Source organism: Dunckerocampus dactyliophorus, chromosome 20 (genome assembly GCF_027744805.1).
Source record: "Dunckerocampus dactyliophorus isolate RoL2022-P2 chromosome 20, RoL_Ddac_1.1, whole genome shotgun sequence".
Taxonomy (NCBI): domain Eukaryota; kingdom Metazoa; phylum Chordata; class Actinopteri; order Syngnathiformes; family Syngnathidae; genus Dunckerocampus; species Dunckerocampus dactyliophorus.
The window spans coordinates 13,891,937-14,035,155 of NC_072838.1; the positions used below are offsets into that span (position 1 = coordinate 13,891,937).

General features: G+C 42.1%; 8 protein-coding genes across 15 annotated transcripts; 5 read left to right on the top strand and 3 right to left on the bottom strand.

The window, feature by feature from the left end:
• Positions 1-417: 417 nt before the first annotated feature.
• On the top strand, positions 418-7,540 carry LOC129173013 (sodium-dependent neutral amino acid transporter B(0)AT1-like). Its single transcript, XM_054763434.1, has 11 exons — positions 418-616; positions 2,254-2,394; positions 2,462-2,599; positions 2,665-2,846; positions 4,022-4,132; positions 4,439-4,551; positions 4,625-4,753; positions 4,863-5,019; positions 5,091-5,295; positions 7,063-7,222; positions 7,300-7,540. Exons 1-11 carry the CDS (start codon positions 418-420, stop codon positions 7,502-7,504), a joined length of 1,740 nt encoding a protein of 579 aa, XP_054619409.1. The 3' UTR covers positions 7,505-7,540.
• A 1,753-nt stretch (positions 7,541-9,293) lies between these two features.
• LOC129173627 (sodium-dependent neutral amino acid transporter B(0)AT1-like) lies at positions 9,294-15,883 on the top strand. Its single transcript, XM_054764683.1, has 12 exons — positions 9,294-9,498; positions 11,785-11,925; positions 11,997-12,134; positions 12,200-12,381; positions 13,462-13,572; positions 14,110-14,222; positions 14,296-14,424; positions 14,535-14,691; positions 14,765-14,969; positions 15,250-15,409; positions 15,487-15,649; positions 15,722-15,883. The coding sequence occupies exons 1-12, from the start codon at positions 9,300-9,302 to the stop codon at positions 15,881-15,883; spliced, it is 1,860 nt and encodes a 619-aa protein (XP_054620658.1). The 5' UTR covers positions 9,294-9,299.
• A 552-nt stretch (positions 15,884-16,435) lies between these two features.
• On the top strand, positions 16,436-89,180 carry fndc5b (fibronectin type III domain containing 5b). 5 transcript variants are annotated; one of them, XM_054763753.1, is made up of 8 exons: positions 16,436-16,599; positions 17,127-17,249; positions 80,741-81,129; positions 83,260-83,378; positions 84,370-84,568; positions 84,905-84,994; positions 85,538-85,696; positions 86,272-89,180. In XM_054763753.1, exons 3-7 carry the CDS (start codon positions 80,988-80,990, stop codon positions 85,675-85,677), a joined length of 690 nt encoding a protein of 229 aa, XP_054619728.1. In that variant the 5' UTR covers positions 16,436-16,599; positions 17,127-17,249; positions 80,741-80,987; the 3' UTR covers positions 85,678-85,696; positions 86,272-89,180. The 5 variants fall into 5 exon arrangements, with proteins under 5 accessions (XP_054619728.1, XP_054619731.1, XP_054619732.1 ...); XM_054763756.1 differs by lacking the exon at positions 16,436-16,599 and having other exon boundaries at positions 17,126-17,249; XM_054763757.1 differs by lacking the exons at positions 16,436-16,599; positions 17,127-17,249 and adding an exon at positions 44,482-44,499.
• Positions 17,709-20,166, bottom strand: marcksl1b (MARCKS-like 1b). The gene is made up of 2 exons (XM_054763758.1): positions 19,866-20,166; positions 17,709-19,112 (listed from the first exon to the last, which is right to left on the bottom strand). Exons 1-2 carry the CDS (start codon positions 19,950-19,952, stop codon positions 18,552-18,554), a joined length of 648 nt encoding a protein of 215 aa, XP_054619733.1. The 5' UTR covers positions 19,953-20,166; the 3' UTR covers positions 17,709-18,551.
• On the bottom strand, positions 86,833-96,839 carry ldlrap1a (low density lipoprotein receptor adaptor protein 1a). 2 transcript variants are annotated; one of them, XM_054763761.1, is made up of 7 exons: positions 96,676-96,839; positions 94,725-94,867; positions 93,606-93,718; positions 93,426-93,540; positions 91,979-92,047; positions 91,754-91,875; positions 86,833-91,136 (listed from the first exon to the last, which is right to left on the bottom strand). In XM_054763761.1, exons 1-6 carry the CDS (start codon positions 96,758-96,760, stop codon positions 91,834-91,836), a joined length of 567 nt encoding a protein of 188 aa, XP_054619736.1. In that variant the 5' UTR covers positions 96,761-96,839; the 3' UTR covers positions 86,833-91,136; positions 91,754-91,833. The 2 variants fall into 2 exon arrangements, with proteins under 2 accessions (XP_054619736.1, XP_054619735.1); XM_054763760.1 differs by having other exon boundaries at positions 91,979-92,050.
• Positions 96,840-97,095: 256 nt separating this feature from the next.
• On the bottom strand, positions 97,096-104,935 carry LOC129173135 (macoilin-1-like). Its single transcript, XM_054763745.1, has 11 exons — positions 104,680-104,935; positions 103,590-103,731; positions 103,374-103,500; positions 103,139-103,262; positions 102,316-102,494; positions 101,643-102,168; positions 100,585-100,743; positions 100,318-100,500; positions 100,128-100,248; positions 99,880-100,054; positions 97,096-98,501 (listed from the first exon to the last, which is right to left on the bottom strand). The coding sequence occupies exons 1-11, from the start codon at positions 104,757-104,759 to the stop codon at positions 98,299-98,301; spliced, it is 2,019 nt and encodes a 672-aa protein (XP_054619720.1). The 5' UTR covers positions 104,760-104,935; the 3' UTR covers positions 97,096-98,298.
• Positions 98,860-108,719, top strand: srfbp1 (serum response factor binding protein 1). 2 transcript variants are annotated; one of them, XM_054763746.1, is made up of 3 exons: positions 98,860-99,015; positions 105,964-106,452; positions 106,528-108,719. In XM_054763746.1, the coding sequence occupies exons 1-3, from the start codon at positions 98,938-98,940 to the stop codon at positions 107,872-107,874; spliced, it is 1,914 nt and encodes a 637-aa protein (XP_054619721.1). In that variant the 5' UTR covers positions 98,860-98,937; the 3' UTR covers positions 107,875-108,719. The 2 variants fall into 2 exon arrangements, with proteins under 2 accessions (XP_054619721.1, XP_054619722.1); XM_054763747.1 differs by lacking the exon at positions 98,860-99,015 and adding an exon at positions 104,963-105,055 and having other exon boundaries at positions 106,528-108,393.
• A 245-nt stretch (positions 108,720-108,964) lies between these two features.
• e2f3 (E2F transcription factor 3) lies at positions 108,965-117,249 on the top strand. Of its 2 annotated transcripts, XR_008567172.1 has the most exons (8): positions 108,965-109,424; positions 111,160-111,265; positions 111,408-111,630; positions 111,751-111,882; positions 112,001-112,115; positions 112,535-115,102; positions 115,234-115,314; positions 116,941-117,237. XR_008567172.1 is itself a non-coding variant. In XM_054763752.1 (6 exons), the coding sequence occupies exons 1-6, from the start codon at positions 109,209-109,211 to the stop codon at positions 112,736-112,738; spliced, it is 996 nt and encodes a 331-aa protein (XP_054619727.1). In that variant the 5' UTR covers positions 108,965-109,208; the 3' UTR covers positions 112,739-117,249. The 2 variants fall into 2 exon arrangements, 1 of the variants encoding a protein (XP_054619727.1); XM_054763752.1 differs by having other exon boundaries at positions 112,535-117,249.
• The last annotated feature ends 25,970 nt before the right edge of the window (positions 117,250-143,219 follow it).

Sequence of the window (143,219 nt, forward strand, 5' to 3'; positions counted from 1 at the left end):
AAGGAGAACCAATTAATCATGTTTAATATTTCAAATTAATGAAGATTATGTGTGCAGGAGTAGGGGGTACATGGTTTCTAAAGGGGGATTTGTGACTGTGGAAAGTTTGGGAACCACTGGTCTTTCCTGATGGATGCTATAAAGCAGACATCAATGTTTTTTTTGCGTGTTGATATCGAGTTGGTATCAAAGTGGCAATACTTGTGATAACACTGTATATAAAGGTCCAAGTACAGAATGTGTTAATTAATCTTGATTCATGAACACTAATGTGGTATGGACATTGCTCATTGGTGCTCAGTTCATATTTAACCACACACACACACACACACACACACACACACACACGTGCTACTAATCCCTCACGGCTTTCACTGTAAAGTGACGATCGCACGCTTCGGTGTACATGCGGGCGCCATGAGATTGGTTCTTCCTAACCCGGGACTGGATCTGAGAATTCCCAACCATGAGGATCTGGACAGGATGGAGAAAGAGGAGGCGAGAAACGGGCCCAAGTGGGACAACAAAGCTCAGTACATCCTGACTTGTCTGGGCTTTTGCATCGGGATCGCGAGTGTGTGGCGATTTCCCTACTTGTGTCAAAGTCACGGAGGAGGTAAGCTGGGCACAAGGAGAACTGCTGGTTGGGATGAAAAAGTTCTCACCATTACTCACTTTCATTAAGTCACTTTGCGTCCCTTGCGCCAAAGGTTAAAGGGGAAGTTGGACGCATAACTCATTTATGCTAGTAAAGTATGTGAAATCAATTCTTATATCTGATCCTGCTGCGATTAATGCGGCACAAACTGTAAGAAGAACCCCCACACATTTATACCAATGTGGGCTGTGAGAAGCGTTTGTTCGAGATTAAGTGTATCCATTACATTTATACGTTCCAGTGAATATATTTCGTCACTGTCAAGATGGCCCCTCCCCGCCGCTTTTTCATACCTTGATAAGCATGTTTACATACAAAATGTTATAAACTAAACTAAATAGAGTATTGCCACACCTGTAAGCATGCTAGCTATTAGCATGTTAACAGGGACACTTTCTTTTCCCAAAATTGAGGGTATTATGTCTTCCTTGATTTGTTACTGCATGGAGGATGAAAACCTTCCAACTGTGTATTCCGCCCCCTTTCTGCCACACCCCACTCAACACACACACATGCACCATAGTCATGTTTGTTTTCAGCTAATGATAGCGATGATGCAAAGAGGAGATACGAATAGCTATCATTGAAAGTATAGCCAATCATAACCACACAGTGGCTGCAACTTGTCGGTTGGCATTCTCCCAAAGTCAGTACCTATGTTAGCTATTAGCATATTAACTTTTATCATGATAGCATTTTAGCTATTTTACTCATGGCAGAATGCAAATACATGCATAGCAGCATGTGGAGACACTATAGAACTGCCTTGGCACTTTCCGTACTTTGTGCTATCTTGGTAGGTGCTAACAGTTAGCATTTTAGCATTTTAGCTCTTTTACTCATGCCTATATGCAAATATATACATGGCATGACGTAGGGATACTATAGAACTGCCTCGGCCCTTTTCACTACTTATCATGCTAACTGTTAGCATGTTAGCTTTCTAGCTGTTAAAGTACATACACTGTGAAAATGTGAATAGCAAACACCGGGCCAGAGGTTCACAATAGGTGGCATGCCCATCAAAATTTTGGCTGGAATTTTCCAGTTAATCATTCTGAGAGTAAACGGTCTCCTTAAGAAACCTTTGACTGTACATACTGTATCCTTTGGAACAATATTGGCTATGATTGTTGGTTTTATTGCTTTTGGTAATCCTCGCCTATCTTGTTTGTCACAACCCTTACCGTTAACAAGCATGCTGTACACACAAAGTACCCTGACCTGCTCCATTTCTGGAGAGAGGTTATAAAAAGATTGACTGGCCACCAATCAGTGGAAAAGTACGCGATTGGCATATGCCGATCAATGCTTTCAATGCCGAAAATTGAACAATCACCTGTGGCTCATCTTGGGTAGTGCCTCCCTAAATTTATTGAATTTAGTTATAGTTAGAAACTTTTAATTTAGTTTGATTTTTATTTATTTTTTAATTTGATTTTATGTATTGATTCCTAAAGTAAATTGTTGCATGATTTCCTACTAAATTAATGTGAGAACACGTTGCTCTGTATTTGGTCGAAAGGTTCTTTATCTATACTGTAGCGCTCGTGCCAAAATCCATCTTATAAAACTGCATCCCGTGCATTTTCCAGGAGCCTTTTTGATCCCTTACGTGATCCTGCTGGTGTTAGAAGGAATGCCTCTCATGTTGCTGGAGTTCGCCATTGGCCAGCGCCTCAGGACAGGCAGCGTGGGAGTGTGGGGGGCCATCAACCCTTATCTGACTGGTGTCGGTATGTTGTCAAAAATAATAATACTAAAAGGATAATACCCTGACACTGTTATTGCTGTGCTTTTCAGGTATAGCCTCCATGCTGGTGTCCTTTTTAACTGCACTCTACTACAACGCCTTAATAGCCTGGATCATGTGGTATCTCTTCAATTCCTTCCAAAGCCCCCTACCTTGGACTCAGTGTCCTCTCAATGACAATAGGACGGGTATTTCATGAGACATTTACCACCACCAGACTGCATTCATGTTTACGGACTGTTTGTTTGCTTAGGTTATGTACCTGAGTGTCAGCAGAGCTCCACGGTGGACTATTTCTTCTACCGGGTGACCCTGAACAGCTCCACCTCCATATCTGACTCTGGTGGTCTCCACTGGCCCGTAGTGGTGTGTCTCCTGGCTGCGTGGACTGTTATCTGCATTTGCTGCATCAGAGGGATCCGCACTTCAGGCAAGGTGTGTTGCTGCTGACAGTTCAGTCAGTATCTGTATGTGCTTCTGTCGGGTGCAGACTTGCTTGCTTCTGCTGCTTACTGCTTTATTCACTTTTAAATCATTCTACTTTTTTCCACAAGTCTTTAATTTCTTTCCTTTTAAGTGAAGCGAGACTTTTGAAATCATTTTTTGTCATTTTTGCAACACATCTGACGAGCCAGGGACTACAACATTCTCAACTTGCCCGAAGGAGTAATCCAAGCTTTCTCCTTCTGAAAGCTGATATGTCGGCAAGAAATTTGTGTGCTACGAGCTAGGATTTTGGTCTTAGAAACCGATAAAGGACTTTGTGAAACACTGCCAGGGGAATCCAGTGGTCAGAAGTCTACATTTGCCTCCAAAGGAAAACGTGAAAAACATGTTACGCACAACCTAAATGATACCGTGTCTTCTCCAAGACTCCGTAAAGAGACTTCTAATAGACCTGTTGCTAAGCCGAAGGCAAGTCAAAATGTGGGTATCTATGGAGATTTAACATCACCTGAAATAAAACTAACAAACCAATTTTTATCACTGTCAGAGCCAAATGTGACTGTGTATAACAAACAGAGAGAAAACTCTAAAATTACTGTGCATAACAGTCACCATGGAGTCAGCACAAAGTGGCAGATAGACATAACTGTAGAAAAGCTGTGTCGTATCAAAGATACTCTGGTGCTTGGAGACTGAGCCGTAACTAATATAAACATCAACAGAATAGCTGCTGTCTCTGACGTCACAAAAGTGTTTCCTGAAGAACTGGCAAAGCACCAAGGGTTGAAACAGCAGACTAATGCAATGGATGTCAGAAAGCAACAGTCAGAAAACTTACAAAAATACTTTAATGAACTATTTGATAGTCTTGATGAAGTGGCCATTTAATATTCACCAGTGGACTTCTCCCAAACATCGACAGGAGGATGAACAAATGCAGCCGGCTGCTTCAGTTGAACACATGGCCGTCCAAGTCTGTGAGTCCAGTGGGCTGCACTTCTTTGAGAATTTTAATCTCTTCTGGCCCACACCTGGACACAGGTGGAGTGAGACAACTGCCAGATAAAATACTCAATTGTGCTCTATAAATAAACTTGTCTTGCCTTGCTTTGCCTATTTGCTACAATGATACATTGCTTTAATGCTTACTATTGTGGTCTCAGGCCGCGTACATCACAGCCATCCTGCCATACGTCGTGTTGGCCATATTCCTGATACGAGGACTGACTCTTAAAGGTGCCTTTAGCGGGATAAAGTTCCTCTTTACACCAGAGGTATGTTTACAACCGCATGGAGCATTAAAATGTACACATATTGAACACAATTGTTGATACAACTCTGATACAGTCACACCTCCGATGTGTCAAAAGTGGTACCATTTTAGTTGAACTAACATTTTCTGGAAAAAAAATGTGTCTTGCTTTATTATTTGTTTATTGTTTTTGCTTTTTTTGTGGCTATTTGGCTTCTAAAATTTGACAGATGGGTCATGTTAGATCATATCTGTTGGAACCAAAAGTAGACTTCTCAAACACACTCTGTGCCGCAGCAGAACAAAAGTCCTTCTCTGTTGCTTCCAGGTGGCTGAGTTGACCAAGTCGTCCACTTGGCTGGACGCGGGGGCCCAGGTCTTTTACACGTTTGGTGTGGCGTTTGGTGGCCTCATCTCCTTCTCCAGCTACAACCCTGTTCAGTAAATGTCTGGTAGAATCATCAGCATCATTAAAAGAACATGCCGGTGATGCATTTTTCCTTTCTTCCTTAAGCAACAACTGTGTGCAAGATGCTGTGATCCTGTCTGTAATCACTGGCCTGACGTCGGTGTATGCTGCTACAGTTACGTACTCCATCATCGGCTTCAGGGCCACTGAGAAATACGACATGTGTGTTGATGAGTGAGTACGCCTTTAAAAGATCCATTTTTAAAGCAACTATAATTGTAAATGTCTACTGGTGCTCCGAACGTCCACCAGTATGAATGCTCACTCATTTTTCCCACCCCAGAAACATCATGTCACTAATAAATGGATTCAATCTTCCTGAGGACAGCATCACTCCAAGCAATTACGACTTAGCCTTTAAACATCTCAACATGTCAGATCCGGATGCAGTTCTTGGATTGGACATTAAAACTTGTGACATGCAAAAATTGCTCAGTGAGGTAAAGAGAGCATCCCGACATTTCTTCTGTTTTCTTCTTCTGCCGTGTGACTAACGTGCATGTTTATCCAGGGAGTGGAGGGAACTGGTCTGGCTTTTATTGTTTTCACAGAGGCCATCACCAAGATGCCCGCTTCTCCTGTGTGGTCTGTGCTCTTCTTCATCATGCTCTTCTGTTTGGGCCTCTCCTCCCTATTTGGTAACATAGAAGGAGTCATAGTCCCCTTGAAAGACTCGGGGGTTTTTCCTAAAAAATGGCCTCATGAAGCCCTGACAGGTAATATATTTGAAATTAACACTATTGGACAAAACTTTTATGACTCACTACCTAATTAATCAATCAAGGGTTGGTTATTAAGACATTTTAGATTATTCTATTCTTTCAACTATGCGGGAACACCTTTTGTGCCCTGGTGCACAATGTAAGGTCCGTAAAAGCATGCAAAATAAATTTGATGAGGAAAATCTTAAGAATTTAACATCAGTCCCGTCAGACACTCTCAAATAAGTGAAACACTGACTTTATTGTATGTCAGCTGTCAGCCATTTCTGTAATTAACACAAAAAATACGCTTATGTTGCATGTTTAAATACAGTGGATCCCTGCGCATTTACAATTCTGCACTGACAGCTCTGCAAATACACAAGAGTTCTGGTCTTTTTTAAAATTAAATTACCATTTTTAAAATGAAAAAAAAACAAACTAAATTACTTTTTCCAGTATTTTTTTTTCCAATATTTTTTAAGTACGTAAAAAAAAAAATTCTCTGAAAATAGGCAATTTTTCCCCCACAGAAAACACATGGTAAGTCGGTAAGCATTTGTGAATATGCAGTGGTGTTGATAGGTTTCCAGTGTAGTCCCCAGTACCCAAACTCTCGTAGTCTATAATAAAAAATAATAACATAAAAAACTAAATAAAACAAATGAATGGTTATGGAAATGGTAATGGTTTAATTCATCCTGAACATGCACACTAGTTACACTGGAGCACATCACATGACACAATTCACAGTTCCGCATGTCTGAAAAGGAGTAGGAAAAAGCAAATCTTATTTAATCCTACCCCTCATCAGTTTCAGTCAGTTGCAATACATTTGTTCACCTCCTGTTTTCCAAAATGTACTTTTACCTTTTGCAAATGCCTTGGAAAGAGTTAAGGCAGTATAACAATACAGTGCAATGATAGTCAAGGTTTATGCTTACTGTAAGGAAACTACGACGTAATGATAGTAATAAATTGATCATAACTGATAAAATAGTTAACAGAATCATAACTTGAAAATGAGTGAGTACACACCAAGTAGACTGAAGATTGCAGTGATCTGTCACGAACGGGTTTGGATACCAATGCAGAGAAAAACACAAGTCTGTTTGAAGAAAAAAAAAATGTTTTTTACAAAAAGGTGTCTTCAACAGAGGAGAAAAAATGCAAACACAAAAATAGGAATATGTCAATGTCCAAATAAAAACTAGGAAACACAAAACCCCTACTAGGAAAAAGGCCAGTAGGGAAAAAGGGTTGAAATAGAGAATCTATTTGAGCCAAGCAGCGGTGTAATTTAGCTGAGGCACCGCTGGAGGAACCCAGTGGGAACAAATACTTCCAAATGCAGATAAAAGCCAGAAAGCAATGACAAGGTAAACCACAAAGCTGAGCGAAGCGTGTGTGAAGCATGAGGGACAATTTGGCAACCAGTGAGTCCTGCCGCCATGCTCAAGCATGCCAGGTGAGGGGATTAGGCTGCAGGTGTGCGCAGGGAGCTCCGCTTCAGTAGAACAGCAGCGCACTGCAACAAGACGGCAGACAGGCAGCAGCAAAGCGACAAACACAGAACATGACATGATCAACATTGTGACCTCATTAATGAATGTTACAATTCCAATAGACACTCTCCAAAATTTTGCAGAAAGTCTTTGTGGAAGCTGTTAGAGCTGCAAACTAGCTAACTCCAGGGTGTCTCAATCCTTTTGTCCAGATAGTGTATCTGTATTATCTGCTATGCATATTTCTTATGATGTTTTTTTTGTACGTGTGTTTCAGGAGTGACATGCGTCGTGTCCTTCATCATCTCCCTCCTTTTCGCTCAAAATTCTGGGATTTATTGGATTACACTTTTCGACAAATTTGCAGGATCCATTCCTCTCTTGACGGTGGGATTCATTGAAACGATCGCTGTGGTTTACATCTACGGCATAGACAGGTAGACAATCATAAAGATGACTTGATGACTTCCTGCTCATGTGTGACAACTAATCCACGTGTTTGTGTGTGTGTCAGGTTTAACGAGGATGTGGAATTCATGACTGGACACAAACCTTGCATCTTCTGGCAGGTGACGTGGAGGTTCATCAGTCCCCTCATTGTCCTCTTCATTTTAGTCTCCTACCTGGTGACTCAAGCACAAGAAAGGTTCACCTACCTGATCTGGGATCCCAATTCTGTAAGCACTTATTTTATTAGTATTTGTCCTTGTGACAAATAGGCTCATCATTGTTGTTTTATGCCACAACAGGAAGAGTTCCCATCACTGTCAACCAGAGCATATCCTTCATGGATCAACCTTATGATTTTTATTTTAGCGGGGGTTCCCAGTTTGATTGCGCCAGTGTATGCATTATGTAGGTTCATCGTTGTTTGCTGCAAGAGAAGAGTTGCCAGATAAAATAAAATATACTTCAAAATATAAAATACTTTGAATATCGTTTATACAGTGATATACAGTGGGATGGGTTCCCAAACTAGCCTGCAATAAGTGAAATCCACAAAGTAGCCAACTATATTTTTTTACAATTATGATATGTGTTTTAAGGCTGTAAAACCCCTCACCGTGCACTTTATACACTTTTCTCAGACATTTTATTACATTTCTCTCAAGTTCAAATTTCGTTTGAATTTTAATGATCAACGTATTTGATTGGACACAAGAAATTAAGTGATTCACGGATTGTCCTGTCGCCGTTAGGCTGTAGCGTTTTTGTATCCTTGTTAAAACATTCCTCCTCATCGTCCTCCACGAACCGAAGATGAATTTACAGCATTGCAGGCGCCCTACAGCCACGTAACTTCTGCCTTCATTCAGCAAGTATGATCGCTAGCAGCTAGCAATGATACAACAGGAAACAGGCAGTCCTGCAGGAAGGAGATTGATCGACAATGGTCTGCAGCCAATCAGAACACAATGGGCAGGTTCTCCCTTAACCAATCAGGACTGTTGTGGCTCTATATTTACTGGGACAACTGCACAGTCTTCAACTCTCACATGAGTATACAACACCCTCCACTGGTAGCAGTAGTAAATACAATAACAGACACATGCAACAACACAATCCGCATTCATAGGCTGTTAAAAATCGTACTTAAAAAAATCTGCAAAAGAGCGAATCCTCGAAAGGTGACGTAGCGAGGGGACACGTTCTAGTTCATCAAATATAGTTCCTTAGTTTTTGACTAAAGATTTTCATAGTCGAATTTGATTTGTTAAATTTTGTCTACAGTGAACTACTCTTCAAATGTGTTTGTTTTTGGGTTTTTTTAAGAGCACAGCAAATGGCGATCCCTACAAATAAACCGCTCTCATTTGCGACTTTTTGTACCTCAAAGAAAAAGGCAAAAACGCTCAGTTAGCAGCCTCATTTCTTGGATTCAAATTCACAGTCGTATATAAAATTAAGTTGCTGTAACAGCCTTACCCGTTGTACATTACCGGTAACTCATTTTTGCGAAGTACAATACCTCCTCCTCCTTCTACCTGGCTTATGGTTAACCGAAATGATGTGTTTCTTTATGAGTACTTGCTGAAGCCATTTTTTTTTTAAAGACGACAGGCGTTCTTCTTCTTCAAGCAACTATCTGTATTAAAACAAGGCCAAAACAACAGGAAACCTGGGAACTTTAGAAAAAAAAACATTCCCAAAGTCGCTTATAATAAGCGGAACTGGCAACACTGCTGCTCAGTGGCCTCAGTGCTTGTACAAGAATCGCCGCCAAGAATCGATACGGCTCGCTGAGGGAAAATTGTCTTTAAAGCAGGCATCAATGTATTTTTTGCGTGTTGATAAGGACTTGGTATCAAACTAGCGATTCTTGCAATGACCCTGTACATAAAGGTCAAAGTGCAGAGTGTGTTAGTTAATCTTCATTCATAAACAATAAAGTTGTATGGACATTGCTGATTGGTCCTTGGTTCATATTTAAGCACGCACACATGCTACTAATCCCTCATTGCTTCCACTGTCAAGTGACGATCACTCATCCGCTTCGGTGTACACGCGGACGCCATGAGACTGGTTCTTCCTAACCCGAGACTGGATCTGAGGATCCCCAACCATGAGGATCTGGACAGGATGGAGAAAGACGAGGCGGGAAACGGGCCCAAGTGGGACAACAAAGCTCAGTACATCCTGACTTGTCTGGGCTTTTGCATCGGAATCGGGAATGTGTGGCGATTTCCCTACTTGTGTCAAAGTCACGGAGGAGGTAAGCTGTGCTAGCTGTTTGCATGCAAGTTATTAGCATGTTAGTGTAATGGATGCCAGCCAGTGCGGCTACGCAAGTGTACGTTGGTAAAACTCCCTCGGCCCTAAGAGCTCGACTGAACGCTTGGGTGGCAGTCCGGTCTTCTGGCCCAACGGTCAGTGCTCTCGTATCCTGTTCCAAAGGCCCTGTGTCCGAGCCCTGGGTGTGGGTAGTGTGAAGCAGGCGGGTTACGTTAACAGTGATGTTTTCCTCTCCCAAAATTAAAGGCGATGTCTTCCTTGATTCGGTATTGCATGGAGGATGCAAACCCTCCAATCTGTTTATTCCGCCCCCTTTCTGCTCTGACGCTGCAAGCCGCGCCCCACTCAACACACACGCATGCACATTAGTCGTGATTGTTGTCAGCTAATGATGGCCAAGTTGCTAAGGTGAGACGTTGAACGTATAGCCAATCACAACCACACAATGACTGCAAATTGTCAGCTGTCATTCTCACAAAATCAGGACTTTATGTTCACAATACCTATGCTAACTACTAGTGTGCGAACTATTAGCATGTTAGCATTTTAGCTCTTTTACTCACGCCGATATGCAAATATACAGTATACATGGCATGATGTCGGGACACTATAGAACTGCCTTGTCACTTTCGCTACTTAGCATGCTAACTGTCAGCATGTTAGCATTTTAGCTCTTTTACTCATGTCAGAATGCAAATTTATACATGATATGAGGTACATACGCTATAAAAATGCTATTAGCACCGGGCCAGCGGTTCTCTGGAATTTTACTGGAATTTTCTAGTTAATCATTCTGAGAGAGGAAGGTCTCCTTAAGGAACCTTTGGCTGTATATACTGTATCCTTTATGGTTTGAGCAGATAGCAATATAGTCTATCATTGTTTGATTTACTGTTTTTTTTATGTCTTATTTAATGACAGCCTTTTTCATTAATTCATTCGTTTTCTGTGCCGCTTAATCCTCGTTAGGATTGCAGGGGTATACTGGAGCCAATCCCAGCTGACTTCAGGGGTACACACAGGACTGGTCGCCAGCCAATCACAGGGCACATATAGACAAACAGTCATTAACACTCACATTCATACTTACAGACAATTTAGACAATTAACTTAACATGCATTTTTTTTTTAATGTGGGTGGCTACCTTTTTTGACAATGATAATCCTGTCCTGTCTTGTTTGTCACAACCCTTGCAGTTGACAAGCATACTGCACACACAAAAGACCTGCTCCAATTCTGGAGAGAGGTTATGAAAAGACTAGGGATGCTCCCATCGACTGGCCACCGATCAGTATTGACCGATTTCTGTGGAAAAGTACGTGATTGGCATATGCCGATCAATGCCTTCCAATGCCGATCACAGAAAACAATCACCTGTGGCCGATCACCTGCTCTAATGTCTCGGGTAGTGTCCCCTTCCCCCTTTCCTTCACACTGTTCTCTCACTTGGAGCCCCGCCACCTGGAAGTCCTGCCAGAGCTCCACAATGTAGTCTCACATCAAAACTCTTCTTAAAAAAGATGTCTCACCCACTGTCATTTTCACGAGTGGTATATGTTCTCTGAGAAAGTAAGTAAAATATGTTTTTGTCAAAATGAAGGTTCCTTTTTTCAGATCATGTAGACCAGGGGTCTCAAACTCAGTTTACCCGGGGGCCACTGGAGGTAGAGTCTGGGCCTCATCAAGTATTGGGAGTAAGTCTCACGATAACGATAATATCTATAACGATATCGGGTATGCTGCAGGAAACACGTCTAACATGTAAACGTAATAACAATAATGAAAAAAAAATGTTAATTAGGCATGGATGATAGTTTGTAGAATATGAGCTGCTTTTCAACAAAAAAAACACACACAATGCAAAGTAATAGAATTCATAGTGAGACGGCAAAGTTCTCATTTTACATTTTCATTTAATTTCGTTTTTTAAATTTGATTTATTGAATGTGCCCTCTAGCCACTCTAAATATTATTGAGATTTATTATTATTAAATAATATAAATTGTTATTAGTAGTATTACGACTGTAACAATAAATAATATTAATACTTCATTAATTATAACATTAATATTAGAATTAATAAGAATTATTTATTTTATTTTTCATTCATGACAAGAGCACCAAAACCTATTTTGCTGGGAAATAATTCATTCCTGAGGTGAATTATTGTATGATTTCCTCCTAAATTATTGTGAGAACACATTGCTCTGTATTTTGCCCAAAAAAAAAAATCCATCTTAACGCCGCATCCCATACATTTCCCAGGAGCGTTTCTGATCCCCTACCTGATCCTGCTGGTGTTAGAAGGAATGCCTCTCCTGTTGCTGGAGTTCGCCATTGGCCAGCGTCTCAGGAAAGGCAGCGTGGGAGTGTGGAGGGCCATCAGTCCTTACCTGACTGGTGTCGGTATGTTGTCAAAAATAATAATACTAAGACGGAAATAAAGACCCTGACACTGTTACTGCTGTGCTTTTCAGGTATAGCCTCCATGCTGGTGTGCTTTTTAATTGCAGTCTACTACAACACCTTGATAGCCTGGATCATGTGGTATTTCTTCAATTCCTTCCAAAGCCCCCTACCTTGGACTCAGTGTCCTCTCAATGACAATAGGACGGGTATTTCATGAGACATTTACCACCACCAGACTGCATTCATGTTTACGGACTGTTTGTTTGCTTAGGTTATGTACCTGAGTGTCAGCAGAGCTCCACGGTGGACTATTTCTTCTACCGGGTGACCCTGAACAGCTCCACCTCCATATCTGACTCTGGTGGTCTCCACTGGCCCGTAGTGGTGTGTCTCCTGGCTGCGTGGACTGTTCTGTGCATTTGCTGCATCAGAGGGATCGGCACCTCCGGCAAGGTGTGTTGCCACTGACTGTCCAGTTAGTATTCTCTAATCGAAAAGAAAAATACATTGCTTGAAAAGGAATTTGGAATTTTGTCCATCATCCACAATCTTTTCTGTGAGTTCTAAATATTTAAAATCTTTTGATTTCACAGACTCCACAGCAACAAACTACTTCCGTAAACAACAGTAGCCTACAGAGAGCGTTTGCTATCACTAATCATGGCAGACTTTGTGGGAGCCAACGATGATGACTACTTTTTACTTTCGCTCCCCTCAGGCAGAGAATAATGTTGCTGGGTGCTAGGATGATCCAGCTATAGTGAAACACTAAGCCATTCGCATCGCGTTATCATGTAGCATTAGTGCTAAACGCGTCATTGACAAAATAAGACCATAATAAAACAGTCACTTACAATGTCCGCTCTCAATTGATGGGATGCCTGTATCTGTCAGCGCAAGACAGTGCTCCTCGTTGAGCTGGTAAATTCAGCATAGTCCTCAAGTAAAAAATGCTAGGAGCAAACGAGCATCTAGCTGAATTTTCCTAGCAATGTCGTCGGGTCTAATTTGAGAGCCAGTATTCACTGCTTCAGTCAGTTCAGGATGTTTAGTTTAGAATCTCAAAGTTGACCAGCTTTTCCGCTTTTTGCCTTCTACTATACATACACAAGTGTGGCATGATTTATAACCTGGCATTAACTTTTCCACACTCACAGGTGATACCGCAGCAGCAGCATCTCCAGCAAATTACGTTACCTCTCAGTAGTGAGGCGCTGTGTCACTACGCCAGAAAAGTAGTTCTTCAGTGTTAGCTGCTACAATAACAGTGTTGCTGTAACTTGGTGAATACGTATGTCACCTTAGGTAAATGGAATATTGTTGGTGTTTTTTGTAGGGCTTTATATAGGCGGAATAGGTGAATCCCCACACGTGAATTGCTAGCTGCCTCGTGCTAGCTATTTTTCTCTCTTTAGAAGGCACAAAAAAGGGAAAGACGTCTGTGTTCATGCCGCACATAAGGATTGTGGCTGATGGGCAAAATTCCCCCAAAAAGTGCAGTTTTTCCTTTGACACTTGCTTTTGTTGTCTTAGGCGGTGTACATCACAGCCATCCTGCCATACGTCGTGTTGGCCATATTCCTGATACGAGGACTGACTCTTAAAGGTGCCTTTAGCGGGATAAAGTTCCTCTTTACACCAGAGGTATGGTTGCAACACACGTATTGGACACAATTGGCGATACAACTCTAATGCAGTCACACTTCCAATGTTGTAAAATTCTAGTAGAATTTAAATACATTTTTAACATTTGAGTGTAATTTTTTTCGATATGCTTTTTTTGGGCTGTTTTGTGTTTATTTTGATGCAACCATGGACGAAAAGTGTGATGATAACCATAGAAACCAGAAATACAACTTACTGCGATATAGAAAAGTGTTAATATATGCAATGCAATTAAATAAATATCTAAATATACCTACATAACAATATAGCAATACCACTAAGTAACAGTATTCCTCTGCAAAAACCTGACGATTTCCTCTTTACTATGTGTCTGTTTGGCGTCTTGAGTAGTTTCATTTTATTTTTGTTTTATTTTACAGTGGTAAACATGTCTTTGATAGTCCCTTTACATTATTTCCAAATAATAGTAAGAACTTGAAAATGATGTAGCTGGTTGCACTGTGCAGGTGCACTGTACCTAATGATAATAAAATAAAAGCCCTTTGCTGTTTCCAGGTGGACGAGTTGAGCAAGTCGTCCACTTGGCTGGACGCGGGGGCCCAAGTCTTTTACTCGCTCAGTCTCGGATGGGGGGCCCTCATCTCCTTCTCCAGCTACAACCCTATTCAGTAAATGTCTGGTAGAATCATCAGCATCATGAAGAGAACATGCCCGTGATGCATTTTTCCTCTCTTCCTTAAGCAACAACTGTGTGCAAGATGCTGTGATCCTGTCTGTAGTGACTGGCCTGACGTCGGTGTATGCTGCTGCAGTTACTTACACCATCATCGGCTTCAGGGCCACTGAGAAATACGACATGTGTGTTGATGAGTGAGTACACTTTCAAAAGAACAATTTTTAAATCAATAATTGTAATTGGACCACTGTTGATGCTCCTAACGTCCGCCAGTATGAATGCTCACTCATTATTCCAACCCCAGAAACATCATGTCACTAATAAATGGATTCAATCTTCCTGAGGACAGCATCACTCCAAGCAATTACGACTTAGCCTTTAAACATCTCAACATGTCAGATCCAGATGCAGTTCTTGGATTGGATATTAAAACTTGTGACATGCAAAAATTCCTCAGTGAGGTAAAGAGAGCATCCCGACATTTCTTATGATGTTTCTTCTTCTGCCGTGTGACTAACGTGCATGTTTATCCAGGGAGTGGAGGGAACTGGTTTGGCTTTTATTGTTTTCACAGAGGCCATCACCAAGATGCCCGCTTCTCCTGTGTGGTCTGTGCTCTTCTTCATCATGCTCCTGTGTTTGGGCCTCTCCACCCTGTTTGGCAACATAGAAGGAGTGGTGGTCCCCTTGAAAGACTTGGGTTTTTTTCCTAAAACATGGCCTCATGAAGCCCTGACAGGTACTCGAGAAATTAAAACTATATGGATAAACCTATTAGAACTGGTTATGAAAACATTGTGGACAATTCTATGATTTCAACTACGTGGGGACGCTTTTTGTGTCAAGTGAATGTTACATTTCTCTTACATGTCTCAAGTCTTGCAGGAAGTCTGCCTGGAAGCTGTTAGAGCTGCAAACTAGCTAACTCCAAGGAGTCTCAATTCATTTGTCCACGTAGTGTATCTGTATTATCTGCTATGCGTATTTGTGAGGATATTTTTTTTGTATGTGTGTTTCAGGAGTGACGTGCCTCGTGTCCTTCATCACCTCTCTCCTCTTCGCTCAGAATTCCGGGATGTATTGGCTTGCACTTTTCGACACATTTGCTGGATCGGTTCCTCTCTTGACAGTTGGATTCTTTGAAATGATCGCTGTGGTTTACATCTACGGCATAGACAGGTAGACACTCATAAAGATGACTTGATGACTTCTTGGTCATGTGTGACAACTAATCCACATGCTTGTATGCGTGTCAGGTTCAACGAGGATGTGGAATTCATGACTGGACACAAACCTGGCATCTTCTGGCAGGTCACATGGAGGTTCATCAGTCCCCTCATTGTCCTCGTCATTTTAGTCTTCTACTTGGTGACTCAAGCACAAGAAAAGTTCACCTACTTAGTCTGGGATCCAAATTCTGTAAGCACTTGTTCAATATGTTTTCATCCTTGTGACAAATAGGCTCATCATTTTTGTTTCATGCCTCAACAGGAAGAGTTCCCGTCACTGTCAACCAGAGCATATCCTTCATGGATCAACCTTATGATTTTTATTTTAGCGGGGGTTCCCAGTTTGGTTGTACCAGTGTATGCATTATGTAGGCTCATCTTTGTTTACTGCAAGAGAAGAGTTGCCAGATTGAATAAGATATAGTTCACATTGGGGTGCTGTCTTCGACTAAGGATTTTCATAGTCAAATCTGATTTGTGAGAGTTGTCAACTAATCATCTAATTTTTAATCCCTACCAATAAACAGATCTCATTTGCGAGGTTGTTCACCTTAAAGAAAAAAGCTTAAACACTCAGATAAACAAATAAACATGGTAGGTGTGCAACAACCGTACCTTTTACACAGAAACCTTAACAAGAAACATACAAAATAAGAAAAAAAAACAAAAAAACATTTTAACTGAACTTGGATTTAAACACTTGTGGTAGAAAACATCAAGACATGCATAAATGGGACGGGAATATTCTTCAGTCCAGATCCAGTACAACTGTATTGATATTACTTGTTGTACAGCCGAACTGCACAAGATATTACAAAAAATACACATTACATTAAAATATTTAATGTAATATTATTTTAAAATATCACATTTTAAATAAGTGTTAACATTTTCAAACAAGTTTAAAATGTGACGATTAAATGGTCTTAATTTGTTTTATGTTTTTATTTACGACCTTTTGCGACGCAGGCAAGCGTTTTACGACCAAAAGTGAACTGCGGAGCCCCAATCCAAGATGGCGATGTCCATTAACCGTAAATATCAGTGATTTATGTGCGTTTGAGTCAATACACGCGGTTCGTGGGATTTTTGGAGAGAGACACCATCATAAAGACGCCAACAGTTTTCTGCAGTAACCAAGTGAGTAATCGAGCGAGAAATCCTTTTTTCCCCTTATGGGAGTTCGACTTTTTTTGCTTTCTTGTTGCACGCTGTTGGAGGTTGTAAACAGGCCCTTTTGGGTTGAGAGTAAGAGTGTTTTTTTTTACTTTAACTAAGTATTATTTTTGCTTAATGCTTATGTTAAGGTGCATCTAATTAAAAATCACAGTGCACAGTAGTGTATCCCATTGACAGGTACCTCAAGTGCAGTTACAAACAGCGACCACCATGTGGCGTTGTAAGCTAATTTCAATGCAGACCTTAGTTTGACTGTAAGACAAATGCAGTCATCCTTTTTTATAATGCAAAGAAAACAAGATACGTGGATGCAAATAAAATAAATAAAAACAAAAAATGTATTTCAGATACAGTTTATTTGTATTCATTTATTTTTGTTATTATATTTGATATACGCTAGTCAAAAATTGAAGGGAGCGTCATTAAAAATGTATGAAGACTCACATGAACATGTGTGTGAACTAGGTCATCCCTTTTTGTTCATGCAGCCTTGCATGTTCAAGAAAGCACCTTCCTTCCAGTCCAGGCAATTCTGCTGATGTGCAACTGTGGGGTGTAAAAATGAGGCGGAGGTGATGACAGTCAGGGATCATCAGACTTAACATCGTAAGGTTGGTGTGTTCAATTATGTCAAAAGCCATCGGGCCGGATGCGTTTAAGTGCACACAGAATGGCCGTTCAGTAATCTCTTGTCTAATCCTCATAAATGTGAAATATTTGTGTAAAATTAATGACACTAGGCCTGTAATGGGATTTTAGTGTCACTTACACAGCAGCGCTGTTCTTGTATTTCTGTTTAAAAAGGCCTTAGGGGTTTGAAATGTCTACTTAGATGGTGAATATTTCATTGGAAAAGACTTTTCACCTTCATGTGCTAATGTTTAATGATATAGAAAAACTTGCTTTTGTCCTAATAAAGGAGGTGTTGAGATCACACTGAGAAGGAAGTGGGAACAGAGTTCCCAAAAATGGTTTACATTTGTTTCTTAATCTCCTTAATATGAAAAGTCCAATATCCTATTGTTCTTTATGTGTGTGGTGCACAGTGGAAATAACCATAAAGTCACATCCACGGGCAGGTAACCAACATTTATTTACCATTATCAACTTTACAATAAAACCAGTAACATCTGTCAACATTAGCAAAATAAAGAACAGAAATCAATCCAATTGTATTTACATAGACAAAGCAGATTCAGGCTCACACACGACAGATAAACAACTCTGCTTCATATCAAACCGCAACAGTGAACATAGCAAGCTGAAGTGTTCTTTTTTTTATTCTCATAGTAAGGTAAAAATCAAAACTTGTCTATAGTTTCTTTTTTTTTTTAACAAACAAGACATAGCTTCTTTTTAAGATGGTTCTCTATAATACACCACAAAATACTTCAAATTTGGGTTAAAATATAGGAATGTAAAAAGTTGGCAAGTCTCTTTAAATTTCAGATTTCTCGTTTTCCTGTTTTTTTTTTATTTTTATTTTTTAAGCTATTTAACAGTCATTTCAAGTGGTGGTGGTGTCCTAGTTGTATCTTCTTCTTTCCTTCTCAAAGGAGGCATCTTGAGCTGTAAGATGGGCGAAAAAAGATGCGTCCTCCATTCATGTTTCGTCCGACTATACGCGCTTGGTGGTGTCATCTCGCCGCCGCCGAGGCCAAAGCCTGAAAAGTCAGTCGAGGTCCAGATGTCGAGCAGGAAGTGACCTAGTGAATCTAGTTTGTCGTCTTGACGAAAAGTGGCACGTCGAAGGAGTCTCTCACATACATGTGTATATATTTACATATACATATATCCATATACATATGTATACATATACACATATATATATAAATATATATATACTCTTAAATTCTCTTTCTTTCTTTCTTTGAAAAACAGTTCACCCAGTTCATTTTGAGTTGCAGATACAATCACTCCTTCTTTTCAGAGGGGGCGGGGGTCGAGCTGCTTTCCTCTGTGGGTTTTGAGGCCTCGGGGGCTGGGGCAGCTGCCTCCTTGGCCTCCTCCTTGGGGGCGTCCTCTTTGACAGCCCCCTCCTCAGCTTTCGGGGCCTCAGCTTGAGCCTCCTCCTTCACCTCCTCCTTCTTCTCCTCTGTGGTGGTGGCGGTGGCTCCGTTTTCACCCGGCTTCTCCTCAGAGGCGGCGGTGGCGGCGGCGGCCGGCTCCTCCTTGACCGCCTCGTTCTTCTTGCTCTTCTTCAGGTTGAGTTTGAAGTTGAAGGACTTCTTCAGGGAGAACTTCTTCTTCTTCTTCTTGGGGGTCTCCTTGGTGGCGGCGTCGGCAGTGGTGGCGGCGGCGGCCTCGCCCTCTGGTTTGGCCGCCTCGCCGTCAGCGGCGGGCGCTGGCTCGATGGCGTCGCCCTCTGCGCTTGCTTCGGGCTCCTTGGCGGCCTCGGCTGAGCCATTGGTGGCAGCCGCATCCCCATCAGGTTTAGTGGAGACATCGCCGTTGGTCTTCACATGCCCATTCTCCTGTAAATAATCATTAATCTTCGTAAAACTACACCAAAAAGCAAAACATTGCTAGGTCATGGCGTAAAATTCAACATCTGCACCCATTCCAATCATTTTTGATGCGAACGTGTAAATCTTTTGCAGCGCATCGTCGTGCTCATCAATTAGCGTCGCCTGGGTAGAGAGGCGACGCCTTGCAGCACCCTGGCTGGTCGATAGGCGGCGGTAGAGCCATGCAGACGGCTCCGGGTTCCAGACAGCCTCAACAAAGACGCGACAGGAGCGACTACATTTCCCTTATTGTTGACTAAATTGGTAATAATAATAATAATAATAACCTCACTTTCAACCCCACCGATGGTAAGAGCGGCCAATTAAATTTAATGAGTAATTAAATTACAGGTAACGTCGAATAGTAGTTAAAATGTGATAGGTGCACATTTGTAGAATGAAGATGAGTAGAATTACAAAAAAAAGGAGTAGACTGCCTACGTGCGCCCAAGGCACCCCTCCCCCCTTTATCTTGTGCAGATTTTGAATTAAACGCCCCCCTAAATGCACTTAATTGTATTTACGATTGAGTTATGACGTGTAATTGTATGTTGTTGATTTTTTTTTTAAGTTCAGCATCAGAATGAGCGAGGATGCTGAAAGCCACACCTGACTCTTCATTGAACACGTTCAGATTAAACACATTAAGGATGCATTCGTCTTATTTGCAAATTTAAAGCAACCTGCCGTCATGAAATGAAGGCTTTTCATTGCAATTACCTGTCCATTGGTCTTGACAGCCGCAGCATCAGCGGCGGCAGCGTTCGCCTCCACGGCCACCTCTCCCTTGGATGACTGCGATCCCATTGTCTTCTTTGTCTGCCTCGTTCCAAAGCAAATGAAAAAGAAAAACTAAAAAAGAGTGGCCCGAAGTTAATCCAAACCCCAGGTCGAGTTGCGTATCCTGCGGTGAAGCGACGAAAAGTGTTTTTTTTTTTTTATTGTCTAATTGATTCTTCCAAGTCCGCCTTGCTCGTAGTTGTCACCCCGGTGGAGAGAGAGCCTCTAAACTCATCAGCGCTTGAACGCAACGCTTCAACATACAACAGGTTTGGGGCGACACCCGGTGGGCGGGGCTTTGGCCTTTTTGAACCAATCGGCGTTCTGTGTAGGGGCCAGTCTAGCAGGCGTTGGCCAATTGCTGCTCGGTGCCTAGCAGAAGACCCCCAGCAGTGAATTGCTGTAGTTTAATGTGTAAAATTTTTATTTAAAACATGCATAAAATGCTCCTTATATAACTATTTTTTTTATATAAGAGGTCACACGACAGTAAAAATCATCCACCTGCTTTATTGCTGGCTGCAAGTCCAGAATGAGGGCTGCAGTTAAAAGTAATTACGACCTCCATTAAAGAGTGTGTGTAGAAGTAGATATCATTTAGTTATAAATCTGCTGGTATTTTAGTATAGTGGCTGTTTTGCATGTGTCATGTAACCTTTTAAATTACTTCAAGAGGTACTTTTGTTGAGTCACAGAGGGCTTTTCCCAGTTAATTGTATACCCACACATACACAGTTTCAATTTGACAAGTCCTTAAAGAAAACGACTAGACATGTTCATTGAATGCAACTTTTGGTTTCACTTTTAACAAGAACAGTGAATATAACTACCACAACAAGCTCATGGCTGGACTTTGCAACTGTGTAGAAAAAGTAGGCAATAATATCAGGAAAAATCTCTGTGGTTCAGCTCTTTTACAACGTGCCTTATATGAGTACATTTATTTGCACTGTGATCCATGGTCACAAAATGCTGACTTTTTGGTCAATTTTATACAGAAAATTCTGGTAATCAAGTGCACACATTGTCAGTTTAAAATGAATGAGGGATTGCTTGAATTGCATAGTCGTTGTACAACTGTGTGATAAATAACATGACACAACAAGTCGTAAGGCAATTTATTTAGGATTGATGTTGCTTGCTCTGCAGTGCAAGCATCCAGACAGCAAAATGACCGTACACACAATGGTGACTAGAGTGTGGATGTGTTGTACCTATTGTCCAGTGTATTAGTCTGGATGATGAACAAAATCAGCATTAGGACTAATAGTATGTCACGCTGAGTCCTCATGGCTGCGTGACTAGATTTGTTGTTCACTTCCGCTTGTCAACAACATACCAGAGGCGAGGAGAGAGAGAGAGAGAAAAAAAAGTCAGTGTGATGATCATGCACATTCCACCTGATCGTTTTCTCCCATGCACATTTCTCGCAACAGCTGTTAACGCTACATATCTCAATTAAGTGAAGAAAAGAGTCTCAGTGTTCGATGTGACAAATTGATCTCCCCTGTGACCAATCAATCGAATTGATTTTGCGAGACTTGGGAGCATCATAACGCCGGAGGCCCGACCCTTTCAATTCATGTCCAGGCTAAGGCACAATTTTTTGCAAAAAAAGAGCTGTTGCACGCAAGGCCATCTTTTATAATTCTAAAACATTTCGTAGTTAAAGCAGTTACACTTTGGATGCTGTAATACACTCCTGATCAAAATGCCATTTGAAAAATTGCAATAACTTACATTTGGCACAGTTGGAGCCTAAGGAGGTTCTAAGTAGAGCTTCGAAATGCAAAAAGAAGAAATGGGAGTGAAACAAAAAAATTGGAGTTAATTGCAAACAAGCATTAAAGTGTAATAGGCTGTTCATCAGCTGATCAAAAGTTTAAGCCCACATCCTGTAAAGGTCAAAATCTTGGCAAAAATGAGGATTCAATGTTATTTTTCTGTCACGTGTTCACACTGTCATGATCTCATGATGGTAAAGGCAAAAAATAAAAAAAAAAGGCTTTCTCTCTTTGAACACGGTCGGGTTGTTGACCCTCACAGACCTCTCACAGCGTGCCATTGCTGCTGAGCTTGGATGCAGTAAGACAGTAAGTCATTTGATACATCTTCAAAGGTCCTGAGGGTTATGGAACAAAAATGTATAGACCCAAAAAATGTCACCAGCCCCGAGCCGGAGGATCTGACTGGCTGTCCGTAAAGACACGGCATGATCCTCGACCCAAATGAAGGTTGTTAATGGTGGCGAGTGTAGTCTAATAACCATCAGACGGCATCTGCGAGTGAAGGGTTTTAAGAATTAAAAATGTCTTCAAAGGCCTCGTCTCCTTCAATGCCACAAAATTGCCAACTTGGAATTTGCAAGTACACCAAACAAGGGACATTGAAAGTCGGAAGAAAGTTTTATTCTCTGATGACAAAAATGTAACCTCAGTTCTGATGGCTTCCAACGTTACTGGCATGGCAAGGAGATCCCACCTGACATTTTTTCCATGCGGCACAGTGGAGGGGGCGCCATCATGATCTGGGGTGCTTTTTCCTTCAATGGAACAATGGAACTTCAGGTTGTGCAGGGGCGTCAAATGGCAACTGGCCATGTGGAGATGTTGCAGGGGGCATCCCACGTGACCGAAATCCCTCGTCTGTGGTAATGACTGGCTTTTTCAACAGGACAACACTGCAGTTCACAATGCCCGCCTGACTTCTCCGGGACTTCTTCCTGAGGAATAACCTGACTCTTTTGGACTATCCTGCGTGTTACCCAGATCTAAATCCAATTGAGAACATTTGGGGATGGATGGCAAGGGAAGTTTACTAAAATGGACATCAGTTCCAGACAGTGGATGCTCTCCGTGAAGACATCTTCACTACCTGGAGCAACATTCCCATGAGCCTCCTGGAAACACTGGCATCAAGCATGCCCAAAGCAATTTTTTAAATGATTAACAAAAATGGAGCGGCGACTCGTCACTGAGTCCTTTTGATCAGATGATGAACAGCCTATTTCACTTTCATGGTTGGTTGCAATCAATTGCTTACTCAAATTTTTTCGGTCTCACTCCCAGTTCTTCTTTTTGCATTTTGAAGCTCTTCTGAGAACTTCCTGAAAATCCAACAGTGCAAAATGTAAATTCTTACAATTTTTCAGCTGGTCTTAAAATTTTGATCAGTCGTGTATCAACCTCAATAGGCCAGCAGAGTGTGAAGCCTGTTGTATATATGTTGTATGAACAAAGAGAGTCTCTCAGTCCTAACTATTGATGATTTATATGGCTAATGTTCTTCCCAGCTCAGTCGGTCATTTAATGGTCTTATAACATCGACTGACCACAAGACATCAGTTGGTTGTATCATTTTAATCCACCATATTTCCATATGATTCGGTGACTTTGAAGGACAATTAAAAAGATGAATTGATCTTAAGTGTTAAGGAAAAACATCACTAAAGAGCTATAACACGGACTATCACATCACCATACATCATAATAGCAAGCTAAAGACGCCATCAAATAAAGCGTTCTCGGGACTGCGAGGACTGTGGTGATGACGTCACAGCTATATTAATCGATGTGTAAGGTAATGCCATGACATCATTGTCATACCATAACTTTTCTTGCTTTATTGTCTTGTCTCAAAAAAGTCCAATAAGTTGAACCGCAAAGTGTTGCACAATTGACTTTAAATCCGTTAAGAAATACTAAGGATACAGCAACTATTTATAATGAAATTTATAATGTAATTATAAATTTCATTGTTGGCGTAACATTAGTGTGAATACTTGACTTGACAGGCTTTAGCATATTTTGTATGTGTGCCACCACTTCATAATAAAACACTATTGCTGCAACTTTTCTGACTTTGCTTTTTGTTCAATTCATAATTAATAACTGGTGAGGTGAGCAATGGCAGTTTTGATTTGATGCACCGTTTCCCAAATTTCTCATTTATTCATTTTCTGTACCTCTTGCCCTCACTAGGAGCCTGGGCCTGAGCCAGAAGCGGGGTACACCCTGGACTGGCCGCCAGCCAGTCGCAGGTCACATACAGACGAACAACAATTCACACCTACAATTTAGAGTATCCTATTAACGAAACAGAGATACAAACCCAGTTCTTCCGGATCTCCTGATTCTGTGGGCGACATGCTAACCACTAGGCCAACGAGCGGGCCCCACTCATTACTCTTCTCAACTAGCAGAGAGTGCTGCTGTGGGCCCTCCCCCCCATCTAAAAGCACTCACTAGCGCGTCCAGGTTGTTTGTGACATAAAAAAAAAAGAAAAAAGTGATTCTTTTGCAATTCTACAAATATTTGTTTTGCTTCACATGATTTTTCTCACCTTTTGCGAATGCATCGTGGTCGGTTATGCAAATTGGATGATTATGTGATTGTGACACCCACCACCACAAATAGACTGCAGTCCAGTGGGAAACACTAGATAGGTTTTGCATGTGGATTTTTTGTGGATTATTTGAAGTCTTTCTGTTCATTTCCATGATGCTAGTGGGCAGTTGTTATTGATTATATGTATTGATTATACAAAACGTCCAGGTTGACCGCTTGTGTCGGTGCGATCATGGCGGACCCAGGCCCACCTCTTCCAACCTTGCTGGGGTTAGGGAAGCAATATGCAGTGATAAAATTACACCCGCCTAATGTCACTTATTACAAAATCAATGAAAGCCAAATAGAAAACTGGGGAAGTCAAAATATTGGAAAATTACTGAAGCCAATAGATGTGGTGTTGCTGTCCTTTACCTCTAGAAATGAACTTAAATGGAATGCATTGATAGAATGTCACAGACTTGTACAGATGGGTCCGTGATGCTGAGACTGCTGTTTATGTGTCCGCCTTGCCCATTTGGCATGTTTCATAAGTGTTGCTGTGAGTCAAGACTAACGAACAATCCACAGCTGCCCCCACAACCTTGACCAAGTGGCGTAACCATGACAACGCAAGGAACCAAATCTTCAGGAAGAATACCTTATTAGTGTTTTGTCCTAAGGGAAGGATTTGGTTTCATTTTTGATTGTCACCCTAGAAGGATGTGTGCATAAATTCTGTCATATTCCAGAACATCAGGGGCTCCTTTATGCTCGACTCTGGTTCTCCCATAGCAGTCACACCGAGGGGACGACCTTTTCTCACACACATATCACGCTGTATCTGTCTAGTTGGCCTTGTAAATGTCATAATAATGTGTCCACTGTGTGCTGTGGAATGCCTGGCACGCAGGCGCTCCCGTCTCCTCCAGCCATCTCCTCCTGTGAATGGGCTTCTTCAGCCCGCCTGAGGTAACATCATGCTTAACTTTCGCAGATGGAACAACATCAAGCCCCCCTTTCTTCTTCTTCCGTGAAAAAACATGCGCGCCGTAGCGGCGATGACGACTGTTGGAGGCCAGTGACGAGGCTCGTCGTCTCCTCCTTTTGCTTGCGTGTGCGTCTGCACATGTGCGTCTGTGTGTTATGTGCATATAAGGGAAGCATTGTCATGGGACTACCACTGAGTGTCGGGGGGGTAAGGCACAGAGAAGCAATCCTTCACACATGGATCACATATTATGCGCACACACACACACACACACACACACACACACATACACATACAAAGCAAGGAGGGCATCAGCTGTGACTGAGTTCATAGAGTTGTACTGATGGTTGGAATTCATAAAGAAGAAAATGGGGGCTGGGTGGATAGCAAAGACCTTAGATGGAAAGACGATGGAAAAGAAGTAAAAGCTGAGCTGGGTGTGGTTGAGGTGTGTAATAAGATGCTATCAAACTCTTGTATGGTGGGCATTCTTCGATTCAAAGGTCAAAAGGAAGTGGTGAACAAACAATGGGAAGTTGAGAACTTTTGAGGGGGCTACCAGGTCCATTTTAACCTACATCAAGTCTTTGTTAAGTTCAGTAAGGTACACAATTTTACCTAAAATCTGTCCCTACTTTAGTATGACACTGATCTTTTATGGAAGGTTGAGCTTGACAGACTGCTGCCCATTGACTGGTTGATACAGGCTTGTCTGTGTTGTCTTCAGTCCTCAGGAGAAACACACCCTGATCAGAGATTACCAATCTGAACCATACCAAAACTCACGACCTAAACTGAACTGTACTACTTGTGGCTATTGATTTGGTGCTGAACTTACACCAAAATCTAAACAATGAAAAGCTCTCAGATATTCACAAGCTTCCTGTACAACAAGTGTGTTCTAATAAATTCAATGTAAGATAATGCGGCTTTCTTCCCAAATTGCCAAAAATATATGCAGGTGGTCCTCAGGTTACTTAGGAATACAGTTCCCAGACTGTGATGGAAGTTGAGTTTCGGTCTAAGTTATACCTAAATGAAATCCTAAACCAGCACAGTGGCCAAGTGGTTAGCATGTTGGCCACATAGTCAGGAGATCCGGACGATCTGGGTCCAAGTCTCCGTTGAGTATCTGTGTGGAGTTTGTATGCTCTCCCCGTGCATGCGTTTTCTCCGCGGACTCCGAGGGTCCATAGGTATGAATGTGACTGAATGGTTGTTTGTCTATATGTGCTCTGCGACTGACTGGCAATCAGTCCAGGGTGTACCCCGCTTCTCGCCCAAATTCAGCTGGGATAGGCTCCTGTGTTACCCCCGTGACCCTGATGAGGATTAAGCGGCATAGAAAATGAATGAATTAAATGAATAAAAGTCACTAACACTATACGCAGAACATATGAAAGACATATACATTACAGAAAATAAAACGATTAAATACAAGAATTAGACAAAACGGTCATAAAAAAACAACAACAAACCCTTACTTTTATGGCTGTGGTTGTCTTGTGTGAAAGTGCAGACAGGCTTATTGGAATGAAGAAGTCTCAGTATACCCTGCTTAGTTATCACTGTCCATTTCATAGGAGCACATCCTTTCAAATGTTGAACAATGCCATCTTGATACATGATGGTCACCGCATTTCAGCAGCTTGGACCAGGCCAATGCTGTTTTTTCCACTGAGCGTCTTACTTCCACTTTCTTTTACACGCTGGCACCTGACTAGTCTGCCTCACTGCCTTGGGAGACACAATGGTGGTTAAACTTGAATAGTTAACTAAAAAGAGCAAAAGAGACATTGTCCTTCCTCTCACTGTAGCGACATGTATTCTTCCAGCGCTCAAGTAACTCTCTCGTTTTCTTTTTGTCCAGTATTAATAATTTATGACAGTGCGTACGTAACCACGAAACATCCTAACTCGGAATGCAGTAAACCGAGGACCACCTGTAGTGTAGTTGAGGCGATATTGAAAACCAACAGGAAAAGTGATTATGCCCTTGAAACAAGGCAATATTAAGGAGATTTTTTGTGGGTTCACCTGCCAGAGTTCACATTTGAACAAGAAAGACAAGAAAATGGTACGGCGTTGAAGGCATAAATACTTATTAAAGCATCCACTTCCCACCAACCACATCAATTTGAGTTAACAGGAGCTTCATTGGACATCTAATTGAGCTCATCAGTCTCCTTAACTTTCTCCATTACTTGTTGACACCTTGTTACACCGTGTTCCACCTCAGGTTATTCTCCAAATTGTCCCCGCCCTTTGACCTGGTCTTCCCCCTTGCTTGCTTTGATCACTGGCTGGAGTTTTGTTTTTTTTTCTGCCAGAGGCTTGTCCTGCAACACTGCCCTGACCAGGAATGCTTTGTGGTTAGAGTAGGAATGCTGGATCCATCTTTACCTGTGCCCTGCTTTTGATCCTGTGGCCGTTGTAATTCATTTTCACGTCAAGTCCTTGCTACACACTCTAGGGTCTTATCTGCCAGAGAGAGTCACCCCTCGTCTTGCCAGGGAGCTGTCAATGAGGCTTTGTGCGTATATTCACGGATGTCTGGATCGCACACTGCGGGTGAACTCAGTCTCCCAAAGGGACCCATTGTTCTACGCCTCATCTTGCTGTGGATGAGCATCACAAGTCGGGGTGGGGGGTGGGGGTGGTGTGGTGAAGAAAGTGTAGTGAGGAGGAAGAGCGGCAGGCTGGAGAGACAAAGTATTATGGGTATTAAATAGAAACTGAGGAGCTCATTGAGGAGGGTACTCTGACTGATCACACTGTCACCCTAAACAAAGCAGGAATGTCATGTTTAGAGGATGAAGTTAATTATTTTTGTGGGGGAAACAGTGCCTGGCCCGGATTATAAGCAGCCATTTTAATCAAAGCCACCCTTTCTGTGGCCAATGTGGACAATAAATACCATATGGCTTCATGTTGGACTTGACAGATGTCCATGCTGGATGCAAGCAAGAAAAATAATCATGACTTTAGCTCTCATCTGCCCCGGTGGCCCATGGGTCAAGGGGTCATGGAGTTGGGGGTAAACAACAATACTATCAGGAAGCAAAGGTGCTATGTTTTCATTTACCAGTCCTGTTCAGTAGAAAGTAACTAGGTCACATTTACATCTTGTCTCCTCTGAGGAAGACACCCAAGCATTTTAATTGCAAATGAGGGAACGATTGCTTTGTTTTGTTCACCTTTTGATTGGAGTTTCAGGGAGGACAGTGAGGTGGACACCTTTTGAAGACAATAACTTGAAACATCTGGGACTTTCCATTAACGACTGCAACTGAAACCGTCCACATCAGTGCACATTCAAGCCAAGGGGAATTGTAGGGCTTTCACTTTCTGTCCACTTCTTCTTTCCCAACATCAATCCAGATAGTGGGAGTTTGTGTGTCATGGTGTGTCATGGTGTGTCATAGTGCGCTTTTGATGAAGGGTTTCCACAATGTTTCAGTGTAAGACCCAAATTAGAAATGTGCAACATGACATGAAAGTGGTATGTGCCAAGAAATGTGTGTCTGTCTGATGATCGATAAAATAGCTTACGGTGTTTTAGGCTGACAGTTGGTGTCAAAATACAAATGGATCTGATTTCCACGTCAAAATGTCAAAATGGTAATGTTGAAAATTTCTGAAAAAATTGCTGCAGCTGGCATGAGACACACTAACAAACAAAGGACAGTGGACAATGGAGCACTATTTGCTTTGGAAAGAGACTTTTCTTCCTTGAGGAGAGTGACCACTGCAGCAAACTGGAGACTGTGGAGTATCATACTGGGAGTCGAGAGTGGAGACACAATGTACTTATTTTACCACCATAGCGTGTGTGCTTTTTGTGTCAGTGAATAAAATTGTAATAAATTAAATGCAAAAATCCTTACATTTATTGATGCAATACATCGTTTAACAATTTTGGCCAGTATCTCAGAAATGGGTGTAGCTTTGCTAGCTCTTCTAATGGGATGTCAGCCTCTGCTCATATTACTATAAAATCCTCAACAAACTGTAATGCTGGTGCTTGTGGTTAAGGAAGAGTCACCATGCAATTCCAATCGCTTTCATTAACAAGCGGTAAACAACACCGTGTAAACACACTCCTACAACCTCAGTCGCACACACACAGCTGCATAAGCATGCGAGTTTCAAAGTTCTTTTGCAGACTTATCTGGTGTTTAGTTCAGGAGCGGGTGGTTCAGTGTTCGTGAGAAGATGTCGCCATGAAGGAGCGGTGCGGTGAGGAAATATTTCCGCACACAAACGTTCCTTCTTCTCCTGATGACAGCGTTTCATTCTTATTATGTCAATTTTCCCCAAGATTTTGCGCTTAAAAAGTAGATTCCGTTTTTATTGGCCAATTCCGTTAATGCGGAAATTCTAAGCCCACAGCACAGCAATAAGCAAAGCTAATGTTGCCATGTTTGTTTGGTTTTGTCGTAAATGTCTATCAGTGGTTTTATGTGGTTTTACTCAGGTCTAGAAATAGTGCCTGCTTTTGTCCATGGAAATGCATCACTCGCAAGAACAGCTTCCCGAGCCAAATAATCTTTATTTAAATGATTGTTGTTTACCATTTTCTTGATATATTAATATTAATTCAGGGGTCGTCAACTTTCATGACGATTCAAAGGATGAAAGGAGAGGTGAGCTACTTTGTTTATATCATTGGCAATATTTAACTGTACTTTATTTACAAAGCACATCTCCACTCGTCATTAAAAAAGAGGCACAATGTATCAGTTGAACAGATATAAAAACCGGCCTGTTGGAGACCCTTGACTGAATGTATTTAGCCTTTATTTAACCAAGAATGACTGCCCAGGTTTATGGCACATTTACAGGAAGCATAGTAAAATGTTAATGTGAATGACCATCTATGACTCATTGCTGTCGATAGCTATATTCTGCATATTCGATGTACAGTATATACACACACACACACACATGGCAGGCACACACAGCACTGGAAATGGTGTCAGCCCAGTATAAATCCCTTTTGACATATGAGCATGCCTCTGACCTTATTGCCATGACAACAGTTTCTACTGGATAATAACATTGTGGCAATGCTGACATGGTATGACACAACAAGGCAGACGTCCATGGTGCGATATGGCGCTCAGAGCTTTTTATTTTTCTCTCCCCAATTTTCAGTTTCTATCTTGTGCTTCATGTGTTCTTTCTTCTTCTGGATGTGACCTGATTTTTCATCAACGTGTGTGTGTGTGTGTGTGTGTGTGTGTGTGTGTTGAGTAATGTGTTTTAGAGAATTTAGGCAGATGGAAACGTCTTGTAGCTAGAGAGGAAAGGCATTTTTGCGTTTGCTTTCAAAACAAGGTTGATATGAAGGTAGGTCAGGGCTCATCTCTGAGCATGTGTGCACTCTCTTCCTCTGTGTGTGTGTGTGTGTGTGTGTGTGTGTGTCAAATCTGTGTACACCCACGCAGGAGTCTTAAAATAAATGCTTCTCCTTTCATACATGTGAGCACATTCAGCAGAACTGAACAACGCATCCACCCCCTCCCCTTCTTCTTATTCCTCCTCCTCCTCCTCATCCTCTTCTCCCCTCCACTTTTAAGAATGTCAAAGGACAGCAGTGGATGGGCCATGAGGAGAAATAGAAACCATTTTATTACTTCAACAGATAATGAAAGTCTTGGAGGTGCATTCAGATTTGAGGGAAGTGGAAATACAAAAGGGAATTGAAAGAAACAGTTTTTTAGGGTTTATGTTACTGTAGCTTGGGGTTGCCATCATTGATGCCTCTTCTGTCGTCTGTCAACATTAACTCTATTGTAATTATTTTAAATTCGACAGTTTAAAGGACATATTGTCGCTATCCTTCCTATTTATAGACAGTCACGCGTAAGGTAATCAATAGATTTGATGTGATCGCCAGAGGACTTTGCATGCGATTTGTTTTTGGCCAAATGTGACGCCATCTTGGGTGACAGCGGGCTTGCTGGAACACAAACTCCAATCAGGAGCGAGGCCCCCAGAACACAGCAACGAGCTCAACTGCATCCAAGACCAAACTGGTAAAATGATTGCAAGAAGGTATTTACAATATGAATAACTTGAATGAAAATGTGTACATATGAAAGAAACCATTATACTGTACAGTCCTTTCATTCATTCATACAGACAGTGATCCCTTGTTTATCACAGTTAAATGGTTGCAGATCCAACTGTGATAAGGCAATTTCTGCCAAGTAGGATTCCTTTTTTATACATGGAATGTTTTTGTAGGTAGAGCAACCTGTTTACGACCTTCTAAATACGGGTTTTAACATTATTAGAACCCTCTAGACATGAAATAGCACTCCTATAGTCACTTTTACACACATATTGCCTGATACAGTAGACATAATAAGAGATAATATGCAATTTAAGACATAAATGAGAGTCATGCTCATGTGTGTTGCTGTGAATATGTCCCGGTGCTAAGGGAGCAGAGTGGGTGGCACACAGGAAGTGACATTGGGAGTTCAGAGTTGAGTTTTAGCGTGGCATGGGTTACGGCCACAACAAAAGCCCATGTTCAGGATCATTATGCCTGTTGTGAGATAATTCAAACCTGCAATAAAATCTTGTTGTTCCACTCTGGTGCTTGTGTGTCTCACCGAACAGTACAGTTACGTTACTGATACCTAGTGACCAGTGTAGAATACTGCATCATCACAACGTCTTTGAATGTGTGTTTTAAATGCCTTCAATTTGTATTTTAGCTCAGTCAGATATTTTTATGATTAAAAATGCTTAAGTGTGCACATGTTTTGACTAATAGGCCGTATTCAACCACAAAACAGCATGATTTATAAATTATTGTATTTTTGAAAAACCACGATAGGGTGAAGCTGTGAAATTCGAAGCGCATAGTGGCGAGGGATTCCTGTACAGCCATCCTCAAAGTTTTATACATCAACGCTTTATGGGCAATTAGTTGCCTTTTCGTTGTTTTGTTGAAATTTTACAGGCATCTGCTGGTCAGTCCCCAAAATGTGTGCACTAAATTTTGCTGTGATTCAGCTGGACACCCTAAAGTTACAGCGGGTCTTTTGTAGAGCTGTGTGAGAAATTTCAAGTCAGTCCTTTGTACTCGGGGTTGTACAACATACATAATATTTGATGAGATGTAGTTGTCAGAAAAAATAATAGCACATGAAACGTAGTGCTGTTGCATGTTTTGCCAAATGTTCATCCTTTCGTGTGCAGCGGTTCAGGAGAAGAAGAGTTTGCTTACATCACGCCCTACAAAAGTAAAATACGTATGTCTTGTTGAGTTTCGAGGGTGACACCTGAGCTACAAGTGTGTTAGCCAAGCCTGCTCAGCGCTTTTAGGACATAAAAACACAGTCTATGAATGCAAATTGTATATTATCAACTTTAAGAGACTTGCCATGCTTATTAGGAGATGCTTTGGAATTAGACTCTGTTCAGCAAAGCGGTTTAGTTTAATTACTCCAGCTCTCCTGTATATGTTCATCCTTTCAGAAATACCAATGCACCTGCACGATTCCTTTGAGTAAATTCCTCAGAGAGAAACCCTTCTGCTAAGGTGGCATGAATGCGACCTGACGAGCTCATTGCAACATATCGCATCTGTGTGTCTGGGGCCCATTCAGCGCTCGTGAGTAACACACTGCATGGTGCACACTTGACAAAACATAGTGAGAGCTGGCGCGCTAGTGTGAGCGGCAAAGCCAACGAGGCTGGAGCATGAGGAATAGATGGACGGGCGTGAGTCAGAGGGGAGAAAACAGGGAGAAGTGCTGATGAATGGGTTGATGGCACACTGACCCACTAATGTTTGCAGCTGCATCGCCAGTGGCTCCGCGTGGCCTCGTGAAACAGACACAGACTGATACACACAGATTAATAAGGCTTTTTAACTGGACTTAGAACTCCCTTACGCGCCAAACAAGGGAAAGGGCTTTTTATATCCTCTTATTGTGGGGACTTGGTTACTCATTCATCAGCTGATTTAAGCCCGGAAACCACACACACTTCCGCTAATGCCACAAAGTAGTGCTTTTACAGGTCAGAAAAGAGAAGAAGCCAAATAGGGAACTTAAAAGAAATTTCACAGTCACATTTTACCCACCAAAAGTTCCTATAAATCAGAGTAGTGCAGTTTGGGCTGACCTTTTGGCCTGATTGGCTAAGGGATGCTGTACTGAAGCTAATATGGTCAAAGATCGTCTCAAGGTCATCAACCTGTTATAACCCCTGCATCTTCAAGATTCAGGAGTTTTATTGTCATATGCACAGTAAAACAGGTTTTTCTGCTATGCAATGAAATTCTTGTTCTGTTCATTCTCCCAAAAAAAGAAAGAAAAACACAAGAAAATGAATAAGAACATCAGAAACATAAATACCAATAAATTAAGCAACAACAACAGAAGAGACATTAATACCAATTAATAAGTATATAGTGTTATGAATGTGTGCGTGTATTGCGTGCGTGTGTGAGTGCTTCGTTGAGAAGCCTGATGGCCTGTGGGTAAAAGCTGTTCGCCAGTCTTGTGGTCCTGGACTTCAAACTTCGGTATCTTATGTCTATTATACTGTAAAAAACAAAAACGTACAGCAAACAAATTGGCTATTTTGTTTATATGAAAGCACTTTACTTGAGTAAGACATAAGACAAACAGACCATACCATTTTTGGTTCTAGGGAAAAGGTAACACTTCTATGGTGACTCAAACTGCGAAAATTCTTCTAGTTTGTGTTTCTGTCTGTCTGTCCGTCTGTCCGTCCGTTGATAGATATCTCTCGCTATCTCTATCAGATATCCATATATATATGTGCATATATATACATATATATATATATATGCAGGGTGTCCCAAAAATGTATACAGGTCTTTTATTATAATTTGTACAATTTCCAAAGTCTAATAGAATTTACAAACCATTTGATTGTTTTGTCACTGCCTATTCTCAAACTGACATCCGTTATGGTCCAGACACTACTGACAACACGAAGCGACAACGGAATTGCACACATCACGCAACAATTTCCTTGGTATTTGCATGCATTCACGTTCCGTGGCTGCTCTCAATTCAGTGACTGTTGCAGCCCTCATAGTGCAGACTTTGTCTTTTAGGTATCCACATAAAAACAAAACAAAACAAACAAAAAAAACATTTAGTGGTGTGAGATCTGGTGAACGCGGAGAGTATTCAACGAAGCCCCTCCTTCCAATCCACCTGTTTGGCAAGATGTCATCAAGGAAGGACGTAACGTCGTGATGGTAGTGCGGGCGTGCCCCGTCTTCCTGAAAACCAAAGTCCTCATCTTCAAAGTCTTCTCCAATACTTGGCATGACAGACTGTTGCAGCAGGTTTATGCATTTTTTGGGACACCCTGTATAAAATTAGCAAATGTAGCAATTAGTGCATCGCCACACACGCGAGCGCTCATCCTGACGCGTTCACAGCTTCATGGACAGTCGGACAACACACACAGACCTCTTAACATCGCACATAGCTTCCGGCTCGTGAGATTATCATTATTGTTTCATTTATATGAGGCTGTAATAAACTCTGTGTGGGTGTGGTTGCGTGCGCGTGTGTGTGTGTGTGTGTGTGTGTGTGTGTGTGTGTGTGTGTGTGTGTGTGTGTGTGGCACGAGTAAGAAGGTCGGCTGTAGTGCAGAGCGTAGTGTAGAGACACCTAAGCTCACTCTTTTGGCCACATTTGCTGACAACAACAAGCTGTTAACATTAAAGCAGAGACATGGCTCATGGATTGGAAATCTTTGCAGGTGGTATTGGCAATTTCCGATACGTGAATTACGCTGGCATCGGAACCTTACCCCGACTGTCTGTAAATGAGTTATCAGTCGTGGTTTATGGCGTTATAGGTATGGACACATTAACTCCTCTATCCACATTTTACATAACTTTATTTAGTGGCTACCTCGGTTCATAGGCAATATCGTCATTAAAGAGCAACTGACTGCTGGGCGTGTATGATCATGAATCATACTTGTCAACCACACGGAGTTCCGTCATTTAATCAAAGGTTTTAAATGACCACAACTATAATATTCCACGTTGTCAGCCAAAGAACAATGGGAAAGTTGATAATTCATTGATGTAAGGCAGGGGTGTCCAAAGTGCGGCCCCTGGAGCCATTTTTGGCCCATAACTTGCTTTTGATTTGCTCTTTTATTGGCATATTCTACAAATGTATTCCTAAATGAATAAAATATACATTATAAGTAGGGATGCTCCAATTGATAGGCCAACGATCAATATCGGCCGATTTCCGTAAAAAAAGACTTTATTGGCATATGCCGATAAATGCCATTCAAAGCTGATCAGAAAAATAAATCGGTGTGTGGCGGCAAACGCCACTTGTGCTGTGTCACGTAGGGTTGCCAACACCCGTATTGAGCCGACAACGGACGCACTTTGTCCCGTATTGCAGAATCAAAACTAGTCTGTAAAACCTCATGGATTCAGTTCGGCAGCTTCACACAGGCTACGCCAATCAATACCAGCGTGCTTCTAAAAGGTATTGCCTTTCAACTTATCTTGCATCTTTGTTTGCACGCTTTGCTAGCTCGCTAGCTACAGTTATCCGCCCAACTTCTCGTCTTTGGACTTCAAATGTGACTTTTTAGCACAGTGACATTTTGTTTTTAGAACAAACAAGCAATGTGGTTACTTCGGAGCTCGTTTTTGTCCCACTGGAAAGTTACAAGTGGATATCATGTTCATGGGGTACCTGTATGTAAAAAATCTACAGTTAATCCATATGATCGCTATCGGTATTGGCCAATCACGCTCATGGGTGATCGGTATCGGCAACATAAAACCCCTATTCGGGGCATCCTTATTTATAAGATATTACAATGCAACACAAAGCTAAAATGTCAATGTTTTCTTTGAATAGCTTAGCATAAATCGAGCTACATTGGATTGGTTTTTGGATTGGTTTTAGCATCAAGGACATCAAGGATTGGTGTGGTCATCCTTGATGTCACGTCTCATAAGGTACAATGCATCAATGCATTACATTACATGGAGAATGTACATCCATTAGTATGAAAGGCTGGAAAGAGTGCATCATCTTATTTTGTATTCAGGAGTCAACGGCTCCTACTAGAGTATATGCAAAAGCCAAGCATCCAACTGTATCATCCTCAGCCTAACCCAAATTGGAGTCGCACAGGCCGCAGGCAGGTGATTTTCCAGGAATGTGGTGAATTTGCATCGTTCCATTTGTGGAGAATTTGTATATAGCGTGCATTCTGCATGGCGGAGCATCGTGCTGAGGTGACACGGAAGGGCCAGTAAGCAAATGGACGTTACTGTTGTTGAAAACCGCGGCCTGGAAAGCTACTGTAGCAGGGCTAGAGTTGGCATCATCAGCAACAGCAACGTTGGTTGTGCCCTCCCAGCACACCCTCTGGGCTGGCACATGGAGCGGAGGGGGGGAGGAGAGGGGGAGGCCGTGTACCCAAGGATGAGCCTGAAAAGAGAGTGTGATGTGGGGATGCCAAGATGGCTGCACAGCTCAGCTTGCCTTGGAGCACTGCTTTAAAAACGCACCACGGATCAAAACTACATCTATATGCACCTCATGGAATTACGCCACCGATGAAAATCTGCAGCTTGCAAAGACAGACATTGGCAAAATCCCAAAATGATTCAGTAGTGGATGTTTATTGTTTAATTTTAATATTTTTCCTCATTACATTTTAGGAGACGGTGGGGGGAATGCGCTACAGAGGATGGTTATATAAATTACTGTAAAAGAATTGATAGGCAGACAGACAGCGAGATGTGTTGGGAGTCAGCAAAGGCAGCGAAAAGCAAGAAGGAGGGGTGTCGTGTGCACGCACGTGTGTGTGTGTGTGTGTGTGTGTTGACCTAATTCCGTGCAAATGGCTGCTCGACACAAATGTTGGAGCTCCACTGTACAGTACATTGTAATGCTGGGGACTGGGGCTGGGCCAGGCGTTGTTTTATGGTCTATTCACATGTAATCTATATGCATATGCTACCCAGTGATAGTGCCATTTTCTTTTGTCCCGTTGCTTAAAATGCATGGGCCCAGTCCACAGGGGCAGAGGTAGCCAAACACTATTCCTGCATGTAGTCAGATAATTGGAGCTCCCAGTTAGTTTCATTTCAGCTTAATAAAAGCCTTATAAACATCTGGGTAAGAATTTGTTTTTTTTCGTATTTGTTTATCAGATGGTGTTTTTTTTTTTTTTTTTATACAAGTAAGCGTACAGGCTCAACCTCAACATTAAAGGAAAACTGCACTTATTTTGGAATGTTGCCCATCATCCACAATCCTTATGTGAGACAAAAACACACGTCATTCCCTTTCTGTGCATTTTAAAGATACAAAAACAGCTAAAAATGATACCATGTAATACTATTTTGCTGTATTTTGGTCATTTTAAGCATCACCGGAACTTCCTTCCTGAGCCCATTGATTGCACCTAGCTACATAGAAACAAACGCTACACCTAACATGAACTCTTCCAAACTCAAAAATAAAAACACAGCAGCTGTGACGGCAGCTTCAATATGTAGCGTTCCCTTTCGGTAGTGGCCTGAGGCATTGTGAGTGTGGCGCTAACGCGCTGTAAGCACATAAGTGGTGAAGGTAGTCGCTAGCCGGCGAGTCGCTAGCCAGTGTGGTGTGGCGCGGTGTCAGTACACCAGTAACGTAGTTCTTCGGTGTAACAATGTTAATAACACTAATGATAGCAATGTTGCTGTAGCTTGGTTAATAAGCAGGTCACATTACGTAAATGGAACGTTTTTGGCGTTTTTTGTGTGTTTTTTTTTTCAGAAGGCTTTATAGGCGGAATGGGTGCGTCCCATTACGTGCATTCCTAGCTGCCTCTTTTTATTTTTTTTTATATTTTTAGAACGCACAGAAAAGAGAAAGACGTGTGTTCATGTCTCACATAAGGTTTGTGGATGATGGGCAAAATTCCCAAAAAAGTGCAGTTTTCCTTTAAGTCCACAGCAGTGCAAGAGCCGTCGCAGCAATAAACACTGCTTGAACACTAAGTGGAGCAGAACAGTCCTAATTTGGATCAGCAATAAATTGTATACCTTTACAGATAACCGCTTCCTGCCCAGGCCGGAATTTAGTCATTAAGAATCATGCATTGTTAAGTTAAAAATTAAGGAAAATGTCCAAAACCGGGCTCAGTCCAATGCCTTGCACCAGTTTTTTTTTGTAGTTTTAGTGAGATCTTGCAGTGAATAAACAGTCTGGCATTAGATGTCATTGCAGGTGTACCTAATGCTATGTTCTATAAATGAGATTTCTATTGAACTTGACAAAAGTGGAGTGTTATGGTCCCCGTATTGAGCATATGAAGCTCCTGGCATGAACCGTGCACGTTGCAATATTCTAATTGCATTTTTCCTGAGCATCTATAAAGGTGTTTTATTGCTATTGTTAAAAGCAGACGCTGGAGCAGTGATTATCCGAATGCTGCTGATGCAGAGTAGCCTCCAAACCTGATGAATCGTAATTGCAGTGTTCGAATTTGACATATTTAATGACGCAGAATATCAGCGGTGAACATCTGCTCGGCTGAAGATGTTTGTGTAGGTGTGAAGAGTGGCGGCATCACAGTGCCAGGAAAGTGGTCCTGTTGCAAATCTGGGCCAGAGATAAAAATGAAACAGTTGTAGAATGCTAGTAAGCTGAAACAGTAGCCTTTCCAGGGCGCACCAAGGCCTCTTTATTAAACGCACTCAGACGTTAGGGTTTTTACTATCATAAAAAGTCCTCCAGCAGACATTAGCTATATTCCAATTTATATTTGGTAACATTTTTTTCCGAAAGAAAGTAATAGATATAGATTATCCATTTCAGGGTCAAGCTGTCGTCATTGTAAAACCTCTATTGGCCATACAGCCACGTTTTAAGCTCTATTTTAATATGCCTGACTCTCATACAAGTGTAAAAATAAGTGAAGCGCTCCTGACATTAAGACATATCAACAATTAAGAGTGTAAAACGTAATGCAGAGCTGATTTGCTGAGCATGTGTGGCTCACACATATCATTTTTTTGTATGTTTCATGCATGTGTAAAAATGGAAAAACACTTGACAAGCGAGGATGCATGTGATTGTGAATTTGCTTTACTTCACGCACAACATGCTTTGTATATTCCTCTGTTTCGCGAAAAGCAAAACACTTATGAGCCATGTGATGCTCACTGAAGTGAGCTCTGGTTCAGGTCCATTATTTGGAAAAAGTGTTGCCAAAGCTGCCTTAGAAGCCGTCTTTTGGCAGCAAAGCTACATTAAAGATGTTCATTTCCATATGCTACTCACTCTCCAGATGATAAAAAAAACATTGCCAGAATGTCCTTCCTTCTATATTCATATGAGCGCTTATGCTTTCCAAAAAGCTATCATCTCTTTCTGAAGCAAAGAAATGTCCTTTATCTGCTGCCTGTGATCAACAGATGGCTGATTACCATTTCCAAAGCTTCGGTCAAACTCAGGAATGATTGGGGAATGATCGGAATTCAGCGCGCGGCTTTATCTGGCCACGCAATCATCCCTTTCCTTCCCTTGCTCTTCATCAGCGGGTAGATTTTTATTCCGGCTCAGCGTGCGCACGTGGAAGCGCATACGCAAGAGCAGATTGCCTCTCCCTTTTCGCACCGCCACCGCCTCATTTCAAACACAAACACACTCTTTCCAGAGCTAGCTCATCCCCCTTCTATATCACTTCCCAATCAGCTAAAAATTCCCCTGGCAGCAGTGGATAATGAGTCATCATTCACTATAGCAAGAGGCCGCATACACACCCGTGCACTCTCACACAAACAGCTCCTGTCCCGTAATGTCATTATAGCACCCACCGGTTCAAATTATACTCAATCAATAGGTCTTGTTTATCTGTTGGGGGCCCATGTGGCTACGTGCACGCGCTTGGTGTTATCTCTGGTGCCTCCCTGTTTCTCCACCTAATGTACGGCCAGCAGTGGGCTCCTGTCTCATTTCGGGCCTCCTCGCCCCGAGGGGGGAGTAGAGGCAACAACATCAAGGCAGATATTGCCAATAGTGCTGATCAACTCACTGACTCCCATACGGTCTCAATGAAAAGCCCGTTGGGATGCAGCTCAGCGTCTCTCAACAATGAGGAGAATGTTAATGAGTCACTTTTTTTTTTTTGGACAGCAAGGTAAACGGCAAAGCGGTGTGGATGCCTGTTAGCATTTGTTCTGCCACATTATCACACAGCTGCTGCACAAAGCAGACAGTGATAAACATTCCTGGAATCACAGGACTGCTTTTTCTGCAGGAAACTCGAAGCCTGCAGGGAGAGGAATCGCTTTAAGTAAACATAAGTAATAGTAAACAACATATTTTTCTTGGACCAGCCATAAAAAAATCTACTTTTGACCCCCATACATCAATAATAATCAGTGTTACAGTGTGATTTCTACGGTGGCAGCAATGTCCCAACCCCCCAAGCACAAGAAATGATCCAAAACCAACACCATAAAACACATGCAACTGGACAATGCTGAAAATGAAAAATGTTTCCGTCGCTTAAACCCCGCAAGGTCAAAAACAAATGCAAAAGAAAACTGGTGCAAATGCCAAAAACTCACACAAACCCCCAAAACAACAGCATGAGAGAAATGCTGTAAGTTCACAGAACAAAATGGAAGGCATGCCGGACTTTGAGGGATGAGCTGCATCAGACATCAAGTGTAGACAGTATCGGCATATCGGATATAAGAAAGCCAATATCGAACATCTCTATGAAATTGTTTTACATATTATTACAAAAAATGTCAAATATACACTGACTGGCCCCTTTATTAGCCACATTGTGAGATCCAATATATGAAATGATGCATTCACAAACAAAATGCATTTCTCCAGCAGCTATATAAGCTGTCCCTCAAACTACAACCACAAAAATAAACACATTGTTAAATGAATGTCAGTCAAAAATGAGCATTATTGTTCAAGAGACTAGTTACCAAGGCAACACAACATCAGTACATTTAATGCGCAATGTTTATTTTAGTTACCTCTTTGCTTCACATTAACACATCAGATCACCCTTTTGGACGTTAATGTCAAATGTTCCTGGAAACACTGCACAAATACATTCTGGGAGGGGGTTGGTCAACCCCTGCATGGATTCTTTAAGCAGACAAGCAATTAGGACAGTGAATACAATCCAGGCAGCCAATTAGAACACTCGGTTTAAGCTCTTCTCTATGTAAATGAGGCACAGGAACCTGCAGAAATGCACTTGAGTGCTAGCAGGAGATAACAACAAAGAAAAAAAAAAAAGAGCAGGCATCCCAAATGTGAGAGTGGGAAGAACGCTGAGGCAAAGTGCATGTGGGAGTTGGGGGGGTCGGAAACGAGCGAGCGAGACTGTGACGAAAGCGAAAGCAGCTCGCCGCATGAATGTTTCACGAGACTGGCTTCACATCAGTTTTTTCATATAGGGCGGGGAGATGGGGGGCGGGGGGTAAAGGAAGGTGTGTTTGCAGGTGTGCGCTCTTGTTTGTTCTACACACTACGCATGCGTGTGTGTTGTGGGAGGATAAGATCAGATGCAGGTGAATCTTGTGTGGGATCACACCAACACACTTCACTGCTATTATTAACATTGTTATGGTTTTGTTAGCGGTGTTCGCTCATAAACTGTCACGTCATTAGATCACGCTTCCTGCCACTCATCACATGTGCTCAGTAATCTCGACATGTCACACTGGCTTAGCGGCGTGTGTATGTGGTAATGGGATTGAGCTCATCATGGTAAAGCCAGTCACATCAGCAGTATTTCACTGTCATTATGGGTTGGTCTAATACAATTCAAGCTTCAAATGATCTGCAACCGCAGGCTCTGCTAACCTGGTTTGCCTTCCAGTGTTTTAATTATAGCTTGTAATTATTAACTCCAGTGTAAAAAAAAAAGAGAAAAGATGAGTTCTGCTGTACTGTAACTGAGCGCCTGCAGCGAAACTGGAACATTCCCCTTCGCTAAATTTGGGGGAACAGATTTAATTATCTTTTCTTTTTAGAATATAGATCATTATGCAGCTCTATTTATTATTTATAATTAAAAACTGCATTGGGTACATGTAATACACGATCCCTTACGCCCCTCTCCCCTCTCAGTACATGCGTGCAAACTACAACCACAATGGTAAACATATTTTTGTATTAATTTTGCTAATGCAAGCATGCCCACATCTGTTTCATTTTAAAAGTCCAGCTATGGGTGGTGTTGGGGGAAAAAAAGTTGTTGACCTGTCTGATAAATAAGCAGGGATTCATCCTGGCTTAACGTGGTTTAGCCTGGGTTAATGTCCAAGTGATGCTGTGAAGTGCTGTAAAGCCATTTCATGTATAAAAGTGAAAGACCATTTACCATTTTCTCAGACGGGCAATAACATTTTCTCACATTTCTCTCTTGCTTAAATGCTCTCAAAAAAAGTTCAAACCTTTGTTTGAATTTTAACGATCAACCTTATTGATCAGCACAAGAAATGATTAAGTCACTCACGCATATTTCACTCCTGTGACCGTGCCTTTTTGTCCTGGCGCCGTTCTGCTGTACTGTAGCGTTTTTGTATCGTTGTTAAAACATATTGCTGCAGACGAACTGAAGATTCATTTGCAAGCTAGTGAGCAAGCAAGCTAGCGATGAAACAGGAGACATGGCAGGACGAAGTAGAAGGAGGAAGGAGATTGATTGACAGTGGTCTACAACCAGTCATGATGCAGAAAACAATGGGCGGTGCAGACAGACAGGGAAGAGATAGACACTCAGCTTCCCACAATGCAATTCTTCTTAAAGGCCTGGCTCGGTCTGTAACAGCCTTCATACGCTGTAATAAAAAAAGAAGCAAATCTGCGAAAGGTGAACTGCGATAGAGCAAGGGAACACTGTACAACAAAATTAGCACTTGCTTCGTTCTCCTGACATCCATAGCCCTACCCGGAGCTGCTCACAGCATGTGTCCGCTTACAAAGCACCGTCCTCGGCCACGGCAGGTGGCTGACTCCATGCTATACTGTGGTTCTCCTGACATCCACAGCTCCACCCGGGGCTGCTCAAAGCTTGTGTTTGATTACAACAACACACTTTCCTGGCTATCGTACTTGCTTCGTTCACTGTAGTCTAAACCTTTGTCTTTTGGAAAAGAAAACAAACTTAGAGTAGCACTCGGACACTGTGAACATTTGGCATGATTACTATTTTGATGGAAAATGTACCAAACGAAGTCGACGAGCTAATTCCAGTGTTGGATTGCTCTGCTAAAATGAGAGCCGTCCCTACACTGACGTCATTTGGGAAAAGTTTAGACCCAAAATGGCGGTCGCCACGTACCAAAATGTAATTTTTACTAATTTAATGTTCGCTTTAAAAAAAAAACAACGGACAACGTGGAGCATAATTACAAACAGTATAGAACATATTTAAGGAAAGTTGAAAAATCATACCAGTCACCCTTTAATATTTATATTACAATTTCAATATGAAATATAATATTAATATTATAAATGTATAGATGTATATTCATATTAATTTATATAAATATCTCAAATAATATAAGCTACAATATAATATATTCATGGTCATATAATATTAATGTTAATGTAGAACCAATTAAAGACTAAATTACAGGGAAAAACAAGCTAAATTAACACAATACATTTGAATGTATTGCAGTGTAATGTAATGGAAGGTAATATAGTGAAATGCCCAAAATGCAATAGGCTGCTCGTGGACCGCAAGCCAATCTTTGCCCACCTGCGCTTTAAAGTAAGCAGAAACTTGCATGACTTTCAGCATCAACATTGATAAACATTCCCTGTCTAATCCAGTGTTTAGATGTGTTGCCCCACCCAATGTGTCTACTGACAGGTGGGATTCATGTCTGGGTCACTTTCCGGGCCACTTTCCCCCACCCCCCCGCTTCCTCCTGTCTCCTCGCAATATCCATCCAACACTCCCTTTTGGCCCCCAGCCCCATCCTTACTCTACCCCTGATTATGTGCTGGTAATGAGAGGTCTAGACATGCTTGATTAGGATTAAGGCCCGGGAAGGCAGGCAGAGCGAGGTCACGCAGCGAGAAGCCGCTTTAGCTCGGACACACCGAGATGGGCGGCGGACAGCAGTTTTTGAGGAACATTTGCAAGGGGTCACAGAGAGGGGAGCTCCAGGGCGTGAGCGCATGTCGCCGTCGTTGAAGTGAAGACGACTAACTGGTCTGTTACTCTTCCAAACAGCGTTCCAAACTGGGTGTGGCTTAACAAGCTGGAACTAAGAGGATCACATTATATTTTTCAGGCAGAATTTGCACAGATGTCTATTATCCGCCTTTTTTTCTAGACTAAAGCCTGTATCGGCCCAACACAATCCGTATCGGAACGCTGGTTTTAAATTTGACTTAAAAATGGAAATTGCAATAATCACGCACGCTGCAAAAACTGAAGTCTTGTTGCTTATGGGGTATTTTTTCTTAACGTGTTCTACCAATTGGATTATCTTCAGTAATATGCACAAAAATATAACATATATTGGTTTAAAAAAAGCTAAACAATCTGATAACAGTGCAAGACTATTTTACTAGTCTTTTTTCAAGTAAAATGTCAGATCATTTTGCTTATATTAAACGATATATCTCATTATTTAGCGTATATGACTTAAGATAAAGACAAAAATAAGTATATTTGACGTTGATTTCAGATATCTAATCTTATTCGATGCAGTGCAGATGAATTTTAAATCAGATGTTAACATTTAACCGTCGCCAATGGGGAAGTGCAAGGCGTCATGTAAATCACCGTCCGATGCACAGTTGTCTGAGGCAGTGGGCAGTTCCCACGTGATCGACGCCTGTTTACAACACGTGTCTACAGCACGTCACACGTAGGAGAGAAGGAGCTTTTGACGTGCTCACACGAACCCACCTACAGTCATCTTGGGTCATCTCGCCTCATTTAAAAAGTAGCGATTATCGGAGCTATTTTTTTTTTTTTTACATCTGATAGCTCTATAGACCCAATAATTATTGTCTCGATATTTGTCGTGCACCCCTGCTTTTTAGGTTCCATATTACGACTGTTGGTAGATGGTTTGCTAAAATTAAGCATGTACCGATTGATCAGCCAGCCTTCATTTTGAGAGATTTGACCAGAAAATTCTAATGGGGGCACCCCTAGCTAAAATGTTTTCTAAACACACGGTGGTTGTTTTCTAGCCTTGACACTGTGCAGCCCCCAACATGTGTGTGTGTGTGTGTGTGTGTGTGTGTGTGAAACAGCCACATAATGAGTGTTGTTCGCAAGTACTTAAGGCTGTACAACATCTGGGGCTGAACGTGTAAACGAACGTGCTAACGCACAAACACACACCTTCCAGACAGACTGCAATGGGCTCCCATTGCGGAAAAGCCACATTCACACCATTTACACACACACACACACACACACACACACACACACACACACACACACACACATATACATCGAGACTCCGGGGCTTTGAATGAACGATAACAAGGACATGTTAATGTGTGCTAATGTTGTCATTATCTCTTGACGAGTGCAAATGAAGCGAGAGATCGGAACACAGAGGCAACAGGGTGAAAGGTGTGGCTTCTCTGCATCACGTGTGTGTGTGTGTGTGTGTGTGCGAACATGTGTTGGTGAGTTACACGAGCAGGAAGCAGGGTAGCGGATAAAACGAAGGTTGTGTATGTGTACAGTATGTATAGTGGATTCTTTGAAGTCATACATACTACATTCCAGTTCCATCCCATAAGAAATAAGGGAAACTGATTTTTTTGTTTGATTTAAGGCCTTCTTGAAAATGTTTTGGGCGAGTTGTTTGACCAATGAACTATTGGAGTTCTTGGTCAAAATGTATGCAAGGTCTCCCCGAATATGTTTGAGCATTCACAGTTTCCTTGAACTATGACCCTGCCATTGTTCATTTCAATGCACTTACAACACGTAGTGTAAATTGAATGTGTTTAACCGAATAACCATGACTTTTGGTACACACCTTTCAGGAACTGGCAGGCACATGTCGGTGAAATTTGATGGGTTGAAAAACATGGCTGCCACCAAGCAAAATGTGGGGCTTGGCGGGAAATGGTGGGACTTAAAAATGTGAGGTTTTATATTAAGTTCAGTACATGCTAGCACGTCTTCCAGAGCATTTGGAGCACAACCCACAGGTTGAGCCACATGCACCCAGGGTGGTTTCTTTCGCATGTCTGTATGCAGGAGGTGGGGATTCCAGCAGGCAACTCACTCACGTTAGTGTTGTCCCAACCCACACACAAAAAAATGCACCCTTCAGTGACATTGTGTCATTTCCTCAGCCGCAGCTGTGGATGCAGAAGAGTCCGTCTTCTTTCAGCGTTTATCGCACAGAGCCACATGTTTCACAAGCTTGCATCATCAACTCCCACACGTGTGGGCCCGCACGCTTACTCCTCTCCAAATGCACTGGAACGTCACCCTCCCCGCTGATGAGCGAGCGCCTCGATGAATACACGTGTGGTTTTCGGAAGTCGGCACACGCGGATCCACTGCCGTCCTATTGCGAAACATGCCAAGCCAATTTCCCCCAAATGTTGTGAAGGGTTGTTGGATTTTGGAGTTATTATTGTAAAAATTAAATCAAGCAAAGACGCCAGACATTGCAGACACCTAAACCCCACAGGTGTTCTGTCTTTGTGGAAGTCTGCGTTCTAGTGAGTCCTTTGTTTCCCCAAAAGATGTGTCTGGTGAGTGGCCTGCTTGCATAACCATGCAGTCACTGATGGGCTGTTTACCAGGACACTTAAGGATAAAAGCGGGAAAAGATTTTCAAGCACAAAGCAAAAGTGTAGTTTCCTTCTAAAAATGGGAGCTTCAACAAAAAAATCAATCATTTTATTCATCTGTGCATTTCAGACAAAACCCAGCAAACTGGGGTGTCGTCGTAAAATGTATGTTCAGGTGTCACGCAGCCCACCTGTTCGGACGCCTTCTCTTTCGGGTTTGGACCAACATGCACAATAAAAGTGAGTGATATTCCACATCAATTAGTTCCAGCTCCAGCAATAATCTGGATATCGCTTCAGTGCCCGTTATTCACGTCTCCTGCACAGGAAGCTAAATAGCTCGTCACCGAGAGTTGTGTTTGCCCCAAGCCTTTCGGCAGAGAATTTGCAATTCACATGCTTGGCACCGAAGAGCTCGAACAAAGACGCCACCAGAGGAGCCGGTGTAGCGACTATGGTTACGTTCACGCTGCTGGTCAGTTCCGTTTTTTTTTTTTTGTTTTTTTTTTTTTGCGCATATGTGACCTGTATCTGATTTTACCATGTGAGTGTGACCAGTACAATTCAGATTTTTTCAAATGCGACTCAGGCCTCATTCATATTTAGATATAAATCCGATAAGTATCCGATCTACTGTAGTCTGAACAGCTCACGGCAATGTCCCACCCCTCCTGGCTCTGACGTCCACCCACATGCTCCTCGGAACAAGACGTCGCAGCAAGCCCTCCACGAACTGCCATAGCCCAAATTCTTCCTTCCTAATCTCCTATGCATAGCCATTTGGTTTAGAAAATAGTGGCCCCCCGTTGCACAAAATCCTTGAAATTGCCACAAACGCGCCAAGGAGAGCACACGCCGCAGCGATATTTACTTCCATAAACACACGGCAATGCGTGTGACGCCGTGCTTTTGCGTACGCGCGGCGCTTCCCGCACGCTTTGCGTTCACATTGCCAAGTTGCAACAACCACATAAAAAATCGGATCGGGCATCATACCTTGCAGTGTAGCTTATGCTGTAGCATAACTTGATTCCCCAATTTCATGTTGGTACAAGTGTGATAGTCCCTTTTTTTTTTTTTTTTTTTTTTTTTTTAATACCTGTACTGCTCGGCGCAGGTGTGTACGGGTAGCCCGTAATTTATTTCTGATATCATCCAACAGTGTGTGGCTTTAGAGGGGACAAACAGAGAAGAGAGAACACAGCAATATTGAACAATGACAATTACCACCTGAAAATCCCCAAATAATGCATACTGTACCAAAGCGAACCAAACATGGTGGAAACGAGGCTTTGGTGGTTCATTCATGGGCGCGAGACACAGTTGGACAGTTGTCACTTCCCGATAATATGGAAGAAGAAGAAGAAAGGAGTCCTTTTTAGGCACGTTGTGTGATTATTTTGTGGGTCTCGCTTTTCGGGAGACAAGGCGCAGGTGAACACAACCAGCATCTAAAAAAGTATTTGGTGGATGTCATCACAGATGGGATGCTAGTTGCCTGTTCGTAACAAAACAACATCACAGGCCGATGGATGCCACATGGTCACTCCTTTGGGACCACCACCAAAAATAAACAGCTGACAAACAGGACCATCAGCATTGCAATATGACAGCAGAATATGAACCTGAATCAGCCATTTTTAACCCACCACGACCCCCCCCCCCCAACTAGTGCTGTCACTCCATCTTGATGACTCTATTTTCTCTGCCGTCCTCTCCCACCCTCCACTTTTATTCTGCTTGATGAGTTTCCAATTTGTCAGACGCTCTATTCACCCCCCCCCAGCCTCCACCCCACCCCCGTCCGTGTTCTTTCTCTATCATTTATGGAGCGCTGCCGAGGGTCGTTTTTGGTGTTGGGTTAGTGGGGGTGGGGGGGGATGGGCGCGGCGGTTTGCGTTGCACGTTTTCAAGCAAACTGAAATATTCATGCACAAGAGCCCCGTGTCTCTCTGTGAGAGCGACTTCACGTGTACAACCAAGGCCCCCCCCCCCTCTCCCCCCAACCAAACCCCACCCCACCCGCTAGATGTGTGTGTGTGTCTTCATGATTGTGTAGTATGAAGTAGAGCCGCGGGTAGCGAGCCCTGCATCTTTGTGTACTTCTCTACTCTGCTTCTTTTCCTCCCTTCTTATCTTTGCCAGGTGATGCGTAAAGCCCAGTCGTTTGATTCAGCTCCCAAAATAAGACTTGGCACATCAATTACCCATGAACTGTTCTGCGTACGCATGAGGAGGAATTTTTTAGAACTATGCAGCCATCCATTGCCATAGAGATACATGGTGCTCATAGTGAATGCATTAAATATACACCACAGAGCCCATGTTTTTAATAGACTCACCTCATTCATTTATAGATGGCACATACATATTATCCTTCTTCTCATTTGCCATATCATTTTTATATAAATGTGTAGGTTGCACATGGAAAACAAAAGTATTTGAATGCTTTGTTGGTTTAGAATTTTTACATTTATATATCAGATAATTATTTATGCATTGAACGATTCTACTGTTCTGCAAAGGGATAGAGATTCAGAAGCCTGGGAAAAGGCAGCATAACAACAATAGCAAATTAAATACACGTGTAATCATAGTGTGTTTTTCACATGACAGTAAATGACATGTATGCCCCCCCTCCCAATGGACTGTGCTCAAAATGCCTAGGAAGGATACCAGCATGCATGTAATACAGATATCTCCAAAGTTGGATAATCATTAGACAAATGGTCAGTGACGTCTGCCCAACTAGTCACTAAGTCCCACCTGAGCCCCTGCAAAGACATTTTGCCATCATCTACTTTCAGTTAAAGTCCGAAAAAGACGCAGATCGAGCCAAGTGCAAAGCCCGCCATGCACAAGTCCCCCACGGTGGCATAGAGACGGGTAAGTGGAATATGACCAGCCTCATCGTGCATCCGAAGCAGCACCACAAAAAACAGCATGATGGTTCTTGCAGGACCACAGCGGCGAAGAAACAAACCCCCCCCTCCCCAAACCACCAACACTGTCCAAAACTTCGCAAAGTGTTTATTATTGGTGCTGACATTGGATTAGCTTGCTATCGGTATCAGCCGATATTGAGTGCTGCGATATTTGTATGGCATCGGAAATGAAAAGTTGCGTTAGTACACCCTTTCGTAGTACATCCATGTTTTTGTGTTCATTGTCGTTCATCAGCTTCCATGTTATGGCTATAAATGATGCATTTTTGTGAGTTTGGGTGCTTGGGTGGAACTAAATGCCAAATATATCAATGATATATTCCTTTGCAGTTTTAAGGATCAATTCCACTTTTGATTTTTGCACAACGTAAGCAGACATGAACATTTATCCATGAGAAATGTAGGACTCTCATGACTAAAGTGCTTTTCCTTTACTGTCTCCCGCCTTCCCATCTCTCCATGTTAAGCCAGAGAGCCGTCAACCGTGAATTCACTCTTTTCCCGTCTATCTTCGCTTCGTGTCTTTGTCTGTCCTCAGAGATTTGCAGACCAGCTGATCCCCCCCCCCCCGGCCTTTTAGATGCCTCCTTCCTCTGAACTTGCAGCAAACAAGTGCACACTCTCCCATCTACTTTGTACCTTCCCAGCCCTCTCCTGCTCCTTTGCCACCTTCTCGTCGCCTCTGCACTCCCCCCTGCATCATCTCGTTGACCGGAGGCAGCAGCCGCTACACGTATATCCCGTTGCTATGTGGGCACCATGGCAACCGTCATGAATTCGGCATGGCGCTCACGTATCCAGGCGGATGTGGGGCTTGTGTGTGTGGATGCAGCATTTCAAATGGTGCTCACGTATCTCGAAGATGAAACCTCTCCTGGGGTTTGGTGTTACATTCAGTCGGGTCTTCCTCTTCTGATTTATTCAACATTTATGCATGTGTGTGTGTGTGTATGTGTGTGTGTGTGTATGTGCGGTGCATAACTGCAAGATCAGAGGGAAAAAAAAGTCAAACATTTCATCCTGAAGGTGAATTCCAATAATATTCTTTTAATTAAGCATTTGAAATTCGTAAATCCCCACACAATCGTCTGTGTGAGTGTGCCCCACCCCCCCCCGTATTATAAATTAGCACATTCACCGAGCAATCACAAAAAAACATAAACGCGACAGACCAATCCAATTATGTGATAATATCTTAACACAAAAACAAACTGCAGTATCCAAAATTCCAGTGGGTGTAGAGGAGGATTTTAATTTACCTTCTTCAAAAGCTCAAGGCTCCCTCCTTCCTTCTTCATGCAAAATGTTGCTCTCTGACACGAGCTAGAAGTTTGGAATCTTGAAATAACAAAATCATGTGTTTGCTTTTTTACTTTCCACACAGCCCACTCTGTGTTCACTAAGTAGTGGATGGTTGCAGGGAGAATTATTTGGGACGTTATCCCAGCTCTCCAGGTACAAATGTAGGGTTTTTCATTTTTTGGATTTCAGTTGGTCCTGCAGCAACGAGGCCGTCACACAACAGGATGTGCTGTGAGGCCCGAGTGTTCTGGTAGAATACTTCAACAGCTTCAGCAGGTTATTTTTGTCAAAAAAGTGATATTTGTTCCTTTTTTTAAAAATCTCTTTTGCCCCCAAACTATACTTTCATTATTTAATAAAGTTGGCAGCGGTGCTAGGTTGGCTCAATATTATTTATTTTAATTTAAAGCAAAACAATGCAATCATTGATGCAGCATTGAAGTGCAATGAAAATTCAGGGTCATCCATCTTCTATGCCGCTTCTCCTCATTAGGGTTGCAGGGGTATGCTGGAGTCTATCCCAGCTGACTTCGGGCGACAGGCGGGGTACACACCCTGGACTGGTCGCCAGCCAATCGCAAGGCACATATTGATAACCATTCACACTCACATTCACACCTATGGACAATTTAGAGTCGCCAATTAACCTAACAAGCGTGTTTTTGGAATGTGGGTCGAAACCGGAGTACCCGGAGAAAACCCACGCATGGGCAGAACATGCAAACTCCACACGGAGATTGAAACCCAGGTCTTCCCGATCTCCTAACTGTGACTGTGTTGCCAACTTGCTAACCACTAGAACACCGTGCGGCCCAGTTCAGGGTCATTTAATGGTAAATGATGGGATTGCACTGTAAAGGGCAGGGTTTGATCATTTTGGTTGTTCCTTGTACTTCACCGACAAAGTTGATTCGCTCTTGGATCTTGCATTGGACTGCCACCAGCACCTCTTGTCCATTTTGTCCATTTGAACCATTCTTTTTGCAGGATAGACCGATTATACAATGCGTATCTTCAATGACTTTCAAAAATGAAGCCCAAGGAAATCAGTGAAGATCTAAAAAGGAGAATTGTAGATGACAATCTGCAGAAAATAATGGTCGTGCATGAGACAAGATGTGACAAAGTGGCTTCCGCCGATCTGTTTTGTCGCTCGCTTTTGCAGTGTTTTAGTAATAATGGGCCAAATAGGAAATTAGGGTAGAGCTAAAAATAATGTTTAACTATGAATAACATTTACTTGTATAACTCCTTTTGGTGCTTACATGACAATTAACTATTCAAAAATGTTACTAGCTGCACAATATTGACCTAATTCGAAGTAAGTCTGTGATTTAAATACATTTGAAACGCGAACAAATTCACAAATCAACAGAATGATGTCCAAACTATACGCCAATAACACGGTGGATGTCACACTGGTCAAATGTTTGCATCATGGGGTTCTCTCACACCTACAGGGAGTCTTTTGTTTGCGTGTGCGTGCAATTTAGTCATTCTGTGTGGCGACAAATGCAAAACTATTGCGGACACGCTCACGTGACCTCTGCAGACTTCATCTAAAAACGTCACCCCTCACCTTCCGTCGCCTTGCTTCCATTCCCTCGCATGCACACGTTTGACAGTGGAACGCCTTTTGGCTTTACTTTGTCATTATCAAGTGACAAATGACCTTGCAAGCGGCTGCTACATTAAAATGGAATGTGTTGTTCAAAGCTGCAGGGAATGGGCCCGGCAAAGCCTTCAGTCAAGGTCAGGAAGTTTAGACAAAGATGAAAAGGACACACACTAAGACACAGGCGGCGCTTTTATCTGTCCCCTATTTATTCACAGCACCGTGCAAATGTCATTTTACGTTGTTTGCAGGGATGCTCCGATGGCATGTTTTGCCAGAAAACTGTGGTTGAACTCCAAATTGTTCAACTTCTTGTTCAATGCTCGAGCTTCCACAGTATTTGTTGAAAGCAGAGTTTCCCAACTGGTCCCAACGTGGGACCCCCATTTTCCAGTGGCCATTTAGTCGCAGAAGATGTGGTCCTGATGGCCTCATCGAGCTGTGACCTTCAGCGCTTACTGGCGCGGTTCGCAGCTGAGTGTGAAGCTTCTGGGACGAGACTCGGCACCTCCAAATCCGAGGCCTTGGTTCTCAGCCGGAAAAGGGTGGATTGCACCCTCCAGGTTGGGAGTGAGGTCCTGCCCCTTGTGGAGGAGTTCAAGTATCTCGGGATCTTGTTCACAAGTGAGGGAAGGTTGGAGCGTGAGGTCGACAGGCCGATCGGCGCAGCGTCTGCAGTAATGCGGTCGCTGTATCGGTCCGTCGTGGTGAAGAGAGAGCTGAGCCAGTAGGCAAAGCTCTCAATTCACCTACTGTATGGTCATGAGCTTTGGGTCCGGGTGCCTCCCGGGTGAGGTGTTCCGAGCAGAGAAGGCCCGGGGCAGACCTAGATTATGTGAGATTATGTCTCACAGCTGGCCTGGGAACGCCTTGCTGTTCTCCTGGTGGAACCGGAAGACGTGGCTAGAGACCGGGAAGTCTGGACTTCTCTACTGAGACTGCTGCCCCTGCGACCCAGACCTGGATAAGCGGAAGAAGATGGACAGTATACAGTATAACTGCAATGAATATGTACCTGACTGGTTACATTTTGACGTTTAAAATGAAAACAAAACAACAGTATCTAACATATTTTAATATCTTGGACCCACTCGGAATACTTTTGGGTCTGGACCCACCAGTTGAGAACCACTGCTTTAAAGGCCTGTTTTTGTCTCGTGGTACGAATGCTGTTTAAAAATATCAATCCAAAAAAACATAATGCACACATTTGAAATTATATTTAAAAAATAAATAAATAAATACTACAATTTCTTCTCATGTTTACAACCACTGCATGCTATTTATTATTGCAGATGTGATGTTCCGACACGATTGTGATCCTGCTTAAATCACAATGTAAGGAGATTTTCTTCCCATCCATTCCCAACCCCTCCCCCCAGCTGTGGAATTTAAAAAATGCACTTCTAAGTCAGCCAAGCCAATCGTAATATTTGCGTCAATGCTCTGTAATGCTCCGTAATGACTATATATAGTAATTTGTCTAACAGGCGTGTATTAATTGGAAAACAGACAACTATTATGCATTTTTTGGAGAGAATTTTTTTTTCTGAATCCCACCTATGAGGCTCACTGACTTGATTAGATTACCTTAAAGGAGAGCACAAGGGTTCTATTTGGGAATGCGGTAAAGTAGTAGATTTAGGAATTTTAACATGATTTGTGTAACGTGCTTAAACTGCGTGCAATAAAAGTACATTATGTTCATGTGTTTATTCGGTTGCACCCAGTAAGGTCATTTTGTTTTTGTCTTTAAAACAATCTCGCTGCACTTATCGGGTGAGTGTGGTTTCAGTACCAGGGATCAGTGCACACAGGGGGATTGGACACCTGTAACGTTGCCAAAGGCTGGATAAACACTCTTTAAGATTTCCAGGAGATTTCTTGAATGTTGCTATCCAAGCTAATTTATCTGGGTCACCGACGGCAAAAACAACTCTTGAGTGGTAAAAAGCCGCGATACTGGCCACACGGACAACTTGCATTGTAGCCACCTTTTGCCACCTTTCGATTCAGCTCCTCAGAGCTGAAAATGTGCCCGTAAATGTCCTGTGAATGCGTCCCCCTGTTGGAATATTATGACATCACCAGAAACCCGAAGGTCCTTCCGGGGCTTTACCACATTTGTGGAGCGGTAGGCTCATGGTTATCATCACCTGACTGTTTAAAGACGAGCATTCAGTGTAGGGGCGGCTTAAAATAGTCGACTATTTGACGATTCAATTCGGAGGAGTCCGATTCAACGGTCAATCTCGCCGTTGAATCATATGTAAATGTCTCGTTTTAGTGGCACAATCCAGAGGAGCTGAGGTTAGCGCTAGCTTGAGCGCTAGGAGGACCGTCAACATGGACGGACTCATTGGCTCATAATGGCTGCTAAAGTATTTTGTATGCAACTTGTGTCAGTAAGAAATGAGTTGACCATAAGTCGACTATGGACAAAATCTAACAAATCAGGTTCGACTATGAAAAACCCAAGTCGAAGACAGCCCTAATTCAGTCTCTCCAGTCTCTTCTCAAGTTTGCAGCTTGTCTTTAAGGAGCACACGTCATGGTCCATCTCCTTAAAGACAAGCTACAAACTTGTGACCAACTGTAGTAATCAAGTCCAAGAAGGGAACGTGGATGAAAGGCATAAAAATAGCAGAGAAAGACCCCTTTTGGCAAAAGATAGCCACGGGTCTTTTCAGCCATCTGTGAAAGGAAACACGCCGGAGGAGTCTTTATTTTTGCTTTGTGTGTTTTGTCTTTAAAGGGACACAACATTTTTTGTTTTTCAGTCAGTGACTTCAGCATTTCCAAAAGAACATCGCTGTGTATTTAAGTCGTGGCCATCCTACACGATTTGTTTTTCTTGCTAAAACCACTTCTCATAGTTAAATTATTATTGGAATCCGCTTTTCACGGTAAAATTCTTAATGCACAAAACAATCGTAAAGATTGCAATTGTTTTTTGTTATTGTTACATGTGACAACGCGCCTGCTGCTAGCTACAGTATATGTACTCACATCATTAACGCCACAAAAAACATGCCACTTGCTTTCTAAAAAGTTCTCCCACTTCCTCTAAAACTCAAAATAATGTTTTATTTGATGCTGACAGAGTACTTATAAGCTCGAATAGCTTAGCATGAAATGAAAAGTAAGTCATGTTTTGGGTGGGGGGGTTACCTCTTGAGCTTTCCAATGATAAAATTGTACATATAAAGTACGTTTACATCACGTTTTTAAAGTAGAGTGTTTCTATACCGAGTGTAAAGACATTTACCTTGAAATTATACGCGAGGACTGGCGACCAGTCCAGGGTGTACCCCGCCTCTCGCCCATAAGTCAGCCGGGATAGGCTCCAGCATACCCCTGCGACCCTAATGAGGATAAGCGGCATAGAAAATGGATGGATGTTTTTACGCTATAAGTAGCATACATTTAGCTAGTGGTATCCGCAAGCTAAATTAATACATATTTAAGAAACTAAACTAAAAAGTGGATTTTTTTTCCCAGAAGTCAGACCTCTAAATGTGACCTTCACATGGTATTCTTTCATTTGAAATAGGAAAACTAGTTAGTCAGTTGAGTTTTAGTCACTCAGCATGCTACAGTAGCTAAGGCTGCTTTAAAGGCAACCGTTTTTAACTTTTTGACATTTTCCCTGTCTTGAAAAGAGGACCAAATATGGCCCACGAGTTTTAAACTTTAATTTGGCTTGACTTGTTTGGAATACTTTATGGCCAAGTGAATATTTTAAGGCAGGCAGAAAACAGGAAGAAAAAGGCCCTGATGCTACAGTTCATCCACATGGGTCAGCTGATGTTTGCAACTTAAAAACATCTTGCGGGGGTAAACTAGTGGCAACATTTGTTCGTTTGGAGCTGCAAAACACACCATTGAAGATTTCTTTGAAATCTGAGCTGATGAGCTTTTTGAAACAGAAGTCGTTTTTTTGCCAAGCACGTCTTGTCCCGTCATGCTAAGATATATGACTTGTCTTCAGGCCAACTGACTTGAGTTGCCTGGTCATAAGATGTGGAAAGGAGCCCCATTTGGTCACAGACTGTGATGTTGATGCTCATGTGTGAAGCGGCGCTGACACGCGTGTTCAGCAGCGTGATTACCACAAGGCTACCACAGTGTCCTGCTTCAAAGGGACAAAAAAGAAGACGCAACTAGGTGGACAAATGAAGGCGTCACTCTTACTGTAGAGTTCAGCTGATGCTACACCCTCTTGAAAGTAGACAAATAGTTGCAAAAATCAAATATGTGCTCACGAGTGGCAGGAAAATGAATTGGTGCTGGATTCACTCGTCACAGAGCAGAATCTTGCACATGCGCAACAACTTCCTGAACATCAAACTGGAGCAGCGCCCTTGAATCAGTGAAACCGGAGTCTCCGTCAACCTGTGAGTCAGTGAAACTGGAGCCTTTGTTGAGAACTCGTGAGTCAGTGAAATTCGCTGTCAAACCTGTGATGCAACGCGAACACTTGCACATGTGAAACAAGTTCCTGAACGTTAAACTCGAGTCTTTGTCAACCTGTGAGTCAGTGAAACTAGACTCTTTGTCAACCCGTGGGTCAGTGAAACTTGAGTGTTTGTCAACCTGTGAGCCAGAGAAACTTACTAGCCTGTGATGCAACTCGGACACTTGCACATGCGCGACAAGTTCCTGAACGTGAAACTTGAGTCTCTGTCTAGCACCCATGAGTCGATGAACCGGGAGTCTTCGTCAGCCCGTGAGTCAGTGAAACTCACGGTCAAGCTTGCGATGCAAATCGGACACTCGCACACGCTCAACAAGTTCATCAACATGTGAGTCAGTGAAACTGGAGTCTTCGTCATCCCGTGAGTCAGTGAGTCTCTAGTCTTTGTCAACCCGTGAGTCAGTGAAACTGTAGTCTTTGTAACCCGTGAGTCAGTGAAACTCGCTGTCAGACCTGCAATGCAACTCGGACACTTGCACATGCGCGACAAGTTTCCTGAACGTGAAACTCGAGTCTTCTTCTAGCACCCACGAGTCAGTGAAACTTGAGTCTTCGTCAACCCGTGAGTCAGCGAAACTCGCGGTCAAGCCTGTGATGCAAATCGGACACTCACACATGCGCAGCAAGTTCCTAAAAGTGACACTGCAGTCTTTGTCAACCCGTGAGTCTTTGTCAACCTGCCAGTCAGTGACGCCTGCGGGCTAAGTGTGTGAATTGTTCGTTTTGTCAAGCCTGTGATGCAACTCGGGCAGGAAATGGGAAAGGAGAGTTGATTTGAGGCAAGTACCAGATCAACGAGTCCTTCATGACATGCACATCTCTAGTGCTCACAAATCAGGTTCATCCTGACTTTACTGGCAGATAAGACAACAACTACACTTCATCATCATCATCTCATATTCCCTTGAAGTACCGCACATTGCAACACGTTTACTTCAGCCTTTTTGCCGCCAATAACAATGAGCATCACGAGTGTGTTCACTCTATTCCGGCAGTGACCTTGAGGTGCCCCTAAGAATGAAATGTTAACCTCTTTCACACAGAAATGCCTTAAAATATGCCGTCCAAAGACGCAATATTTGCCATGTCATTTCGTGTCAATGTTGTTTTTACAGAACAGCAAGCGAGAGAAACGGTGAAAAAATGCCTGCCCTGACAGACTGTGTGCAAGGTGCTATTTAGCCGATTCTGATAACGTCATTTCAGTTATCCACCAGAGTGCCTTGTTTTCTTTCCTGCACCAATCCATGTCTTCATTTGCACTCCTCCATTCAAGAGGAAAAGAGGCCTGTGTTTTCCCAGCAGTGTCTGGAAGCCCTGCCGCTTTTATTCAAATCACACATCAATCAGCGGCATACAATGGCTAGGTAAAAGGCGCAGGAGTGGAGGCTGAGAGCTCGTGGAGAACTTCAATGCCACGACGATGACGAGCACAAATTGGGTCACTGGGAACAGAAAAATCCTGTGATCTCCATGGCAACTGTGGTGTTGACATAGCGATTAGCTCCTCGTCCAGGCAAACACCCCATGTTGCATTTTTTGGATAAAATCCGATTGTATAGCTTCCCTACGGCGCACTATTGATTTTAGCTTCATATTTTGGCGGAACGTATGAATCAGTCCACTTTGTTGTTCAAGTAGAATGAATTCTGGTGCTGTGGATTTTACATTATTTCAAAGATTAAAACACCCGTTCATTTAAGCTCAGTCATTAAAACGGGGGCGGGCAACCTGTGAGAGCATTTCATCCAGCCAGCCATGAATTCCAAACACAAATAAAAAGATTTACCTCACAAAAGCACATAATATATACTTAAGGTCACATATTTTATTATTTTTCAACAATAATGTTTTGGTCAAAATCAAGCCTTGACGCTGGAACGTAGACAGTTTAAAAGTGCTTTTGCTAAGCCCTGCTGGGAACATGTTTTGTGTGTCTGTAGCTTTAATGCTAATACAGCATTAAAAGATGGCCGCTGCTAGCATAGCAAGCCTGTCCAGTTTAGTCATTCTAAACTCAAGAAAGTGTTTCAAACGGAGTGGGGAAGAAAGAACAAAGAAGGCAAAATCTTACCACTTCCACACGGAGCGAGAGGAGAACCTTTTTGTCACTTGAAGGCTTGTCTTTCTCAGCCATGGCATGTCAGCTCAGCTCTGCTGGCTCATCAGCTAGTCTCCATGCAGTGTGAAAGGTAACGTAATCGTCAAAACGTCATGTCTCATGACATTAGTGATGCCTAGTGACCACAATAATACATAGAACTTGTCTTTCAATATTTTAGACGAATAATAGGCCGTCGCCAACCACGAAACAGCGATCTTTTGTTAATTAATTGTTTTTGAAAAACCGCGATAGAGTGAGGGAGCGATATTCGAACCGCAATATAGCGAGGGTTGACTGTACATGTATCATCGTAACTCTGCACTTGTCCAGTGTAAGAATAAGGAGTGGGACACAAACGTTAGCAACACTAGCATAGCTAGGCGAGCTACAGTGCTAACATTACACTCACATTTTTAGCAGCAACACCAGCCTTTTCGCTGAAGAAAAACAAATGATCAGACTGACGGATAGTTGGCAGGCTTTATGTTTATGGTGTTGCGAAGCCTGTTTTTTGGCTTTTTTTTTACGTTTGCATAACCGAGTTGGTGTGTGGAAGCCTAAAACGCCATTATCACCATTATCATGCCGTCATTTTTCATTGCAAGGCGGTAAGGGCAAGATGGTGCATTGCTGTCGACGTTTGCATAAGAGCACAAGAACAAAATGATGCAAATGTGACCTATGCATCGTGCCAAGCAGTACTGTACGCGTACACTACTCTCTGCATGTACGCATTACCGTGTCAACAGCCTGCCGGGGCGACTGAGGGCATAATTGAACACATATAGTTCTTGTACACACATTCGGGATTAACAACATCAAGATTTTCCCTTGATTAGAGCCAGCATGGTGTGTGACATAATGGACTGAATGAGAGTGGGATTCATGTATACTCATTTGTGCGTGTGTGCGATGTACAGGTCACTCAAGAGGGCAGAGTGTTGCTGCTCTGGATTGAAACTGCTGGTTAATTTCAGAGCTTCCCACTGAGATTAGTGAGGAGAGAGCCGGAGGGGAAGACGGGGTAAAGGTTAGTGAGAGGGAAAGGAAAACGTATGAGAGAGAAAGAGGTGGTAAATGCTGAGTAATGAAGTGCAAGAAGGGCCGGAGATGACAATTAGACCACAAACTAATGGGGAAGGATGTTAAAAGTTAGTGTCGACACGCGATAGGTGCAAATAGACATCTGGAGTCAGATTGCACGCATCGCTGTTTGTGTCTTTTTCCATCTCACGGTGGGCTGGTAGGTGTCTATTCACACGAGGCCACCCCTCGAGCGGACCATCGTCTCGAATCAATGTCCAAAGTAAATGAAACTGATGGTATCCATGGCAACACCCTCCTGAAACGGTGCAGGAGGGTGTTCAGGAGGTTGCATGTGACGCATGAGACAATAATACTTAATACAATATACTATATTAAATCAATCAGCTCTAAATCAGGATGTAATGGCGGTTTTGCGTGCCGGCGGCAATGTTTTGCAGCCAATCTCGCTCAAATTTTACAGACGTGTTTGTCAGTCCCTCGAAGGTGTGTACTAAATTTTGCGGCGTTTCTGCTGAACGCCCTAAAGCTGCAGCGGGTGCTTTGTGGAGCGCACTGAGCTGTGTGAGAAATTACAAGTCAATCTGGAGCCACCAACAGCGCCACCATGCTGTGTACGTGTCTGGGAAATATTAGCACAGGCGACACAGTAGGGATGCACGTTTCGACAAATTTTCACTCATTTGTGTGCAGCGGTAGAGGGGTAGTTAGCATTGCACAAACACATGCATACTGTATGGAATGGTGTGCGATAGTAAGGTTCAGTACTGTAGTGTGTGTGTGTGTCTATACTATGCACAACTATTTTGCTGCCTCAGCAGTTTTTCCAGACTCTTTCTCAATTTCACATTAGAGTTTTTGACAGGCCGCTAAATCCCGTAGATGCAAAACTCTGGCCAGGTACCAGTAAATTGCAGCAAAGGTCATAAATACTGAATATGTGAGCGGCTGCGAGCCTGCGTTTAAAGGAATAGATTTTAATTCACTTGTTGTCAGCGCTGCATTAGGTTTTTGTTTTTTTTCCAACTAATATCTCGCCCTGTGTTGCTATCCCTGAAGAGAATGCATTGTATTCTTTGGACTTTTCACATTTGAATCGAGGTATTCTGTGCTGTCAAAGAAGGATCACCGAGGGTTTATGAGTACATGTCCCTGCAGATGCAATTGTATGTTTGCATGCATGCGTCGGTATATACCGCATGCATACGACGTGCACATGTATATTTATGTGCACCTAATGCACTTGGAAATTATGTAGCGGTTGCACACAACTGTGTACACATGCTACGTCCGCATATTCACAGGACTGCATGTGTTTACAAGACGAGACCCCGATGCCCGCTGATTATTATTCCAGAGAAAACCTCTTCAGTCTGTGTAGAAGCCACGTGTTGACAGCTGTTTTGATGCAGATGTCCGCTGTGGGCTCTTGTCTTAAGATCTAATAGAGCACGTTGCTTCTGGCAAAGTCGTGTTAAAAAAAAAAGAAGAATGCTGTATCTTTTATCGCAGAGAAAGTGGCCATTCTGAAGTGAGTATTGCCGTGACGATAAACAACAGCGTTAAAACACAAACGTACACCAATCTGAGGTTCTTTCGGCTACTGTTGTGTGTTTTCAACGTAGCTTCTCTGCCTGCTTTTTTTCCCCTACGCCCTCCCTCCACCGCACTGTGAAAAATTCATGCAAGTTCCCAGCAAAGAGCCGGAATGATTAAACATTCAGATTGTAACTCTGGAAATGGAAGCTGAAATTGTGTCTCCCTTTCTCTCCTGCTGCACGTGTGGCGGGGAGAAGGAATGGCTAACATTGTTATTAATCCTACAGCCATCAAACATTATGTGCCGCCTACTCATTTCTTGCTCAGTCACTAACAACCGCGGTGACTATTCCCTGTGCTGCAAAGTGTTTAAAAAGAGTTAAAAAATATTGACTGCACTGAGTATCTTTTAGCAGTTCTACACATACAGTACACAATATTTGTCATATTATCTTTGTATACAGTTTTTGAGTACATGGCACTATATGGCGCAAATGGCATGGCCGCTGATTGTTTTTTAGCAGTTAAAAAAACGTACTGATTGCAACTTGACATGATATGTATGCCAGCATGGTCTCATGGCCGTGCAGCAAGTGCAAACCTGAACAGACATAACACACTAAAGCGTCATGTTTCTAAAAGATCCTCACGCCACACGGGTATAAAAACATCTCTGATTTAAAGGTCTCATATTATAGCATTTTTTAAAGCAATTCGAAGTTTTAAAGGTCCCACAATAGCGTATCCAAGAGATGTAGCCTGTAGTCAGTTTAAAAGTGCTTTTAGGACGCCCTTTTGGGAAGACACCGTTATGTGTGTCTGTAGCTTTAATGCAAATGAGCTGTGTTTGTCCACGCCCGTCTGCGGCAGAGTGTGTGAGTCCAAGAAGCGCAGTTGTGTTTTTTTTAATCTACTTTTTACAAATGCACTGTAACTCTCCACTTGTCCAACGTACGATAATAGATTACATACAACAACGTAACATTAAGGGGTGGGACGGGAGAACACAAACGTTAGCATTGCTAGCATAGCTATGTGCGCTACTGTGCTAAGATCAACGGTAGGTTAGCCTATTTGCAGAAGAAAAACACAGTGATAGTCTGTACCTCTCTGGTGGATCTCGAGCTTTATTTTAAGATGTGTAGTGAAGCCTTTTACTTTTTTTTTCAACAAAGCTGTCGTTAGTGTATATGTGGTGGGCATGCACAACGGACAGATGCCTCTTCTCCCAAAAGTGGAGCAAATAAGTGAGGAGACAGACAGTAAAACTGCTATGAAGACGAGCAGCAATGGGTTCGTTTTCTGTTTTACTAACCCGGAATTACGTATGGTGTTCGTGCAGTCGAAGTGAAACTAGTCTCAAAAGCCGCTTTCATTATCACGGACAAGACTGATTCCACACACACACACACACACACACACACACACACACACACACACACACGCACGCACACACAACAAAGCAGCAAATCCCTCTTGAAAAGAAGGCCCTAACAACTGCAGCTTTCACTCTTGTGCGAGTCACACACTGCCCTGCTGTTTTCCACCACTGAGTTTTAATATTTACTCAGTGTAAAATGACAAAGAGGAGAATGAGTTGATAGAAAGTCCACCAGCCTTAATCAATACTGGATGAAATCGAGTTAATCCAGTAATTGCACATGTCGTAATCAAGTGACATGCTTTGTGGTACTTTTATTTCACAATATCATGGAAAAGTACAAGTAATGTCCCAGTTCTCCCATATTTGTCAACCACCAGCTGTCTATGGAAAATCATGCACGATACAGTGTTCAAAACTCCAAGGTCTCATAGCCAGAATGAACCTTTTAAAATACGCGTCATTCACATTCACACAACTTTCAAGGCCTTGACTCAGCCCGACTTGATTGACAAGCTCAAGAGAAGCAAAACCGAGCGCAAATATTCAGCATTCGTTAGACGTGTGAGGATTTGGTGGTGGAATTGGGTAATCTATTAGCCGGTTGGTGGCGTTTATCAGCTTCGGCATGAAAAAAAATAATAAATCCCTGTCATCACGTGAGCTGGAATCGTCTCAGATTACCGGGAATTAAGACTGGCCTTGAGGATTTTAATCTCATACAGGTGTTAGATGGTGGATGAGTGGATAAACATTGGCTTTGATATTTTGGCCGTGCGTCGTGGTGGCAAATCCTGACTAGATGCAGCGCTGGTTAAGATGGCGATTGAGTTAATTAAGTAGTGTGACAGCTGTGTATTCCACCTTCAGGAAGTGAAAGTGGATGAAAATATGACACTGCAGATATTATTATATGATTAAATTCATATTCTTCACACTCCATAGCTGTGAGAATGCTTACTGGTGCAAGGTAATGCATAAGGGAGTGAAGTCTCTTAGCCTATCCCAAAGGTCAAATTTGTTTCCCCCCGAACTCCATGTTGCTAAGGGCTTCTTTTGCCCATGGTTTGGTTATCGTCAACGCTGATATTCTGGGGTAAACCCATTTCGGGTGTATGTGTTTCAGGTTGAAGGTGATCGATCTAGCGGTTTTCGCTCAAGCCTGTCGGTGGATCTTGGAGGTCCGCTGTCGCCGGCGGATTTCAAGGGGTTGGACTGCTGCGTGCTGGTTCGGGGGATAATTTGCCTCGGGGCGGGGGTGACGCTTGTAGCCACAATGAAAGAAGGAGAGAGACCGGCGGCGTGTGTGCTGAGGGAATTGTGGGGTTTTTCGGTAAGAGGACGACTTTAGTGGTTTTTGTTCCCAGAAGGAGGATGAGGACAGCAATGACTGACTTTTTGATAGGCTACTGTTTAACTAGTCATTTTACACGCATTGTTCGGCACTGTTTGGGGAAAAAAAGCATTTATTTAATTAAAAGTTAAGAGTGAAGGAAGGATGGAGGGGGACACTACCCAAGACATCAGAGCAGGACACTAGACTGCATACAGGGGTGTCTACCGGCCGCAGATTGCAATAGTACGAGCCACAGGTGATGGGTTTTTGTAATTGGCATTGAAAGGTATTGATCGGCATGTGTCAATCACATGATTTTCCACCAAAAATTGGCCAATAATGCTAGGTGGCCGATCAATCTGAGCATCCTCAAGCCCTGCTGTGTTGCATGTGCTGTTATCTTTCTCACAGACACCACATGGAGGCGCTGCATTAATGAGCACAACGCATAGGGGAGCCACAAATTACATTCACAGTTACACTAAAACATTGCAAAGTATCAGTTACGGGATACAGCGCCACCTCTTGCTCTGGCTCTCTTTGACACGGGTTGAGCATCTTTTCCAGTGGAAAAAATAGTAAATAGTACCAAATGAACATGGAACAAACGGATACAATTTATTTTCCATTCTGCATGCCCCAGCATTTCTTAAAGAGCCTAAAATCCACATCAACTGGAGGAATAACAGCCATCATCTTTTTTATTAACAATGAAATGAGAGAACTAATCTTGCTGTAAAAGAATAAGGCATCAAAGCCTGTGAAGTAACAACCCATCAACGTGTAACAATGGCGCAACATGCTCATAAATCAAATTTGTGCGCGTACAGTTTCCTCCTGTTGCCCCGTGGCGGCGGCTTACATAGTAGCTTATAAAGTAGCGAGCGGGCAGCTGAAGGCCGGCATTGAATCGTGGCTCTGTGGTGCGGAAAAAGGGCACCATTGTTTTGCGGCGCAGCGTAACAATAGGAGCTCTGTCGGAGCGGATCATCTGTTTTCTTGGCTAGTTGGCCCGCTAATAGGGCTACTTATGCTCTGTAAATGGGCTGAAGCCGGGTCAGAAACAAATAAACACACAAACATGTTGCTTGTTTATGTGACGCAGGAGTGGGTGTGTGTTTAATCAGTCGGGGGAGGTTTTTGCACATGGACGATAGGGTGTTGTCACACATTTGTGGATTACGGCTTTCCCTACGCTACTCTAAAAACCCGACGTGAGCGCTTCCACTTTAGGCGGCGCAGCCTGCACATGAATCACGCTTGAGGCATGTTTAGTGCTACTTGGTGACAGCTGATATCACCTACTGTCAGTGAAAGTCTCATTTCAACTCAAAATGAGACGACGCCACCCGAGGGCTTAGTTATACGCTGCTTTTGGGGTGATTAATGTCGGCGCGGAACCATGTGTTGTGTCACGCGCCGCCACCGCCGCCGCCTTCGGATGCTTCTTCATGCTCGTGCATTCTAATGTTGACGCATGTGAAAGCCTGAGAAGCAAAGCTGGAGCACTTTATTTCTTTTTATATCCTTGACAGCGATGAAGCACAGGTTTGATTGCGCTTCAAATTGTCTGTCTTGTGAGGAATCACCATTGACAAGGAAGGGAGAGATTAAAGGGAGACAATGAGGGTGAGAGGGAGACAAAGAGAGAGAGAATGAGCTCACGCCCAACATTTTCCAGGTCAGCCCAAATGCCCTGGGCTAAACTCTCGGCCAGTCTGTTACTGTTTTTCTTCTCTTTGTCCACCCCCCCCAACCCTACCCAGTTCCTCTCTCTCTCTGACTCTAACTCTCTCGCCCAGGGGCAAAGTCGAACTGCAATAGGATTCAGCCGTTGCCACGGAGACCAGAGAGACATTGCTGCCATAGCAACGAGGCATCGCTTGCTCAAGCGTAGAGCGGCCGTGTCTCTCTCCTCCTCTCATCAAGCGCACTTGATCCTCTCCCCTGTAAATTTGGGGGTCTCGGCCTCGCTTTAGCATCTCCCATTCTGCATTTGACGTGTTTGCTCCTCATCATGTAATTAGTTAGCCAAAAGTGCAATAATTAAACAGCTCACGCACGCCAGACTCTCACTTCAGCCCGTCTCTCCTCATGGCGTCAAAAGAGAGAAACATTTGGATGGAATGGACGAGCCTCAATTACGCATTCAGCGTATTCTTGCGTTCAATGCCACTCAGTGTACACTGGCACGCCGAATGACACTTCACCACTGTGCCGAGTGTTGAATTATTTGCCCATCACAACAACTACAATCCACTTACTACAATTTCTAAGGAACATTTTTCAATGAAGATTTCTGTTCCGTAACATAGTGCAGACAAAGCCACCATTAATGACCACCTACTTTTAATAGCATGATTCCATACATAAGAACTAGTTATTGTTGTCATATTTAACAGGATGACATGCAAGTAGTATTACATTTGGAAATGTGAAAATAATAAGACCACATTAATGCAATTGCAATTGTTTTTCTTCTTAGCATTTCCTCTCATTAATATTTGAATAATATAATATCTTGTTCTATCCTCATCCTATCATCTCATCTCTCATATCATCTCATCTCTCATATCATATAATATCACATCTCTCGTCTCATCTCTCATCTCATCTCACATATCATCTCATCTCATCTCTCATATCATATCTCATCTCATCTCTCATCTCATCTCATCTCTCATATCATATCTCATCTCATCTCTCATCTCATCTCACATATCATCTCATCTCATCTCTCATATCATATCTAATCTCATCTCTCATCTCATCTCACATATCATCTCATCTCATCTCTCATATCATATCTCATCTCATCTCTCATATCATCTCATATCTAATATCTCATATCTCATCTGATCTCATCTCATCTCTCATATCATCTCATATCTAATATCTCATATCTCATCTGATCTCATCTCATCTCTCATATCATATCATATCATATCATATCATATCATATCATATCATATCATATCATATCATATCATATCATATCATATCATATCATATCATATCATATCATATCATATCATATCATATCATATCATATCATATCGTATCTCCCACAACCAAGGCTCTTAAAATAATAATAAATATATACCTGAATAAAAATAAGCCATAATAAATAATGACATAAATAAATAATATGAATACATTACATAAATACATTGGTAAAAATGTTAGATACATACGTACATTTAGTCAGCTTTGCTATGTGTATCATTTGTACTGTATCTGATCCAGAGTGTTCTTCTGGCATCCGTTGATATCAAACCTGGACAACCTTACTTGAGCATGTTTGGATTCTTACAGCTTGCTAAAATCACTAAAAACATTGAAGTTTGTCATACTTTGGTTAGACCTTAATGGCTAAAAAGCTGTGATGGTTTGTAGTCTTGACATAACTGTCAGAACCGCTGCCACTGAGAGCCATGCAGATCGTAGTTCCTCTCCTCCAGTCAATGCGTGCTTGCTAGCATGCGTCCGTCACATGTGGTTGAACGGCGAGGACGAAGGTGCGACGCGTGTACACTGATGCATGTCGACCTCAGAGCGTGACAGTCAATGGGGGGGCTTCTCGGGAGGGGGGTGCTGGCGAAAAAGCTCACACCAGTGGGAGACTGAACTTATAGATTATTTATACGGCTGTCAAGGACACTCAGCATCATGCACAGCAGGTTGGTGTGTGTGTGTGTGTAGGTGTGTGTGTGTGTGTGTGTGTGTGTGTGTGAGAGAAGGCCATAGGAAAGTAATGGCGATCAGTCCAAATCACACATTTTGAAGCTTAAAACCCAAATTGGCTTTGCTGTAGCTTGTCATCATGTCATTAGGTGTGTAGTGACAAGCCCTGTAGAAGCAACACGTCCTCACACACACACACACATACACACACACACACACACACTCAGGTGTTGCCGAAAAGGTCGACTTTCTGTGTCACTTCCTATCCATCAAGCCTGGAGCCTTTTGCTTACTTCAACACTTCCTCTTTGTCGTCGTTGATATAGTGTAGAAGTTTTACTCTCTGTGTGGATGTGTGCAACACTTTTTAACATGGACATTTACTGACCAGTCAGAGGCAAGCGTCGTACTCATGGTTGAGGATTGTGTCAGTAAAAACTGCCAAAAGTGAATAAGAATACAGTATACTTAAAAAACTCATTTTTATTTTGTTTGATTTTTAACTTGCCAATGTAATACATTTAGCTTGACATCAGGAAAAAAAAAACATAGCAGGTGTCCTGCCTGGTCCACCAGTCTGTTTGAGTAGGTGATGCGAGGTTGCCATGGCAACGACTGAACTGCTGTTCCGCTTGACACTAGCCAGTGTAGCATTCAACTTTATTACTTTATAAGTTCTTTGAATACAAAACGTGCAAGAAATTGGCCGCAAAGTGGCCTAGTGGTTAGCGTGTTGGCCACACGGTCAGGAGATCGGGAAGATCTGGGTTTGGGGCATCTCTGTCCGTGCGTGGGTTTTCTCCGGGTACTCCGGATTCTTCCCGCATTCCAAAAACATGCATGTTAGGTTAACTGGTGCATCTAAATTGTCCATAGGTATGAATGTGAGTGTGAATGCTTGTTTGTCTATATGTGCCCTGCCATTGGATGCCGACCAGTCCAGGGTTGTACCCCGCCTCTCGCCCTAAGTCAGCTGGGATAGGCTCCAGCATACCCTCGCGACCCTAGTGAGGATAAGTGCCATAAAAAATGGATGGATGGGTAACAAGAAATTGTGACTTTCTGATGACTTTGAATAGATTTTAATGTAATTATTAATCACTTATGTATAACACATACAAATATATTTGAAAAAATATCGAGTTTTTATATTTTCAATGGTATGGGGCTCATTTATTTTATATTTAAAATGCATTAATAGTAATCACCATATAATTAGAATGCTTAAATATAATATTTGTTGTAAAATAAGGTGTGTGTAAACACTATGCAAAAATACTACAATGTCAAGTATTTATGAACATTATTTCATATGTGGAACACTTTCCACAATGAACCGGTATGGTTCAAAAGCAATGGAAAAAAATGTATATGTCTATATCTTAGTCATGTTTGGTTGTTCATCACTGATTTCGATGGTATTTAAAGTCTTAATTAGGACCAAATGATATTATTATATTGAAATTTTATTATATTTTATTATATTATATTATATTGAATGAACATGAAATAGTCGTTCTAAAATAATTGTTGCATCCCTTTCCCAGCATGCCTTTCACCAGCATACACATTCAATGACAACACACATGCTCCGCCCCTACTGGCAGGCATCTAAATAAGAATCCGCCAACCATACCGGATGTGCATCATTGGTTGCCATGGCCACTGGGGGAATATTCTTAAGGGTTGCCAAGGTAACAGCTTGGGGAACTCTTGGCCAGGCTGTCACCGACTGGTCTGAGGACAGGCGAGCGGGTAAAATGCCAGTGATTATATTATTAGTTTTTCATGGCTAAATGAGTGTGCATGAAGGATGCCAATGATGGTGATTAGTGGAGGTGTTGCTAGGATATCTAATGATGGAGATGTGAGTGAGTCTGGATAAAACAGGTTTGCATACAGTGGACATATATAGCATCACACGTGAGCATGTGTTGTGGTGTTTGTTGTCATCTAAGGCAGATGAGACGCGAGACCGTTGTAGTGATTGGTATCAAACCGTCCGCCATTCATGCCAGCAGACAGGGGATGAGGGGAAGAGAAAGTAGGACCCAGTTGCCATGGTGACGCAATCAGGAATCAGCTTTCAGTCGAAAGCCTGTCTCCTCCTCCGGCATGGGTGCTGTTTGGTCTCATAGCTGCACATTCATACAGTAGATAAGCCACCATCTTGCATTATCTTTGACGTGAGTGATGTCCCACTCACGCTTCTTTTTCCCCCCTTTCACTGTTTCACTCTCCACATTTCTCCTGCCCTATATTTGTACTCTAATCTGGTCCGGTCTGTCTTCTTGTCTGACTCCAGTAATCTTGTCAGGACAGATGGCGCACACACACACACACACACACACACACACACACACACACACACACACACACAGCAGCATCAGCAGCTGCCACAAACTTTAGATTACATCTTTGTACGAAATACATTAATAGAAATGTGAATGAGACAGTGTTGTTTGGTGAATCGAACCTATTAGCCTTTAACTTTAGCATTTAGCAGGTTGCACCCTCATATACCGTACATAACGAAAATACACACATACGAAATAAACACAAAAAGTGTGCACACCTTATAATAATAATAATGGTTTCGATTTTATAGCGCTTTCCAAGGCACTTAAAGCGCTTCACCATGAAGTGAACCCATTAATCAGTCACACACTGGTGGTGGTAATCTACATCTGTAGCTACAGCTGCCCTGGGGTAGTCTGAAGGAAACGTGGCTGCTAATTCGCGCCCACGACCTATCCGACCACCACCAAACATGCATCCCCATTCATACACCGGTGTGACCAAGACTGGTGGCGAGGTGGGTGACGTGTCTTGCCCAGGGACACAACAGTGACTGGGTGGAGGAAGCAAGGATCAAACGTCTGGATGGCCTACTCTACCACCTTAACAAAAAGCATGAAGAGCTCCTTTGAGATAATGCAAAGAAAAGGCCATCATTGAACCACAACCCTTAACAACAGTCATTCAAAACAATGAGTTGTGCACCAAAAATGCACAGTAAGTATGTGCAGGGTCTTTAAACATACTGTATATGTCTTTAAACTTTTGTCCAGAAGGAATTGATCATCAATGCGTAATTTGTGCATCCTCCAGTGGCCGGTCACACTCTCCTAATGCACTAATCCAGGCAGTAAAACTACCCAAATATGCAACATGTGACTGAAAGGTCTCCACATCACGTTGATTACCGCTGCAATTCCGGGAATGATGGATTCAAGCCGCAGGCAATCCAGATGGAAACTACCAGCCGTGATGGACGTTTTATTTTTAGTGGGGAGGGGGCGGGGGGTTGCGTTCCATCTACCTGTCTCTGAAACTTCAGGGCTTCAGGTTGGAGAAGAGCAGGAGAGATGGCAGCAAAGTGGAGCATGAACCAGCAGTGCCAGAGGATATTGATGGCCTTTGAATGGGCTTGTGATGGATCAGGGAGTCCTGTCAAACAGAGGAGACGCTCAGGGTTGAAATGACCCCCAAAGCAGCAAAAAAGAACAGGTCGGGGGTTAGAAAATGTATTGTTACTTTTAATTTGTATCACTCACTCCTTTTTATTGGCTTTTATTAGCATACATTTCACAAAAACAAGGCTCATGTTGTCCCTAATGTTAAAGCTTAAAGGTGAATTATGTCTTGTGTGTATGGATGAACACTAGGATTAGAAGATGGTGGTAAAGTAGTGACGTGAAGACGAGAAAAATAGCTAAAGTGGCACTCGAGAGCACACAGGAGCCCGCCAAGACCCAACAATCCTAGTTTTCATCAGCGCACGTTCATAGAATGTTGTCATTAGGTTTCATGCATCTACTGAGAAAGGAAGAGGAAGAACATGGAGGAGTGTGGCGTGCAGAAGGACACGCATGCGCACGCGCGTGCACACAGTTTGGTGTTATATTTGTAAATACGTTGTTATTTTGATGCAAAAACAACCCTTGTTTGTGTTGTTGTGGTGCAGTTGTTTCGATATTTCACCCTCACAAAAGCAAAAAAAATTGTTCTTTTTGTTGGGAACTGATATTTTCCTGAAACCTACCTACAGTATGTTCGACTGCTGATTACTAAAGAACGGAAACAGTTAGGAACAAACTTTTTCTTTCTGATGAAAGACGAGAGCCTAGCCTTTTCTTTTGGTAGGGTCCATGTTTGTGTAGCCATAGAACACAATATTCTGTGTGTCTTGAAAGATCGATCGAAATGCTCTAAAATCGCCGGTATTGGGGGGGGTTGAATTTTGAAAAATGGCTGGGATTGAATGATTGAATGTTTTTTGTCTGTCTCACGGCGTCCATATATATTACATGACCATGTTTCATGACCAATTAAGCAAATTAATTATGATGACTAGACCCCCCGCAACCCCCCACCACAGACAGATTGCAGTCCTGTGGGAAACATTTAATAATATCGCGGGGAAAATGGCGAAAAGGCGACTATACCCGTGAATTTTGTCATTGACATCCATTTATTCACGCAATATTAAACCAAAACATGCCATTTCTTTCAGTAATCCAAGGTCATTTATCTGGATATGCACCAATAAATGCACTCTCCACTGATACCTTGTTGAAAATGGTCAGGTATTTTTGTGTAATCCTCCTCACAAAAAAAAGAAAAGACGCACACAACAGCCTCCTTGGACTTTAGTCCAACACTATCAAGTGCAACTATGCAGATAAATACCACCGTGCGAGCGTCAAGGCTGTGCATCATAAAACAACATTATTAAACCTCAATCACCGTGACTGGCGGGCTGTGTCTACCACGTCCATGTGAAGCGCTGTGTTATGCATGCGATATAGCAAGGAGAGCGGACGATTCGTTAATAAAATGAATGAGGTTTGCGTTGTGGAAAAGAGAATGGGCTTCGCTTGAGCGTACAGTGAGTCATCGTTATGTCCCACTATACAGCAGAAACGCATTCTTATTCTTGTAAAGGCCGATTCCTTTTTGTACGGTGCCGGTGTACCTAATGTTGTGTCCGTAGAGGGTCGGTCCGTGGGCCCTCGTGACCTCTCTGACCTTTGCGGTCCATCTGTCGCTACACGTAGATAGCTAGGCGGCTAGATGGACAGATGCACAGAAATGCATGCAGCAACAGCAAAGATGGAGACGAGGGGGTGAGTTCATATTGGGGAGGGGGGGGGGAGTAGTGATGGCGGTGGCGGGTGGTGGGAGACGAGGCAACATGACGTTTGTTTCCATGGTGATGGTCTCTCCGTCTCCATATAAGGGAGATGGTGCTTTAAATAAGCGTGCATGCGTGGATTGGTGTGTAATGGCATTTTTGTCAATAAGTAACTGCTAGTTTTCTCCATTGGCTTTTGTTATTGACACTATAGTAAAAAAAAATTTGCCACACGCCTTTTCTTCCCTCGAAGAGGGAGAATGCAGACATCATGGGGGACAGTTGAAATCTTGAAGCCTTGCCCGTGCTGTCAAGGCTTCCTCAATTTTGTACCCGCGTATGAGGTCAAGAAACACAAATATATTTCATTGTATCCAACAAATGGCTGCAGTGTTGCAAAGAACGGGAGCATCCTGCACTTGAGCACAGCGGTGCTGCCATTAAGATCTCACTCAGATGACTGTAATAACGGTTAAAAATAGGATTTGTGTGGGCTCGTGTCTCTCCAACGGGCTTGGAAACACACAGCGATTTGATTGAGGGGGGGGAGGGAATTGGGGTGGGAATGGGGGCGTACGTACAGTAACAGAGATGCAGCTTGGTGGGGACCCGATAATGCATATTGTATGCATACAGTGTTGCTCATGCGAGGTGTCTTCACGGTGGAGAAACAAGCCGATATCTGAGTGGGGCGTGACCGGCATGGCGAGAAGATTCTGACTGTCGCGCCGGACCCATTGAGCTGGAAGAGGACGAGGATGAGGATGAGGATGAAGAGGAGGGGGAGGGAGGGCGATTGGCTGGGGAATAGGGATGCGTTTAGAAGACAACACTGGCCTCTGGTGGTTGTACGTTTCCCCCCCCCCAAAAATGCGTCAAAAATGGGAATAAATGCAAAAAAGAGCAAGCAAAATGCACGCAACAGTGACGCTCGAGAGCTAAATGCAGGACTCGTGCACCGGCTACTTTTTTATTGTGTATATATTATGACATGCGCAGCCACGAGCTGAAGAAAACACGGGGGGGAAGTGTAGTTCAGGTCATAAAAAATGGAATCATACCCTTAGAAGTGATGTTGATTTCATCATGAAAGCAAAATCAAATAAAAATCCTCGTATGACCTTCATGCATGTTGATGATCGGTTTGTCACTGCTATCGTAATTACAATTTCATATGTTTTTTTTTTTAGTTCAGTTTATTATGAATGATGAAAATTTAAACTAATAATCAATCATTACACAAAAAATATGTAATGATTTATTTCATTTTATTCCAATATGTCACATGCTGGTAGGTTTTCATGATTAATTCAGTAAAATAAAATAAATTTTGAAAATTAAAATTAATAAAATGTTGAAACAGGTATATTTTTTAATGTTTTTTTTGTTTATTTTATTCCAATATGTCACACGCTCATAGTTAATTTTGCTCTATTAATTTAATCCCATTTGTATGTGATCATTTTTTTTTGAAGAATTAAGTTTAATATAAGTTTTGGCAATTTCAGTTAATAAAGTGTTGTAATTAAAATATCTATTTTAAAAAATTAGTTGTTTTTTTTTAAGATTTTATGCCAGTTTTTTTCATTAGAATTGCATTGTTATTTGAAAATTCAAGATTGTTTATTTTTCTGAATATTATTCGAATCGGTTTCAAAGTCCCAGTCCTTGCAGCGATCAAATGTGCGGTACTGCTTTTTGCCCGCTAGAGGGAGGTCTCGCTTACTCTTACGGCTCTTGGGTCCAAGCTGTAACCTCACGTCAGATGTCCACCTTTTTCCCTCTGAGACACGTCCCCCCCATCTGTTTCACGCCACGTCCCTTCATCTGCGGGAATGAGCTCATCCGTGACGGGAGGCTGTCAGATTTCACTTCTGAGGGGATTGGCTGACAGTCATTCAGGGGTCACACGCCACACACCATTGGCTCAATTCCAGACGCCAGCGACAACCCGGTCTGTTTAAAAGACCTGCAGCCTGGAATGGAAGCCAGCATAAACCTAAGATTGTTAAATGAAAACGAGCACAACAAGCTGGTCATGTTCAAACATAAAACCATTTTTTCCGCATGCAAACAGATGCCATCAGGCCGCCCTGCGGTGTTGTGTCCTTTGCGACATTGGGGCGGGGGGAGAAGCTGCAGCCAGCGCAAACAATCCCTGCTGTTGTAATTAGTGAAAGTGACGGCGAGTCACGTGACTCACCTGTCAGACAAACAAGACTTCTGCCTGGCACGGCCGCAGCCTCCCAAATAAGTAAGCCCCACCAGGATTGCAAAGTGACCCCATCGTCCTCATCCAAAAACACATCCCGGTTTGAAAAGTCGTTATATGCGACAAAGAAAAGTGTTTACTTTAATAATGATCTGGAGTACATGAAAAAATACAAAGTATGTTGTTTTTTTGGGACCTGGTGCTAATTAGAGACCCTTGCGGTTATTTGCTTTTGAAGACCGCGCACCCGGCGGCCATAGGAGACTCAGCACTTAATTGAATGGTGCGTTAATTGGAGCAATTACGGTAATTAATGCACTAAGGGAAGGTTTGGGTTCCTCCACTCCGCGACTATCCGTGTTTGTTTTATGGTGCTGCACAGCTGTCCGCCGCCATAACAATCACACGACCGCCTTTCCAAAATGGCAGCCACTCAACCAGAGCCCCACCTGCCTCCCTCGCCGTTTAGGTGCCAGCACACGCGGGCCTAGCCTAGAGTACTGAAAAGATGAGCTCCCCCCCCCCCCCGTTGTAATTCATCCGGGAGAGCATCTTCGGTGACAATGAGTTCACCTGTCCCCTCCGGAGTGAAAGATGGAGCATCGGAGATGAATAAGAGCTACAGGTGCAGGTGCTTTATAACGTCTGTAAATCACACTTTGGATCCCGGCGCCACAGCGAGAGAGCCCTAGCGTTCACCAGCACTGTGAAGCTAAAAGCAGGCGTTCAGCACGTCGCAGATGTCGCAGGAGATCACTGATTAGGCCTTATCGCTGTCACTTTGCCAGGTGTTCAAGGATAAAACTGATGTAATTTCACGCTGTCTTTGCTGCAGGTACAGTAAGCAGGCGTTCATTACAGAGCATTAAACGCCCTCCCTTCCGTTAAGCCTCGTTTCCTTGCATCTCGCCAGATCGTATCTGATGAGCGCTATTTGGCATGCCAGACTCGCCTCTCTGTCTTTGCGTGTGCTCTTTTTGATGACACGTACTTGGCGCGTGATGCGCTGCAGCGTCACCTTTCACATGCGCTGGCTGCCGGACGAAGGTGCGACTTTCATAGCGCGCATTTCACTATCGAATTACACCATCTCCACAGAGGATGAGCCGTTCATCGGATGCAAGCGACAAGTGGAGGGAAGCTTTGATTTCCCAAATATGAAAACAACAACCACATTTTTTTTCAACTTTAAAATGACTCGGAGCGCATGAGACAGTGGAACCACGTGGCCAATTATTGATGTATTGCACAACATGGCGGCAACAGAACCAATGTTGTAATAGTGGTAAATACGATAACAGCGTAACATAACAATACAACAAAAATAACTTGTAACATAACATAACAAATAGCATAACATCTAACATATCAAGTGGTGTGGAAAAAGTGTTTGCCCCCTTCCTGATTTCTTATTTTTTTTGCATGTTTGCCACACTTACATGTTTCAGATCATCAAACAAATGTAAATATTAGTCAATGACAACACAACTGAACACAAAATGCAGTTTTTAAATGAAACTTTTTTTCAGATGGCCGGACATTCTCCTTCAGGATGATTTGGTAGACAGCAGAATTCATGGTTCCATTTCCCACAGCAAGTCTTCCAGGTCCTGAAACAGCAAAACAGCCCCCGACCATCACACTACCACCACCATATTTTACTGTTGGTATGATGTTCTTTTTCTCAAATTTTATGCTAGATGGGAAGGGACAAACACCGTCCAAGAAGTTAAACTTTTGTCTTGTCAGACCACAGAGTATTTTCCAAAAGGAAAACCAAGATGTTTTCTGCCTGTTCTTTTTGTTCAGCAGTGGTTTTCGTCTTGGAACTCTGCCATGCAGGCTGTTTTTGCTCAGTGTCTTTCTTATGGTGGAGTCATGAACACTGACCTTAACTGAGGCAAGTGAGGCCTGCAGTTCTTTGGATGTTGCTGTGGGGTCTTTTGTAACCTCTTGGATGAGTCGTCGCTGCGCTCTTGGGGTCATTTTGATTGGCTGGACACTCCTGGGAGTGTTCACCACTGTTCCGTGTTTTCATCATTTGTGGATAATGGCTGTCACTGTGGTTTGCTGGAGTCCCAAAGCTTTAGAAATGGCTTTATTACCTTTTCCAGACTGATAGATCTCAATTAATCTCAGATCTCAAGATCTTTGGGAAAATACTCTGTGGTCTGACGAGACAAAAGTTGATAATTTTGGAAGTTTTGTATCCCATCACATCTGGTGTAAAAAGAACATCATACCACCAGTAAAATATGGTGGTGGTAGTGTGATGGTCTGGGGCTGTTTTGCTGTTTCAGGACCTGGAAGATTTGCTGTGATAAATGGAACCATGAATTCTGCTGTCTACCAAAAAATCCTGAAGGAGAATGTCCGGCCATCTGCTTGTGACCTCAAGGTGAAAGGACCTTGTGTTCTGCAGCAGGGCAGAGATCCAAAACACACCAGCAAGTCCACCTCTGAACGGCTGAAGACATCAGGAAGGGGGCAAACACTTTTTCACACCACTGTACAATATAAAACAGTGTTTGCTATGAGGTTTGGAACAGTTGGATGCACGTTTTAAAGTCTCGCATCGTCTGCCAAAGGTTTGGACCTTCAGCAGGGAGCACCTGTACGTGACCTTGCAGCATGATGGAGGTACATCCAGTGAAAGACGTCACAAACCCGAGCTGGCTCGCCTTCTGTTCTGCCCACACACACCATCATCTCGATGTGTGTGTGTGTCCTCTGCTGGTGGAGAGGACACACACTCCAACTGATGCCAGCGCTTTGGGACCACTTAGGGAAATAAGCACTTGCCACCTTGTCACTTGTCGTTACCGCCACCGTACCCTTAATGCAACAGTGCGGCATTGTGAGATACATGAATTAATCACTTCATATATCATTCATGTCCGGTCTAAACGCTGGAATCTTAAGAGTGGAAGTTCGGTGCAATCCTGTGCTTGTGTCATGGCCTCACGTCTCTAAACTTTTATCCACAGCTGCATCACGCGCTTATCCGGTTTCGCCATTGCCAATTTGTACTTATTTCACACTGATTGACGTGAAAACGTTATTCTGTTCACTGAATGCCAGCACCTGGTTGCAGCATCTCCAAAAATGTTAGTAAAAAAAAATGTAGCTGCAAAAATTTTCGTGAAAAAAAAAAAAAAATTCTAAAAAATGTACCTATTTATCCAAATATTTTTAAGAATTTTTCAAAACGTGGGCACACATGTTTTTCACTGGATGGTAGCTTAGCTTGAACGTAACGTTCTAATACTAATGCTACTGTTACATGCAAGTCTATGGAGTTTCTTAGGATTGGACGAAAATGTTGTGGGGATATAAAACTGATTATTTAGGTTTGTGTTCACCGCCCCCGGCAATCAGCTTTAAACCCTCTCCTGATGAGATTTCTTCATCTCCACCCTGCAGGGGATAATCACCCCCCCCCCCCATATAAAATCTCTGTAAACTTACCCTTCTCCCCCCCCCTCTAAACATAAACATCTTTTATTATCACGGCTCGTGAGACCGAGCGTATAAAGCAACACATTTGCATGCGGGGACCGCTGCAGGGTCGGGGGGCATCATCAGAGGCGATTTTGCACATTTGAGTCCTAAATTGAGTCGTAAAAGTGTCAGCGCGCAGAGCGAAGACGTATCGCGGCCCTCGTCGGAAATGGTTCTTCCAACCTTCAGGGCGAAGAGGATGTGAAGAAGAGTTTCTGTGCTTCTCTCTTCCGAGCCAGGAAGCGACCAGAAGGTGGCTCTGTTAGGAATGCTAATCATGTATCGATCACTTTAATCTGCAGGCGGGGTGGGTCCCAGGTTCCATGACTGTGTGAGCGAGGTTAGTCACTCTTTCACATGACAGGAGTACACATTGATTCCTCATGTTAACTCATGGCACTGTTAGGAGCAAATGCACGTCTCTGTAGCATCACAAGTAACATTTAGTAGTTGCACACCACTGCAAATGTTTAACAATTCATCCCAAAATGTTGCATTAATATCATTAAAGCCATCATTTTTTTGGACTTCTATATTTGAATGAATTATTTCAAAAGTTCCAGTAATGCTGCGTGTAATAAAAATAAAATAAATGACATCATCTGAATAGATTTAAATTCAAATCAAGTGGTTTTCATATCAAACTTGTGATGAAAAACCTCAATTTACCAGTGACACTGTACAGATGCTTACATCCCGAAAATGAATGGCTTTTACCAACATTTTGGGTATTGCTATTATTTATTTATGAAAGTAGGACTTAATAAAAGAATAACAGTTTTAATTCCACCTTGATGAGGAAAAGACAAGACATTTTTCCTGAAATATGAATGAAAATGGTTTAATTTGAATCTATTTTTGATTGCACTCCAGTGTCATTTTACAGGTTCGTCATTGCAAATGTTTCTTTTATAGCAGCGTAATTAGTCTGCAAAATGTCGCGTTCAAAAATATCAGAAGGCCCCAACACCTCATTTTACATACAGTATATTATACGGGGGGGGGGCAGTAAAATGTTACCGCTTTTCAATCATACACGAGTTTTTGAACTTATTCAAAAATTGCATTTACAGAAACATCAAATTAACATTCGATACCAAAGGTTTCCCACTTTGTCTCTTGTTTTCTACACGATTCGATAATTGATGACGTGTTCGATCCACGCTCCTTTTCTGTGGATTAGAGCTGCAACGCGCACATTGAAGTTCGTTGCCACCCATCTCGAGAGGGATTCTCCGAATTTCCCGACGGATGTTGGTCTTCAGGGCCTCAGTGGTCTGTGGGTTGTTGCAGTACACTCTCTCCTTCAGGTATCCCCCCAGACTGTGTTACTGAAATGAAAAAAGTGATGCATTCATGCAAGTAATGGAACACTTTTTCTGCTTTTTTGACAGAGAAAGGGGGACGACAAGGAGAGCGAGACAGAGCCCCTGCGCCACTTACGCTCTGTCTTTCCGTTCCGTGCTGCGTTCCATCACAGCAGCTGGACACTCCTCCCCTTTTCTCCCTTAAAGCCTCCTCCTCATCAGCATCGTCCTCCTCCTCCTGTGCACCTCATTAGTCTCCCGCTGCGGCGAGCCTCAGTCGTCGTTTCCGCCACAAACACGCCGAGCTCGGGACGATGTGTGCCTCCTACGGGGGATGCTCTACACGGGCCACGCAGCGTGGAAAGCCGCGCTAGAAGGAGGAGGAGGAGGAGGAGAAGGAGCGGGAGGGATGGTTCGTTCTTGGTGGATGTCTGTGATCCTGCTGGGCTTCCTGTGTGTGTCCACCGTGAGGGCTGGTGAGTAGATGCTCATCACATGTACACGTGTTGCTGGAGGGAGCACATGTGCCAGGCTAGAACTCTTTCATTTTGGTGACGTGCGTGTGCTGTACGTGTGCATCGTTCACTTTGCATCAGCGTTAAAGCTCACGTCTATTTTTACTGTGCTTTGCAATGTGGTGTCGCGTTTGCATGCAAACTTTAGCTTCAAATTCTTATATTAAAAAATGCAAACCCCCCCTGCCCCCACCAGATTTAGCTGAAACTGAATATGAACATGTCGAAAGAAAAAAAGGAATGGAGCACCGTAACGTTAACACAGGACAGCATTTCATAGCAATCTCCAGATTCCACGCAAAGGTGCCCCCTAGAGGTTGTAAGCAGCACAGACATCGGAAAACGCTGAACTGGTGCTTAAGTGCTGCGGTATGAAGGAGTATACAAAAAGTAAATGGATAAATAAGTGAGGAAAAATAAATATTAGGTGAATGAAGTGTCAAATGGGGGGGGGGGGGGGGGGACAAGTCGGTAATTAAGTACGTTTATTTGACAAAAGCTGTAATGTTACAAGAAAAAAAACATTTACTTCAATCAAGGATATGTTCGGAATATAAGAAAAAAAAGTCATCACTTTGCAAGAAAAAGTGGCTAAAATTGTGATTTTGCTCGAAAAATGTTGGACATAGTCATAATATTACAAGAATAAAAACAATTTTATGACAATAAAGCCCTAACGTTACAAAAAGAACATGTAATTTCATTTGACGAAAGCCGTACTGTTACATTCTCGAAATATTCAACTTCTTATCACAATAAAGTGAGATTTTGCAAGAAAAATGTTTTAATATTACAAGATAAAGTCATCACTTTGCAAGAAAAAGTGGCTAAAATTGTGATTATGCTCGAAAAATGTTGTATATGGTCATAATATTACAAGAAAAAAAGATGTTCCATGAGAATAAATCCATAATAATACAAAAAAAACTTTACTAGCATAAAGCGGGACTGTTACATTGTACAAAAAATACATTTTGATGAAAATAAAGTCTAGATTTTCAAGAAAAATGATGTAATGTTACAAAATCTTCATAATATCACAAGAAAAAAACAAATGAATGAGAATGAAGTGCTAATATTACAAGAGAAAAAATGACAAAAGAATGAAAAATTGCTGTAGTGCTACAAAATAAAGTCAGAATATTACAAGAAAAAAAAACGTGCAAATTTTATTTGAATAAAGCTGCGGTATTGCGTTCTAAAAAAAAATGCAGTTTTTTATTAGAACTAATAAAGTTTATTTTACAAGAACATTTTCTAATATTGCAAAATAAAGTTGTCATATGACGAGAAAAAAAAATCAGACTTTTATGACAATAAAGCCCCAATATAACAAGAAAAAAACGTGTGATGTAATTGTTGCACTGTTACAAGAAAAGATGTATAATTTGACAAGAAGGAAGTCTTATTCTTATCAGAGACGGCGGCTGCTGGTTTGACACTGTTGCTTTTGTATTCTGGAAACCTGACGCTCACTTTATCCGACTTAGTCGTCGTCCTGGTTTAAGAGGAATTGTGTCCAAATGCTGCACGCTTAGCGAGGAAACCCTGTGCTGTTTTGCCCCGCATGCTGATGTCAGCACTCAAGATGCATCACAAGCATGCTTGAGCGCTGCGGCCGCATGCTCGACGCCTCCGAGGGGCCACTGAGTGTTTTGTCACCCTCCAGAAAATTCGATTCCGCGAGTATTACGCAATCCATTTTGCCCTGGTTGCACTGCGCTGACGGTGTTAGCATTGAACAGATGAAGCTCGGAGTGCAGTGCATTGTTCTTCACATAATACCATTATTTGGGAGACAATATGACTGCTCATCGGATGCTGTGTGGCGTGGTCGTCATGGCGACTCCCAGGAGAAAGACAGGTGTCGGCCAGCGCCTCCTTCGAATACAAAGCCCTTGATTCATTTTCATTCTAAGTATGTGCAGCAGGTGCCATTAGTTTTGTCTTGTTTGTTTGTTCAGCTGCACTCACAGTTGAACATCGGCACACAGCAGCGTGTCCGCGCCAGAAGGTCTCGGCGTGCGTGCGCGTGTCGCCCACGACACGTTACTCATGTTTAATATTCTGCCTGTTTCGTCCCTGGTTCAGACGCCCTGCTTTCAGCTCCACTCAATGTGACCGTCAAGGAGATTGAAGTCAACTCGGCCATGGTCACGTGGGAAACCCTGGAGGGAGACCCCGTCATTGGATTCGCCATCACTCAACAGGTGCGCGTCCAAACGTCAAACACACACGCCTAACTCTGAAGGGACATTGGTAGCGTAGTGGTTCACGTAAATGTCCGAACAGTCACTGGGATAGGCTCCAGCTCCCCCTCATCCCCACGTAGATGGATGTAGTCCTCGCCATTCACGGCAACATGAACTCATTCAATCCCAGCCATTTTTCAAAACACAACCCCGTCAGCACCGGCAATTCTGACTGATCTTTCAAGGCACGCAGAATATCGTGTTCTACGGCGATGTAAACGTGGAACCTACCAAAAGAAAGATTAGACTCCCGTCTTTCATAAAAAAAAAAACGTTTGTTTCTACCTTTTTCCGTTCTTTGGTAATGAGCGGTAGAACATCGGTAAAATATCAGTTCCCGACTGGAAAAGGAAGCATAACTTTCACTTTGACACAAATCATTTTTGCTTTTGTGACGGCTGACATACCGAAACAACTTTACCACAACATAAACAACACAAAAAGTGGGTGTTTTACATCAAAATAACAATTTATTTACAAAACACCGTGAACTATTTACAGTTTTCACATTTGGAACTTAACTATGTGTGCATGTGTGCGCACGCGTGTGCGTGCCTGCGCATGTGTTCAAATTTCCCGAAAATGCGTAACCTTCTGCACGCTACACTCCTCCACGCTCTCTCACTTCCACTTCCTGTCATGTGTGATTGGTCCATTCACACGATCCCTCCCGAGCTCTTATCAGATCCAACTCCTGCCACCTTTGTGGACGTTTTTATGGCTTAAAATTGCTCTGAAGTGAAACTCTCGCGCAAAACAACGTAAAAGACGTTGTCGGGACCAGGCGTTTGGGTTTATAAAAACGTGTAAATACGTCTTTGGTATTGAATGAATTAAAATCCAACACGAGGGTTTAAAGTCTCTGAAGTCCTACCCTACTGCCTGCTACTGCCTACTGGCCTCCTGCGTAATTATTGGGCCAATAAGAAGCCCACTCTTGTGTCCGCAGAAGAAGGACGTGCGCACGCTGAGGTTCATCCAGGAAGTGAACACCACCACTCGCTCCTGTGCGTTGTGGGGCCTGGATGAAGACACGGAGTACATCGTGCACGTGCAGAGCATCAGCATGGGGGGCAGCAGCCCGCCCAGTGACCCGGTCCTCTTCAGAACCCCTAAAGAATCGGAGAAGCTGGCATCCAAGAGTCCAGGTAGTGGATGAGAAAAGGTACCTTAGAAGTAGAAGGCAGCCATAATTGCAGTGTACTTCCATATTGTGTATTGTCCTCCTTTCATGCAGAGGAAGCTGTTATCTGCAGCTGCTTCCAATTTTATCAGGCCCGACCCAGTTAAGGGCAGACACTTCACCAAATACTAAACGCTCAGCAGCACGAGCGATAAGAGAGAATAATATAATAACATCTCTAGGGGGAGGAACGCAGCTTGGAATATACTTTAAAACAAGTACATTATCACTTCCTGCAGGGGCCCCAATAATGATGTCTGTGACCTTCAGGGGTGGTCACTTTCTTGTGTTTTCTCACCAGATGAGGTCACGATGGAGGAAGTGGACCAGGCTGCTCAGTTGCGAGCCGGTGAAGTCATCATCATTGCAGTGGTTCTGGTCATGTGGGCAGGTAATGGCTGAGCGCAGCGATGCATCGCGGGTAGCCGGGTGCTACGAGCCCGCTGAACACGTGGAACGTTTTATCCGGACGTAATCTTCCACTTGAAGTCGCTCACGTGGAAGTGTTGGCGGCCACGTTTGCTAACCAAAACAGCAACACCCATCGAGGCGCACGGTGCGGAGAGGTCGGTTAGTGTTGCATTTGCGTCTGTGTGCGCTCCACGGTGTTGCGCGCGACCACGGGAAGCCACTTCAGATTAGCTCTGCCCAGTCTGCCTCCGTCCAACCTGCCTAAATGTAAACATTTCTCTGCCTAAGTACATGAATACATTATTGAAGTCAGGCATTATTTATTTGTTGTATTATAAAGGTGGATGAATGTGGCCTCCTGCCTCCAAAATCCACACACATCCTCCCGCCATGAATTATTCTGCTTCTGCTGGCTCTCACTCCCTCGTTTTAATCTTCTGACGCTCACATCTCGCTGTCCCCCCCCCGTTGTGAGTTGAACGCGTTTATTCAAGTAAGTCATTGTTTTTTCTTTGTGTCCCAGGCGTGATCGCACTGTTCTGTCGGCAGTATGACATCATCAAAGACAACGAGCCCAACAACAACAAAGACAAAGCCAAAAACTCATCGGAGTGCAGTACTCCAGAGCACCCACAGGGGGGGCTACTGCGCAGTAACGTTTAACATCTGAAGCACAGGACAGGTGATTCTTTTTTTTTTTTTCCTTTTAATCATAAGAAAAATTAGAAAAATTTGGGTAGTTTAAGGGATTTCCTGGAATATTTATGGGACATCTGAGCACCTTGATGCCATTTTCAATGTAATTGTTATTACTGATCTTTTATTTTTTCCCCAAAACCGGAAAAAAAAAAATTATGCTTTTAACTTTTAACAATTCATGATTGAACAAACAAAAACTGGTATGGAAATAGACATTATCTATCATAATAATACAAAAAACCTCAAATGTATCCATTAGTAGACAGTTACCTCCTGCTTATACCTGACATTTTGCATTAATATGCATTAATTACTGGAAAAGTATAGAAAATATTTGCGTTGTTGACAAAAGATAAAACAAACGTGCACCTTTTTCTGGATCTCCACCAAAATTAAAACAAGCTGGTGCGTGATTCTGCTCACAAATTGGCTAAAAGTGTCTGCATGGTAATTATGGCAGGATTATATTAGCGAGAGGGATAACTGGTAAACGGTTAAATGGGACTGAGAAGGGAAAAAAAAACAAAAAACGATTACAGTGTATTTCCTCTATTTCAGACCCCGAGAGCCAATTCTGCAGCCGAACAAGCTGCAATGTTAACAGTGAAGAAGCCGTACTGTCCGCACATTACACCGAAATCCCTTTCAGTTCCTGGGCGGTCGCCGTTTGTGTCACCAGTTTAGTGATGCACCTCCGTCTCTCTTTTGGGCGCCCTTGACATTTCAGGAATAAAATGTGACATTTTCCTTCCACGAGCCAGATGGCGCTCTCATACGACATGGCAATATCCCAGGACCGTTATGGGAGGGGGAACAAAAGGGACGTCTGGCGACTTTTTTTTTTAGGTCTGCAAGTACGCCTGATCGGCGCACGGTTAACGCTAAAGGACGCACGGATGGGAATAATGCACTGTATGGACAAGGTGTGGCTCGGTTTCAGAGAAGATGCACTTAACCTCAAGAAGAAAAAAAAACACACACGACAAATAATGACTCAAATTGAGGCGAAGATGCGTGTCCAACAGTGTCTTTTTTTTTTTGTTACATTGTAGCACTGCTGATGAATACATGATGATTTTTTATAAAAACAAATACTACACTATCTGTATTTGTGGATGAATTACTGTATTATTTCATTTGTGCTGTGAAAGAAAAAAATCCACACTATACCAAATAATATTCACTTCAATGCAAAAAAAAAAAAAAAAAGAAAGTTCTGTATTGACAGTAGGTTGAAAAACAATCAACATTTATCTACCCCCCCTACTTACATGCCACAATAAGTAATATTTGTAATATTGTAGTTTGCTGTGGGGTGTATTATGTTAAATACACTGATTGGCCACATTATTAGGTACACCTGCCTGCGATCCAATGCATCCTTTGGCCTTGTCCATGGTGGAAAATGCTCAACATAAGCATACTGTTACATTAATACAGTGGCCAAACTGAAACAATAACACAGGCAGGATTGAATTGAATGTGGAAACGCTGCACGTGTGCCGAGGGAGTCAGTTACTCTTTTATCTTGTGTTCTGCCCTCAAACCCTCCGTTTTCCTTCCCTGCGCTATCTCCTTCCACACTCGCCCACCTTTGTGCTCCCATTTACCACCCTTACCCTCCGTTTCTGCTCCCCCTCTCCCGTGTTTCTCATTACAGACGCCCTCAGACTCCCATTAGCCGTCTTTCTCTGGGCCCCCACGGCAGCGCTTTTCTGCCTCATTTGGCCTCAGCCCACACGCACCCTTTGGATTTGATTTTAGCTCAGAGTGGTCATCCCAGTCCTGTCTTTACAAAGGTAGTAGCGCACCCTTTGGACTGACACCTGGAGAGGTTGGCATTTCACAAAATACTGCATCGGTTGGTTGTAAAACCGCATATTATCTTCTGTCAGTGCCAAATTCTTTTTTTAAAAAACACAATTAGGGGCTGCCCAAGTATGTGTTATGTAATATATGTATTATTAAGAAATAAATATTTTCAGTGCTCAATTTTTGCCCATTTGTGTTTATTTTGATGTGCACTGGGAAATTACAGACATGGAAGGAAGCAGACGTTAAAACAGATGTCTTTTTCAAATGACTCACCTGCAGAGTGTTTATTTGAAGGAGGCTTCCATTGGAGGGGAGGCCTTTATTTGTACTTTGCCATCAACTGTAGTACTTATTGGAAAAGTTTCTATAGTAATGATCAGTAAAGCTAACAAGTGTCTTGTTGTTTCCTGAGGAGGAAAAAAGGTGTTTATTTGAAGGAGGCGTCCATTGGATGGGAGGCCTTTATTTGTCCTGTACTGCCACCAGCTGTAGTGCCAACTAGAAGTGTTGCTATCTTAAACGTAATTACAGTACATCTACTTATCGGCACACAGATTTGTGTTTTTTTCCTGAGGGGGAAAAAGGAGGCGTTTATTCAACAGGAGGCCTTTATTTGTACTCTGTCAAAAAGCAGCGCTTACTGGAAACATGGCTATTAATTGTCAAGGTAATAACAGCTAACTAATTGCACCGCTTTTCTCTGGGTTGGAAAAAAGCAGGCGTTTATTTGAGAGGCAGCCTTTATTTTCACTGTATTCTCAAACTGTAGCGCTTAGAAATATATCTCTAGTAAAGAAAATAACAGCTACCTAGTGGCGCCCCTCTTTTTTTTTTTTTCTAAAGGCAAAACATGAGGTGTTTATTTGAGAGGAGGACTCATGGCTATTCATAGTCGTGGAGACTTACGAATAATTCTGTATAATTGAAGATATAATTTAAGTGGACGATCAATTAAGGCATTGTGTCAATTAGAGTGGAGGCCTCTAATATGTGAGCTATTATTGTACAAGTGACCTTTGAAATGATCCCTATAAAGACTTTTTAGCTTTTCCCCACGCACACAGCCATTCATTGCATAACCATTCCCAGTAATCCAGCACATAGACCGGTCCCATGCTTTTATTCTTGTCATTCCTCCGAGTTTTGTTGTCTTTGAGACACACTTCCCCTTGCTTATCCTTCTGACAAATGTAAAATAGTTGTCTTTTCCATGAGGTTGCTCGGGGGAAACACTTCAGCTTTGGACTTGCGCCACTTGGCCAAGCAGGCTGGCATCACTTCCCATCTAATAGCTTCATTGAAGAGGCATCTTTGACCAAGCAGTGACGGGGAACAAGGCTGCTAAAATTTACTGTACAGTTTTTGCCCCTTGCAAAGTGCGATTCTGCACTTTGGGGTTATTTCTGGTGCACACTTACTCCATATGTTAGCAAATACATTTCAACTGGATGCCCAGTGGGATACAGTACATGGTGGTCATGCATTTTTCACTTCTTGCATTGGTTATCATTACATTTCCGAGGCCTTTATGTACACATAATGCAACTGTTGTTTTTTCCGGTTGCCTTGCAACCCATAAACGCAAAAATTGTAGGTTTTTTTCCCCCCCTCCAGTATCATTTTTAAACATCTTTCTCACTCGACCGTTGAGGCGTCGCAACCTTGTAGCCATTGCAGAGTAAGTGATTGTCCATTCTCTGACTGAGAGAGTGCACTTTCTCAGCCTGTCCGCATGCTTCCATCCAAGCGTGAGGAAAGACTGTTAAATAATGCAGGTGGTTAAGTAAGCAGGGTGGGACTCGCTGTTCAGATAGAAACTGATTGGCTGAGCCTCAGACGGTACGACGGAGGGAGCGCATGACTTTCAACGTCACAGGGTCGCGTGCAGAACGTGGAAGGAAAACGTGTGCGTACAGAAGTCACTATAGCATATAGTATTGGTCAAAAGAATACTTTTTTCTCCTCTCAATTTGAATTTGGAGCATGGAAGCCAGCTGACGCTGTAAGACAATAGACAGAACATATCTGAAGGTGTGCTCAGCATCAGAAAAGTAATTTGTAACCCAACCCAACTTCACTGTTGGACCCTCATGGGTGAGGCTGGTACAATACTGCCACCTGCTGGTTACATGGAGCACCCTCTTTCATTTCATCTTTCCCAATGCAGATGATGCAGATGGCATAAATCATTGAGAATACGGAACTCAGTAATAGAAGATAGCAGTAGAAACCCAGCTGCTCCTTTTTTTGTATACATGTATTCATTTAATTGATAAGATAAGTTATTGGGTTGACCTTTAGGCCTGTATCATTATTAATAAAATATGTGCAAAAAGGGCAACAATTGAATTTTATTTAAAAAATATATCAATGTAATATTTTAAATAATTTCTTAGTTCAATAATTAAAACAAAAATACCAAAAAATAAATCAATGTTGGACCCACTTTTTTGTGTGTTGAAATGAGTTAAATCCCCAAAAATGTTATTAATGCTGGGTCAAATTTATACATTTTATACCCACTTCTGGAGGTTGAGCTTTTTTTTCTTCAAATTAATGTAAAAAATAAGAATAAAATAGTAAATTTGTTTACTACAAATAGTTTTTGTGCTGAAATTACAAAATGCATGGAACATGTTGATGTAAAAATAGCATTTAACAACACTGTTTTTTAAAATTTTAGCGTTAATACTGGCGGAAAAAAGCTACATTTAAATGACTGTTTTATTATTATAATTATGTAATACAAATTATATCACAATATTATTGAATTAGCCAGTAATTTGGGTCAAGGTTCATGATACAAGGATTACATAAATACCGGAAGGTTAGCGTTTCAATCCTCCCTCCACCCAGTCACCGTCGTTGTGTCCCTGGGCAAGACACTTCACCCACCTTGCCTCCAGCGCTGCCCACACTGGTGTATGAATGTGAATGAATGTTTGGTGGTGGTCGGAGAGGCCGTAGGAGTTGGCAGCCACATTTCCATCAGACTACCCCAGGGCAGCTGTGACTACAGATATAGTTTACCACCACCAGTGTGTGACTGAGGAGTGAATGAATAATGGGTTCACTTCAATGTGAAGCGCTTTGGGTGCCTTGAAAAGGGTTATAAAATCGAATCCATTATTATTGTTATTATTATTAAAATATAAATCAATTCCAAAATAAACCAACCTAATCAATTTATTTTAAATTTAGAGATCTATCTTAAATGATCTGATCAAAGTGAAGTATGTTAACTGACAACGAATAAACAATAAATGTGTTATGGATGTTTGCAGCAACGAAAGACAAAGACAAAATGTATTGTTATTATTATTATTATTATTATTATTAATTGTATTATTGCTTTGGTGTTTTAAGGCCATCTGTCTATGTTTGTGTCCACAAATCTGCCGTTGGGACTCCGAAATAGACAGTAAAACCCCGCAAAGTCACCCTGCATTCGTGAAACTTGCCTCTTTTTGATGCGTCAGGGTGGTCAGGAGCTGAAGCGGCAGGTGAGGGTGTTTCCATCAGCGCCGTCCCAGTCGGGTTCAGTCAGCCAGTCTTGGGGAGTCACCCCAGCGTCCAGGATCTGGGAGTTAGAACGCGACATGGCCAGTCTGAGGGGCAAAACGAAGTCATTACATTTAACAGATTGACGCTTGATCTGATCGCTATATTTTGAGAGGTGATTAGGGTCAGCCAAGACAATCAGTATGGTTTGGTGCAGCAGTGCTGTTGAGGTGGAAAGTGATTTTAATTTCAGATTACAACACTATACTCAACTTCACCTGGAACTGAACCACAGCTGTCCAGAGCACAGCTAAAGACACAAACACACCAAAGTTTGGCCTTTAAAACTGTTATTAATTACCACATATGAACATTTACATATTGTGTCATATATAGAAATCATTTAATCATAGTATATTACACTGTAGTATTATAGTTGAACTATTACTAGTCACTGTGCAAACATTTCCTTGTCCTCCAATATGCAGTACACAGAAATCACCAGCATGTGTCGCCGTAGAGTCAAGCACTACAAAATGAGGCTTTTATACTGTATTTCAAACATAATTGCCATAATTAGTATCACCTACTAAAATATTTATCTTGTAAATCTCACCTAGAGAAGGCGTCATCCAAATCATTGTGTATTTTCTATATTTCAAAAAAAAGGTTTATATCCTACACAATATAGTGTAATATGCATCATTGTGAGTATCTTACTTACCCAGGCGAGGTTATTAATACTCTCAGATGTGCTCTGGTTGTCCAGCTGATCAACGTTGCTATTGGTCTCCGCTCCACTCGTCACATTGCCCTCAAAGTCCAGCAGGTTGTCAGGGGTAACATCTTGCAAGATGGAGGATAATAATATGAATCAATATAAACATAATAATGCTGACTTTCGTATAACAAGGTCTATGACTGTGCTTGGAGCTGGCAGTGGTGCTACCTTTAAGAATGTCCATGTTGGAATTACTGCTGACCTCTCCACCTCAACTAGGCTCGACTTGCCTTCTTGCTTCTAGAACATCGACATGACTTGGTTATTTGTGCAGGAAGTCCACCCCAGTGTTTACAAAAGGGAAAAAAAAACATCTTGTTCACATGAAAGCCACTTTAAAGCGGGGGTCGCGAGATCTCGCGAGATTAAAAAAATAGAGTAATCAATCGCGCGATAAATGAAAATCAACTCAATCATTTTGCACGGCCACGATATATTAGCAGGCGCGTGCGTGTCTGTTTTCCTCTTGTATTGCCTCCAAAACAGGCAGGAAGAAGGCTCACTCTGTGCTTCTTTTCAGCCGCTGGGCACGTTTGCTCCATGAAGCAAAGGCTTGAGCTAAGTGAGCCCTCTTGTCAGTTATACAGTCTCTTGGTGTCTGAGGGGAGGCGGGGCCTCTAGCATAGCAGATAAGAGTGAAGCGAGCCCGTGTGCCGAATTTGTCCAAAAGTGAGTGCACACCTTTTGTTTGTTCCATTTGTATTTACTTTGTCGAGCGTACTGTACCTCTCAGTGAGTGTTTGCTGTCGGGACAAATACTCTATCTACGTGTGTAGTTTTTTTTTTCCAAAAGTGTACTTGCTACATCGCAAAAGAGATGCTGCTCTTTAATACAGTTGAAAAGCCAGCATTGTGTTTGCCAGACAGTACAAATTGCATGTGAGAAAAACATCTCTCTATATTATGATGATGTATTATAACATTAGTGGTTAATTTGGTCTCAAAATAAATATTGACAATAATATTGTTTATATATTGTAGTAATTTGGGGGACAATAAACATTTCAAAACGTACCTGAAATTGTTTTGTGACTTAAATTAAGTCTGTTTGTCCAGTCATATATTTTTTCAGCGTACTTTTCTTAAAAAGGTTAAAATGTCATCTCGTTTCATTCCCGTGGACCCAATCGCGTGTATCCTCTCGTCGCGTGACACCCAGAATTACAACATATTAGCAGGCTGCCAAATGAGTGCCAAAGCAATAGGTGGCACGATAAACCCAAACCTAGAACTATAAGGCCATGAAAGAAGAAGCCTGAAAAAAGCCATTCATGGAAAATGCACAACAAGCGTTATAATAAACACATTCATATTGACTATTGATTTTTGCTACTTAATGTATTCAGTATGTCATAAAACAGGTAAAATATTCTTTCAAAAGCAAAGGCGCTGCCAATTATTTTATTCTACAAAATCATTTTGTTTTATTTATTCTTTTTAAAGACCCACCCAAAATTTGCCTACCATCTCTGGCCACTTCCCACAGTTCAAGAGTCACTCTAAAAGCCTGCGCTACTGTCAAAGCTACAGCCTTAGCCTGTTCCAGTGGAGATAAATGCACTTGAATATGTGTAAACAACAATCAAAACCCTTAAGAAAAACACGCCATCCATACCACTTTCCTCGTGGAGCACAGGTAGGCGTGGCACGCCACCGTCCCATTGAGAGTGCTCTCAGCGATAAATGCAAACACTCTGTCGTGCACTTTGTCCACTGTGCAGAAGGATATCCTGCAGGTCGGAGGTGAAAGGTTATATGTATATCGTACAGCAATGACGATTACAGATGCTCTCACTTGTAGATGGAGATATTTTCCATGCATCTATTGGTGGCGATGTCGTAGAAAGTGATGCCTTGAAGGGAGACTTTAAGAGCGACTTTCTCAGCCTTCTTCCCACTGGCTTTAGCCTGTTGGTCATTTGATATTAGTAACCTTTTCTAAGACGATTTATTGCAAAAACGTTCAATTTGAACAACACTTTGGGCACCCCTGCTCTATATGATAGGACCGCTCTGCTGTTTTAGTCAAAAGGTCTCGTCAAAGATCCTTTACGTGTCAGGAGATCTCTGCCATTTTTAAGGACATTTCCTTTATGTGACAAGAATGCTCTGGTATTTTTAGGAATCTGCTGCCAAATTGATTTGAACTGAATTCGTGGGCAGGTCTGATGTCATTCACGTGCCGGATTTCGCCCATAATAGCCCTGCACTATATAATAAAATGACAATAAAGTAAAAGTACTAACCCATGCCACACTCAATACGGTCACCTAGTGGCATTTTATAGGTACTGCTGGGATGACTAAGTGTTGTGTAGTATAAGTAGTAGTGACATTTAATAATTGTTTGCTCACATTGTACTGAGAGGCCAGAGAGTAAATTCCATTCTTAGTTCTATGGTTATCATCACACTTTTCCTTTATACCTTTCTACAGTCATGGAAAAAATGATGAGACCACCCTTGTTTCTTCAGTTTATTGATCCGTTTTAATGCCTGTGACAACTAAAGGTACATTTGTTTGGACAAATATAATGATGATGACAAATATAGCTCATGAGAGTTTAATTTAAGAGCTGATATCAAGCAACTTCCATGGTTTTCTTGATGATAACCAAAATCACTGAAGTTCTTACATGAATAGCTATAGCATTTAACTCTTATGAGGTAGTTTTGTTGTCACTGTTATATTTGTCCAAACAAAAGCACTTTTAGTTGTATCAGGCATTAAAATGAACAAGAACCTGAAGAAACAAGGGTGGTCTAATTATTTTATCCATGACTGTATAGTGTGCTCACAAGACCGAAATACACTCGTGGATTTACTCATTTAGTTTCTCACTGAGCTGAATAGATAGATAGTGCAGGTGTGCCTAATTAAGTGTCCCTGAGAGTACAGCGCATATAGACTCCCACCGTGGCAATAATCCTCTTTATAGCCGCTGCTGCTAGGTCTTCCCCCTGGGGCTGGTCCACCAAGGTCATGCCAATGTGATGGAGGTTAAAGGTCATCCCCTCTAGGATGGCTCCCCATGTGTCGGCCCAGTTCTCCGGAAGCTCTGCAGGGAGGCAAAAAACCCAAACAATATTTGACAAACTGGGACATGTAAACAGCCTTTTTAAGCCATTCATGTTTCTAAAAATGACATATCTAGGCCAGCGGTACCGTCCGTGTAAATATATGACTTCCAAAACAACGTATATAAGCCATGGTGGGAAAAAAAGGTGGTTAGAATCAAGTATATAGGAATCACACTCATTTCCAAGGCTAGGAGGGACATCTTGAGGAGCATCAAAACGGTATCTGCTTAAGGAGCAACTTGTGTGGTTTCTTATCAGTTGTGGTCCTGTTTGGCCCTGACCTCGAGTTGTGTTTAGATACATTTCCTCAGAGAGAGAAAGGAGGTGGAAGGCTCGAGCAGAAAACAAGACCATTACCCTGAAAATCATCCCCTTTACTAGCATTTTACCTCCACTGGGATACAATGTATCGTCCTGTATATACACTGTATAGTACATACTGTATGTGTGCATACAGTATGTACTATACAGTGTATATACAGTACACAGTACACATGCACACATACAGTATGTGCACCTTCACTACAAATTACTGTAACTTGTTATACTTGTATATACTTGTATTGCAGTATAGATCGACTATGCACTGTAAATGACTCAACACACAGCCATTATTGTCTAAATAGCTGGCAACTCAGTACTAGTACTAGGATAATTGTGTCTTGGCAAAGTTATTGTACATCTCCAGCTGTAACACGTTCTGAACTCCTGTGTACATGCCAACTTTGCATTGAGCGGCCATGTTCTTCCTCTTTGCAGGCAAGTAGTGCACTCTATTGTGCCACAGTGGCGTCCAGTTGGGATTAGTCCACACGATTTCTTACCAACATAACTGGCATGATGGAGTATAGATTTTACTGTGATGTTCTTTTTTTGTGTGTTGTGTATTTTCATTATTTTACGCACATAGGGGTGTCACACGGTGGCCTAGCTGTTAGCATGTTGGCCGCACAGTCAGGAGATCTGGGTCCGTATCTCTGTTTGGTCAGTGTGTACATTCACAATTGATGGAGCAGGCCTGGGTCAAACCTGGCGTAGTCAATATGGGTCGGCGCTGGTGAGGAATGTGTTCCTTGAAGCCCAATCCTGTATTCTATACTACAATGAGCTGCTTACTACAACAAGCGGGTCAGTGGCTGAAGCTTTCTTTTGTCCAATAATCAGTGATTAGTTAATACCTTGTTAAATACAGTTCCTCTGAGGGTGTATTTGTTTTATTACATTGGCAGGCCAGATGAAAGGTTTCCGACTCCTCGTCCACAACCTTCTGCAGCGTTTCTGCCTCTCATTTTCAAGCAAAGGGGGCTTCAAAGGCTTTGAATGCTTCATTGAAATCTTACACAATAAGATCAAGTGACGTTTAGTGCACTGAACGGGTCTGAAATGGCCACAATGGGGAAAAAAGTTGCCCTTGAAGTTGGAGAAGAGACACCAATGTGAAGACACTTGGTCATGTCGAGACCCTGACCTGTGACATTTACAGGTCAATAAGAATTTTGGGTGTTCTGGAAGTTAGAAGATATTAAATATACATGAACTATACAAAGTACGACACATCTGGAAACTGTATTACTTAATGGGGCATTCTCTTTTTAATAACAAACACAGGGTTTTCATATTTAGCTGGTGTTCCAATGATAAAACTTCACCGAAAATATATGTAATAAATGTATTTCACAGACTATATGGCACAGGAAAAGAAAAATAAACATTTAAAGAGTGAGCCACTTTGCTAGCCAACAAATGTTTCTTTTTATGTGTTTTTCTGTTAACACTTATCACTTACTTCTGTGTCTTCCGGCAGTCCAGGATTGTTTAACCAAACTGGGTCTCCGAATAATGGCTCTCCCAGCCCACTTTAGAGCATCCATATCGGCGTAAAAAGTGCATAAATACCGGTAACGTATGTAAAGTTAAGTCAAACCTCAGGGCAGGCGTAGTGTTGCGGCACTGTGGTGCGTTCATGTGTTGTCGGAAATCTTTCAATGCACGTGATATAACATGCACCGCAGTGCTTCTTTCAAAGCCCTTCGCGCAAAAAGACTTGGGGTTTATGTCGAAATATTAACAAATATAGTTTATTCGTGCGTTGTATTGCTTGGTAGTTTTGTCTAAAGTTGATTATTCGATCAAGTTTCTGATTGCGTCATTATACGTGATTGGTGAAGATACGTTTGTCTGGCACAGATATTACGACATGGCTTGCTTGCACTGCCTCCAGCAACTTTAATAATTGGGCCGTCACTTCAAAAATGACATTAGAAAACATGAGAACACAAGCCACTTTACCTTTCTTTCCCTTTTCTTTTCTTTACAACTGAATTCACAATGTCAAAATGATCCACAACAACAGGATAGACTGCACAAACATAATTAATGGTTCATTCACATAATCCTTCCCGGTCTGAAAAAAAAAAGAGAGAATGGTGGGAAATATGAAATACTCTACTACCTCGTGATTAAATCCAGTTATAAATACATGAAGGAAAACACAATCAAAAGTGACAACCAGTCAGCCTTGTAAACACAACACCATCTAGATACTTTCTACTGACCAAAAAAAAAGAAGAAATTACAGCACCCTTTTTGCAAATGAAAATATGATAGCTATATACTTGAATGGAAAACACATAGCAACACTTGGCACTTAAATAAACATTCCTCTGTATGTTCATGTACATTGTTGTAAACAAAAAGAGCCAAACTGTTAGGCATGAGGAGAGAAGACAGTTTGGTTGATGTTTGGCAGACCAAGACTGGGTCACTATGAAAGCCAGACATAACGCAGGCTTTGATTGCGTTTGCCTTTAAATAGCAAAACGAAACAGCCAAAGTATTTGTAAGAGAAATTGCAGAATTGCAAGGCACTGTAAAATCTGCAACTAATTTTGTCCACATGGAAAGGAAAGGTGTTGGCAGCAAACATGTGGGGTTTCAGGTTTTGGCAGTGCCATGATCAATCCTGGAGTGGTGGCAATGACAGCATTTAGACAACAAATTAAGCAGGAAAATGTATTAGTTTTAAGTGGAAGTGCATATTGTCAGAACAATCAGTGTTGAACATAACATGGATCTGAAAGCATGAATAGTTTTACATTCATGTCTCTCTCACTTGATGTCTTCAGTACCTTTTCGTTAGAGATGATCCGTTATGGCCTGCGCGTTGAAGAAAACAAAAAGACTGACACAAAGCAACGTACAATGGCTCTTTCATCTTCATTCTTATCTCCTACAAATCAAATTAAACTTGACAAACCTCCCCTGAAAACCTCCCTTTAAAATCAGATATGTATATTTTGTGTACTTCAAGTGCAAACACTGTCAGGGCCTTTGTAAACTCAGATTGACCCGAACTGAAACCGAGAGATTAACAAAAAAAAAAAAAAAAAAGGTTTTAGTCACATTAGAGTCATTTTTTGAGGGGCTGGTAGACTGAGGCATTCGGGTCCAGGGAGGAGGGACTATTGTCCATGAACTTGGAGGAGTAGTGGGGGGTCACCTGGCTAAGGTTGCTGCTGTCAGACGAGTAGGAGAGGCTGGGCATCACTGCCATCACCTCCGCTATCTTCTGCTTGAGCTCTGCAATCTCTTGCTCCCTCTGGTGGATCTGGCCTGCATGAGCAGGGGAGAGACACACAGATGAGATGGGCGCTACCTGTTGCATAATTTGAAAACCCATCGACCATATTTGGTTTGTTTAAACTTTAAAGTGCTCATGACACCAGAACACGTTACTTATTTTCACTGTTAATATTATTCAAAAGCAAATTTCCCATGTTATTTACAGTTTTTTTTTTTAAACACATCTTCCAGAGACTGGAGAAGGACAAAATGACATTTACCCAATAAGTTCCTACCAGGAAGTTATCGTTAGTTCAATGCTTTCCTCAGTTGTTGTGGTCCAGTTCTGGATGAATTTCTGTTTCTTATATATTTTTTCTATTATGCCCGCTAGTTGTGTTGAAGGCTTCTGTGGAACACTCGAGGAGACGGAGTAAGCTTCTTCACATTTCCAAAAGACGCCATACGGCAAAACATCGAGAGACAAATGTTTTGCTACTGCCCCGCGCTGGAAATGAGAAGTCAAAAACCACAATGGACCGTGGAAAAACACGCCAAGGTGGTCGTAAGTCAATGCACATTTTTTTCTACTAATATTCTCTACAGGAGCCAGCCGAGTAATGCTGGGCTAATGAAGTGTTAATTCATAACTGGCTTGGTTATGATGTGCTAGGCAGCTAATGTGGCATCTGTTGTAGCGCGCCAATGAATCCAGAGGGTCGCTTTTGATTGCAGCGTCTATGAATCTTATATGGGTTTTCATGCAAAATTGCTAGCTAAACAACAATCACTGTCACTAGTCTTCAGCTCTGTGCAGTGCGCATAGAGCTCTTAGTGGCTATCACTGACAATAATACTCATCACAACACAATATCAGTGAATGTGCCACTTTCTCTGTTTGTGTTCATGACTATGATTGTTGGAACCTGGTTGCCAGTATTGTGCCAAAGTAGGTACTCCCAATATGAGTGCATCCCTTGCCGCGGGACCGCCCATGACTTCGGGAGGGCGGGGCAGAGTTTCGGTGCTGAGATACCATGTTATCTTAACAAAACAAAATGTTAGATTGTTACGATCCGATTGTCGACCAGAACATGTCATGTGGGGTGTACGCATTATTTCAACCTGCTTGACTGCGTCTGCTGCATAAAATTCTTTTTAACGAGGTATATTCTACAAATCTTAGAATAAATAGTATGGGATATCATGCCAGGGCTAGATAACCAGCCATAGCTGCTCACTGCTCTTGTATTTTTGCATTAATTTCACTCATATTTTATAGTTATTTATCTCTGACAGCAGTATGACCAAAAAAAAAAAACAAAACAAAACAACAACAACAAAAAAAACCCATTTTGAGAGTACTTTTTCCCCCCCAAAACTTTTTGGTGTCCCGAGCACTGTCAAATCAGTATTGGAGGAGCCATACCTTGCGCTATCTCCAGCTGCCTCTTGGCGTCCCCCAGTGCAGAAAACAGATCCAGCTTGATCCTGGTCTCGGCGCTGAGGCTGTTCTCCAGGTGCTGAGTCTTCTCCTGCATGGCTGACAGTGCAGACATCAGCACCTCTGTGTCCTTCTCATTCTCTTTATACTTCCGCAACTCCTGCAAGACAAAATTCAGGAGTTATGAGTGTTACGCCACAAAAGTACATGAAACTTATTTTGTGGAGTCTTACCTGACACTTGCCCTCCAGATCCCTAATCTGCTCCTCCTTGAGTTTCATGTCCATGCTGAGCTTCTTGCACTCTGTCTCCAGTTCTCTAATTCGACCACGCAAGGAATCAGTGGACTCCACTCTGTAACAGAATACAGAACCTTTAAGAGTGCAATCCACTGCTTCAGTGTCAACTTTCTGCAGCAAGTACCTTGTGGCTGCGGCCAAAGCCACTGCTCTGGCAGCCGTCGCTTCCTCCATCTTCTTCTTTTTCCTCTCGTCGGCCAGCTGTTTTTCAGCCAAGGTGCGAGCCTCCTGCTCAGCTTTTAACCTTTTCTCCAGCTGTGAGATGGTCTGCTTATCCTTCTGTTTGGCTTGGACGGCACCGTGGAGCCTAAAGTAGCAAACCGTAACATGAACACTTAGTTGCCGATATCCAGGTAGTAAAACACGTTATTAAGTTTGTGTTTTCACTCACTTGTTCTGGAGCAGATCATTGTCCTGCCGGAGCTGGCCCAACTCGGAGCGGAGGCTGCGGTCTTGGCTGCTCAGAGTGGACAGTTGACACCGCAGGTCGGACTCTAGCTGCCTGTTGGCCTGGAGGTCTGCCTTTAGGCGCTTTACGTCCTGCTCCAGCCTTTTCACCAGGGGAGGGGAAAAAAACCCAGACAATTTCTTAAAGTTGAAACTCCATCCATCCATTTTCTATACCGCTTGTCCTAATTAGGGTCACGGGTGACCTGGAGCCTACCCCAGCAGATTCGGGCGAGAGGCAGAGTACACCCCGGACTGGTCACCAACCAATACCAGGGCACATATGGACAAACAACCACTCACGCGAACATTCACACCTATGGACAATTTAAGTCTCAAATGCATAACATGCACATTTTGGGGAGTGTGGGAGGAAGCTGGAGTACTCAGAGAGATGCCCGAACGGAGATTTGGACCCAGGTCTTCTGACTGTGTGGCCACTAGGCCACAGTGTGGGCTGTTGAAACTGTATGGCAAGTGACTTTTTGAACTTAATGATTTGGTGTGCATGAAAAAGTGGAAAGGAACTCTTTTTGAGCACATGGTCACATTTATTAACAACTGTATGTGTATTGCACAGCACAGCAGCTACACAACCAATGTTGTAATACTCGTTTTGGTGCTCATCCAGAATAAATACCGGTGTTGAGTTCAAATGTAAACAACAGTACAGAAAGTATAACACGCATAGGTTTCACACCAACAGCTAAATGGCTACTTTTCAAGTGCATGTAGAGGTAGCTAATGCTGCTGGATGCTGTGCACATGTGATTTTTCAAATTATATCTACTGTGATCTTGTGGAGTTAATAAAAACTAAATCAGGAGGTTGCCTGCAGCCACAGTTCTTAATGCTAACTTGAGAACCTGTGATTTGCTTTTGTAGACCAAGCATCAGACAACTCTGCAGTTACTTGGGCATTAATTAGAACATTTACAGTATGACACTTTATTATATGAATGTGTTAGGACTCAAGCGTCACTAAGATCAAATGTCACTTACCGTACTAAAGCATCCACTTTTCCCAGCTGGTTGTTCGGGATGCAGTTCTCCACCAGATCCTTCTGACTTTTCCCGTTCCCTTTCTGCTTCTTCTCATTCTTACTGGCTGAGGAACCCATTTGAACGCTGCCGTTGCTGAAACTGTGATTCCGGGGAGGTGAATTGGAGATGCCACCTCCAGAAGCATTTTTGTAGTTCTTCCCACTTCCCACCGCTTCCTCCTTGGAAGCGGCATTTCCGTTGGCGTCACCGTGTGCATTATCTCCCGCCACGTCGTTACTCAGTTTCTTTGCCCTGATGTAGTTTTCTATGTATTCCGTCTCCTGTAGTTTGGAGTCCAGTGAGTGTATAATGTTGTTATTGATTCCAATACTGTTTTGCTTTTTTCCTTCCCGCTCTTTTGCGGTGCTGTCCTTCCCTTTTTCCCGGTATTCCAGCTCTGGCAATAGGACTGGGGTGCTTTTCTTACCGGGAGGTCCCCCGTTTTGTGACATTACTGAGGGTTCTGCCTCTGAAATCCCTTTGGCTAAAGCAGGGGGAAGAAAGGAAACAAAAATGGTCAGATTAAAGTCGATATGTACAGTACTGTACATCTGCAACAAATTAAACATTTTCTGTATTAACCCTCATTTCCTTGTTTCATGAAAGCTGCTTCAGTGCATGCATATCTCACCCTCCTCTGCCTCTCTCTCTTGTCGCTGTAGCATCTGCTGCTCTGGAGGTAGAGCCTGTTGTAGCAGCTCCATGTAGAACTCATTCTCCTTTTGCACCTCCTTCTGTTTCCTTAGTCGCATCTTGTAGCTCACGTAGCTTTTGAAGCCAAAGCCTAGAGTAACAACTGGGTAGCCGATACTAGAAGGAGAAAAAAAAAAAAAAAAAAAAAAGGACAAATATGGAGAATTTCTGCTCTGTATTCATTATTTAATTTTATTGTGATAATACAGGAAAGATGAATGTGCAGTTTTTAAGCACACATGGCAATAAATGTTAGTGTAGGTTGTGGCAAGACTACGTTTCTTCCTAAAGCGGGACCGCAGAGTGTCAAATTTGTATTATTTGGAGTTCAAACAACATTTTCTAAAAATGCTTTTTATTCCGCCACAGTAGAAAGGTGTAATGATAACCATAATTGCGACAGGGCAAAGCGTCTTGCAGCACTGTACAATATCATAGTATGATCAATGACATACATAAGATTCATTTTTACACTACACTACCATTGTGGTATAATAAAACATAGAAAACGCTACTAGATGACAGTATCAATCGACAACACCTTCATGCTGCATGTCAGTTATGTTTCAGGTATTTTTACAGGCCGAGCAGTTTTGCTTCATTTATGTTGTATTACAGCATATAATAAAGGTTTTATGATGGCGAGTGTGTAACAAATGACTTCACTTGAACATGACGCCGTTTTGGAATTTGAACAACTTGGTGTCAAGTCAAGCAGTAAACTGTATCCTGAAAGAATACGACGTAATTGAAAGACCTACCAGTGAGCAGCAAAAGGTCGACACAAGTCAACGTGAAAATTCTTCAGATCTTTAAAGCGGATGGCAGCTTCAATGTACACGAACAGGATCCACAGCGATACAGTGGGTAGACAAACTCCTCTCTCTAAGAGTCAAATGCATGTGAAGACAATTAGCGTGTGGGTATGTACCCTTTGGTATGTTAGATTCAATCCTTCAGGCTTTGACAAAAACATCATAATTGACATGAACTAACCTGTGTGCCACACATACTGGACCCATACGTAAGTGCTGGCAGCAAAGAACAGCCACTGAACGGGGATGAGGAGGAGGCAAATGATGTCTGACGTTAACGCCACGAATACGAAGAAGAAGGAGAATGCCTGAAAGAGAACATTAATCATCATTCTTACAGGGACTAGATTGTGACTTTTAATCATTGCAACTACAAAAGGGGGAGGAAAATAATTACCAGTCCTTGATATCTGTAGGAATCATAGACACTGCGGAGGAAAAGCCAGAAGGGCCACAGGTACTCAAACCTGAACTCCAGCACAAAGTCAGCCAGCAGCACCAGCACCCACACAACCAGGAACTTCAGATACAGAAATGTACTGTGGGAGAGGACAAAAATGTGAATCTCCTGAAATTCATACATGATTTTTGCTATCAGGGTCATTTAAGTGTTTAGAAAGTGCATTTATGGCCTGTAGCATTGATTGTCAATTGTAGTAGGACTACCACATGTGGTACGTGGGCTCAATCTTGTGGTATGCAGGAACATCCGAGATATACATGTTTTAATTATATTTGAACTATACACATAAAATAATCACACATATTGAAAATTGTATTCAAGTTTTGCTGAAATATAAAAAAAAAATGTCAGTACAGGTTGTGGTAAGTCAAGGTTTCTTCCTCTGAAGTTGAATACGCCAAAATGTTTTCTGGAGGAATATGAGCTGAACCCCTAATTAAGACAAATAAAACCAAATCTCGCGATACTTAAGCTTCACCTATCAACTCCACAAGTGTGTTTTTTTGGTTGTTTTTTCTTAAACTGTGGTACTTGGTGTAAAAGGTTTAATAACTGGCCATGTTTTATACATTTATTATCATCCGAAATATACATGTTGTCTTTTAAATTTAAATACTTTGTGTAAAAATGTTTATATCTATATTGACCGTACATGGTCAATCTACCGGAAATGGATGCCTTATTTAGCAAAGGGAATACACAAAAACATCCACATCCTGACATTATTATACTTCTCAGTCAAAATAATGTGTTTAAAGTCATGCATATTCACAAGCTACAATTCAATCAATGGCCCGTAAATGGCTAGTAAAAATGGCTCCAGATTTAAATGAGCTAGCTAGCCAGCAACAAAATACCACATTCAGGCCCATTGCATTAACCAATGTCCATTTAGCCCTTTAAATGTGTGGAAATGTACATTCATATTAAACATGAATGAAAAGCACAGCCTGGAAGCCCGATGTCGCCATATCGAGAGGCGCCATTGTCATACAATAGCTTCCCTCCAACCCATTTTTTGTACCTGCTATATATACCCTCGGTGATTCGGTTCCGTTTTAACGGCCGTCTGAGTTTGCTGCAGTCCGCATTGCGCCGCTTCATCCTCCCCCCGATGATTCGCCCGTTATGTCGGTGTGGTAAGTGGAGCAAGGGGCTGTCATTCGCTCAGGCTAATAATACAAGCATGTCTTCAATTAGCCACCATTGTTAAGTACACATGAAACAAAGAAATAAATAATAACAGTCTGCGAAAGGACCTCCCCTTTTCACGACACGCCGCGTGCCCTTCTCTACGTCTGACGTGATGACGACATCAGAGACGTACGTTCAACATGGCCGCCCCTAGCGACTCGATAGAAATGTTTCCATTTTGAGCGTTTATTGGTCATTAATCAACGGTAAGAGTTGACGTATTTACATATTATTCTGTAACCTTTTGGTAATATTTTAGTTTTGTTAGTTTAACTTCGCCCGGACGTTAATCCATGCAACTTTGTACGACTTAGCCAGGCATGCTCACGCCACCACGTTTGCGTTTAGTGATTGTCACAACCACGGCATTCACTCCTGTTTACGAATGTAATCAACTGCACGACACGTTACACGTGTTCTTTGGTTGAAGGAATATGACATGCAGCCGAATGAAAAATGTACATCTTTGCAAGCCAAGCCTCTATGCCATACTAGAATAACTGAAGTGCTCATCTAGAGGCGAAAATAATTTTACTAACTTGGCAGATTCTGTTTTCATATTTGTGATTCAGATTCAAATTTGATGGTGGGTTAGTGGTTAGTGTCTCTGAGGAATGTATCTCTATTCCTCCCTTCCTCCAGTGTCCCCAAAACATGTATGTTAGTCTAATGAATAAATCAGTGGTCCTCGGTTACATTTTTCCAAGGGCCAGAATTTTTTTAAGAATGTATTTTTATGTTTTTTAATCATTGCACCTGAAAGTTTTCTGATACTGGTCCGTGGGAAGGGCCCATTGGTTGGGGACCCGTTATTTACATTATTTGGGTGCTGTTTGGCAAGCCAAATGAAAAGCTTTGAATGTGGTCCGTGCGCCACCTATTTAGGACCACTGCTCTAAATTGTCCATAGATGAAAATGTGTGAGAGTGGTTGTGTGATTGACTGGCGGGCGGTCCAGGTTGTACTCTCCCAAAGTCACCTGGGATATAGGCTCAAGTTCACCTGTAACCCTGATGATGACAAGCGGAATAAAAAATAGATGGATTTAAATTTTATGATTTCAAATATATTAATGTGTTTACGCTGTTCAATGCTTGTGTCCATGCTTTAACAGATGATCAGCCCTGAGGACAAGTTTGAGGAAGTGGTGCCAAATACTGATGAGGAGGAGAAGGGAGAAGTGGGAGAACAGGTAGAAGTAAAAGAAGACAACCAAGAGGAGAAGGAACACGTGAGAGGAGAGGCAGTGGATGAACAAGGACATGTGAGAGAAGAGGAAGATGTTGGAGGAGAGGCGAAACAAGACAGTGAAGGAGAGGACAGTAGCAAGGAAATGGTGGCAGAACAGTCCACAAATAAACACAAAAAGCCCGTCCAAACTCAAGACAAAAAGCAGCCTGGAGTCCTGAACTTGAACAATGAGGTGGTGAATATGAGGAAAGAGATGAAAAGGGTGAGGGTACTCGTTACCAGGAAGCTGACACGCCAGATTGCTGCGCTGAGGAAGAAGAAGGGGAAAGAGGCAGACATTGAGCGGAATCAAAGGAGAGCTAGCAGACTAATAGAGGAGATCCATGCAATGAAAATACTCCAACCAGACCTTGTAAGTCGCATAGCTAAAATAATATGTCCAAAATGTAAGAAAAGTTTTAATCCCACAATGTCTCTCTTCCCACAGGTGACCAAGACAGCCTTACAAAAGACTCTCAACTTTGAGCAGGTGTGTAAGAACCCAAAGTCAACTATGTCTGACCGGGCTGTGGCTCGCATCGCTTCGCACCCACAGTTCAATAAGAAGATTGAGAACATTAAGGCTGCTGTGAAAGCCTTCAGAGATGACAGGAGGAAGGCAGGAAAACAGGAAGAAAGAAGTGCAAAGGTGAAAAAGGAAGACGGGAAGCCCTTACAGGCTGAAAAGGTAGAAAAAATGGTCAAGGGTGAAAATGTATGTGCGGGAGTAGAGGAAATGACTGACACTGACGAAGGAGCCCTAGCACACGACTCTGACAAGGATACCATAGAACAGGAAGTGACTGTAACGGACGAAGGTGCCCTAGCGCACGACTCTGACAAGGATACCATAGAACAGACTCAAGCTGCTCCTGCTGAAAAGAAAGTTAAAAAGGACACTCAAAGCCTAAGGCCAGCATCAGTCAAAGAGGGTGACTTTGCTGAACAAGTGAAGAAACCACAAGCTAAGAGTCAAGAAAATAAATCTAAACTGGTGCCGGAGCTGCCTCAGACAAAAGAAGAGGTAGAGAGCGATTCAGAGATATCTGATGACGACGAGGACAAACCGGACTTTGATGACAGTACTGTGAAACCTAAACCGCTTCCTGAGCTGACTCAAACAAAACGAGATGACCAGAGTGATTCGGAGATATCAGATGATGAGGACAAACCCTATTTTGACGACAGCACAGAGGAACGCTTCCACAAACAGTCGTCTCAGTCGGAGGGCAGCGACAGTGATAATGACTTTTTTGTGGGCAAAGTGAGCAAATTCAAGAAAAAGAAGAAGAATGAGGGGGGGAAAGTTGAGGTGCACGCGAGAAAAGAGGAAACATTAAAACCAGCAGATAAGATTCAGAGTGAACTTGATGAGCTTGAGTCAAGGTTAAAGGCCAAAGCACCCAAACTTCAGACTGTCTTCTGCTCGTTGTCTCAGTCAAAACCAAGAAGGGGCAGAGGAGGGAATTCATTTAGGGGTCGAGAGAAGCCGATGGGCAGAGGAAGTCGAGATAATGATAAACACAGCAGGTTCCAAAAGCAAGAGAAAGGAACAACAGACAAGAACCCTGATACCAGACGTCTCCAGCCTGAGGAGACAACCTTCAGAGGGCGTGGGCGTGGCCGAGGCAATGATCGGAGGCAACATGATCGCAGAGGTGGCAGTGGCTTTTCCCATCAGGCACCACAACAGGCCCTTCATCCCTCATGGGAGGCCAGTAAGAAAAGAAAGGAGCAGCAGGGGCAAATTTTGGCTTTTCAGGGAAAGAAGATTAAGTTTGATGATGATGACTGATGTGTTTGCTTCCATGTTAATTTTGGGCTGTTTTTTTTTAGCAACTCAGCTAGCTGATGATCTTTATCGCCTGAAAAGGGTATTGTTCAAATAATATTTTAATATTTTGTTTCAATACAGTGATTTCCAAATGTAAGAAAGTGAAATACGTGAATGAAAACTTTTGACCTTCTTTGTTGGATGTCATGTTTTCATCTCTTGTTTTAGTATTGTGCCTAAAGTACTCTGCTTATTTCCAAGATATTATTTAAGAGTATCAGTTAAAGCTTCATAGTAATTTAATTATGTATGTATTGCGTGTTATATGAGCAGAGTTAACGTTCTTAATGTTTTACCCATTTACCATAATCAATTTTGTTTCATATTGTAGTTCGGGAAAACAATGGAAAATGTGATTAAATAGTATTCGATGCACTACCACGATCATCATTATCATTAGCTAAATATGCTTATTCTATTCTAATAAGTGTATTAAAACATAATTGTCAACATCCAAAGACTGATGTTTTTTAGCTACTTAACTCCAGTAGGTTTTCTGGAGTTTAACTCACACCTCAGTTATTTATATAGCATCAAATTACCACTCAGTCTCAACATTATTTACAATCAGTATTTTCATCGAAAGGTAAATCTTCGAAGCAATAGTAGTTACGTACTCGTGGTCTCTACGGTGTTCTCTCTTTACAATCATTGTATATTCACAATATTTTTTTTTTTACTAAATGTACAATTACTCTGCACAAGTAATGTATCTTGCACGTCACACAGGTATCATACATATTTGTATCAGGGTTATAAGATCAGTTACACCATCATCGTATCGGTATGAAAATGTTGAATAGCATGATATCCTTTATAACAATTATTGTAAGCTTTGAAGACTAACAGTGCTGTCACATGGTGTTTACGTTTAACAGCATATTTTAAACAAGTCGACTTTACAATCGCCATTGACGTTTCGGTGTTCGTTGTTTGTTTCGGAACCATATTTGCCAGATTTGAAAACACGAAAGTCACGTGATTCCAGACCTCAGCGCCCATTGGTCTGTATAAGAACTCAGCGCCCATTGGTCTATATTTTTTTGTCATGGCGTAACATCCGCCCGAGTACGCTGGTGGGTTCTTGTGTGGTATGTACTGTACATATCAGTCACAACTGTGCATAAAAGGCAGAATTTTGTTGTTAGGATTATATCGCATCATATTTAAACTGTGACACACTGTAGTAAGTGTGTTTCAGGAATTCATATGTGGAGATACTCGCATTAGAATGGTTACGGTGCCGCTACTATGCTAATTTACGTTCGATGCTAGCAGAATAATCACAAAAAGACATGCTGAGCGACGGACTAGCCGGAGCCTCGGAAAGTGACAACCTGGTTAGAACCGAGGCGTCCGGAGACAAAGTGGATACATTGGAAGAAAGGACGCTGAGTGATACATCCTCCGACAAAAAGGAAGAGACATGTGAGTCAACAGACAAGCAGGTTCCACAGGCCGAACCATCGCCATTACCCCTGGATGGGCATGCATTTGAGGAGATAGTCAAGGTAAGATAATGCACGTAAGTCAGTTTCATATCTACTTATTTAGTTGTACTTAAATAGGTATGCATAAGGTAAATGTCTTTGTAGTAATGGCAGCGACTACTGCTCCCCAAGTCCCCTCTCAGGGCAGCAATGCATCATTCCATTACAAGGGGTGCGCAGATTTAACACTTAAAGGAAAACTCATTTTTAAAAAAACTTTTCCCACTATCCTTATGTGAAACATGACCACATATGTGTTCTATGCGTTCCAAAGAGCGAAAACGAGTTAGCATGTGGGAGCATTTACGTAAATTACCTGTATATTAACCAAGCTGCAGCGATATTGTTACAGTAGCAGCTAACACAAAGAACTATTTTTCTGGCGTAGTAACACAACCCTTTGCTAGTCTCATCATCACTCACGCCTCCAGCCACTACCCGGCGGTACACACGCTACCTATTGGAGCTGCCACTGTGTTGTTTATGAGTTATAAGTGGGGTCTTACCTGATAACCCGTAGCTCATCCTCCAAAAATTCTGACTTCTTCTTCTTTGATTCACCAGTAATCGCAAACAGACACGCTGTTTCTGTGTTGCTGTTGTTGACGGAAGTAGCGTTAGTACCTATCGGCTTCCTATATGAAATCAATTCGCCCAGGAAAGAAGTTCCGGTAATTTTGAAAATTATAAAAATACGGTAAAATACTGCAAGTATTACATGTTGTCATGAATGTACCTGTTAATGCATGATCACAGCATGTATATTGTTAGAGGTTTTTAGAGGGCTTTATATCTAGAGGTTTTTAGAGGGCTTTATATTCGAAATAGGCGTGCCCCATTACGTGCATTGTTAGCTCACTCATGCTAACTCCGTTCCTCTCTTTAGAACGCACAGAAAAGAGAAAGAAATGTGTTCATGCTACACATAGGCAAAATTAGATTTTTTTTTATTGCAACGGTAGAAGTTAAATATACTGACTTCTTAAAGGGTTACCATTCCCAAAATAGAATAAATTATTTATGTACAGTTCAGGCAGATTAAGTGGACTAGTTTATGTGGAAAATATCATTTCTTAAAGGAAAACTGCACTTTTTTGGACCCAACATCCACAATCCTTATGTGAAACATAAACACATTTATTTTCCCTTTTCTGTGCTTTCTAAAGAGAGAAAACAAGTTAGTATGAGCCATAACATTCCACATCATGGGCAGTACCTATTTAGACTATGAAGCCTTCTTAAAAAAACTCTTAACGTTTTATTGTTTTATATACAGTACATGCTGTGATCATGCATTAACAAGTACATTGATGATAACATTAATACTTACAGTATCTTGCCGTATTTCCATGATTTTAAACATTACGGAAAGGGAAAGAAATATGTGTTCATGTTTTACATAAGGCTTGTGAATCATGGGGAAAATTCCAAAAAAGTATTTTATATAATTTTGATATTTCAACAGCAGTTTTTGGGAAGCTGACATTTCTGCCGTTACACTTAAACGTGTCCACGAATACAGTATGAAGGACCTCCTCAGGGTCACCTAACATAGATCCACTGACAAACACACTTTTATGCCTGAATCAACCGGAGTTTGCACACAAGACTCCTGCAGTTTTCATTAGTGTCTTCAAAGAACTTGGCAATTTCCTTGTAATTTAAGTGTCATCACAAAACGCTGTAGCATGACATTATGTCAGATGACTTTTGGGCATATTTTTACAGAATGTTTTGTTTGTGTGTTTATGTGCAGCATGAGCAGCACCAAGAAGCTGTTGGCGAACCGGACTGTCAGAATAATGGCAAGGAGTCAGCAGCCAAGGAGCCCAACACATCTCTGCCCCATACAGGAGGAACAGGTAGGAGTTTTTGCTTTGTAACAGTTACAGTATGTCACCCCAAATTGTACTTATGCCAACTATACACACAAAACGTTCATTGCAATAAAAGCAGCAATCATAGAATAAAGGATTTTAATACAATTTTTCAACTTTTCCCCAGTTGGTTTTGAATATACTATGAGAAGATCGCGAAACGACGCTTCGCTGGTTTTATTGACGCAGAAGTTTTTGAAGATGCTAGAGCAAGCGAACGATGGCATTTTGGACCTGAACCTCGTCTGCAAGGACCTCAAGGCCTCCAAGAGACGCATTTACGACGTCACAAACGTCTTGGAGGGGATCAAACTCATCCAAAAGAAGTATAAGAATCACGTGCAGTGGTTGTAAGTACACACTATTGTCCTTCTTGGTCATTGTAATTGGCTGCCATTTAAAAAAATAAATAAACTCCATTGACTGATTGTTTTATGCATTTAAATTGACGCTTTATGGTGTGTACACAGGGGCAGTGGGCGGCAAGACGATAGATTGCAAATAGTAAGGCAGCTTGATGAAGAAGAGAAGAAACTGGATGAGCTGATCCAAAGCTGCACACGTGATATTCATCTGATGTGTTTGGATGACAGCACCGCCAGATATCCTTTTTTTTTTTTACCATAACAATCATTTTTTTCTGCTTGTAGTATTTCCACATTCCTAATTAGAATTTGACTATTAACCAATGATTTGTCTTCCTTGACTGTGTGCTTTTACATTTGCCTACTTGACCTATGAGGACATTCAAACCATTCCCAGCCTCAGAGAGCAGACTGTGTTTGTGATCAAAGGCCCCCCAGACACAGAAATGGAGGTTCCGCACCCAAAAGAGGTACTTCTTAACATACTGAACTGCTACAGTGTATTTTTTGGTGGGACTGATGGAAATGTGTTGTGACTTTTCTGGGGCTTCAGTCTAATTCCAGCGTTTATTTACCGTATTGACCCGTATACAAAATACCTAGAAAAATGTTTCGATTTGGGGTCTAGAGATGTACATAGGCAAACCAGCGGGTGGTACCAAATGGCTTCCCCAAGTGAGTCTGAGCTTTTCTTCTTGAGTGACCAGGAGAGATGCATCTGTAAAACACAGACCCACTTGTAGCTTGTCTTAACAAAAAAAAAAATCCGAAAAGAGTGGTTGCCTTATATCGGGATCAGTACGGATGCTAATAGATGAAGGGGTGCCTTTCTGTATATTTCTCATATTTGCCCGCATTCAGACTGTTGTCTGCCTATATCCGTCTTTAGAGCCTCCAGATCCACATCAAGAGCACTCGGGGCCCAGTTGAGGTGTTTTTCTGCTCAGACGATCCTATACCAATGGAAGTCACAGACAGGGTCGCAGCCAATGACGCCAGCGACAGCCACACGGCCATCATTAGTAACAATGACTTGTTTTTAATACACACTTCCTATGCGCTGATGCCTCTCAAAAGTGAGCCTTGTTTATGAGGGTGCCTCAAAACACCAGAATCGTCCGTCTCACCCCACATTAACAAGAACTGTCGGAGCCTCATCGCCAACCCCTTTTAACTGAAAAAAATATTTTTTTCATCGACTTCATGACACAGAATGTACCCAGAAAGGTGCGCCTGGGATTTATTGGCGTCTAATGTTGTTTTTGCCTTGGCTATCAAGTCAAGAACTGTGTGTACAATGTACATTTTTGTAGTTACAAGAAGATAGTATTTGTGCTGTTAATGTCAAAACGACAATAAATGCAATGTTTGTGGAACGATACTTTTAACCAGCTTTGATTGGCTCACTGAATTTATACAAGCTATACAAGCTTTGCTTTTTGTGTACAAGTTGATTTTTCTTTTCTTTTTCAAACTTTATTAACTGGAAAAATAAAGATGTCCATTCATCTATCATCTACTGCTTATCCGAGGTCGGGTTGCGGGGCAGCAGCCTAAGCAGGGAAGCCCAGACTTCCCTCTTCCCAGCTCCTCCCGGCATATCCCGAGGCATTCCCAGGCCAGTTGAGAGACATAGGCTCTCCAATGTGTCATGGGTCTTCCCCGAGGCCTCCTACCAGGTTGGATGTGCCTCCCAAAGGAGGCGTCCGGGAGTCATCTTGACCAGTTGCCCAAGCCACCTCATCTGGCTCCTCTCAATGACAGTGCTGCTCACCTTATCTTTAAGGGAGAACCCAGCCACCCACAGAGAAAACTGATTTCAGCTGCTTGTAGCCACAATCTTCCTTTTGGTCAGTAGCCAAAGCTCATGACCATAGGTGAGGGTAGGAACTTGAGAGCTTTGCCTTTTGGCTCAGCTCCCTCTTCACAACAGACTGATGCAGAGTCCGTATCGCTGCAGACGCTGCACCAATTCACCTGTTGATCTCGTGTTCCATCCTTCCCTCACTCGTGAACAAAACCCCGGGGTACTTTTGAACTCCTCCATTTGGGGCAGGATCTAATCCCTGACCTGGAGATGGCACATATAAATAACATTCATCCATTTTAGCAAAGTGTACGCACAGCGTATAACTTTATTTTATACTCAGCTCAGAGCTAGTGAATATACAAGTATTGTACAATAAAGACGTTTCATTCACAAAAGTTCATTTTACTATATGGCCACATGCATCTATACATACAAGGAGCAAGCTAATGTGCTAATATAATATGTAAGGTGGGTTAATAATTTTTTTTCCTCCTAAGGTGAAGAAGCATACATATCTCGGCGTGTTTCCGCTTCTGGACTTTATCCCGCTGAGACTTTATACTTTTCCTATTAGTGCCCTGCCTCGCACGCGCACTTAATGGGATCGCCCCTGTAACACCGGAAGTCCAGTTGCCTGCCAAGGACGTCAATTTCCCAGCCCGCGAAAGTTTTAAATTCCTCATCTCTACGATGAAATTTTGATTTACATAAAGTGAAGACAACGTCGAATTGAATCATTAAAATAGCCACAACGTGATAGTTCAGCACTATGGTAAAATGTTCTATTAAACTTGAGCTCATCTTTTGCAAGCTACCCAACGCTAGCTTGCTAGCCTGAGCCTCTATCTTTGTTTGGATAAACGTCATACGTCTCGTGATTTTGCGTTTGTTGCGTAAAACGTTTATGCGGCTTTTCCTCAAGTCGTTTTCCCGGTCAATAACATTGCTTGCAGGATTACCATTACTACTACAACAACTACTGCTAATGCAGGAGGTGAGCATCCATAAAGGGGTACACCTTCAGGGGTGCACAGATCAAAATTAGGACTGTTTACCCGTCACAACGAAGCATTCGTTTTTAAATAGGTTAGTAAGTTTCTTTATTGCCACTAGGGGGCAGTGTATTCCCACAGAAACATCCTGATGGAAAACATTAACTGATGTTTTGCAACTCACCCTCCCACGTGTAGGATTTGGTTCAAGCCTCAACAACATCAGAGATTCAGCAATAAAATGTGTTTTTCACGCATAGATTTGCGATCGTGACACACACACACACACACACACACACACACACACACACACATAATATTTGACGTTTTACAGAAATCACAGTTTTATGATTATTGCACTCATTGTATTGTGCTTTTAAAGACACTTCCAACGGTCTTTCAGCTGTTCATAATGGGAGGTTCCTGAAGAACAGTTGAAGGGGGACTTAGACTGAAAATAATCTGTCAAGTCAAAAGCATGGCTTCTAGACTCCACAGTACATTCACACACGTATTAGAGACAAGTCAAAAGCAAAGTCAATTGATGCATTTGCTGATGAATGATAGCCAGCGTGCCTCGCCGGCTTGGGCAACAGAGCCACCTCGCCCTGGGGGACGGGGAAAGCGAGAAGGACGCATCCGCCAACAGCACAGCGTGAGTCCTTAATAAAAGCAAAATGGGAGCATTTGTTTGCAATGCAGCTTTTTACCTTTTGAAAAAAAAGTCATTTAAAAATGAGATTGCATGTTAGTGAGATCAGAAGTGTTTACATTTTTTGTGTGCAGCATCCTTTTTGAGCAGATTGACTCTTACCAGTGTCTCTTCAGGGGCATCCTTGCGCTCAGGCTGACCTTTTCTAGTTTTGGGTGAGTTCCTGATGGCTGAAACTGATTACAATTCATCCACTACCTTTTAAAACTGTGTTTTCTGAAGCCAGTTAAAAACTCAGATTTGACTAATAATCTTGTTTGGGTTTGCCAACATTATTAATTATTAAGCTATGTAAAAATACATTGTTTCTTTATTTTGACAGGTTTCATGGTCTTAAATAAAGCTGATCACATGCAGCACAAAACATGGAAGTTATGCCTCAACCTGCCTGCCACTGAATATATTGGTGGAATTGTACATCTCATGTCAATTTGTGATATAATCTTTAAGGTCTGACACTTTAAGAGTCCAGTTTAGAATCCAGTCAGATCTGTTGCTACCTCTTTGTCTGCAACTTAAAAAAAAAAAAAAAAAAAAGCAACCTCAACCTGATGATGTAATCCATTGGGAAACTTTAGTACCCACAACCGTCCATAGATGGCAGTGTTGCTCCTCCAAACCCCCCAGAAACCGCCATCAACCCAGTTCCCTACAAACAAGCAGCACACCCTGAGTTCACAGTCACTGGATCACTGCAGTTATTGATTCATGTGTGTTTCAGGTTTTTTTTTTGTCCCTCTTTATGTGCCACAAAGAAAAAAAAACAACAGTAACTATCGAATAAGGTCTTATTGAATGAGGCCTGACGTCAGCCCGCCTCAAGAGGACACGGTTAAAGATCAGTCATTAAAGCTGTCAATCATCTGATCAATCTGTCGATGGAGTTTCATTTTTAGAGTGCATTTCCTCGTCGTTGACAAACAAACAGCAGGATGGCAACAAAAGAAAAACAGATCAATGAGCGAGGGCTAAGTCTCAACTTAAGGCCTCTCCTCAGGGGGTTTGGGAGTGCGGTCCACTCTTTAAACGCATGGTGAAACATACTGTCGCTCCGGAGTCGATGACGCCTTCTCCCCTGGCCGGCCTGTTGTTTTGACTGCAACACAGGCAGTGAGTGAGACGACATAAAAAAATGAGTGTTAAAATGGGAGCCTGAAAGTAAGTAAGAGAGAGAGGAGGGCGGGAGAGAACATACAACTCGCTTCGCATTGGCTAGTAAGAGTGCGGCGTCTTTTTTGCGTCGACCAATGGGATGCCTCTCCCAATATTTTGGGCTTATGAATGAAACGTGAAGTGAGAGAGGAGCAACACTGGAATAGTTTGATTCATCAAGTCACCAAAGTACACCGAGGAGATACAGCATATGCACTGGAGGGCCTCTTTATGTCGACGCTAACAGTGGCAACACGATACTTAAAAACAAACCTGCAGGCTGAGGTCGCCTCCGTGCTCACATTTCAGTGATGGCCTCATGCCTGCAGAATGAATTCATTGCACTTATCCAGTTAGAAGAGATTACTGTACACTCACTACCCACACCTCCTGAATGTAAGGATCCTGCACATGAGCTATATAAAAAGGTCCACCGTAAACACAGTATAAAGCTGCCAACACTTTGTGTAGGTTTGTGTGCCTAGTGTAATGTGCAGAGATGGGAAGGATGTGGGGTCAGGGTTTGGCAATCGGACGCTTTAGGAGAGAGGAATAATGTTGATTGAGATGAAAAGTGAGTACCAAATAACCTGAAAAGCATAACAAACATCCCGTTGTTTTCTTTTTAGTCATTTTTGTCACAAACACGACGGAGCCACCTGGGAGAGGGGCCCACAACAGCACCCGCTGCTTGTTGAAGAAGAGCAATACGTGCTTGCAGGTCAGTCTCCAAAAGTCTGTTCACTGTTCATTTGTCGCTCATCGCTTTTTTGAAAAGACTTTCTAGAGGGGTCTGATTACTCACTAAACACGGCAACAAAAGTCAAATTCTACGGCAGACCAGGTGGGTATGAGGTGTCTACTGCACAGAGTTATAACAACAAGCCAAATTCACAGACAGTCCCTTTAAGTCAGGGGTCACCAACGTGGTGCCCGCGGGCACCAGGTAGCCCCCCATGACCACATGAGGTTCCCGCAAGCCTGCTTTTCATTCAGGTTTTCAGTTAATAATGAAAGAACAGTAAAAAGAAATGCATTCTGAAATACAAAATGTCAGTTGTGGACACCAGCATTTTGTTAATGTTCTGGTAAAACAAGCACATTCGCTTTGTTTGGGTTTAAAATAAGCTCTGAAAATAAATGTTACAAAAATGAGTAGCTCTTGGCCATTTTCATTTTGTAAAAGTAGCTCTCACAAGGAAAAACGTTGGTGACCCCTGCTTTAAGTGTTTGTGAGCGAGGGCGAACAGGTAGCAGCTAGGTAAAAAATGAGTGTATAGGAAACACTGGGGGAAATATTGAGGTGGGACAAGGAGGCCTTAAACCAAGTGCCTTAAGTGTTCAGACAGAGAATCCTGCAAGCTCACCCTCTCCACTACTGGAGTGGGATTCCTGCATGAAGCTGGGAAAAAAGAAGATTATGCACTTTAATCACATGATTGCTTATATGGGTTATTTGAATGTCATTTGGATGGTCCAAAAACATTAGAGCAAGGACAACAAATGGATCATTTGTACAGCAGTCATAAAGCACCAGTGTCTTGTCAATGCAAACAAATAGTGATTTATTAATTGTTTGCATTTCTAATACAATGGGAGACTCTATGAATGTTCTGAGCTCCTGTTTCAATGCCATTGTCGTATTGAGCAGAGTGATGCCGCCTGGAGGAGGTTGAGGCTGAATCAGCGGCGCCTCTGCTGGCTGCAACCAGTCAGTGCATGTCTCAGTTGGTTCAAGATACAATTAATAAACTAATTTAAGATGCAGATGATCCATGATCAGCTTTCTCATTCACCCATTGGACAGATATTTTTGCTCATGGTAAATAACAATCCAATGAAAACAGTAGATAGGTTATCTGAGGTATCCAGATGACTCATTTCATACATATGCTTCTTAAGAGAGCATGGATAAGCGGACTGAGCGAAGGTTCTTTTTCTACCTCCTAGAGACGTTCCACAGGGGAATCACCGTGTTGCATTCAAAGATAGATTAATGTGCCTCACCATGTAGCGTACTGAAAAATGCAAATACGCCGTGTCCTCATAAGTCAAGCTCTTGAGGGCTGAAAAAGCATGGCACTGTTACCTTCTTTCACCCGCACAAAGCAGTTGAAACGAGTGTTTTAATGCATAGAATAGGAGATAAGTACTATCTGTAATGTAATGTACTTAGCTGAAGCTGTGGTTCATTTACTTTCCACCCCAGTGAACGCGTGAGAGAGGGGATGGTGCCGGATCAATGAAGTGCACCAATCCATACTGTAGGTGTATGGACTGATCATTAGAGAAAGTGATTTTCTCCTGTCGCATGGTCTTTAGAGGCTTGTCTGTGCAAAGGTTTGACCACCTCACAGGAGGATTTGGCTTCAGATGCACCCTGTGTCAACTTTCCACATGTCCATATTTGTATGAGCTTGAAAGGTGCTCTCTCCGCTCTCTGGAGGAGTGAATGTGAGAAGCCAGATGATGTAGTTGATTTGGCCGGATCATGCACAGCTGGGCCCTGGCTTTGGTAAATGCGGCAGGGTTGGAATGTAAGGTCTCCTTCCCGCTTGTTCCTCGTGTGAGGATTGCATTTTTTCCTCTTTTAGTCTGCTGCAGGATGTGCTCTGATGACAGCATTGTGAGGCCTTCATCCAGCTCTCTTCTCTAGGAGTGTTCTTTACTTTCTTCACTTCCACTTGGATGCATCAAATATTTGCATAGACGGAACCAGGCGTGAACCTGAACCCATAGGCTTATACCCTTTAGCCAATAGAGGCAAAGGCTGTCAGTCGTCATTTGCATGCAATTTGCATTGAATCCCCATGTGACTGTTTGCAATGTCAGGAGGGCAAATTAACCAGTGTTCCGTTTTAGCCAGATTTGCATCTCATTTGCATTCGAGTTACTTAATGAGGGTTACTTAGACGGCTGACCCTCGTGGAAACTCCTTACCTTGTGCAAGGAGCCTGCAGACAGCGAGACGGGCTAATTTCATTAAGGGAAACAGCCGTTTGACAGAGAGTGCCTTTGGATGTAATCATTAAAGGGGACGATAGCTTGCAAGCTGTTTGTAATCAGGCACTTTTTGCATGCATATGGACGCTGTGTCATATTTATTGTAAGGATGAAAGATTAGGCATGGAGAGTATAGCAGGCAGCATCAATCTCCATCAGCATCTTGAAGCAGGCACATAAATCATCCCATCTATGGAAAATCATCCTCATCGGTGCTACTGTGCGCGTGTAGTGATCAACGCTGCGGATGCAGAAATGGACAGAAGGAGAATTAGTGGCCGACTGAGCAGAAGCACCGCAGCCAATACCTCTTCATTGATCCGAGGAACTTGGTCTGGCTGTTAGACAGTGTTCTGTCCCGCTAATGTGTTCACATGGCAGCACCTGACTGAACGGTCTCACACACGGGCCAAATCGTTTAACTGTGCCTGCTTTTCCACAGAGACTGTTTTTACCCACCTCCTGCTCTCTGCAATCCTCATTTCTTATCCTTTTTAATTTGTAGAGGAGTAAAAAAAAGCTTTATGAGCAGATGGATTACTTCACATAGTTCGATTTTTTTAGTTTAGCGACACATCAGCCAGAGCACTGCGGTACAGTCGTCCCTCGCCACTTGGACTTTCGAATTCGAAGCTTCACTCTTATTCAGGTTTTCAGAAATATATAAATAAATCACGTTGTTTTGTGGTTGAACACAGCCAAAACGTTTGCATATTTAAGCAAATGTTATGTTTTTTTAAATTAAGCATTTTCAAGCATAAAAATGGCTAAATGAATTAAAATACAAATATAAGGCATTCAAAAGATGCACTCAAAGATGTTGAATATATGTAGTATTCCACACTGGCCACTAGGTGTCAGTAATGTTACTGTAATGTTCGGTGAGACACAGCACCACCATTCTAGATCACAGAAACAACAGGCTTTTATTGCAGGTTTTAATGATCTCACAAGAGGCACAATAATTTTGAATAAAAACATTTCTACTGTTGCGGCCGACGTCAGTTTTGTCCGCCACTCACTCTGCTCCCCAGGGAACACATTTCTAGCAACACACACAAGCACAATTCTTACGTCTTAAATGAGTAATATTGGGTAACATGAGCGTGTAGGTGACTATAGTGTGTTAGTTCATGTCCAGAGGGCTCTAATGATGTTAAAAATCATATTTATAAGATTTATAAGATTGTAAGTTGTCTGTGCTCTAACTACATGAGCATTCCATTTATAAACAAGGAATCGTACTTTGTGGAAATTAAACTATAACGGTTGGATCTGGAGCCAATTAACCGTGATAAACGAGGGATTACTGTATATAATTTGCTGAAAATTTCATCATGCTATTTGTTTGCTTTGCAACACAATTACAACCCATCATCCACCAGTAGTCGCACTTTTGCTTAGTGGCGCTTTTGTGCTTCCATTTCATAAGAATGTTACATCCCGGGGAAAGAAAATCCATCAAATCAAATGTTGTTCCTTTGCGCAAGGATTTGTAGAAGGTTTGATAGATGTACACACTATAGGTGCAATATGAGGGCTGCTTTAGAGTGTTTATATGAGGAAAAGTATGGTCCTTTCTCTGTGCATTAATGCCACAAATTGTATATACAGTATAAAGGGAAATGCCCTTGTTGACTGGATCTGTAAGCAGACTAACCAGCACTCATACCCTCATTACCAGGCTTTAAGTGTTAGGTGCTTAACCATGGACTTGTACTTGCACGCATGTGCATATATACTGTATGCGCTCGCACACATGCACCGTGCGCCTGGTCGTACGTCTAATGAGAGAGAAGGCCTTGAATGGTCCTCATGCTTTGAAGCATTAAAGCTTAATAACCTGTCCTTTCAGCTCGCTCTAAAGAACATGCTCCGTGCTGATAATTGGAAAGATACTGCCCATTTCTCTTGCTTTCTCTTGTCTCCTTTGTCTAATGGCTGCATTTGCTTCAGCTGGAACTATTACTTGGCCATAAAAGATTACTTCCCTGTTTTCTCAATCACAATTTTTTCTCTTTAGTAGGAGCGCCGCGTGTGGAGTTCTCCTGTTGATGCCTTTCAAACAACTGTTGCACTTAGGGGGTCGTTCTGAAAGGAAATAAATGGGAGCCAGGTTAGAGGCGAAGCAGAAATTTAGTGCAATTACATGAACGTAACATAAAAACAAGCCTATATATCACAACATAAGGAATTATTTAGCAATACAGTCTGCTAATAAATAACAGTCAGTTGAAGTCCAGTTTTAAAAGTGAAATCCCAAACGCTCTTCTTAGCGTATTTTTTCGGTTTACGTAAAAAATGCTTACATTTCCTGGTTAGCATGAGTCTTATTGTGTTATTAATACACTGTGCGAGTCCCACTGTGTTGGTAATGTATTTTTATCACTAAAGTCCCAGTTAGCAGCCTATTACTGTTAGCACCGGAAATGGAAGTCATTGTCCCCCAGTTCCGTCACCCCGTCTATGATGTCATTGGCGGTTGACTCCCTACTTATTTGCTTACTAACACAGCGATGCCACAAGTCTATGCTTTTCTTATTGATCGCAGCTACAAAATAACCCACAAAGGAGCCAAAGAAAGTTGCTACTGACAATAAAGAAAGTGTGTTGTGTTCACACTTAAGGGTGTCCAGAATGGATTAATTGGGTTTGTATCATTTCGTATGGGAACCGTGTTTCTGTTTCCTTTTGCCAATGTTTCCACTGTGGCTCAAACTAGCAGACATCAGCCATTATTGTCCTCAAATATCACTTGTCTTAGTGATAAAATGTGTCTTTCCTATTCCATGCTAATTGCATGTAGATTGCCCTGCAATGAACATCACTAGTACCACCAAAGAGCGAATGGCACAGTTCCAACATGTGTCTCATTTTCAGGCTAATTAACCTTCACGTGATTGCTGCTGTTTGACTATGTAGAATATATACCACTGTGCCCTGTTACTGTTGGCCATACTTTACCTATGTTTACGCCTTTAGCTGTTTTCTTGGGACAGTTCGTGACAAGAGGTAATGCTCAGGCCATTCAACACACACACGCATACTAGCTATGGGCCACTCAGATGTAGGTCTGTGTGCGTCCCTATATGCTGTGGATTAGAGTAAAGGGCAACTTTATGTGTTGACGCCCAGAGCAGTGTTTGTATAGCTTCCAGTAAGTGCCTAATGTGTGGTCACAGTTGGAGGAGGCCTGTCCACGTTGCTGTGTCGCCACGGGGACGAAGACGACAGTTCAGCGCGGTCGCCTGTTTAATGCGCGCTGACCCAGAAACTAGCAGTCTGACCTCTTTAGCTTCTGCTTATAGAAAATCTCCTTCCCTGTCTCCCCTCCTCTGTTGGCCTTATGTCCTCCCCATGTGACGTTGCCGCCTCTTCCGATTTACCGTCAGCCTGTTCATATCTATCCGTCGATGCATTTTTTGTCGGTTATCCCTTCCAAATGCAAGTTTGTGAGGTCATGCTAAAATTTATTGTCTTGATTTCCTCGTGTGTTCGCCAACATTTTGAAGGATTGTTTTTGCTCATCCGCAGTTTTTTATCCAACCCATCTGTCTTGGATACTTTTTTGGCATACTACGGTTTTGTTTTAAGGTTTGGTTCAATACTGTATTAATGAAAGGTCACAGCGTCGTGAGTTGTTGTAGCAATGGAGTTTCACACCAGTAGCACAGCCGAATGTCACATCCTGGATTCGCCAGAATATTATCTACTCTTTAGGCCTGGTGTCTGAGTTTTGTGGGTTGCATCTTTAGTCTTCTGTGCGTGGACGAGTCAGGGACATGCAGCAGCACACTACAGGCTGCGTGAATTAATAACGCGCAACGAAACCGCAACACGAATGTGTCATTTACAACAGGGATGTCCAAAGTGCGGCCCTCGGTAGTTTTTTTTTTATTGGCCCGTGGCCCATTCAAAAAATGTAAGATAAAAGAAAAAAAAAAAAAACAACAGCATCAAAAATGGAAAAAGTAATTTTACAACAATAAAGTTAAAATATTAAGAGAAAAAAGTTGTAATCTAACAAAGCCGTAGTTTTATGAGAATAAAGTAATAATACTATTATGGGAATAAAGTCAAAATATTGTGGGAATAAAGTCATAATACTATGAAAAGAACATTTCTGAAGATTATTTAACTCATTCAATACCAAAGACGTAGTTGACGTAGTACCATTGTTATGTAGCCACTACTTTATAATTATAAACCAAAACGCCCAAGTATCTTTTACGTTTTTTGCGTGAGAGGCTAACGGAGGTGATGATGCAACGCCGCACCAATGGATTAGGCATCAGAGCAATTTTAATGCCATAAAAACGGCATTAGATAAGAGCTCAGCAGAGCTCACGAGAGGACTGAAGAAACACACATGACAGGAGGAGGAAGTGGGAGAGCGTGAAGGAGTGTAGCGTGCAGAACATTAGGCATTGTTGGGAAATTTGAACGCATACACACGCTCGCAAGCACGCGCATACACACATGCACGTGCACACACAACACACGCAAGCACATGCACACACATACCTGTAGTTCAGTTCCAAATTGTTATATTGATGTAAAACAACTCATTTTTTGTGTTGTGTATGTTGTGGTATAGTTTAGATATTTGAGCAGTCACAAAAGCAAAAAATATATCTGTGTCAAAGTGAAAGTTATAATTGATTAGAAATGTATCTTTTCACAAATGGCTTATTTTCCTCCTTTTCTAGTCGGCAACTGATATTTTCCTGAAACTTACCTATGTTCTGCTGAGTACCAAAACAGGGAAAAAGGTAGAAACAACCTTTTTTTTCTGATGAAAGACGGGAGTCTAATCTTTCTTTTGGTAGGTTCCGTGTTTACCATAGATAGCCATAGAACACGATATTCTGTGTGCCTTGAAAGATCAGTCCAAATTGTCTAAAATGGCCGGTACTGAAGGGGTTGTCTTTTGAAAAATGGCCTGGAATTGAATGAGTTAAGAAGAAAGTTGAAATGTTTGGAAAAGAAAAAAAACCCCTGCAAATTGGGGGAAAAAAAAGAGCAAAGACTGAAGTTCATTCTCATAATACGCCTTTTTCACCTATGTCACAAAGCTGAGATGAAGTTGTTTTTTGATAAATATGTAACCTCTTAGCATATCTACATGTGTTTGTTTACACAATGGCCCTTGTGTCCTTTCATTTTTCAGTATGTGGCCCTCGGTGGAAAAAGTTTGGACACCTCTGATTTATAACCGTCATTTGGAGTAAATTTTGTTGCAGATCGACACATAAACTTAAATCCATCAAGAAAATAAAACTTTAATACACATACTGCGGAAAAAAAAGATAAAAAACCCTCGCCCCACGCACTCCCTGGCTGCCCTCACTTCCCACCACCTCTCCACCCCCGTTTATTGTGACTTATATAAGCTGTGTTACTGTCTCTGTTTGACCTCTCACTGCGGTGACAGTTGGTGCTGAGAGAACACCGCCCAATCCCATTCTATCAGGCTCAAGAGGTGTATGTGTTTTTTCTGTTTCTTTTTTTTTGTGTGTATGTGTTTGCCCACATTAGCGGAAGGTTGCCTGAAACATTCAGCTCGAATCGTGCAAATTTCACCTCCGTAAACTCAAATCTGACCTGAAGTGCGAGGGTTGAGAGATTAACATAAAAACAAAATACAGTGGAGCCTCCACAGTTCTAGACAATCTGTTCAGTGGTTACAAGTTATTGTAATTTTGAAACAGTTTTTCACATTGGACATAAAATTTGATGTGGTCATCATAAAATCTTTGTCATACAGGTTTGGAGAGAAGCACTGTAACGGATAGTAAAATGAAATAAAAGTAAAATATAGCACATGCAAGTAACTGATCTTCAATTAACATTATTACACATATTCTAGGGTCCATAACCTGTTGGATATTGTCACACTTTTCCTCTTTGCCCTCACTGGTACCCATTTTTGGTGGCATCACAAAAAAAGCCAAAGAAAACACAGTTGATTTAATGACTTAAATTAGTGGTTTTCCCAACTTGTTTGGCTGCAGGACCCACCATCAGCCATCAATGACAAGCTGCGAGCCAAATTGTGGGCATTTTTCACATCAAATTTCTGTTTTTTTTTTTTTTTTAATCCAGAAAAAAAAGATTTTTCACAAAAAAGTGCCTGTCAAGGTTTTTCCATTCTGCTCCCGCTAATGTTTTGTCTGTACTTGCTATCTCAAAAGAGAGAGAACAGGTTGTCAAGAGAGACTCCAGTTGAGCTCCACTCCAGAGCTTTTACTTTGAAGCACGATACAACTGAACATATAGAAATAAAGCATGCAACATTTATAAGATACAAAATAACTTCTCTGTGACATACGACATAAACAAAATGCCTTTAAACAAATGCTCTGGCACAGTGCTAATTTACTTTGAAAATCTCATATACTCGTTATCATATGACCTATTATGATAATTAAATACATAAATAAGATGCATATTCCACTTAAACAGCTGATATGTAATAGGCATAAAATACATGCCTATTTTGCGGTTGAATATGGCCTATTATTAGTCAATAAATATCTAAAATTTCAGTATTTTTAAATCTAAAATTTCTGTATTTAAAAAAAAAATTCTGTATTTTTAAATAAAAATTAAGCATTTCCAAGCATAAATGCTAAATGAACAAAAACACAAATCTATGGCATTCAGAAGACACATTCAAAGACATTGTGATGATATGTGGTATTCTACAATGGTCACTAGGTGTCAGTAATGTTATTGTAATGTTCAGTGTGACACACCAGAAAACAAGCACCAGACTTCATTGCCGGAACAAGAGGCTTTTATTGCAGCTTTGACTTATCGTCCCTCACTCAGTTCCACTGCCACCGGAACATCACACGAGTCTCATTTATGTCTTAAATGTCTTATTGACCCTTACTGTATTGGGTTATACAAGTGTAAAGGTGACTATAGGGGTGTTATTACATGTCTAGAGGGCTCTAATAATGTTAAACAATTTAGAAGCTTGTAAACAGGTTTTCTTTGCTCTAACTACGAAAATACTCAATTTATAATAGGAATACTATTATAGGATAATAGGAAGGAATACTACTTCATGGAACTTTACCTATCACGGTCGGTTCTGGAACCAATTAAACATGATAAACGAGGGATTATTGTACTAACAAATGTTGGTGGTCCTCTTCTATGACAGCAGGTTTCAAATCGCACTACAGAGCGTTGTCGCGACCTACTCTATCGTACTACTCAAGACTATTTAAACACCCAGCTGCATTAAAAAAAATCCCCTTCAAAATAAAAACACAAGATTAAGACCTGCGACACACCAGTTGAGAATCTCTGCTTGAATGCCCACGTGATAATGGTTTGAACTCATACTGTACAAATTTTAGAGCATCTTTGGTGGCCCCACTTTATAAGTTGACCCAAAGTGTGACAGCCCAGAGCTTAACATAAAAAAAACATTAAACCTCATCAAGAAAACGACCTACAATTTCATGGAAAAGAACACAGCTTCGTAAAAGCTTAAGTAGACATGTGTAGTGCGAGTCACTGAAGCCCAAAAGTAGATGCCTCAAAGGCCGCAAAGCAGTGAAGTATATAAAATTTAATAATTAATCAGAGGACATTTATGCATGTTCCGATCAGCATGCATTTGTCACCACCCAGGACCCCCTCCCAATCGGCCTATCCTAAATGTCAGACCGCCCCCTGTATGCACAGCACAGTACGATGTTATGCAACTTTATCCTGACTACCACAGCCCTCCTCGTGTCAACAAAGCCTGCCGGCTGTGGCTCGGCCTGTGACAGCCTGTTGTTTTTGTTATCGTCCTCTCTGGCGCTGTGAATTGCCACCGTATTATCAAGCTAATGATATGACATGACATGTACCGCGTGGTGAGAAGCGGCGTTTGATAGCCGGAGAGCTCATCTTGCACAGCGACGATAAACAAGGCAAACATGAAGTTGCCGAAATGATGCATGTCTGAAAAAAAGTGTGCTGTCACATGCAAACAGCCAAGTATTGCTTTGATTGATCGCTGTCAAGGCCCACTTCGTAGTACACTTTCCCTCTGCTATATAATCAGTGGCCTGGTTGTTGGGTTCTCGTGCACTGAGTTCACCTCTCCTTCTCTCTGGATGAGTCATCACAGGATAATCAGGCCCAGAGCCGTACAAGGATAACTCAGCCTGACAGCGCAGACACGCTCTAACGACCATCACCATCCTTTCTACAGAATTTTAAAAAGCCATCGAGAAGGAGTGTGTGGGGAGGGAAGGGAAAGAGATTGATTGAGAGAAATGGATGAGTTTATTTTTGTTGTTTTCTTTTTTACTTTACTGACGTTCTATAGGCATGCATGTGTTTGCATAAATAAGCATGGTTCTGCTGTGTGTGTGTGTGTGTGTGTGTGTGTGTGTGTGTCTCCTCCCCTGGTGGGTTTAGTAGGTCACCGGGTGCAGTGAGTTGGCACATCAGGGTTTTCCCCAGGTTAGGGCCAAGGCCAGTGCCCAGGATAATTATGGTATTATTGTGTGTGTGTGTGTGTGTTTACTTTACAAGAACATTCTCCTCTTCCTCTCATTCCCCTCATATTCCCGCTCTGCACTGTTTCTGCAGCCAGTGGTGCCATCTGTCCGATCTGTGTGTGTGTGTGTGCGTGTGCGTGTGTGTACACGCTGAGCTTAAGGAGGAGAAAGTATATTATGCAAATTAGGAAAGAGAGAGGTTGGAGCCGAGGGTGGCAGTGAGCAGAAGGGTGGAGAAGAGCGAGAAGTGAAATGGAAATTATTGTGTATGTGTGTGTGCGTGTGTGCGCGCGCGCACGTGCAAATGTGTGCTTGAGCGTCTGCCCAAGAGCTGCAAAGTCAGCCATTAATTTGACCTCTTCCTGGCAATGTGAGTGTTGTGGTTTGCCCGTGTGTGTGTGTGCGTGTGTGTGTGTGTCTGCTCAAAAGCAGCTGGTTCTATCAACAGAAACATGCTGTGAATTTGCAGCCATTATTTAGTATGCAGGTGTGGAAAGAGAATCAACATTTGACATTCAAATAGATCATTGCACAATATCATTTATAATTTCCTTGGATTTTGCATGGTTAGTGAACCCTGAACCCTCCAAAATGTTTTAAAGATTAGCATCTTAATTATTCACTTGCTTTTACTTTGGCTCCTTTCAATTTTTTTGTGACCACAGAAGACTGGGAAAGAGGCAAAGTGTGACGCTAGACCAGAAAACCAAACATGTAGTGCGACTTAGTGGTAGACGACCCAACAAAGTGGTTCAGCATTCTCTGCTCTGGTTGCTCAGTACAACATGGCTAAAGTGACAATAAGTCCACATGGATAGTAAAAGAAGGCAATACACACTGTCTAGTCAGCTGTGTTCAGTGTTAATGTGAAGAAACTGGCCTCTTCGCACACTTAGTAGTCTCCCTCTGCGTATGTACCATGTCACTGTTAACCTGTTTTTACACTTGCAAAGTTAAGAATCGAGACAACTGCCTTCAGCAAGCCTCCATCTCCATTTCCCAATTAGCTACGCCTCGGTAGGCGAGTAGTTTTGCTTTATTATAGTGTTACTATACAGTGACTAACATCTTGTTGTACAGCTGTTTGAAATGTGAATTAAAACCTTCAACTTGTTTGTGATGGAAATAGGAACATCCTCTAAGTAGAGCTACGTGGTTGGTCACTCTCCGGCACCCCCACCACTGGTTGAGCTACGTGGAGACATTTCAGGTATTAACTTATTGCCATCCGTATGTGAGTAATGGCCTCACCTTGGCCACCCCAATGGAAAATTTCTCGCTCAGCCACTGAGCTGGACAGCCCTGATGTAAATGACAGAGACAAAGATAAGTAGACAAGAGAAAAACAGTGAACTGTATTATTATTATTTATATTATTATTATATATTATCAAGACAGTGGTTTATTTGGTCTAAAAAAATGTTGACAATAATATCTTTGAGCATCAATTTGTGGGACAACAAACATCTCAAAACGCATCGGCACTGTTTTTTGACCCAGTTAAATGAAAAAAAACAATTCATCCAGTCATGTTTTTTCATTGTACTTTTCTTAAAATTCACATTAAAGTCTCGTCTGGACCCAGTCCCGTCCCGTGACACCTCGACTAAACACGTACTACTCACAAAAAGGTGCCGCACGGCATGCTGAGATGAGGATGGTTTCCAGCATGTCTTGCGGTACTTGTTTTGTAAAAGGTTGATAATAGTTAATAGTTGATAATATTCTCCATAGTAGTAGTAGTTGCCCTGTTTGTGTTTATTGACCTGTTACACATTGTGCTGTCATTTTTGTGTTCGCACCGCAACACCGTAAGTGTTCTGCCTAGTGACCCCCACCCGTTTATTTCACTATGTGACAAGCTCACTGCAAGTTTAGTGCTAGCTATTACTTGGCCAATTAAAAATAGGCTTCTTTTAAGGAAACTAAAGTGCCTCTCCCCAGGGTGCATGAGCTGCCTTAGCAACTGCCTTTGTGGCTCCAGTCTCTACACCAGCACCTTGTTACCACCTCATTTGAAGGGTATGTCAAAGTTAGTCATTTCAGTAATAGGATTACACTCTGTTATGACCCTACAGAGAAATAGAAGATACCGAAAACATTTTCCTGCAGTTGGAACCCTGATAATTGACTATAAAAGCATGTGAGAAGATGCAACAATGTTCTTTTACCATCTGTAGATAAAGATGGCCCATCACAAGAGTATAGCAGGGTACAATAATAGGAAGTTGCAGCATGTTAAAGTGGGATCTCTCTTGTTTATCCACTACTGTGGCTAAACCCTCCCCATCTAATGAACTCAGATTTTCATGACTTCCTGACAGCCTGGCTTTGGTTAGGGTAATTGTGCTTTACACCCAGGCTCGGTCATCACTAGTGACTGTTTTAGAGGCAGGTGGTATCCTCACAAAAACCCTGGCCTTTTGCTGAGAACAAATGAAGTCATGTACAGATAGTAAAAGACAATGACAGGAAGGTTAGGAAGATAAAAGTAAAGAAATGTGCATGAAAGCAAGGTCAAAGATAATTAAAAAGATAATTACATGACAGCATCTGTGTAGAAATGAGATGGTACGCATTTAACATCCTCAGCTCCTCAGATAGTTTGATCTAAAGTTGAACGCCCTTGATTTTTATCTTGGCCAACTGTGCAATACAATGGAGATAAGAAAGTTCAACTGAACGGAGGTACTGATCATATAATGAAGCCGCTTAGCAAGTGTGGAATTGTCAGTGTATTCTAGCGAGCACATGTGGAAAACACAGATCAAAGGTGTAACGATAGGAATCCTACGTTGTGTTACAACAGAGCAAACAAAGAGTAGCACAATGAAGTTGGCATAAAGGATGTCAGCCCACAGGGACATCATTAGATCAGATTAACAGCAGCACAGGGGGCCAGGGTATTTTGGCCTTAGGTTCAAAGTTGTCATCTGACTGACCTTTGCCCCCTACAGGCTTCTTCGGCAGGGGCTTATTAAGTTGGATCTTGCGTGTATTCGTCCAAAGCTTTGTTGTTTGTCCATGATAACACAAAGGTCTGTTTCGTGGACTCTGACATATCTCTGCACGCAATGTTTGTGTAGGAGTCAGACTTGCATGAGCATCTTTCTCAAAGAATCCTATTGTTGCGGACAAACGGCAGAAAAATAATTAAACATGCCGTTAAGTCATTATTTTTAGAATCTTTAAAGTTAAACTTTGACATTGTTTACTTTGATCCGAAGGAACTGAACAATAAGCACTTCTTTGAATCAATTGTGGCTAAAAACTTAACTGAAGAAGGACAAGGGATGTGTGAGTTTGACAGGTCTGAACTTTCCTCCCTCATCATCCCAAAGGATTGTCGTCTCCCCGCCACTTTTACCCCTTGAAGGAGGTGAACCGGTGAACAGAGCTGTTATTGCGGTAAACACGAAAATGCAATATTCATGCCAGGACCGTTAGGCAGGGGCTTAATGGACAACTTCTGTCGTCTGTCACACGCTTGATCCCCCCTTATATTCCTGATTTCTGTGTATTTTTTAACACTCTTCGCAGACACTAAATTCACTAGATTACGGCCCAATCAGCCACAACTGCACAAGCACTGACAGGCTTAGGATGAAATATTAATTTGACAGCACTGTAATAAATCTTCTCTTTACGAGAATTTTAATGTGTTTAATCTGAGAGGTGTTGGTATTTTTTTTAATGGTGCTTTTGATTTGTAGCGCAGTTTCATGAGATTATACTGTCAGGTCTGTCTGAAATTTTGTTATGATTCATGAGTAGATGGGCTAATGTTGGTATAGGACACCCATGCACTTATCGTCTGAAATTAAGCCATTTTTTTTAGGAACATGAGAAGGCCAACATATTAGTTCTACTCCATTGAGCATCAGTTTTATTTATAAAGCAGAATTGATGAGACTTAGACTTAGACAGACTTTATTGATCCACAAGGGAAAGTGCTTGGTTACAGTAGCTCAATTGCAGAAGAAGGAGAATAAAAGAAGAAAATAAAAGAAGAATAATAAAATATAATAAAATAAAACCAATATAAGATAAACAAGATTTGCATATTTACAAATAGTGTGTAAAAGTATAAGTAAATACAAGAAAATGTACACATTATACAAGGGAAGGCACACAGTACAGCACAATAATGTTGTGAATTATCTTTTTCAGACAGGTGAGGTATTGTAGAGCTGGATGGCATGTGGAATGAATGAAGTCTTGTAGCGTTCACTGTGGGTATGGAACTGGAGGAGTCTGTTGGAAAATGAGCTTCGTTTCCCCTCTTTTGTCCGATGGTGTGGGTGGGTGAGGTACAAATCCTGTATGGCAGTGCTTCTCAAATAGGCAAGGGGCACTTTCACTTCAATAAAAACTCTACATACAGAAATAAAGTATGTCATTCAACGTAAGTGAAATGTATAAAACAAATCTACTAGCTCAATGCTAATTTACATTGGAAATCCCATATACAGTAATCCATATACAGGTGACGCCAAATGATGTGTAATGCAAGTCAGAGCTTTTCTTCCTGTCACTCACACACAACAGTGATCTGGAGACCTGCTTGAACAAAGTCATCTTATATTCGGGTCAATACAGTAATAATAATAATAGTAGTAATAATAATTTTAGGCCTCCATCTAGATGTTATTGTTCCGAATTTAAGATTTTAGCTCTGTCAGCGCCAATAGGTTTTTGCAGGAATGTTTCACAACTTGATTATAAGCTGTGATACCATAGCAAACCCCTTTTTTGTCTTTCCACGTCTCTTCCAACCCATGTCCCCCCCCCAATATGTCGTCTTGACTCTTCCTTTCACTTCAGCAATTAAAAAGAGTTAGCCTTGCGAGAAGGCTGTCGAGCGTCATTTGGTCGGTCTGCCTCATCACACAATGGCTCCTCTCAGTCACTTTGGCAAAGGCGGAACGTACATTCAAACACCAGACAATAGAGGCAAAGTGAGACAAAGCAGCTGAAGTTTGCATCAACAGAGTTGCAGAGCGCCTGCCAAGCACTCCTCGCAATCATCGTCATATCTGATGCAGACAGTCAACTCGGAAGAAAGGTGTGTGGGCGCGTGGCTGCTCCGACTACCTCCTCCCTTTTCACTAATCACTGATTCTGATCACCGCCCGCCATTGTCTTACGGCTGCCTCTTGAGAAATAAAGCAGGGATGATATAAAAAAAAATCACTGTAGAGTGAGGAATCCTAATTAATTGCATGAATATGCAGATTGGGTGGAATCCTCTGGATAGCTGACTCTTTTCACCGCAAACTGCTTCAATATTTAGACAGAGCTCAGAGGGACAAAGACCAGACTACATGGGCCGAGCAATCAACCAGACTCAATTTAGCTTGAAGTCGTTGGACTTGTGAATGGCAGGGCCGCAGGTCTTTTGTTACTTATCCATAACATTTGTCGCCCTGTACCTTCAGTCGATACTGAGAACCACTGGCATTTTTTCACACTCTGAGACTCAGAACAAGCGCTTCATCAAATACAACTTCACTGAGAGGTGTTTCTAATATTTTCATTCCCGTACTGAACTATTGGTGTGTGTGTATGTATACACTGGCTACTCGTGACTTCAGCAAAGAGTGAGTCATGCTAATGTCTGGAAGTCGTGTTGTGATCTCGAAAACCACAATCCGACAAAACAGTTGGTCATCTGGTGTGTGTTGGGATATCGCAGCCAGGCTGTAAAATTGTGTGTGTGTGTGTGTGTGTGTGTTTGTGTGCTTACACGTGTGTGTGATGGTGAGAGACATGGAGACCTTGAAGTGAGACAACGTGAGTGCCTCCTGAGTACAAAAAGTCCTAAAATAATCAGCCAGGAGGTTTAGCAGGATCTTTGCTGAGATGTTAAACTTTGAAATGCACTGGCTCACCTCTGTTGGCCTAAAGTTTTATAATGAAGTTCCATCATTACTACACTGTGAGTAACTTTAACTTAGTCATGAAAAGTAGCATTTGTGTGCTATTGCCCAAACAAACATACACATGCTAGCCAGTTAGCGGTTAACCGGGAATCAGAAACCAACCACCCATCACCAATCAATGGTCTGTGTACCCGTCAGACAGTAACAGCAGTACCTTTAATACAGCAAATCCTTGGTTGGAATTACTATTTACATTTTTTTTGTCTAGTAAAATCCTACACACTTTAGAGTCATAATGACTATATAGATGTATAAATAAAGACTTCTATTGTTGTAAATGTATCTGTATGAAAGATGCCTGGCAATCTGTTTTTCATCATTATGCTTTTCAGTAATGAGACACTTTTTCTTTTGATTGAAGGAAAACATGCAACTCCACATAATGGAATATTTAGTAGTAGTTCTGTGTCCTTGGATTGGTATGGTCTCCTGGAAAGTGTGAATATTGTAGCATGTGTGTGTGCGTCTGAGCGAGAGAGTGGGTTAAGACACAGCAGGGGGTTAAGACCAGAGATGGGGTAAGTCTTGTTGTCCTGCCTGAATTATTTAGTACGGGTGTGAATGCTCGACCAGGCTTTCGGAGGAAGGCCTCGGATCAGTGGCACGCCATTTGGATGAGGAGGCTTTTTTCTGGTGTTGTCCAGCTGACATAAAGTGTCGGAAAGTGACAACAGACCATCAGAAAGATGGGAGTGCAATTGACCAAAAGCTGATTTGGCCACTGCAGGGATGTGTGATCTTTTCTGGTAAAGCCTCTTACATGGCTGTGGGCTTTACACCCCTGTCAAGTGATTTGAGGTTTTGTGTTATTTTCCCTGTGTTTTCTTTTTTTTTTTCTAAATGACCTCAAAATTATCAACAGATGAGGAGAATCTTTTAATGTCCAGGCATTTATTGAGAGTTACGCTTTTGATTTAATGTTGTGTTTCAGGATAAACTCATAGGATTTGTAATACTAAAAAGATGTTACATAAAGTTAATTCCACAATGCTGGAAATGTCTCAACTTGTGAAACCTCACTCCCCTGATGCACACAACACACGCACACATTTTTAACACACCCAGGGCTCCCTGCAGGTATCTGGTGAAGCTGGTAATGCGTAAATGCACTTCACAATACGCCCCCTTTATGCTTATTTTCATACGCTTACAGATACCGATACCCCACCACAACACAACAATGACAGACTTAGACAGACTGACAGAGTCAGCAAATTCAAAAAGAAAACAAGAAACAATGTTATTAATATAACATTCAACACACAAAATTCAGATCAGCATGGTCTTACAGCCGTGCAGAAAGTGCAAAGCTCTGTCCAAGACAGGATAAACTGTATGTACAAAGCCCACTGTACTGTATTTACTTTTTTCACCAGCTCATGTGGTTTCAATGCCACACCCTACAGCGACATACAGTATTCTTTCCCCAGCACACCACCTTCTTTCCCTTTTTTAAAAAAAAATCCTTTTGTCTCATGCCATCTTTCTGCCCAGCGACTAGACATCCCATCACCGTGTTGGCACACACAGACACGGTTTTTAGAAAGCAAAAAACAACCCGGGGAGTATGACTGAAAAATGGAACCCCTTAATCTCTCTGGGTGGATGAGTATCAAATCTGCCAGTGCAACATTGAGGTAGAGAGAGCGATAGAAAGAGACTGTGGAGGAACACTGTGTTCATTTTGCCAAGGCCAGATGGTAAGGGCAGCTTTAGTGCTGCACGGCCTCTGCCTGTTAGGCCTTCTCACACACACAAACACACACACACACACACACAATTACTTCAGTCTGTTTATACATCACTGCTTTTCTGTATGTGGTGGCCTGAGTGAGTCAGACTTATTAGATTAATCTTTTATTTGTCTCTCCGCTGTTATTGCTGTTTTTCATCTCAACGTGTTGCTGGGATTAAGAGGCAGTGTCTGGTTTGCATTTTCTGTGTTTGGATAGTTAGTAATCCCTTTTCACTCCCCGCTGTGTGTATGTGTTTGTTTTTAGGCCTTGACAAAGTTCAAATATTTTCACGCAAGGGCTACTGTAGGGTTGCTGTAAAACTAGTAGTGCCACCCTTCATTGCTGTCAATACAGTGATAAACACTAATCAATTACTGGCAAACCTGCAAAGTATGTGCACAGACAAAACTTTTTTCTATTCACAAATTAATTTTCATTGACTGAAAATCATACTGTATGTGTGTATTTAGTTAGTCAGTGGCTGACACAGCAGCTACAATCTCCAAGCTAGACATAATTAGTGTTCTATTAAACAGCACTGTCTAAAATACAATATCATATAATTATAGTTGCACATTACTTAGGCAGAAGCGTATTAGATCCGGAACAACAAAAATGTATGCTCTGTATCAATCAATTTTTGTGCCTAACTCTGTCATAAACTCAACTTAATGACTTATTGCAGCCATTTGGTGCCAAGAAACAACCACCACCACACTTTAACCTAAAGGCATCACATGTTAAATGATATACTATATATATTCTGATATTTAAGTCAAACCTGATTATGAGGCGATACGGCAATTCTTCATTTTCCAATCTGTCCATCTCAATGCTTGTGGGTGCAGTTTAGGAAAGGCCCTTTCCTTTTCCAGCATGACAAAGCAAGGTCCAGAAAGGCATGCTTGGCTGAATTTGTTGAGGTCAAAAACTCAACCCCGTCAAACCTTTGGGGTGAACAAGTACTAACATTGTGAGCCAGGATCTCTTGTGCAACATAGTGACCTCTGATCTTGCAGATGTTCTTCTGGATGAAATGAACCACATTCATACAAGTCAGTCATCACGCTGTCTACTGCAAACGTTATTGTGTTATTACTGACTCATATCAGTGCCTGCAAACATGGGCAAGCATACACTTCGTCAGTCGTTAACTGAACCTGCTGGTATCAGTGTGCACCTTTTTAAAGCAGCATCACTTAGTATGGGATGAAGAGTTGATCTAGTTTGGATTATGGCAGATGGTCATGGTTATTTTCCATGAGTAACAAGTGCTGCAAACTGTCTTCTGCTGTAGTCAGGGGGAATTTATTAGACTGGGCATATTCACTCCTATTGTGAGAAATGTGGCCTTTTACAATATCATGACTTGATAAATGTTTTTACACTCAAGGTCATACCGGTATTCCTAATCTGTTTCAAGTGATTGTCGACTATTTTACAACTTGCAAGGACACGATAAATAAAATCACAGTTATGCTGGAGTCCCATTAGATGAGACAGCAACAAAGACACACACAGTTCACAGTGAGCCTGGCTGACCCGGGGTGATCTGCCGTGGCCCGGCGTGTGGAGCGCGTTCGCTGGAATGCTGCTAGGCACGTCAGCAGTGACGCTATCGTGCGGCGCTAGAGGTCGATGGACAACACAGCGCAGGCATTGTCAGAGTTGTGAAGGACAAGCACTTCAATGAATTCTAATCGCCACGGAAACTATTGAAAATTTTGAATTTTTTTTTTCAATACAGTCAAACCTCGGTTTTCGTATGCCCCAATTTTTGTATGATTCGGTTTTAGTTGAAAATTGTCGCTAAAATTTTGCTTCACTCCATCCATTTTCCACCAGTTTTTACTATAAACACATCTTTTTAAGTGTTTCCCCAGCCACACTTTGCATGCTCTTGTTTAGTTTTAGGCTTGAATTAAAGGCTATGAAATAATACAGACTAACTGTTGCAGACATTTGGTTCTGTGATCAAATTACACAATGGAATAATTGTAATTAACACGTGAAAGCTACCTTAGCTTCCCCCAGTCACCACTCTGTGCTACATTTCGCCCCAGGAATTAACTAGATGTAATTGCTTGGCATGAACTCCCTTTTCATGCTGCAGGGATATCTATTGTCCACTCTGCTGATATATTTGGAAGCCTCTTGTCTGTTCTGACTCATACCTCTTGTGTTGCTGGTGTGTCTAATCAACACTTGGCCCTGCTTGCAGTCGAGCAAGCGTGGTAAAAAAAAAATACATTTTTCTCTCTCTTGTCTGTCACTAATGCACTTTTAAAACCTGCACTTTCTCATCCCTTTTCACAGTCTATAAAAGCAAAAGGTGTGTGGAACTTTTAGTGCAGAACAATGTTTCTAGCAGGGGTCTGTAGGTCTAACAGCAAATGCATAAGCTCTAAAATAGCTGGACTCATTGCCATTCCAGGGCGATATGACTCGGCCCTGGGCAGCATTGTGCAAAACCAGCGTATAGGGATGCAGCCTGTGTCAGATCAGGATATACACTCCTTAAGAGGTCAACGATCTGGCCCAGGTAACCTCACATTGACCTCCACAGTTTTATTGCCAGGAGGGAAACGTGTTGTTTGTGTTGCACAGGATCGCTCTAATTATCTGTGTTTATGCGTGGCGCTGGGATTTTTTTTCCTCGTGTTTTCTCAGGGCTCTCCGTTGTAGTCGGATGTAAACGATTGTGCTATTGTTAGCTTTTACCCTCATTTTCAAGCCCATTCTGTTCCCGTAGTATTTTGACTATTTGGTTGGCTGCTGCAGGAAGATGGAGGCAATTGAAGCTGAACCATGCAGACAACAACAAAGCCCATTGCACACAAAACATGCAACTCTACTGTGTTGCCTGTGCTATTATTTTTCTGACGAATACTCCACACGGTAGCACTGTTATTAAACCCCTGAATTTGACCCCATAAGTTAGTTTGACTTGAAAATTCTCACCCAGCTCAATGCACGCTACACTCGAATCACCATGGAATTTGGCACACGCCTTTAGGGGACCGACAGGCACACATGTGCAAAATTTGAGCAATGTTGCTTGAAAAGCATAGTTGCCATTAAACAAAATGTCTTTGTTTTGTTTTATAATGATGATCAAACTTAGGATATGTTTATTACATGTACGCTAGCATGTCTTCAAAAGCATTTTGAGCAAAACCCACAGTGGGTGCCACAAATGGAATTTTTTTTTTTTTTTTAACCTTCGATATCCAATTATCTACTGCAGGGGTCACCAACCCGTCGATAGCTATTGACCATGCGCCCTTTGGGATTTGGATAGTCTATCCCAAAAATATTAAGAACAATAAATGCATGATCACATCAGTGCCCTCACCTCCCAGTGAGTGACCAACAGGCACGCATTTGGACCACCTCACCGCTCTCCAGGCACCCTGGCCCCAGCCCTGAGCCCAGTCTCCAAAACCCGCACACCAGACTGGCTCGTGTGACAAGCGTTGCGTGATGTGCACCTGCAAATAAATCATTTGGCTGACTGTTGTAACGCATGGACCAGCTCTAGCCATAACAAAACTCCCTCTCTCCTCTCAAGAGCCATCTTCTATTGAGGTAGCTCTTGCCTAAGTTCACAGCTGAGACCAGCGACCTTGGGCTCAAAAAGGTTGGTGACCACTGATCTGCTGTGTAGTTCTACACTTTGTTAGTTTAACAAATCCAGTTGCCTTGATGATGAATTAGGTTATCAACACATTCCCTCATGGTGGCCCAGGCTTTAACTCAACTACAGAGGGAGGAGAGAGGGTCTTTTGTGGATAAAGCATCTTTTAGAGGACAGATCATCATTAGTGGAGTGCAGAAAACTTGTTTACCATCTCAAGCGTCAAGACGGTACTTTTTAATACAAATTAGAGACCTTGTAAATGCTTCTGTAGGTGCTGCTGTTTCAACAGTACTAAAGAGTTAACTGTTAGATAAAGTTAACTATTAGATATTTAACTCTGTCCATGTGTAATTGATAGTGCCCATGAACTGATGTAATCTCAGTTACAGTACTACCTGATTTATTTATTTTTTGTCCTCAGGGGAAAAAAGAGGGGTCTATTTGAGGGAGGCAACCAACTTATTTAAGTAAATGTGGTGTATATATACAGGTAATTAATGACTATTTCTCATGTTACAAGCTTGGGTATGTTTACCTTCAGCCTAGCTGTCTGTCAGTGCGACATCAGAATGCTAATTACAAAGTTAGATGTTGAAATCTCACACCGTTTTCCCCCATGAGTAATTTACTTATGGCCAGCAACAACAAGCAGCGCTGTATATTCTCAGTAAACCTTTGCTTTAAAATTGCAGTCAGATTGATTGAACATAGCCTCAGGTCCGTGCCTGGGCCCTGCATAAACACACTCATGTTATATTTAATTCAGATTTGTTACACTGGAAGGAAACCGAACTGATCACTACTTGTTTACACTCACTCCGGCCCCGGCAAGTCCTGGCCTACTTTTACTGACTTTGTTGCACTTTAAACTGAGTTAAGTGCATGTTTGTGCGAGGGACAGTCTGCGGCATGTGTACACGCCGCAAATTAGCTTTGCATGTATAATGCAGAACTCCTCAGCTATGGATCCATATATCGTCATGCTTGTGTGGAGTGGGTTATCTTTAGCTGTGTGTTCCCAGAGTCCTGACTGCACTCTTTATGTGCGTGTGAGTGACTGCTTACATTTGTTCTTGTGTGGAGAAGATGTATGGCCCTGCAGTTTGACCTCTTTTGGCTCTTGGATCACTCATGGAGACCTAAAAGTTGCAGCAGACAAGAAGCAGCAAGGCACTTGATGGCTTATAAAGTAGTCTGATAACAGGACAGTACACATTCAAGATGTTCAGCTCTAATGCCAGACTATCAGCCTTTATGAAATCATAGCACTCCTGGTCTATGTTAAAAGTACCATTATATAACCAAACGCCTATATAAAGTGTATGCCAAAGAGAAATCGGTCGCCCATCTGTCTCTGGGAACGTCTTGGTCTATCAGTCAAGCGGCGATGTCTGGCTCGCGTACACGACCATTTAACCAGATTAAATGTGTAGAATTGTGGACCGAAATCTCTGTGGACCCGTGGGTGTGTGCTCTACACAGCGACAGAGCCCGTAGCAGAGCAGATACCAAGCAAAGATTAGGATGTAATTACACGCCACTTTCTGCTCCATCTCTCTGCCCAAGAGAGGAAGAGAAAGAAATACAGGGATGGATGGAAGGAGTCGGAGGAGGGTGGGGGCAAGGTGAAGATAAGACTCTGAGCATCCTAATAGGACAACCTGCCTGAGTTGCACCAATGAATTTCAAATCCACCCAAACCTTACACCCGCCCCACCTGCCTTCTGCACGCATCAAATGTTTTCTCCAAATCCAGCCCAACCCTTCCCTCCCCGCTGTGCTTTCTCCCTGGCTGTCTGTCGCCACGGCAACATAATGAGCCATCCCATCCCAAGCAGAGGATGGTGTGTGTGTGTGCCCTCAGCGTCAGACATTTGGATAATCTTCACTCTCATTTATATGCAAAGTCAGCGTAAGAAAAAGTGGTGCTGGCAAAAGAGTTCTATATGTAGAAGGTGGGGGAAAGTGGGCGGGTCTCCAAATAAATACAGTTTTTCTCTCTTGTGCACACGGGGAAGATATTTTGCACCAAAAAATGTAATAGAATCAGCTTTTAGCCCTTATTTCCTTTCTATAAATCTCCCCCGCTCTATTTCTCATTACAGTTTTTGCCCTCTTTTTTTTTTCCTGTGGTGACATTTTTAGGTCACCTCTCCCTCACTTTCATCATCTCGGCGGCGCCACATTGTATGCACATCTTGCAGCGCCTGTACGCACAAGGTGAAGTCGGTGTGATGCGGGGAGAATTTTCCCTCGAGGGGGGAAAAAAACCCGATGATCTCCCAGCGTGTTCCCGCACACTCTTCTCGCCGGCTCCCGTTTGAAGAGGGCGATGCTGGAGTTGTAGTAGACAGCTGTCACAAGCACACACCTTTGTGAACGTGCAGCATCCCTCCCTCCTCCCCACTGCCTGATTCTCTTTTAAGGGAAGAGATTCCCCCAATCAGTGGCAGTGTTGATATGAACAAGTTTTAATCCCACGTTTACACTTTTTAGTGAGGGATGGAGGGTTGTGTGTGTTGGGGGTAGGGGGTATTTCCACATTCACCCAGGATCAAAAGCTTTCAGGGGATTTCGGAGCTTGTGCATGCATTTTTGTATTTGTTGTATTTTTATAAAGTGTGGTAGGGGGGTGGTCCAGGGGGCTTTGACACAGATGTGAAAAACAAAAACAAAAACACTATACCCCCCTCCAACCACTCCCCACTTACTGTAAATACACACCTTACCTCCACAACGCACACATACACTCCATACTGTATAGTTATTAGTCATAACCCCCCCAAAAAGTCTGCGAGATAGACCGATGCACGTTACGTATGAAAATTAAAGACTTTATCAAACATTTTTTAAAACTTATTTGATAATTTAATTAATTTAAATAATTAAAATTTTCTAATAATTAAAAAAATACAAATAATAAAAACTCAAAACTAATAAAATGTGTTTGTATATTTGTATTTATTTACAAAAGCCTTCTCACTGTTAAAAACGTAAGAAAAGAATAAAGTAAAAGTAAAATGCAGTCTTTGAGAAATAAAAAACGGCATTTTATCCATCAAATAGCTAATATTTTTTAATTAGACTAAATATTTTAACATTTTAACAATTTTTATATTTATTACCTCCGCAAAGCACAAGCGCAGCACAGAGGTTGTGTTTTTGACGCCGTTTGTTTGTTCAATTGTGTTCAAAATAACTTGAAAAGTTCTGAATGGATTTGGATGAAATTTTCAGGAATTGTCGGAAGAGCTCACTGAAGAGTTTCAGCACCTTGGCGCGTTTGTTCCATAGAATGAATGAATGAATGGAGTGAGCCCCCGTCAGTCATACATTCCCTTTGTCTGTGTGGGTGGAGGCGGGGCCACTAGCGTACACACAGAGTGCAGAAGAGTGTAATATAGTAGAAATTAAATTACTATATTGTCACATACTTTTTAAAATATTTTTCATTGTACTTTTCTTAAAAGTAATGTTAAAATCTTGTTCGCCTCGTCTCGTTCGTGAAGACTCAATTTCGCGTATCGTCTCGTGAACTGAGTGTCTCGGGACACATCTAATATAAATACAGTATATATATCTATTTTTCAAAAGACATGTTTCCTTGCATTTCATTTTGATTGGATGGAATTTATGAGCATTTGTTCAATGTTGTTTTGAGTGTTTTATTGTAAAATGCAGTTAGGAGAGTCACCAAATACTATTAGCTAAGCATGAGCATTAATTTCAAGTACTATTGGTCTTCCCCTTTTAAATGTGCTACGAATGAAAAAAGAATAAAAAATGCCAAAATGTGTTTGTACTGTACATGCTTTTCATAGCAAATCTGTGTTATAAATAAGAATGGCTTGGCTTGCATTAATGCTTGCTACCATGCCACTGGCAAACTGGCAAAGCTGTGTCTAATCCCTCACACCAATGTTGCCTGTAATCCCTCTCAATTATTAGAGTAATTGGCATCTAATTGCTTAAAAATCGAATGATTTTGCCAATTCTATAATGTAATGGAAGATGTATTTAATTTTTAATGTTTTTAGCAACCAATATTTGTGTCCAACCAAGTTTCCAAAATAA

What these genes read in the sequence shown, in the direction of transcription:
- LOC129173013 (XM_054763434.1), top strand. Translation starts at nt 418, where the DNA reads ATGAGATTGGTTCTTCCTAACCCGGGACTGGATCTGAGAATTCCCAAC. An exon ending in CCCTTATCTGACTGGTGTCG is followed by an intron (nt 2,395 to 2,461) that starts GTATGTTGTCAA and finishes TGTGCTTTTCAG; the next exon opens with GTATAGCCTCCATGCTGGTG. An exon ending in TGCAAAAATTGCTCAGTGAG is followed by an intron (nt 5,020 to 5,090) that starts GTAAAGAGAGCA and finishes ATGTTTATCCAG; the next exon opens with GGAGTGGAGGGAACTGGTCT.
- LOC129173627 (XM_054764683.1), top strand. Translation starts at nt 9,300, where the DNA reads ATGAGACTGGTTCTTCCTAACCCGAGACTGGATCTGAGGATCCCCAAC. An exon ending in GTGTCAAAGTCACGGAGGAG is followed by an intron (nt 9,499 to 11,784) that starts GTAAGCTGTGCT and finishes TACATTTCCCAG; the next exon opens with GAGCGTTTCTGATCCCCTAC. An exon ending in TCTCAATGACAATAGGACGG is followed by an intron (nt 12,135 to 12,199) that starts GTATTTCATGAG and finishes TTGTTTGCTTAG; the next exon opens with GTTATGTACCTGAGTGTCAG.
- marcksl1b (XM_054763758.1), bottom strand. Translation starts at nt 19,952, where the DNA reads ATGGGATCGCAGTCATCCAAGGGAGAGGTGGCCGTGGAGGCGAACGCT. An exon ending in CTGTCAAGACCAATGGACAG is followed by an intron (nt 19,113 to 19,865) that starts GTAATTGCAATG and finishes GATTATTTACAG; the next exon opens with GAGAATGGGCATGTGAAGAC.
- fndc5b (XM_054763753.1), top strand. Translation starts at nt 80,988, where the DNA reads ATGCTCTACACGGGCCACGCAGCGTGGAAAGCCGCGCTAGAAGGAGGA. An exon ending in TGTGTCCACCGTGAGGGCTG is followed by an intron (nt 81,130 to 83,259) that starts GTGAGTAGATGC and finishes TCCCTGGTTCAG; the next exon opens with ACGCCCTGCTTTCAGCTCCA. An exon ending in GATTCGCCATCACTCAACAG is followed by an intron (nt 83,379 to 84,369) that starts GTGCGCGTCCAA and finishes TTGTGTCCGCAG; the next exon opens with AAGAAGGACGTGCGCACGCT.
- ldlrap1a (XM_054763760.1), bottom strand. Translation starts at nt 96,760, where the DNA reads ATGGATGCTCTAAAGTGGGCTGGGAGAGCCATTATTCGGAGACCCAGT. An exon ending in GACTGCCGGAAGACACAGAA is followed by an intron (nt 94,868 to 96,675) that starts GTAAGTGATAAG and finishes GCCTCCCTGCAG; the next exon opens with AGCTTCCGGAGAACTGGGCC. An exon ending in GAAAATATCTCCATCTACAA is followed by an intron (nt 93,541 to 93,605) that starts GTGAGAGCATCT and finishes TCCGACCTGCAG; the next exon opens with GATATCCTTCTGCACAGTGG.
- srfbp1 (XM_054763746.1), top strand. Translation starts at nt 98,938, where the DNA reads ATGTTTTGCTACTGCCCCGCGCTGGAAATGAGAAGTCAAAAACCACAA. An exon ending in AAAAACACGCCAAGGTGGTC is followed by an intron (nt 99,016 to 105,963) that starts GTAAGTCAATGC and finishes ATGCTTTAACAG; the next exon opens with ATGATCAGCCCTGAGGACAA. An exon ending in AAATACTCCAACCAGACCTT is followed by an intron (nt 106,453 to 106,527) that starts GTAAGTCGCATA and finishes CTCTTCCCACAG; the next exon opens with GTGACCAAGACAGCCTTACA.
- LOC129173135 (XM_054763745.1), bottom strand. Translation starts at nt 104,759, where the DNA reads ATGAAGCGGCGCAATGCGGACTGCAGCAAACTCAGACGGCCGTTAAAA. An exon ending in CCAGTATGTGTGGCACACAG is followed by an intron (nt 103,263 to 103,373) that starts GTTAGTTCATGT and finishes TTTGACTCTTAG; the next exon opens with AGAGAGGAGTTTGTCTACCC. An exon ending in AAAGTGGATGCTTTAGTACG is followed by an intron (nt 100,744 to 101,642) that starts GTAAGTGACATT and finishes CCTGGTGAAAAG; the next exon opens with GCTGGAGCAGGACGTAAAGC.
- e2f3 (XM_054763752.1), top strand. Translation starts at nt 109,209, where the DNA reads ATGCTGAGCGACGGACTAGCCGGAGCCTCGGAAAGTGACAACCTGGTT. An exon ending in AAGAATCACGTGCAGTGGTT is followed by an intron (nt 111,631 to 111,750) that starts GTAAGTACACAC and finishes GTGTGTACACAG; the next exon opens with GGGCAGTGGGCGGCAAGACG. An exon ending in TTGGATGACAGCACCGCCAG is followed by an intron (nt 111,883 to 112,000) that starts ATATCCTTTTTT and finishes GTGTGCTTTTAC; the next exon opens with ATTTGCCTACTTGACCTATG.